Source organism: Hemibagrus wyckioides, linkage group LG08, assembly GCF_019097595.1.
Source record: "Hemibagrus wyckioides isolate EC202008001 linkage group LG08, SWU_Hwy_1.0, whole genome shotgun sequence".
Lineage (NCBI taxonomy): Eukaryota > Metazoa > Chordata > Actinopteri > Siluriformes > Bagridae > Hemibagrus > Hemibagrus wyckioides.
The window spans coordinates 9,257,908-9,380,234 of NC_080717.1; the positions used below are offsets into that span (position 1 = coordinate 9,257,908).

The 122,327-nt window shown below is 38.2% G+C and overlaps 5 protein-coding genes across 9 annotated transcripts; 3 read left to right on the forward strand and 2 right to left on the reverse strand.

The window, feature by feature from the left end:
- The first annotated feature begins 51,659 nt into the window (after positions 1 to 51,659).
- On the forward strand, positions 51,660 to 54,373 carry nkx1.2lb (NK1 transcription factor related 2-like,b). Its single transcript, XM_058396156.1, has 2 exons — positions 51,660 to 52,107; positions 53,664 to 54,373. Exons 1-2 carry the CDS (start codon positions 51,660 to 51,662, stop codon positions 54,371 to 54,373), a joined length of 1,158 nt encoding a protein of 385 aa, XP_058252139.1.
- Positions 54,374 to 55,883: 1,510 nt separating this feature from the next.
- uvssa (UV-stimulated scaffold protein A) lies at positions 55,884 to 78,303 on the reverse strand. Of its 2 annotated transcripts, XM_058397826.1 has the most exons (15): positions 78,155 to 78,303; positions 76,312 to 76,398; positions 76,001 to 76,164; positions 75,566 to 75,896; positions 75,332 to 75,452; positions 74,876 to 75,217; positions 73,902 to 74,011; positions 71,906 to 72,034; positions 63,239 to 63,347; positions 60,329 to 60,530; positions 59,884 to 60,027; positions 59,311 to 59,494; positions 59,105 to 59,216; positions 56,893 to 57,085; positions 55,884 to 56,749 (listed from the first exon to the last, which is right to left on the reverse strand). In XM_058397826.1, exons 3-15 carry the CDS (start codon positions 76,108 to 76,110, stop codon positions 56,656 to 56,658), a joined length of 2,181 nt encoding a protein of 726 aa, XP_058253809.1. In that variant the 5' UTR covers positions 76,111 to 76,164; positions 76,312 to 76,398; positions 78,155 to 78,303; the 3' UTR covers positions 55,884 to 56,655. The 2 variants fall into 2 exon arrangements, with proteins under 2 accessions (XP_058253809.1, XP_058253810.1); XM_058397827.1 differs by lacking the exons at positions 55,884 to 56,749; positions 56,893 to 57,085 and adding an exon at positions 57,093 to 58,079.
- An 856-nt stretch (positions 78,304 to 79,159) lies between these two features.
- LOC131357803 (trypsin inhibitor ClTI-1-like) lies at positions 79,160 to 81,240 on the forward strand. The gene is made up of 4 exons (XM_058397127.1): positions 79,160 to 79,647; positions 80,061 to 80,107; positions 80,198 to 80,307; positions 80,434 to 81,240. The coding sequence occupies exons 1-4, from the start codon at positions 79,608 to 79,610 to the stop codon at positions 80,477 to 80,479; spliced, it is 243 nt and encodes an 80-aa protein (XP_058253110.1). The 5' UTR covers positions 79,160 to 79,607; the 3' UTR covers positions 80,480 to 81,240.
- Positions 81,241 to 83,547: 2,307 nt separating this feature from the next.
- Positions 83,548 to 85,472, forward strand: LOC131357802 (trypsin inhibitor ClTI-1-like). Its single transcript, XM_058397126.1, has 4 exons — positions 83,548 to 83,660; positions 84,013 to 84,059; positions 84,136 to 84,245; positions 85,231 to 85,472. The coding sequence occupies exons 1-4, from the start codon at positions 83,621 to 83,623 to the stop codon at positions 85,274 to 85,276; spliced, it is 243 nt and encodes an 80-aa protein (XP_058253109.1). The 5' UTR covers positions 83,548 to 83,620; the 3' UTR covers positions 85,277 to 85,472.
- A 134-nt stretch (positions 85,473 to 85,606) lies between these two features.
- On the reverse strand, positions 85,607 to 115,424 carry neurl1b (neuralized E3 ubiquitin protein ligase 1B). 4 transcript variants are annotated; one of them, XM_058397122.1, is made up of 5 exons: positions 115,202 to 115,424; positions 91,711 to 92,277; positions 89,716 to 90,420; positions 87,895 to 88,017; positions 85,607 to 87,228 (listed from the first exon to the last, which is right to left on the reverse strand). In XM_058397122.1, exons 1-5 carry the CDS (start codon positions 115,293 to 115,295, stop codon positions 86,981 to 86,983), a joined length of 1,737 nt encoding a protein of 578 aa, XP_058253105.1. In that variant the 5' UTR covers positions 115,296 to 115,424; the 3' UTR covers positions 85,607 to 86,980. The 4 variants fall into 4 exon arrangements, with proteins under 4 accessions (XP_058253105.1, XP_058253104.1, XP_058253107.1 ...); XM_058397121.1 differs by having other exon boundaries at positions 91,711 to 92,280; XM_058397124.1 differs by lacking the exon at positions 115,202 to 115,424 and adding an exon at positions 98,759 to 99,078.
- Between the last annotated feature and the right edge of the window lie 6,903 nt (positions 115,425 to 122,327).

The window sequence follows — 122,327 nt, forward strand, 5'->3', positions numbered from 1 at the left end:
ATGTTTACAGTTCTTAGGAATATTTGTTAGAATCATTCGGTTCATTTAAATTGATTAATTTATTCCACAAATGGACCAATTTATTCACCTTTAAATCTTTTCACCCTTCCAAGACGAGCAGCAGAAGATGATATTCATATTAATTTATATTGCTGATGATTATATTCCATATGAAAGGCAAATCAACCTTCAAAAATCAATCCATACTCTTATGTAAAGGTTGTCCAAAACAAATTTTAATGGTCTTAAACTGTCCTCTAAACTGTACAGATCTGTCTCCATTATTCTTATGCAGAAAGCACACATTCACTTTTTTTTATAAAAAAAAAAAAAAGGAAAATATGATATCAAAAATCAACAAAAGATTTAAAATTAATTTTAGTACTTTAGTATTAGTTTTTGGTGTGTCTGTGCAGCAGGCCTCCACGTCCATCTACATGTCTACATGGGCCAAGCCCTACAGCACTTCTCCAAAGTCTAGTGGAAAACCTTCGCAAAGCCTTACCAGAATAGTGGAGATTATTATTATTAACAGCAAAGGGGGACTATGTCCGGAACAGGATGTTCAAAAAGCAGGCTTGACGATCAGGTGTAAAGGCTGCATGGGCTAGCATTAAAACTATATGAACCTTATGTCAGTTTTCCTCAAGCCCCCTAAAAGTCTGAACTGTAGTTGGATTCAGAGTATGACAGAACCACCAGCGTACACTGTATACTGTTTAAGCAGGGCAGGACAAGCATCAACTGAGCACTTGAATCTTTACTAAAAATAAATACTGCTTAGAATTTCAAATATATTTGAAAGATTTTTACTGATGTGATGTGACCTGACATTTTCTCCAATACAATTCATAAAATGATCTATCCTTCAGATTATTTAAATACTTACTTTTTTTTATTTATTTAGTATTTTCTGGTTAGACAACGACTTCCTTCTGAATCTTAAAAAATCTAATTAATAAGTGTGCCAGAGGTAACAATGAAATATGTTTGCATAAATTATATTATTGCATAGAGCTTCACAGCAGAAGATGATGTCTGGTTGCATGCTTTAAATCTTTTTTTTTTTGGTCATAGATAATTTGTGTTGACCAGACAAAAGACGAACCAACATGTATGTAACACTGACAATGCATCAGAATTTCACTATAAGCTGAATCTGGCAAAACAAAAGGCAAATAAGTGGAAGCTTTAGCATTTACTGCAAATTCATTTCTAGTGTCATTTGATACTCTAAGAGACACTGTTTGATGGTTTATAATGAAACTAACTGTTTCAGCAAGGATAGATATCACAACTACCAATGTTATTTTACACCAACTTCAGGGAGAAAAAGCTTTTGCAAACTTAAAACTAACTAGTTTGTAAGTTGATAACTAGTTGGTATAAATTGTTAGGCTCTATTAAATAATGTAGAACACAGATGAGTCTTTTCCTGTTATGGAATATATAAATGCCTTTTTCCCCCCCTGAGCTCTGTCACAAGGTAGAAGTCAGCTTTAACAATTGCCTTCAAGCATTTAATGCACAGATATTTCTTATCGATAAGCTTTAATTCAACTTGTTGCCAAAGCACTTACTGTTGTTTCCAGTACCTTCAGTGGGGTTTCCTTTCTGAGCAAGAAAACTGATTCTGTTCATGAGCGGACGGTCACAATGGCCTCTCTCCATTATAGTTAATTGAGTTTGTCCCTCGATGTCATCAAATGGGATTTCTTATCTGAGCCAACAGGGATCTGAGAGCAGACTACATGCTGCAGTCCCACTCTGTTCATCTTCCATCTCACCATGTGCAGCTACAGTGTAATGCAACTTAAAGATAGATGCAATCATTGATTAGGAATAAAAAAAAAAATATATATATATATAATGTATACTTATACATGTTTAATTATAAAATTCATTTACAGTATATTCTTGTGTGTGTGTGGGGGGGGGTACATATATGTTTATTTAAATTGATGGTTCTATATATGATGGAATGCATGTGGTTATTAAATGGTTTCCAGGCGTGCACATCTTCAGCTCTGTGCACAGATGTGCAGGTCCCATTGCACCACCTCAGTTTCCTTCTAACATTACCGTCCATGATTTGCATGCAGTGTTTGTCTTTGCTAATCACACCCTGCTCTTTCAACAAGATTTGCAACATCAGAACATGGCTGTTCATCTAATTAAGGTGCTAATTGAATTAAATGGCTCTGGTAATGAGCAGATGAGCAGCATAAAAAGCAAAGAGTCAGAACAGGCTAATTAACAAAAGAGCCTGGCTTAATTATAACACTTAAAATACATGCAGCTCTGGCCTCCCGTATTGTTAATTGGTGCAGAGGAAAATTTATGATAATTGGTACAATAATAATTGGGGACACATCCAAGTCTGCAGACATAATTAGAAAATATGACTACGGTGAGCTGGTGTTAATTGATGCTTTAGGTGTTTTAGCTCCTATGATTCCAGGTTTGTTTGGGTTTTTTTCCTGCCTTTTATTTTATCTAATATAATATAATCTCTAGTTACAATAGTTTGATAGTGTTCCAAATTGAGGTTTCCTTTTAAGAAAGTGAGATGCGCATAATCATTATTTTTATTTTCCAATTTCCTTAAGTCATTTCTTACCACTCGGGGCTGTATTGCTTTAGTTCAGCCTTCATAACAATAATAATAGTCTCCATGCATTATCCTCCAACCGAATTGTCTGACTATATCAGCTGCAACTCTCCTGGGCTGTGTGTTACAGCACTGCACACTTTACACTATGTCCCATTGCATTTTCTAACCACAATATAGAAATTCCTAATGCTCATGAAATATAAGATCACGCCTCATTTACAAATGTAATTTGGATTTAGGGCAGTCCCCCCTCTCATTTAGACTGCTACTCTCTTTCTCCATCTCTCTCCCTCTTTCTCTCCCTTCCTTCTTGGCTGATGGAGTGATTAGAGGTTATGAGAGCTGTTGGAGATTAGTCAAGCAGAGAGAGTATAAATTGGCAAGGATGTTTTATCAGAGCATGTCACAATATATGAAAGCAGATGTGCATGCTTGGAGCTGCTCTCCCACATTACACTCGCAGAATAATTGAGATCTTTTTTATTCCTACAGATTACTGCTCTCACTGATCCTGCTGTCACATCAAAGTGAGCACTTCATTCGCCTTGTATGCACGCCAGATCTATTTTGCTTTCATAATGGGCTGATATTACCGCTGCACAAAGAGGATGAAGACATCAGTGTGATAGATAGGCAAAAGATTAAATGGGATCTTTATGACTTCTTTGATCATCAGTTTTGACTACATGATCAGATGAGCCAAGTTGGGTGCTGATTTGTTCTTTATTAGACGCAAACATTAGCCAGAGTCACCCAAGCTTGGGCTGATGCTCCTCATTTAAGGTGGATCTTGACAGTTAGCCCCTTCCTCTTATTTATGGAATGGAAGTAAGCACATGCCTTTAACAATCATTCAACAACACTTGTTTTTGACTGTGTAATGGCAGAACAAAATCTTAGGCTCCACAAAGGAGATTGTGCTGAAATGTTATTTATTCTATAATAAAATAAAAAACAATATCTAGGGAAAAAACATATATCAAGGAAGATGCGGGTAAAATAAATACAGTTTGTTGTTTTATGTTTCATGTTACTCTGTTCTTTTGGATAGACTACATTTACATTTTTAAATAGTTCTATAAGAGCTTGGACTGTCAGGATTAAGGTGAATTTAAATGTTATTTTGCGCTCATCACTTCCTTTTCATGTTAACCTAAAATAAACAAAGTGTCTGTGAGGTTAGTCTATGGCTCATACTGCACACAGCCACAGAAACACATTAACCCAGTCTCCTCTCCTCACTAAGCGCATATTCCCTCAGCAGAATCTAAAAATTCCACCTTAAAATGGGTCGGATAAATGAGATTTTTTCCTTCTATGCATATCAAAGCTTGGGCACTCAGCACTGACAGATACTAATGTCTGAATCAGCGTCCCAAACCAAACTGGGCCGTTGCTCTTGTTGGCCGTCGAAATGTCACCTGTTCCCATTCAGCGATTTGCATAATGCAAAGTTTCTCACTCGTAAAATACAGATTAAGAGGGGAGATGGGGAGCCATTCGTAAAGCAGAGTCATTTCAGAGCCCTAGCCCCTAGTGATTAACTCACTCACCACCATGGCCGCTGAAATGTTAACGCTAAAGTATTAATTACATGCCCACAGACCAGTCGGCCGTGCCATAATGACCTCTGCTTGCTGGAGTGCATGAGTGCATGTGTCATAATCACAGTGTGAAATAGTGCAGCACATGACTACTACCTGCTCTGAATGGCACTGGTGTTTCAGGAAAGGTCTTGGTGAAATCTGAAATTCTGCTCTGTGGGGTTTTTTTGTTGCTGCTGTTGTTGTTGTTGTTGTTGCTTAAATGGATGTAGGGAATAAAAAGAGAGCTGCACACTGCCCAAAATGTGACATCTATCACATGATGTATGTAAAGGAGAATCTTTGATCCAGCATCTACAGTTAAGTATTAATATCTTAAAACTCCCTTTCTTTTTCTTCATTATGTGATTTTGGTGTTATGGCCTTTTTTAAGAGGATTTGCATTCACAAGTAAAATTCTCATTGCTGATTGTTTGAAAAAAACAAAACAAAAACAAATGTAGTTAAGGACCTAAAAGTGTGGTGTGTGTTTGTGTGTGTGTGTGTGTGTGATGAGGGTTGGCTATATAAATAAATTATTATAAAAATGAGTTATTTTGATATTACTAGAAATCAATAAGAAATCATCAGGAGATGAAGTGGGATCTTTTGACTGGTGTTTCTGGATTTTCTTTCAGCCGTGTATAAAAATCAGCTTTATTCTCATCTCTCTCTTTCATTCAGAACTTGGAGAAATTACGCTGTCAGATCTAATCATGGTGTGAACCTCTGAGGTACTTATGAGGCGTCGTCCCAAAAGTGCTGTACTGGGACCTCACTTGTCTTCTTGACAGCCTAACAATGGCCTTATTCAGAACTCCCATGCTTTGCCCGCTACATACTAAACACATGGAAGAGAAGTGTGGAAGAGGGATCATGAGGAGTGGCGTACAGCTTTGTGTGTGATAGAAGCCATTACGAATGTTCTTCTGCAGCTTAATTCGACTAACTCCGAGTGCTAAGTGACACCTGACTGCAGACTTCTGAAATGGTAGCCTTATTAAGGCAATGTGAGACCTTCCATCCCTGGTACTGCATGCAAGGATTGCTGCCGCCGCAGCGATAACGCTCAGTGACTGATAAAGTCGAGCGGTAATGGCTTTTTACTAATGAGAAAAGTGTCGCTGATTATGACGAATAGCCTTGGACCAACAGGCTAAGCTGCTACACAGGCCTCCAATTGTTAGCGAGGCGGGGTTTTGCATTTCATTACGGCTTCACTGATGTACAGCCTCAGCCTTCACTGTGTTGTGTTTACTAACAGCTTGCAAACTGTTCGCTAACAGATTGCTACAGTTTTTACAATTTTATTTAATCTTATAATTTCCTACAACAGTGTTTCACTTAAATACTATCCTTTGGACACTTTATGAATCCAGTTTTGGTATGATTGGTTAACTGTGGCCTTTAGTCCCATGCAAATGTACATGCATAGAAAATCAAAGGCTATCATAATGAAATTGATCCACATTAACAATTTAGAGATGTTGGAATAATATAGTAATAATTTGCTAAAATAATGTTTCCTTTAAATTAGAATGTCAGAGAATGAATGTAATAAAAATTGTGCACACTGTGATTACAAATTAGTCTTATGTGAATGTAAAAGTGCCAACTATACACTTATTACTGAGCATGTATTTAACTGATGCATCTTTTGTTTGCCATTCTGGCGACTCCCTTTGTTTGAATGGAGTTATTGGACTCTGGATAGCCACCTAAAAGCTCAACATATTTCAGCAAATGGGTCTTTTGAGCAGTAGTTCTGTTTATTAAGCTCATTTAGCCTTTTTTGACCTCCTCTTAGCATGTTTACCATGAAATAATAAATGGGTCTGTGGAAATATGTAATAAATCAATTCATCACACACAGGCAAGCATCAATTAATCACGGTGTCATGGATAATTCCGGCTGTATAAATCATATATATGTATATCAGAGCGGATGACTACACTTTAAAGTTGTTTTTAAAAAAAAAAAAAAACTTAGAACTAATACTGCTATGGAGATTCATACTATTCCTAGATTTTCTATTATTTTTGGAGTAAGGGCTAAAAAATTATTGAAAGAAAGCCATTCTGAAATCTTTAGTTAAGATGTTGTGCTATGCTTCTCAATTTTGCAATCTGGTTATACAGAAATATTTTGCAGTTCAGATTTGTCACTAATATGTTTTTACAACACCTATATTTTATCACTCTGAAACAATTTTATTACCAAAATCCTTCATAACAGGTCTTATTCTTGAGCTTATTTATTATGTGGCTTAACATGGTGTGTTTGTACACCACACAAGACTGAATAGCTTTAGCATAGGTATTGTAACCGCCACGTGGGGATGATGTAAATCTCTCTGTGTAAACGTCACTTCATAGAACTGGTGCTTGTGTTATGCTTGTGTTATGGCATGCTGTGTGTTTTTTTGACCTGGAGGTGTATTTGAACAGATTGTTGTAGCCCTTCAGATTCCAGGGTTAAACAAATACTCAGTGGGCTACTGTTTGAGAGATCACTTTTGGCGGGTAACCAACGCATACATTACAGCTGCATTAGGGTATGTGCCTGTCGTTGCCATTACAGGCTTGCACTTTGGGGAGCATGTGTGCGGTGAGGGTCAGAGAAGAGGGCAGAGCTCATAAACGTCCCTGAAAGAAGGCAAATAATGAAATCCCTGATGTGGAACGGCCGTTGAAAAGCTTACTTATGTAAATAAGGCTGAGTTCATTTGCATTAGGTTTGAATAGTACGAAACTGGACTAATACACACCATTCACTTAAAGTGCACTAGATAAAAAATAATAATGCACATTACATATGTACACATGTTCAAACATACATGCAAATAAACACACTCTTATTGTGGTTACATTGTTACTCGGGTTCTCAAAGTAGGATCTGAGGAATTTTGCATTTTGTTACATTGTGAGTGTGTGTGTATAAAGTATTATATATGGCTTATGGATATTTATATTTATAGATATTTCCCTATACATTTAAATAATTAGTCTAATATTTTTAAATAATTGGATTGTGTTCATAAAATAAATCAGTGCGAAAAGGCTGCAAAATAATTGGGAACCTCTGTAGCCTCTATAGGCTACTCTGTGCTATAGGTTTGCTCTTCTTCTTCTTCTTCTTCTTCTTCCCTGTGATCTGAATATCAACCCCGACAGAAGCAACACAATATTAGCCGATCACGTTTGATAGATGAAGCATGGAAATTAGCGTCGGAGTTAAAGTGATAACTTCAACCACACACTAACATCCCATTATGGCAAGCTTAATTGATGAGCTCATTAGGATCATTATTAGAGAAATTGATTTCAAATAGGCACTTAAATCCAGCCTGCTAAAAAGGTGGAGGAGAAGCCTTGCACAGTGCACACTAAAGTAGCTAAAATACATAATGGAGCAAGTAATTGAATAGGCTTTGTTTAATTAATTCTTTGAATAGAACAGAATGCAGTCATTTAATAAGTTGCTATATATGTAGTTAAAACATTTGCACCAAATCAACCCTCCAACAGCTTAGCAACATTAATGACTGCTCATTGTGTGCGTCGGCTACAATTTATTAATTAACCCTAATCTTAGACATTTAATTACTCGTGTGAAATGGTTAATTTAAACATCTACTATGTACTTCTTGATCACTACAGCACAGAATTGCATTGTGTCCATTTTAGCTTTCTAAATGAACAGCAATACTTTTGCTCTAAAAAATGATACTAGCATCTTTGTTATTTCCAACTTTTCTTTTTTTCTCATGTAATTTTCTGTGTCTTTGGTCTCTGATTCCATACAGGCTCAATTTTACAATAGCCTTTTAGTTTTATTACTCAGTTAAGGGGTGGACGCTCTCCATAAACTCTGTTATTGAAGCAATTACAGTGGCCTTTAGATTCCTCCTTTATTATCTTTGTGCCCTGAATTTGTTTCCTCCTCAGGTTTATGATGATGTCATTCATACCCTGAAGATCTCATCTAGACTACAAGTCCAATTTAGAATCACAACTTGCTTCAGATCATTCAGGCTCGCAACACTGTCAAAGAGTGATTAACATAAAGAAGACCCTCATTATATATATAGTAGCACTTTGCTTGCACAGCTGATGAATTCCAGCAAAGTAGCAGGATATGAAAAGTCATATGCATATAATCCAGGCAAGCTCGTTATGGACAGTAAACCGCACTGTTAATTTTTTTTAACCTTCATCCCCTATTTTTAGCTAGGTTTTTTTAAGAAATGGTATGCTTCAGATTTAAATGACTGAAGATTATCTGTAAGCTAATTACCATAGATTTATAATTCATATTCTAAGTAAACTACCAAAATAATTGTTTGTCACTATATAAAATGATTTAAAAATCATCTTTGAATAAGTTGTGTGTCCAAGATCGTGTGTCGATGCTCAACACAACACAACACAACACAACACAATAAGGGACACTCTGTATTTGAGTAATTGTTCTTTTTGTGGGCAGGTGATTGTAGGTTTTGCTGTGTTTGTACAGAACCTCTGTACCAGGGAAATTTGTGTGATTGATGGTGGACACAGTCCAGCCCTAAATGTGACTTTCTATCCAAAATTCAGCACACATCTCAACTGTATCATCTTCTTATAGATCATCAGCAGCTGGAACAGAATTTATTCCACCACATAGTCTTTAAAATGATATTCAGGAATTGTAAATGGATGATTCTTCTGTTTACGTTTTAAAGCTATAAGCAGTAGATTAGATTCTGCAATCTGTGAAGCATACTTTACACTTTAACTTTCTTCATTTTGTTTTACTTGTACAAGCGTTCAGAAGGAAGATAGAAAAAAAAATCCTCTCTTTAGACATATAATAAAGATTGTTTGCCACTAGTGGGACATGAACCATTATTAAAGCTTTACTCCTTTTCAGGAGCGCCACTAAATCTTGTGTGGTCTTCTTTAAGCCACAGGAAGTCCATCTCCAACTGTCCCCCTTCAGTTGATTCGATGTGTTTAAATTGGATCCTGGGTGCATTGATATTTCAGCTATCCATATTGTGCTCTGAGTAAGGATTACACGTTTAGAGGGAACAGATCGTTCGCCGGCATAAAGGTGGTCTCAGCTTGGCGGAGCCCTTATCAGCTGAGCAAAGACTCCCATGAATTCAGAACACTAAAATCCCATTTAATTGAATTTCTTTTTAGACATACAAGCTTGGAGTTTTTTGGCATTCAATTTAACTTGGCCTTTCGTGGCGCTTAAATTCCCCCCATCATAAAAGGGCAGGCCACAAAGGAACTTGCAAATACCTTATTTATCAAATAGCTTTTTTGCACTGTCTGTCTCCTCCATGTCAGTTATTATATCATTTCAATGAATACTTGCTGGAAATGGGGTTATCAGTGGGAAAAAATATAAATTTCTTTCAAGGACTGATTTAGTGTGTTTAAAAAAAACTTGCTGGGAGGCTATTCAGAGCAGCGCTACTTTGCCAACAAGCAGCACATCATGAACGAGTGGTATAGCTGATGCTATCTCCCTGCTCTGATGTATGTAATGTAGTGGCATTGAGCGTTTTTGGAGTGTGGTGAGCTTCTGTTCAATGTGCGGCTCTTAACAAATGTGAAGCAGGTCACAACACGGTGCAGATTGTGTCAGCCGAGGCAGTTTATTCAGCAAGGCAGTGCTATTCATAACCTGTATCTCACATTCACATGCCTAGAGGGAATATCATTTTTTTCACTTCCAAAAATGATAAAGAACACACAAAAGTGGTGAGGGCCAGCTGCTGGAGTACATTTGAATTAGTCTGGAATCAAAAAACTGTACTTGCACTAACACCATCATATACATTGCCCTTCACATGTGATTTGTCATGTTTTATAGGTCAAAAAACCCAACAAAATGCATTGTATTTGTATTTTTAAGCTGAGGTTTACTTTTATTTCACAACAGTTGGCTTTCATTCTCAGAGAGCATTTTAAATAACTGTTAGCATCGTGCATACGGTCATTTAGTCAAGAATTATTTTAATTCCTATAATCCAGTCCTCTATATATGATAGTAGAATGAGGATTGCTTATTTATTATAATCTCAAAGACTATTGTTTAGTTTGTTGAAGAGAATGAGTTACAGCATTCTGTAATTGCAAATCCTCTCGTATGCATTTACACATCAGCACTCGGATCCATTTTGTTGATGTTTACATTCCCTCCATTTTGAAAGTATTTGTCTTGCTGAATGACTTCCTCTTTAATGAAATCCTTGACTGCTTTAGTGTGGAGTGTGATTTAAGCACATTGCGGATGGCTATGATTCAAAAACTTGGTTCTGCCTTAGCATTGCACCTTATCTGAAAGCTCTTCATGCACAGTTGCCCAAATGACACTTTAATGGCCCACTGTAAAGGCTACTTATTTGATACCTGTATCCAACGGCTAATGAGGATAAGGTGGTGGTGATGGTGGTGGTGGTGGGGTGTCGAGAAGAAAGTTAGTGAAGACAGACGCTGTGTCCTAAATGGCCCCATTTTACTATTTCATGTTGTATTTTCTATTTAGTTTTATATTTTGTTGTATTACTGTTTGGGCTGAATTTGTGTAGCTGAACTCAATTTCACTAGTTCTTTATTTTCACTCATTTTTTATTTACAGTATATATATGTGCATCTAAATGTAGTCTTTGAGCCATTTGGCAAATGTTTATTTTCTTCTTTTCCAAACTAAGAAGTGAGGAAAAATCCAATCCAAGAATTCGACATTTCTCTAAGTGTGTAATTAACACAGTGCATCTATAAAGCAGCTGCTAAACAATGGGCAGCTTGTGCTTCTGTATTAATCCACACAAATGGATAGCCCAGTCATGCAGTGGAACACAGTGACACCTCATGTTGTAGACTCATTTTTTTCTACCAAATAGAGCAGTGGAATTCAACTAAAATGAATGAAGGTCACTGATAATAAAATTTCCTGCTTACAAACTGCCGGATAAGCTGAATGAATGAAGCTGAATTTTTGCAATTATCAGTGATTAGGTTATGGCTATAAATAAGAATTCAGTTTACAGTAGTCATGTTTTGTCACACACAGGCACAAACAAGCCAATGTCACTTTAGTAATCAGACCAAAGAGAATACAAAAAAAGGAATACATAACTAGTCAGTGAAATTCTGTGAAAAAGCTTCCCTTTATCAGTGAGATTCCTTCAGCTAAATAAAAAGCAAATGAATAATAAATGCATGTGGATAGCTGCAAAACGCCTCAGCAGAGGATCTGCTGCAGAGGCCATGGCTCATGTTGAAATTGACTGAAATACATACATTGATTGGTTCTGCTACAGTATTTTGTAGTGTTCAGTTCAGTCCAGTGAAATACTTTACTAGGTTTGCACTCAAGCAGCAGTCCACCTGCTTGATGACCTTTGATCTTTAATATAAAGACAAGCAGCTCTGCCTTACCCGGGATCAGCGGTAAAGATTTAAAGGAGAAGCCCGGCTTCCACCACTTTACTTGTCTGCCATCTTAGTCTCAACTACATGAACTTTTAGATGAGATGACAGAAATACAAGTGCATTCCGCTGGTTCACCCTAAGCAAGAATATTTAATTCTTGTTTATGGACAACATACATGAGTTTAAGGTAGTGTTAATACTCAGGAATTCAAAAGACTAGTCACACAAAGCAGCCACAGACTCACCAAAACTGAAGATTTGAATAATGGAAAAATCTTCTAATCTAAATTTTCTAATTCTCAGCTGTCCAGTTTGGGTGACTCTGTACCCATGATATCCTCAGATTCTTGCTCTTGGCTGACAAGAGTAGAGCTAGTTCTGGTGGTCTGCTACTGTTGTAGCCCATCTACCTCAATGTTTGATGTTCACCAAGGTTGTAAAGAGTGTTTATTTGAACTACTATAGACTTCCTGTCAGCTCAAACCAGTCTGGTCATTCTCCTCTGATCTCTCTCATCAACAAGATGTTTTAGCCTGCAGAATGTTGGGTGTGATAATCCCAGTGGACCATTGGTTGGTTTCTGAAATACTCAATCCAACCCATATGCTACCAAAACTATACCAGGGTTAAAGTCTATGACATCAAACTTCTTCGTTTTTTGATGTGAACATTACCTGAAGCTCTTGACCATGTACTTGACCATGATTTTTTGAAATGTTACAAATTCTGCATTTGTGGGGAAAGAGATTTCATGTGGCATCTAAAAGCATGTAATAAATAAGCCCAGGTCAAGGACAGTCTCAGCATGTGCACCGTTCAGTGAATTTTACCAACCCTTTCCAATATCATGGTGCCCTAACATGCTCTCTGTGAGAGAACTGACAGAAACAAGCTGCACGCCAAGACATTAATGCCACCAGTATGGCTTGCTCCCCTGGTGCAAACCTAAGTGATATCCACATCATTGGCCAGCTCTGTTATTCAGCCCAGGGTCAGTGACTTTCTGAACTGACCACATGCAGCACCCTGGAGAGGCTTGGCCAACAGTGGAAGCCCAGTGGTCACCTCATCAGTGTCTAATGCGTTTGCTCACCTTCAGAGAAAGGAGGCCGAAAGACTATGAATTATTACAATCCCAGTCAATCTTGGCATGCTGGCAGTGAGCTCTGAAGTGTGAAGGCTTTTGTCTGCTGTTTAAGTTACCATGGAAGATGAAATAGTCACAGCACCATGGTGACTTGGCCCGACACTCCCTTATCGGCCCCGGCTTGTATCTTCTATCTTCAGAGAATGTTTTGTCTTTTTATGTGCTATCACCATTGTATAAATGGAAAAATAGGAATCTCATTTCTCTCGCTTGGTTTTTGGCCTGCCTGTTTTTTTGCTTGTGATGGAAGCGATGCCAAGAGAAGATGAGCAAGTGGCATTGTGCCAGACCACAACACTGCATCACTCACTGCCTTCTCAGTGCCAGTCACCTGCTACCATGTCATGGCAGACACAGAAGATGAAAAGAGAAGCCATCTTTTCTGTCTTACATTTGAAAGCAGTGCTTTCTTGTTCACATTGTGCATTGTAATTTGTCAAGCATTAACCTATGCCCAGTATTAGCCGATAAAATACGGAATCATTTCTAAATGACAGTTAACAGAAATATTAATGGTGATTAGTGATTAATTGTGGTATTGTTCAGACAAACTGCTATGTTGTCCAACACAGCTATTCCTTATGGGGAATAATCTCAAATTGGATCTTTTTTCTAATTATTTGTAAAGCCTGGTCATTTTGAGAAAAAGAATTCAATAGTTATGAAGCAGAAATAATAGCCCCCATGGCCTGTGAGGTTCTATATCTCTGTATGGTTTTAACTTTATCTCTATCTAGTAAGAGCTCAGTGCATCCTGATCACGAGTATAACAGAAGAAAGTTTGCCATTAATCTAAGTCTGCCCAAGGCACTGTTTGCATGCACCCACTTTTGGAAGATGCATCACACTGATTTGTGTCAAGGGAGAAACATGGAGTTTCTTTCTTTTAGTCACCAGTTGATGATCATAGAAGATATATGTGTATCATATAATTTACTTAGAATTCACCACACAGTAGTGTTTAGATGGTTTAGATAGGAGATGGTAGATAACACTTGGTATTTCTGTTGCTATCTTTGCTTGAAAAAGCATGTCCAGATTCTACTATATATTTTATTTTAAATTAGTCAGTTAATAAAAATAAGCAGTTAAGAGAAAAAATCAGCAAAACTGAGTTTCCTGTGCTATATATTTTCAGTATGCATGCAGGTATTGCAGCCATTTAGTCACTGCTCATTTTTTTTTCAAAATGGATATAACTTTTTTCCCCTTGCTGCAGAATATTCACATAACACTAAACAAGTATAGATTTAGCTGGAGGGCTCTATTCCCTGGCCATGACTGGAGGCAGTAAGTTTAGTGATTTCATAAAAATTGATTCTTTGCTCAGATTAGCACATGATACAGGGGCACGCAGCGGGTGGCGTTGCTGCCTCACAGCTCCAGGGTGCCCGGGTCGATCGAGAGCTCAAGTTACTGTCTGTTTGGAGTTTCACATGTTTTCTTGTTTGTATAGGCTTCCACCAGGTTCTCTGTTTTCCTTCCATCTTCCAAAAACATCCGAGTAAGTAGAATATTTACTTAAATTGTGCCTCAGTATGAGTGAGTGTGCAAATGTTTGTGGTGCGTCCCATCCTGTCTCAGTGGGCCACACAAATATAAACTGTTTAAACAACAAATACCAAATTTATTTGATTAAAAAACCTGTAATGTTATTGGACAATTCTTAGGTGGTGATTTAAACTTAATTCCCCATTTGTTGAAATGGGAAATTAATAGTAAATTTAGATCACTGCATTTACAAAATGGTATATTACTACATATTTTCTACTAAGGTAAGTTTTCCTTAGAGTCTGGTTCAAAATATTTGTTATTAACTATATAACTATCTACAATTTTTCACCTCTTGGCATTACACTATGCCAAGAATGAACCAAATGAGTGCTTAAAATCGTCAGAAGCACATTTATAGAATTTGTTGCTTATCCGGAGGACATGATACCTTTCTCCCATTGTAAAAACTGTAAGAGTAGCCTAATCAACTTTTTTCTGCAAACATTAGAGGCCCATAGCTGATAAAGCCATTAACAGTTCACTTAGCTTAACACTTCAATGTTTTCAGTTAATACACCATTTGAAATTTAGGCTATATTATCATTAAAAGCTCTTTAGGCTCCCATTAAGTATGAATTGCTCTTGAGGACTCATATAATCATGGATTGCAAAGACAATTTAATCATGCTTTCTCGTGACTGTTGGGATGTTTTACTCAGATTTTACAGTAAATGTGATTTAAATGCAAGTTTAAAATGCAATGTCCTGTTACTTGTGTATACAAATTATTTAAGGGTGATCTGTTTGTTTCAGTTGTTAACGTCAGAAATCATTTTGTTAGAAATTAAATGATCTATTAGCCAAACTATTAAAATTTGAAAGTAAACAGGGATACCCTTATCTGGCCACTTTAAATACACCTGTACGCCTGGTCATTCATGCAATTATTCAGTCAACCAGTCATGTGGAGGCAGAGCAATGTATAACGTCATGCAGATAAAGGGCAAGAGTTTCAGTTAATACTCACATCAAGCATCAGAAAAGGAAATGTGATCCCAGTGAATTTGTCTGCTGGTTTGATTATTTCAGAAACTGCTGATCTCTTGGGATCAGGCACACCAGTGTCTAGAATTTACAAAATGAGTGAAAACCAAAAAACATCCAGTGGGCAAATTTTCTGTGAATTTCCTCGTTAATAAGAGAATGATGAGACTGGTTCAAGCTAGCAAGAATACCTGGGTAACACTCTTACCAGTCAATTACCACTTTTTTACAATCATGGTAAAAGGCATCACAGTATACGTACCATGAGGTGGATGGGCTGCAACAGAAGACAGCATCTGGTTTCACTCCTGTGAGCAGGAAATCAGAGTCTGCACTGAGCCCAGATTCAACCAAACCAGACAGTTGAAGGCTGGGAAAAGACCAGGTGATTTTTCCCCTTTCTGATATTTGTGGTGAACATTAACTGAAACACTGAACTTGTATGTGCATGATATAATGCACTGTGCTGCTGCCATATAATTGGCAGACTTGATAAGTGCAGGGATACAAGTGTTTCTATTAACGTTGCCAGTGAGTGTCAGTGTGATGTAACGTAGAGTATAAAAATAATTCATGTCCAGAATATAGATATTTTGTGTAAATGTGCTTGGCTTAATTTGCTGTCTATGTGTGTGGCTTCTCAGATCTTGAATTTTAAGTCTTCCCTCAGTTTCTTCCACACATTAAATGAGTTATGAGCAAAACCTTATACTTTCTCTAAGTCCTTTCAGCTCATCACATGTTCAAATGATCCGTGATATCGGCAGCTTTATGCCTGCTGTGTACCCAGCCTTCTTATCTCCATATAGGGTTTTAGTCAATAAGCAATTAGCATTTTATGACAAACTGCTCACTAACATCTAGGGAGTTTGGCAGGTTGCCATCAGAGATGGTTTTTATAGTGTGATTCCAGTCAGGCCTGGGAGACGGAGGTCGATGTTTATTGCCATGGCAATTACATGCCCTCTAAATGTCCATAAAAAATAATTTAACATGAGAGGCAATTAAGCTGCTGTTTACTCACTAACAAAGGAGGCTAAATGAGCAGGTAAATGTTAAAATCAAGAAAGCATGTCCATTACTGGTTTTATTCTGACTTAATGCTTTCATGCTGCTTTTTCTTAATTTTTATCATTAGTGTGTATCTTCAACTAAATTTTACTAACAGCAAAGAAATGACTGGTTTAAGTGTCTTATAGTCTTTAAAAAAAATAGTTCTACCGTGGTTAAATAGAATATGGATTAGTAGTCACCACATAGCATGGCTGTAAGTGCTTGACTAAAACATCTGGGAAATTGTTTTAAAACCTTTTTAAATACAATCACTAACTAGAATTACAAATATGTACGACTCTAATCGTTTCCACACAGTGATTTTTCTCAGAGCCTGTACTGGTGGCAGGATTCAGTGCTAAGTCTGTGGGCCACCTTATTTTCCCTCTCCGGGGCTGGAGCTTAGAGCTCTGCTGCTTTCCCAGCTGCTTAATAGCACACTGACAGCAAAGGAATAATTCACAAGTGGAGCTAATCAAAGGTGAAAAGGGAGAATCAGTAAACGTCGTATCCTTTTGCCACTTTCATCAATCCAGCTAACTGAATTTGAACTAAAGCTGAGCAAATTTTACGGGGGAAGGAAATTAATATGTAACACATCTGAGGTCTGGCCAGAGGCGGCAGAATTGGAAAAGTCTGCATTATATCAGAGGGGCAGATTATTGGAAAGACAATTGGGGCCGTCGGTGTAATCAGAAAACAGTGAGGTGTGTCTATCTTATGATGACACTGTGACCTAGTGGGCTCATGGCGAAGGAAATTTTTTCTCCCTTTTTTCAATTCAATCACTCGGGCCATCCGCCCCGGCGTGCGAATCTGTTGGCCCCCACACATGACAGTACCAATTCAATTACCTTGAAAATGGATACATATTCAGGGTCTAAGAGCGAGCCGCGAACAATGCTGAGAGAGAGGAGAGAAGACAAAGAAATCCACATTTACCCTGTAATAAGTTTCATTTGGAGTCGGTTTGAAAACAATTCGCCTGTGCATTTGTCCCTGTCAGATCACATTATCCGCAAATGAAGTTTACAAAATATCAATTCGATTTCTATAACAGGAGCCTGTGGCAAAACACATTGGGAGTTGAATTGACCATATCATAACATCTGAGGGGCCCCTGGTGGCTTTCAAATATTTTCAGTCAGAGGCAATCAAAACCAGAGCGGCTCATGCTAATCTGTTCAATTTCATCCTTTAGACTGGTGTCTTTTCCCCCATAAACACACACCATTTCACTCAGGAAAAAGCTCAGCAGCATGGCTCACAGGGGCCAACCAGAGGCGACCTTGCAACTATTCTGACTTTTTTTTTTTTATTTGCTCCTTTGCTCCAGACACATTTTAAGGGCAGTGTATTTCTTCCTCATACGTTTTGTCTTTTTTTTTTTCTATTATCAATTTTGGAGGAAAGAACAGAAGATTAGATTCAGTGGGTAATACTATCTTTTCACTTTCTTTACACTTTACTTAGAGAATTTATTTTCTTTGAAGGAGAGAGGGTTCATGGTACTCGTTTTGTTGCAGTGTTAAATAGCCTGTTACTTCAGATATGTCAGTACCTCTGTGCTATTCAAATACTTTGGTAATTGTTCTTGTTATCCTGTCGCCTGAGTGTAAATCTCTGAAATGGGATGAATGTAATTAACAAATATCACCAGGTCTAACTTTATCCTTTTTAATAAAGGGCCGTGTCACTAATACAGACCAGGGAAATGCAGAGAATAAATTGAAATTTGTAATTAGGTAATTTATCCAAATAATAAATGTTTAAACCTGCTAATATACCATGTGATTATTTCATATTTATTCAGGACAGAAGTGCCAGCTACGTCTTCTGAATTACATGGAAATTGTTTGGACACTAGCATGGATTTTATCATCTAATGGAATAAGGGATTTGGGTCTCTGTATTTAGTCCACTCTATTTGCTCACCCTAGGAGGTCTTTGTGGAGCGTGATGATCGCATTTTGTCCTGAAGCTGGCAACAATATTTAAGCTTTTGTTGTTGTTGTTATTGGTATTATTCACACTCTCGTTTTTTCCAGTCACTAATGTGTCTGACTGAGTGCTGAAGATTACAAATTAAAGATCTGAAACTTCCTTGGTGTGTCTCAGTGGGAAACACAAAGTGCTGTTGCCTCTGAATACTGTCAAAATAGCTTGCCGTATTATGAAATTATTCACAGATACAGGCTGTAATTACCACCGCCTCAGCCCTGTGCTCGGCCAGCGCACAAAAATGTCTTTAAAAATGGTGTTTAACAAATCAATTTGAGAATGCTTACCTTGTAAACTCTGCGATTGTTCCAGTCACTCCTGATCAGACACTGCTGAGTGTTCATCTATTACAGTCCTAACAAACAGAGCAGCAGTGTGGAAATGTGTAATTGGGAAAATATCAAAGAGACAGCATGGTTGGAGCTTTTTTATTGATTCTAGTGCTTTCTTTTAGCCTTCTAGCAAGCTCTCTCAGTTTGTATCATTAATTGTCCTAGTTTTCCATGAACATGCCATCATTCAACACACACTGTGTAATTCAGGAGTGAAAAATCTTTTAAGTGAACACAATGATCTGAAGGTTTATGGTATGTGTATAGTATATAGACATAGATGTGCCTTTTGCCTTCTAGCATTAAAGATCAGTTTTCTGCATTCAACTTAAATACCATCGCACGCTTACAGGACATTAGTAAGTTTTCATTGCATAAACTTCATTATCTGAGCAATTTAGTTGATAACCTGTGTTAATCTGCATCCCTCCCTCAACATTTCATAGTACATAATGAGCAACTCATTGAACAGATCATTATGTGCTCGGAAACAGTAAGGGAGGATTTTGTTTAAATGATCATGTTGATCTATAATCAAGGGCGTAAGTGCATTATATAGCAGTTCAGATGGTGTTTCAATATATGAGACCATGCGCATATTGAAAGTAGTCTAGGACTTCAGCCAAACCACAAGAAAGTGCAGATTTGACCTGAGAAGCATTTGCATGTTAAGTGCAGTCAATCTGAATTGATCAGAGCCAAATTAAATGCAATGGGTTTCAATATTTTCCCTGTTCGCACATTAGCCTTCTATGTGCAACATATGGATGTATTGAATTCAGATTAGTAACCTAAGCATGGACTTAGACAAAGAGGAACTTATCTTTAATTAAAATCATGCAGGTAGACCCTAAGTCCTATTCTGGGGAGGTTGCTGTATTTAGAATTGCTAAAGGCTGTTCGCCTCATGTCTTTTACTCATGCAGTCCTCGATACTCATGCGACTCACGTGTGAAGTTTTGAATTGGTACTCACTTCGCTAAAGGTATAACACTGCTATAAATCCTGATATCTATTACAAAAGTGCGAATAAAGTGATCATTCTCTACAATACACAGGAAATATAGGTTTGCGGTTTTAAGGTTTGCTGTTTTAATGATGGCATCCTCCATCCTGCCACACGCACATCCCCAAGGCTATATCAAAGTCAGAGGGCGGGAAGTGAGGGGAAATGAGGAAAAAGGGAATAAATGCGAGTGCAGCCACAAATATGTAAAGATACATACTGTCTCAGTCAGTAGGAAATCGCTGAATTGAGAAATGTCTTCCATGATGAAAATGATGAGAGGAGAGCAGAGTAAATGTAGCATACACAGCTCTGATCAGGACATTTCACAAACACCGTTTTCTGTCACTTGGATGTATATTCCTCTGTCTCAGACCATATCATTTACCAGCCTTACTGGAGAATCATGAAAGTTGAGGATATCATTCATAATGTAGATTTTTCATCACATACCCCCTACCTAACCTTTATACTAACTGTGACTGGTCATGCCTTTTATTTATTTAATTGTTTGTTTGTTTGTTTGTTTTAATTTTTCCCATATAATGTACATTTTTCATTTATATATTGCAATTTCTATACAATATATGGCATCTTTGATAGCATCTTTATCTGCTGTGTTTATGAGCTAAAAGGAACTCTTGTTGCCTGTAGGCCCTTAACTAAAGGTTCAGTAGATTAATCAGCTAAATGCCATCTTTACTGGTCCTAATTTTGCTCCTTACAAAACAAAAATGGCTCTTAAACCGTTTTCCACTGGGATAGAAACATGACTGAACGTGTTTAAGAGCATTCAGCACAGTATTATGCTTTATTGGCATGTCTGTAAATAGGATAATTTCTGAAATTTAGTCTCAATGAGCCGCCATCACTTTCCCTGATTTATTGACAAGCGAGCATTGCCTCCCTGCTCGAGATAATTGGAGAAGCCATCTCATTAGATGGGGGAGAGTCTGTGATCTGGAGCAAATCTTGCATGAGAAGATAATTAATTATGAGTGCTGGTGCCACTGTCACAAGGAATGCACCCAAATCAGAGGCAGTGGAGCTTGGTTCGAGCGTTTCTTCTCATCTGCACCAGGGCAGTTCACGGAAGTGCAGTCAGGAGTCGCTGATTACTGACAAGTAATTAACAATGTCAACCGAACGGAGAGATGGAATTTATAATAATTATTTCATCAACATGGTGATGATCTTGTAGCGAATCCCATTGCCGAAGAAAGGTTAATTACTTGCCATTGCACAACATCAGAGCAGCAGCTGTGGTACAGCACAAGGCTTGTTTTAACTGTTAGTGAGCTAATTAATTACCAACGCAATTGTGCTTCTTGTGGCATGAAATATTGAAACATTAGTCTTACTTTTAAGACTTGAAGTAAAACTTATATCTCTAAGATATTTTGCAATATTTTGGAGCAAAAAAGTCTTTCGTTATTGTTTAATCAAAAACATTATATTTTCTTTAGTTACAAAACCTCACTTTATGATGCACATCGTCTTTGTTTATATGGTCTCCAGTTGCATTGACTTTTCTCTTTAGTGCCCCTGCCTAATGCCCAAGCAAATATTTGACATTATTTGATATGATAACAGAATATTACCATTTACCAGATAGTCTATAAAGCAGTTACGTCCTGTGAACATTTCCTACTTCTGAAAAATGAACCTGTAAGAGTGGTTGTCAACCTGCATATTCTGCAAGATCACAAATAGATTAGAAATTTCAGATCAAACAATTATACATACTTGATGAGGCTGTGAAGCATTTTTCAGAAGACTTTTGACCATTGACAGAACTGTTTATCAAGACTGCCTGAGTGAAGTTTACTGTACCATATAAACAATGAATTGTAAATAGAAAACAAATGCAAACAGAACAAAGCGTTACAGTAGGATTGCCATAGATTATTCATTCCCTTGGGGTTTGTTCACCCTGCAGGGGTCCACTGAGAGCTTCAGACTCCACTAGTCCTGTAAAATTGGTAAACCATGCCTATTCCAAACATTTAAACACAAGGTGTTTTTTAAACTTGTTAATAAATGAGGAACAATATTGATATTTGTTTTGTATTAATATTAATTACTAATGTGTCTCTTGTCCTCTCAGCACTGTTTCGTATCATTTCATTTCAGTTATGTTGGGGCGCTTCAACCCTTATTTGGGCAACAATGCATGAATTGCTTTTGAAAAAGGCTCAATAAAGTGATATTTAGATATTAGAGGTTTATAGTTAATTAGCCTTTCCTATTGTGCCTATTTGCTGATAACAGTGTGTATGTGTGTGGGGGGAGGGGGGTCACTAATCTGCCAGCGAAGGAGAAGTAAGAAAGCTTATATACCATATCTATGGTGAATTTCATGCATCCTTAGCAAGTAATTCTTTATATTTCCCTGATAGGTTGTATGAGGAAAAAAAGGGCAAAAATAACTAATCAGGAAAATTATATAGAGGATATAGAAGCAGAGTGGTTCAGTGAAAAAAAAAATTAAATCAATAAAGAGGAGACTTGGAAATCCAGCCCTCTTAACATTAACAATTACTGTGATTAACAATGATACTCACAACTCATTTTTCATTACAGAGGAGAAGAGATAAGCTTGTTTATATAGACTAGCTTTTCAACCAATGAGCAATTTATCATGGTGGAGCTCATGAAAGCACATAGCAGCCCACAGCAATTAAAACCCTTCCCTTTGACCTTGTGACAGCCAAGGACCCGAGAGTCCACAAGAAAGTGGAAAGCATTTTGTGGCCATGTTCAAGGATAGCAAATAGACTAAAAATGTGCATATTATAATCCCCTTAATCTGTATTTTTTTTTTTTAATTTCAGGCAGAAACTCAGAAGGTAGTAACACGATCAAGTTTCAGGAGCCTTTTACACAGTAGGCACTGAGGGGGGAAAAAAAATCATTGTTTTTTTTGCATTCATTTTCAAGAGACATGAGACATTGAGGCAAGTATAGCTCAAACTAATTCTCTCATTCATTTCTGTGTTTCACTACTGATGTGTTTTATATCTAGAAACCCATGCTTCATTTTCTTTTAATCTGTGCTAGTAAGCCCACCTGGGAAGAAAAGACATTTCTTATACTGAATATGAAACCTGCAATGCTAAGACATGAATTGTCAACCTAATAGAGTCCCTTTACAACCATTCACTGCAGTCTGTTGAGTCAAACTGGATCTAGAAAAGGTCATCTTGTTCTTAGAATGGGTTCAATTTAAAATCCATAAGACGGACTTGGGAGAAAATGAATCTTAAGGGACTCACACAGCTCTCTTGTTCACAAAGTTATCTGTGAAGAGAGAGCACAACTTTGGTACTCAGTGTGCTATCTGGATGACTGACCATCGTGATCCAGTAAGTGAGGTTGGAATAGACTGAGCACTCGATGGCTAAAAATCATTGTGCAATAGAACTGTGTAGGGCAAAAGCTATTTTATAGTGCAACAAACGATTTACTATAAGCCATGTCCTGCCACAACAACCTGCATTAAAGGGTTAGAAGGTTAGAAAGTGACCCAAATGCGGCTTCTTTATTCTTTTTTTGTAGCCTTCTCACAATAGTGAAATGCAAAAAAAGACTTTTATAAACAGCAGACAATTAGCTGTATTCAGATTTGACTACTTAACGTCAAAGGTTACTCGTATTCAGTGGACGTTTACGTATTTTAAACAGCATTTGAAGTTGATTTTTCTTTGTGTAGCACATTCAGAATATGCAAATAAACTGCATGTAGTTCATGCCTACAAGGTTGCCAGATTTTATTTTTCTTACTCTTCTTTAAGTAAAGGCATCCAAGCAGAGGTTTTTCAATAGATCTTAGATCACACTTTTGTAGTCTGTAAAAAAAAAAATCAGGAATAGAAAATGACTTACAAAGGAAATAGTGTTTTATTTAACCCCTTTCTGTCCAATGTAAATAAAAGCAAAAGACAGATATAAAAAGAGATGTGTGCTGATATATAACTGAGAAGTTGGTATGCACTGAAATAAACATCCAGTATGCTGCAGTGATACTGTTGAACAAATATTTTATTTATTTGGTTAATATGGTTATTATTTGGCATCATTTTAAATAGCACTTGTTCCAGCCCATCTTATTGTTTTGAATTTTCTACTGTGTTAACTATACACATGAATTTACACGTATCAATGTCTATCTCTTTTGTCACATTTTAATTCCTATTTCAAGTTGTTGAAAGGAATACATCTATGACAATGTTTTATTCAGTGTGTAAATTCAGGATATGCTGACTGAGCAATCATCTGCTACACTTTCAGGTAAGTAAGCAATGTCTCAGATTACAGATTAGAGCTCACGTTTAATATAAGCAGTTTCTCCGATTAAGATTCTTCTTCCTCTGATGTCCTCTGAGCAGAGGATAACCTTTTCATCAACTTTTAAGTCATATTCTTATTAATAAAGTATTATTGAATTATATATTTAATTAAGTTATTTTGGCCCTGAAAGGCATTCTGTAGTTTTGGAGTATATTCCAAGTCCAAAACATTGTGGCATGTTGTGGTGCTGAACATAACACTGTTCCTTTGTGACTCTTAGTTTTTGCTGGGACACTGAGATCACATTCAGATAATCAGCTGCACTTCGCTCACTGCTAAGGTAGGTACACCTATGAACAATGAATGTTTTTACAGCAAGGCTGAAGCTAAAGCATTTTCAAAGACCTGTTTGAAGACATGTTTTTGAGATGTCTGTGTAGCACATAAGTCTGTATTTATGTTCGAGGTCTTAATCCTGATGTGCATAATTTTAGTATTAAATCTTCATGGTGTGTGTTTAACTAAACTCTAAATATAGCCCAAGTTGGCTCATGTAGTGTTTCCTGTAGATTCATGACCTCTTTGTTTCCATACTGATATGTAAAACTACTCCTCTGAGCACCTCTTAGGCATGACGTGTTCACCTACAGTACGGAATCCATCCAGCTGAAACATTTTTACCAACAATTTTTCAATTTTTGTACTGCGTCATTGTAATTACCTGACTATAATTGTTATTATTAGACTCTTTTGATGCTTATTACTGAAGCAAGTGTTCTATTAGGACTTCATTAAGAGACCCTTGGCTAAATGGTGATTGACTCCTCATATGTAAATACAGAGCTGAGAGCTAAAGTATTTTATCAGACAATTAGAAATAAATAACATCTTAACAGCGTTGACCTGGCACAAAGCCTCGCTGTACCTGCTTTAGATTCCACTTACAGACTGTCTGTCATGGAAAGTAATGAGCCATAAAATTTAATTCAGAAATGATATTACCAAAAAATGATGGAGTGATAGCGGGACACAAAAGGCCTTGGCGTTCGCTGCTCATTTTTACATTTGGCTCCATGTATTCCTATTGATCGCACAGAATCACTTAATATTGCCAAGGATAACACTTCCCGGTGCTTCTTCCCGCCCCTCCCATGGTGAGGCTGGAGAGCTCAGGTACTTATAGTGCGGAATTGACCAATGTGTCTCCATGTAATTACAGGGATTTCCTTATCTCGCTCTATTTGCTGGAGCCATCCTGCCAAAGAAAGGCTGCTGTTAATGCAGGGCCCTTCTCATATCTCATTTACATTGGTCACTAATCCAGGCTCCATCTTGGTGTTGAGATAATGGCATTAGCTCCCTCACTCGTTCCATACATCTATAGCTATAAGCGGAGGCTCGTTTTATGAAGTAACGGAAAGATATAATGAAAGCAATGGGAAGGCATGTTGCATGTAAGATTGCATTTACCTAATCTTATGATTCTTTATTAAATAATATAATTATTATTATTTAAATGTTATTTAAATTGTATTAGACCCATATTCTGCTTCTGGACCAAAAAAATTCCTAGTCATGTAAGTGTAAAAAGCTGACAGTTTGAAAAACAAGAAGATCTTCTCTGCCAAATAGCATGCAAGGAGGTTAGAGCCCCCAGTGTTCGGGGTGAAATGCAAACTTAGATTAATTTCATAGATTAATGCTTCAGAAAATGTGTTGACTTTAAGAGGCAAGGGTTAACGTAACTCACTGAGGCCTGCTAAGTTTTGCTAGGATGCATAACTAGGATGAGCAGTTGTTAACCCTGTGCTTTGTCAAGTTCAGCAAGTCTGAAAAATGGTAAAATATAAATGCAAATGCAGTTTTTTTTTCTCCCCCTTGTATACTGTACTGTAAATGTAGGCATTATTAAAACACACACACACACACATATTAATGTATGTAGATAGATAGATAGATAGATAGATAGATAGATAGATAGATAGATAGATAGATAGATAGATAGATAGATAGATAGATAGATAGATAGATAGATATTTTTTAGATTTTGAATAGCTATGCAACAAAAATCTCTATTGCTGAACCTTTTAAGAAGAAAATTTACATCAAAAATGATGAATTCTCTTTTGAGTAGTAGTAAGAACAGTCACACTGTAATATTATGCCACACAAATAACATTCGACTAGATTAAATATCTCAATGCCACAATGGAATATACGCTGCTAAAAAGCAAAGTGAAATTGCAGTAATGATAGTGTGTTGAGGGTAGTGTTCATTTCTGCATTTCAGCAGAGCACTGATGCAGAGGAAAGCTGACCCTTGAAAATTAGATAGATGCACCAGAGGCCCGCTATCATTGCGCAGCCGGCGACCAGCTCTTCTTATCAGTAGAGTGGGCTCGTTTGTTATTTCTCGTAGAGATATACCCTTCCACTCATCCTATTGGTTGCCTCAGCCCAAACCACCAGCCAGACCACTAATGAAAGCTGCTTTTCTGTAGCGGGATTGCCATGATCCACTACAGATTAACACAACGCTTTATGTTGAGTACATATGTCATTTTATAATTGATTCCTAAGCTGGTATTCATCATTAATTAGAGCTTTCTGGTACAGTCTTGAACAGATCTTAGGTAGTCACATGAATTCTAAGTTAATTGGTAACTAAGTATTAATTCATCGTTTTTAAATTGTTCTGAATTTCTGAATTTCCCCCCAAAGTGTGAGTTTTTCCACTGTTAGTCATAATTAAATCCTTACCAAGATGGAGGTTTCATGGGTTTCCTATTGTTATTTTATCAGCTGCTTCTCACTTCCTCAAGCAAATGTACATTTACAATTCTATTCATTAACAGCTAACTAATGGAAATAGGAACAAATAAAACACTCATTGTATTGCAGATACAATGTGTGCATTGACCAGAACAAAAGCCCTGGGGTGTGTATGTAACCTTAGAGTGACCTACAGGACAGACTTGTTATCGCTAAATGTACAACACAGGAGATACAACATCGCATACATCCGTACATTCTGGAAAAAATGGCAAAATTCAGGTAAAATAAGGAAAGTTTTTACTTCACAAATATAGATTAATGAATGCTCCTAAAGATGCGAAAAAGAGAGAGGCTAACAGTGCCTTTGATTGTATCGCTATTTTCATAAAATTCAGATGAGGCAGAACAAATGTGCATTTGTCACCTGTATGTGCAGCTATTCAATAATCCCACTCAAGTGTAATACATTAAACTCCTTTTCTGTGCCAAGGGTGGATCTTTTTTCTTTCAAATTATGACCTGTTTCCACCCAGATGAGCCCTAAAAAGCAGACATCACCAAGAGTGATCAGGGTTCTGCTCATGAAATCCCATTCTGCTCATCCATGATTTGAGTTAATAACTTCAGAGTCCTTTCAAAAGGCAAAAATGTGGAAGAAAAAAGAAAAAAAAAAGACACATGCTATTGTTAGCCATATCTGCATGTCAGTGACTGTAGCTCTATGGACACGGGCACAATGAGATTCTCTCAGATTCACTTCTAACAGCTGTCAGACTTTTGAGCTTTTGAAATTGAATCTCGCTATTAAGAAACTTTCAGTTCATCTACTTTAACAGAATATATGCATTTAGCAGATGCACCTATCTATGCTCAGATATCTGTATAGTGTAGAAATGAGTATTATGGGTAATAATGATCATTTATATGACATACAGCTACAAATTAGTGAAAATTAATTGGTCCTTGTGGGGCTGCTCAGTGTGCTTGCTGTAACCTGGATTTCCTTTTACTTTCTGGGTCTCGTCTGTATTCTCTGCTCAGCTGAGGCAGTCTGAATGAATATCCACACCTATTAATTTCACATACTTGCTTCAAAAGGAGGGTCCAATTTCCAAGGAGAAAAAATAAAGTACATATTGAATGGTTTTTTTTGTGCAGGAAATGCATTTATCATTTAATCTTAATAACCCTGACCATCATTTAGGCCAAATAAGTCTCTTTACCTCACCTTTTTCTCTACTCTAAAGGCATGCCTCTAGCTTTAATTATGACATATTGATTTTGTAGTTAAGCCTTGTTTGGCTTAATGAAATCTTTTGTTGGCCCTAATTCTGTCTTCCATTGTCCTCCCTGAAGCGCTTTGATTTTTGTCCTCACCTTTTTTGTGGTGTTTGAAATATTTAATCTCTCTTTGGTCATCGTCAACGTCAATGGGCTCCCTTAAAATGGCCACTGTTGTCGTTTATCTTCAGTTTCCGAAAGCTCTTGCATTGACTCCTCAGCAATCAATTTCCTAAATGATGTAATTATCTGCTAGTCTTTTTTGCACATTTAAAGTTGAGGGTTTATTTTAGATCAATTCAGACCACTTTGTGTGCAAATTGCACAATTGTATTGCCTTCAGATTCCTCACCAATCCAATTGGGATTAAGGCCCTTGGAGTGGAATCCCTAATGAATGTTTTTTCTTTCTCTTATTTCATTCTGCGGCTTGATGGTAAGTTGGTCATCCTCTGAATGCTGGGGAAGGGGATATATGCTACGGTTTCACTGCAGGTTAAAAAGACCGTCAGGTACAAATCATAACACTGGACCGATAACAGACCAATAAATGTCTGTGTTTTTGTTTAATTAACCTTTGTATTTCGAAGCAGCTTCGAATGTTAGACATATTGTGTAAATCGAGTAGTAAAAATACCTCAAAAGATCATTTGAATTCCAGGTTGTGACACTATAAAATGTGGAAAAAGTTCAAGAGGGGTGAATACTTATGCAAGGAACCGTATTTTTCATAGCATGAAAACCAGTTTATTCTTTTATATGTAGGGTTCTTACATAAAACAGATGAAAAAAAGTATTTTATCTATTAGAAACATTTTGTCCGACAAATGTTTGATGGACCATTTTTATTATTATTTTTAAATAGTTAATTTTTTTATAGTATTATTATTATTATTATTATTATTATTATTATTATTATTATTATTATTATTATTATTATTATTATTATTATTATTATATTATTATTTTAGGCCTTAAATAGTTACAAGCTGAATACTTTTACTAATGATCTAGGCTTATAGAAATCAGTGGTCCTTGCTTTTTTTTTCATAGTGGGGGAGAGCGACGTGTTTGTCCCACAGGGAGTGTCAGTCTCTGGCTCAGGTCTGGTTCAGCTCTGGCTGGCTGGCGGTGGGGGGAAAGCCGTCGGGGGAGGAGGGGTCTGCAGGCCACTAAATCAGTGCACGCTTGTCAACATCCTCAGGCCGCGGGAATTACTCAAGTGAAAATAACAAATGGCTGTCATTGCCAAGCCAAAAACCTGTGATTATAATTATCACATCCCCAGTGACCTTGCATAAACTTTAATCTCTCTCCAATGGAGCATTTAAATAGCCTGTATCTACTGGCAGTCCTGCGCCACTGGAACACAGAGGATCACTGATTCACGAAAGAGCGTTCACAGGGGCCTCTGCGGCATGAGGGATTGCACATGTGAGAGGCAGAATTCGTGTGTGCAAGTTCTTCTTGGACTGTGCATTCGCTAAAACACATTATTAATAAAGTTGGACAGGGATGGGGCCGCTCGTTTCTGCTTTGTCAACCACCCACATTACGTATACAATCTGGATGCCGTTTGTAGTTAACACTATCATTTTAAAACCATTAGGATACCAAAGAAGGACACAGGTGTTTCTGCTCCTACATTTTTGTCTGTTCTGCATGCAGAGCTGATTTCTTATTTTTTTCATATTCATGTATACATCTTCAGACAGCAACCCATAGAAACAAAATCTAGCATCATGAAGACAAGATTCTGTTGTTGTCAGCATGGATTACCCAACAAGGCAAAAAGAAGATGAGCCTATGCTGATTTGACAGTGAGCTAATGACTGCTGCAGCTCCAGCGTGGGGCCTCTTGTCCCAGCCGGGGCTCTGCAGCACGCCTGGCTAATTGGTGGGAATTCCTTCTGTTCTCAGCAGTCATAATTATTGCCTGATTAACTCTGATTAGCATTGTAATGACTGTTCTAAACAAGCGACAAAGCTTGCCAAAGCATGACGAGGACTGGCACCGAGCCTATAATAGGCACCAAAGTCAGTTATTACTTGTTATAACATGGCATTTATTAGCAGACTTCAGCATGCAGGGCCAGACTCTGGATTGCTTGTGGTAGTAACGCAATAGATGATTGTATTGATTAGTCATTTCTGCTGTTTTGTTCATATAAATAGTCATTGTCATTTTTATAATGCTGAACTAATGATTTCAGCATTAGTTTCCTGGTCCTCCACTGTCACGTTTTTTTTATGAAGAGTTTAAACAAGACAAGATTAAAGTTAAGGCACTTCTTAGAGGAAATGTGATATAGTTTTGTTGAACTGCTTGATCTGAAAATTCAGAATGGCACATCACAATAACTTTACCTTGATTCAAATACATTAACCGACTCAAGATAAAATAGGAAGCCAGGATTGCAAGCAGAATCCACCACACACATACATTTTATTCTATTGTAAACACTAATCAGGTTATATTGCTACATGTTGGTTTGTTTAAGTCAGCTGAAACAGACAAAATGACTTGACATTGACATTTCCCACTAGAGGGCACTAGATGTAGAAGTAACGTTAAAGTCTTAGACTTGAAACAAATTAAAGGTTTACTTTATACAGCATGAATGAATTTTAGCATAGACTAGAGTTCTGATCTGTACTGACATGCTCAGTATTCAGTACTGTTAATAAGTTATTAGAAAGCTTTGAGGGAGACCATAAAAGTAGACCACCATGAGATTACATTTAAATGTGTATGAAAAATAAAGATAAAATAGATTTTAAACATAGGTAAAGTCAGTAGCTTTATTAAATAAAACCTGCATGAAACAGCATTTCAGCTCATCCCAACTCAGTATAATTTTACTTTTACCATAAACTATAGTCTTTAAAACATTTTAAAAAATCTTCTTCTTATTATTTTTTTATAAATGTGTGAAAGCATGCTTGAAAAATCATTTTCACTCATGCATTATAGATTATGAAAAATGTGCATTTTACATTCACTCAGATCTGAACACATTCATCCCTGTGAAATATTTGGAATAGTCCTAATGTCTCATGTCTCTCTCTCTCTCTCTCTCTCTCTCTCTCTCTCTCTCTCTCTCCCCCCCCTTCAGTATTGTTATCATTTTGGCTGATGTTGTTACTTTGGAAGTACAACCCAGTTTATAGTCTAAGAGTAAATCATTAAAAAAATCAATTTTAAGAAAAGTAGAATGTCCTTAATGTATGAATTCTGCTTTAAAAGCATTGAAAGATATAATGAAATAAACAGAAAATTTTTTCATTGAAAAAAATAAATCTTTATTTTAGAATTTTTAAAAGAAAGTCAATTTTCAGTATCTCGAATAACTCATATTTAGGATTCTGCAGTGTTACTAGGCCACTATTTAAATGAAAGTGGGATATTGATGTTAATTGCTTTGTACAAAATTTCAGATTTTCCTCATGTCTAAGCTTTTCTACTGAAGCATGTGTTCAGATCACACTCTAATGGAATTCATCTAAAACTGTAGAGACCATGTAGCTCGAGTGCAGACTGACATTAAAGCAAAAAGCAGAGGCACCAGACTCACCAGTATTTCCATGATCTGACTTTCCCCTTAAGTTGCTGTCACTAATATAATATGTAATGAAAGTTGTGTTAAATTAGAAAAGAATGCAATATAGAAATATTTTCAGTAGTGCTCTCAGACTTTTAGACCTCGCTGGATGTGTAACAAATGAATAATTGATTTTATGAACACTTCATTTGAAGGTGTTGACATCACAAGGGGTTTTCCTTATTTCAATGTTATTAGCTTGTTTTTACTAACAGCAGATTTATGAACATTATTATTTTATTTTTTCTCTGAATTATCCATTTAATGTCTCCGAACAATCCAGTTAGATATAATGATAATGGAGGTTACAAATCATAGAAGATTTAATGTGACCTTAGTATTTTTTAACCTAAGCTTCACATAAACCCTCTTGTATTACCTTATAAAAGATGAATTATACTTAAATTTTTACTCTTATGATATAAAAGATGAAGATTATTTCCATATAAAGTGTTTTCTTTCTTTCTATTTTCAAACCTTATACTTATGCTTTACTAATGCAGCCCTTTAAATGTGCAGGAAGTTTTGTTATACACACCACTGGGGTTCCATTTATACCAACTATTCTCTCTTATACACTATTAAATGTGTCCAGCTCTTCTCTCTCTCTCTCTCTCTCTCTCTCTCTCTCTCTTTTTCTCTCCCAGGAAATCATTACAGAGGGAGGCTGTAGGGATCAGCACACACATTTGAAAGCCAGCCCGCTGAGCTTGACCCCACTGCCTCTCAAGACGACAACCATGGCTACATTAATCTCCCTCTAATGCTGGACTCCTGCAAAGATATATTAAAAACACAGTGTAATACATTCTGATATTGCCTTTGATCACCTCAGTATGAAACACGGTACATGGTATTAATTTCAGCAGTGGCTGCATTCTCTGACCTGGACAGCAGATAGATCAAGAAAAGCAAGGTATCTCAGCAGCAGTGTGAGTGGGACTGAGCTAGAGATAGTGATACTCTCTGTCTGCATACAGTATAAAGCCACACTATAAACACTGGCCATGTCTGTTTCTTTTTGCTTTGTCTCAGTGGTATAGAATTAATTTCTCTTTTAATAATAGCAACATCTTTATCTTAATCGCAGTGTATTTCTTTTTTTTTCCTATTGGGATGTGTGTGTGTGTCGATGTGCTGTGTGAGTGTCCAACATGATTATTTTGCTGTGTATAAGTATATTGCATGTACATGTCACTATTTCAGAAGGCTCATCTGAGTGCAAGCCTGAGGGAGCCAGGGTCAAGTGATTTGCCCCCAGGTCAATTGACTGCAGCTACTTTAACTTCCAGCCATTAGCTCATGTCCCCTGGCAGCTAGGCTCTGACACTCATGTGAGATTTAGCAGGACTCAATCTTAATGTGATATGAAGACCCTAAAATTTAGTTGTTGCCAAAATTCGCTTTCTAATGGGAATGTATTATCTCTCTAAACATGTTGTGTTTAGGCCTCTTATTGAGAACTGGATCCTCAATTGCCAGGTTTGGATTTTCTTTTATTATGTGTTTTTACAATGTTTGCACAGAGATGGTTTAGCATTGCTTATATCGAGGTGTGTTATAGTCCTTATAACGTTATATTTTTATCATTTAAATAAGCTTGTATATCATCACATGGAAAATATAATAGTTTCATCTAGAATGTTTTGTTGTTTTAATTTTTAACAATGGTAAATACGTTAAAGGTGACCAGTAGGATAAATGATTCTGGAGTTAATGTACTTAAATTTCATTTGTAAAAGTCTGCAGTTGCATTGTCTTTACCAAAAATGGATTAGCTAATGTTTCTATCTATATCACTGAGCCCCTGCCAGTGCATTTACTATTCAATACACACACACACACACACACACACACACAAATACCCATACACAAAGACCTATATGCACACAAACAGCACAGACGTATATTACAAATACATAAATCATAATGTTTCAGCAAAAGCTGAATTTCATTTCCTCTCTCAGCTGTTATCAGGGTTTGGTGGTGTATATAGCATGCTTTGGCCAAGTAATTTATTACTCATGCTGAATGGATAATGGCAGGCTCAGTCTATTACGCCCAGCTTTGTTAGAGCCTTGAATGGCTTATTTAAACCAACACTTTTCCAAATGTTCCACTATGTGTAATACTTAAACAACCTGTTATTATTTTTTGTCCATGGACAAAACTAGATAATTCTAAAAGGTGGCAGCTATGATTAGACTCTGCAATCTCCGGTTTATTTTCTGTTTTGTGTACAAATGGAACCTCTTCAACATTCAGTCCTTTATCTTCACTAACCGCTTTATCCTGGTCAGGGATGCAGTGGATCTCAGGAGGCAAGAGTGTAACGATCAGATGGTTTGGACTGATGCATCACTTTCAAAGGAACAACCAAATATAATTTATTATAAATTGATTTAATTTAATTAATTATCCTAAATATAAATAGATTATTGAAAATTGATTGTTATAATAAAAATGCAGACCATTTGTGTGCCAAAAAGAATTCATATATTTTTTAATAGATGTGTAAATAACATAACTCGCCTGTAACAATGCATAATTTTATTTAATTCGATTTAATTTAACTAATATATAGTTAAAATAGTCCTTCTGTTTGTCAATATCACTTGCAAGTAAATAGTTGGCCTACTCCAGAAACAGTCTATCAGGCACAGTCTTTGTGAGGAGAATACACACTAAATGGTCTTTTGCAGGGAACCATATACACACTCAGTCACACCTATAGGGGGAATTTAGCAATCACCAATTCAACTTGCATGTTTTTGAGGGGTGGGAGATAAAACCCACAGATGTATTGGGAGAACATGCAAAACTCCACACGTACAATAACCTGAGCTCAAGCTTGATCATGGGATGATCCTGAAGCTGTGAGGCATCAAGAGTATGAACTTCAAAGTGCTATTTTGCTGAACAGAAGCTAAAAATACTGTGTAATTCTTTGCAGAAAAAAAATAATGAAATAAGAAAAGCTTGTGTTTGAATGCAAATAAACTGCACTTCTTGACTGAATTACTCTGACCATTTGTTTAAGGGAGTACTGTATCGCTTAAAAACACTTTGACATAATACACATTATTGATTTTTAAAATGTTTTTTACATTTGTTTTTTCTGTAGCTTTGGTATATTAAAAGTATACAGCTTTCTCTGTGAGTGAAATAGCTATCTCTCTCTAAATCATGCTCATTTTTTAAAGATTCAGTGTAAATGGTAGAACATTATAAACATTCATTAAAAAAACATGTATTGCAGCAAGGCTTTGGTGTATTTAATTGGAGTGAATTGGAGCAGACTGAGCTGTGGAGGTCATCATAGGGCTCTGACAGGACAGAGAGTCCTCCACTGACCACTGACCACATCACTGATGGGGATTTCTCTCATGCCCCCCCTTTCCAGTTCAGAAGCTGAACTAAAAGAATCCAACCAAGGCTAGTCTTTTCTTGCAATTCCAGAGTAAAATTGCGGCTTCACAAAAGAGAGAGAGAGAGAGAGAGAGAGAGAGAGTATTACACCAAGCTTCTTTTGTTGGTAATATCATTCTGACATGCTTAGTGTAGGCTTTTAAATCCTGTGCTTGGCTGTGAAATCCTTTTAAATGCAGATATGTAATTAATTCTTCATGTTTAGTGAATTAAACATATCTTAGAATGCAGGGGCTAGCAGATGAAACTGGTAATTTTATTATGTCGCAGATAAGAGGGAGTCAGTGACCCACCATCCCCTGTCTTGTAGCCAAACTTCATCACAAAACACTCGGTGCTGCTACAAATTTATTTCTGAGAGCAAAAATGCAAGGTCCCTATGATAATAGAAAATCATCAGGGCTACTTTGGTATTCTCCAGGGTACATTCTGCAGTCAGCATAATACACATTGCTGGCTAGACAGAACATAAAGTGATTTTCAGAAACAAAGGGAAGAAGTCAGGGTGCATGCTATTACTTATATATGTATGGGATCATAGTATTAACCTCTTGTCCACACTGTGATGGGCTTCAGTTCTTTACAAAACGAAAGATGTGCTGGGATGTGAGCTTTGTAGAACAAAGTGCATCATTTATTCGCGCTATATCCCGGCTGTAATTGTGTAATTAGAAGAACAGGAAGAAATTGAATGAGGGAGAAGCCTATTAAGATTATTGCAGCATATCGTATGACGATGTAGCCAGTTCGTCGTTCTGTGTCCTTTGCAAATTAATAAAGAGCAAATGAAACATTTTCTCCTTGCTCCTAACTCTGGCTAATTCGTTGTAATTGACTTGCCCATTTTCTAATTGTGATTGCCATTTTAATTTTACTCTTGACTGTGCAACTAACAGTGTATAGTAATTAAAATGGATTGTGTATGGTGTACCTGTATGAATCAACCAACCTTGTACTTGAGCCATAAGTTAACGATTAGTGAGGAAAAATGAACAGGGCTAGTTATTTTTAATAAAAAGAAACATGTAAAATAAAAATGTATGTTCAATATTGCACTATGTTGTGTTATCCTGCAGTGGCATTTTGGTGTTTTGGTCAAACCCCAGTGGGAAATGTTCCCCAGTAATGAAAAAGATTCCCTCTCAGCCTTTTAAGTACTTGGTGCAAGTGGGGCAGACACTTTCTAATTTAGAGGAAATTTGGGAAAATAGCTCAATTCCTTTTTCTCTTCTGCTCTTGACGTGTCTTGTTTGGGGTTGTGTTTTTGGCCCTCAAGTGCAGACAAATGCAGGTCATTTACAGCCCAACTGTAGGAATTAGCTGATAGACATCGAGGGAGATAACTGAGAGCTGCAGCGTTAGGATGGGGAAGCACATTAATCTTTCTAAAATTAAAATCTGCACTGCTGTGTTTAGGATTGAGGCCACCGCCATGCGCCAGTCGCCTGATTGCCAGATTTGATAAAACTGTTTAAGGAGATTTAGATAAATTGCCCATGGTGCAACTATAAGTGCAGTAGAATGGAGGAGGTGGATAGAAAGGGTCCATGTTAACCAGCAACACATAGACACAACCAGGCTGTTTACAGGGACCCTGGTGAGGCCGTCAAGACCACCAAACTGATAACCCAGAGTTATTGATGTCAGGGACCAGGAAGCCAGCACTATCTGCATGTGTTGCATAAAGACTCTTGTTTGTGAATGATGGTGTGGGTGAATACTATGGGTTGAGAGGTGCGTAAGTGGGATTCTTGTGTTTATAGCCAGTGCTTGACACTATTGTGGATGATACACATAGCCACATGGCTAAACGTTGCATTATATCAGATCCTGTTAGGTAGAGAGGACAGAAACACAGAGAGTCTCGGGTGTAGAGCCTTGGGAGTGTTTCATGCAGCTGATGTCCCATGATCACTAGGCTTAGCCTGCAAGAGTGCAGTTTAAGGGTTATCATGCTTCACGCTACACGAAACACATGAACAGTGTAGCACTCCAGCTGGCCCACTGTTCTCTCTCTGTCAGCTATATAGTACCATTCTCCAAAGCCAGTGTCCTGGATTATGTCAAATTTGTTATTAATACTGACTTGTTTAGCATGAGGTTTAGTTTAGAAATGGATGCTTTAAACCGCATTACTGCACTCATCACCTCAAATGTGTATATTAATTTCCATTAGTGCATATGTAAAACAAGCAAAGATTAAGAAATTGTTTGCTGTTCAATAGCTCTTCAGTTACACTGTACCAAGGATGGCTAAAAACGCCACAGAATCTTATCCCCACACAAGAGGAACGTGGATGAAACTCTGTCTGACCAGTGCCCTGTAATTGTAATCTCTCCAACTGACTGCCATGAAATTGACATTTGAGAGTAATTGTACAAGTGGAAAATAATCAAATTGTACAAGGTACATGTCAGCTGTAAGGCCAGTAATATTCTCAGGCCTGTTCGCAGTTTGTGTGTGTGTGTGCGTCTGTGTTAGGATGCCTATGGCAAAAAGAGGGCAGATTACCAGGTTCTCAGCTGTGAGATAGAGCCCCTGCAGCCCATCTGAATGGCTTATCTCTGGCGACCAGCGCTAGTCCAGGACCTGTCTCGTAGCCTCCATGCTTGTCCTCAGCCCACCATTGACCAGCTTCCCTCTCGCCCAATAAACAAGCAATTACTGACCCAAACAACTGTCAGGGCCTATGATCAAATAATTTAGCCAGAGTGAGGGGGGCTTAATACAGGTCAATTTCACTCTGTTAGGCATGGTAGCTGACTCAAACTGAAGGACAGGGCTTCTTGTCTAACAGAGGATTGCTTTTGCCACTGTCGAATTTAAAGCGTGGGGGCTACTATCCAAAAATGTCATGTTCTCTGCTAGGGCTGGGATATCCTCTGATAAAAGAGGGCACTGACTATATGGCTTGCAGAATTCTGTAGAGTGATGCTAGGCACATGCATTAAAGTAGACTTACTAAATAAATACATCAAATTAGCATGGAAATGTTATATTTTTTAGATAAAAAGACATGTGCATACTTCTATATTTTCCAGTCAGTTATTTGTTTTAGTTACTTTCAAGATTTTGAGCATATCTAATATGCTACCATTGAAATCACATCAGCTGTAAATGTTAGCAAATGCAAGGTAATGCTCAGTCACTCCAAATTCGGGTAATTTAGTGCTCAGCATTCTCTGAAGTGCAATCTTAGCTACCATCTGACCTTGGTCCATACTATTATAAGATCTTGATCTAATTGAACTTCCATGGAATAAACCTTGTCCAGTCATAGGGCACAGAAATCTTGATATACTCTGCAAGAGGCATCAATGACACGAGGTCCCCACCAACCAACCTGCGTTCACTTACACACTTTCCACCTTATCTGTAGCATTTAGTGACATTTGTTCACATGTTTTAAAACCTCCCCTGTAGGAAATGCAATTAAACTTACATCTGAAGACATAAACATAAATATAAATACATATTTTACAAATCCTACAGTTTGGAGTCTCCAGTCAAAAACAAATCCTAAAACCTGCCTTTGAATCTATTTTGATGACTCTATCTTTTTATTCTTCTCAGTGGTTTGTCTTTAAATAGAAAGGACAAGGCCTGCAGCCTTTCACTAGCTTATTATGGTAATAATTAGGAGGTTGATTTTATCTCAGCCCGTACAATCACAGCGAGAAGCAATGGCTAAATAAACAGCCAAAGTCCTTGTGTCCCCAAGGGCTGTTCGGTGTAATTAAAATCAATAGGTTCCTCCTCACAGGGCCTCTTTAACCCACTGAGCTAAGCCAAAGCTCCTCTATTGTTAAGCAGCTCTTATCCTGCCCTTACTCCACGCCACACTGCCTTCTGATTGCTATGCTCCCTTACAGGTAAAGAGGGTCATTTAGGCTAATACGCTGTTTTAAAAGAGTCGGGGTTCATTTGTGGATCTTTTGCTAGGAATCTCATTTAGCTAAGCAGAGGATAGTCAGGTTTATCCAGTCTGTAGTCATGTCTTGGGAATTGTACACGATGATCACAACCTTGACCCGGCCAAATCGCATTCATATAAGGAAAAAAGTTAAAAACTCTTTAAGCTTAGTAATGCTTAATTACATATAAAATACGAAGTGGCACAAATTATGGACGCTGTTGAACAACAGAACTGACAAAAATAGAAGAAAAGAAACTTTGAATTGTAGAATAGAATTTTCTATTCACTTTTAAAAAATTAAAGGGAAATTAATGACACATATCTATAATAATCCATTCTTTCATCTTTATTTTTAATATTTGCGTAACGTTTTTTTTTATTAATAATAATACAGAAAAATGCTAACAATAAAGAATGCCTGAAAAAAATAGTCATGTATTTCCTTTTTGAAAATAGAATTTAAAATGAATGGGCTTCTAGAAAACATATCAAACTTCAGTGTTTTGTTACTAATGTTGGGGTTGTGTCGGTGTAGCATAATGAGATATATTACATCATATGAAATAGCCACTCATGTTTAGCATGACAGTGAATTTAATTCTCAACCTCAATGGATGTATCCTACACTTCTTTCACGATTTCTTCTGCAATTTCTTTAGATAGAGCCGTTCACCATCCAATTTGACGGATGACACAGTTGCGTTTGTCGTATGGCAGCACGCAACTTTGTGTTAACGCCAGCCGTCCAGTACCATCATGGCTTAGTAGGCGCATCAGTTTCTGATGCAGACACTGCACAGATGACAACATGGCAACCATGCAACGCGAGTTCCTCTAATAGCCCTCTGCCCGACAGAGTCTGTCATGATGAATCGCATGGCTCTTCCCTGGCTTTTCAGACTTAATTTTCTGAAGATTGCTTGCCCATTCAAGAGGAGAGAGCCCTGATTCGCACTTCTCTCCTGGAGCCGCAGAGCTGTGATGAGATGTCAGTATTGTTCAGCCGAGCCTTTGGCATGGAAGCCTAACTACTAGTGGCTGCTTTTAAGAGATTGGGCTGAATTACTTGACTGGTGAAACTAAGTAGCAATTAGACAGCTCACCCACCAAACGGAAATTAGAAATTTTCCAGTGGGCTTAAGATGAGACCAAGCTTTCCAGGCTGTGAAAAGATGTTCACTCCTCCTACTTGAGGCACTCTGAAGCAGGAGATGCTGTTACAGGTCTTATTGACACAATCTCACTAAGTACTTGCCCATTGTGAAGGCTACAGTGGATTTGCTAGAATTTTTACTTTTAATTCAATGCAGTGTGCTGGGCAGTGGATATTTGGCAAATGCTGAAACAAATCTATTAGCTCACTGGGCTTTGAGCGAAATTACAAAGTTAAAAAGAACAAGAAAATGAACTTTTGTCGCAATGCATATCTGTTCTACAGTCAAATATTTAGGCTTAGAGATTCCCAAGACTGGCCTGCGATCTGCCTATTATAATAATCATGGCTGACTGATAGAAATTCCCATCTGAGACAGAGGCAATGTTTGATAAACAGCTTTGCTACAGCAAGGGCAGTTTAGTCAGACTGATGGACTGAGACACGGCATCATCCTGTCACCTGCAATGAACTCCTTCAGTGTCATCTGGCCAGCACTTCTGCATAAGTGATTGCTTAAGTTTCATATTATTTTGCATGAACAATTTCACAGCAACTCCACACGTGGTTTAAAAATGTATGTTGTGTGAACACTCTGGAGCTATTTTGTTTTTTAGATTCGCAAAAAATGATTTGGAGTTCTTATGTTTGTTCTGATCCTTTTTCATCCACAGTTACTGAGCTACTAAAATGTGATTTAGGAAAAAAATTTAATATTTCAATGTTGAAGTACAATATTAGTATTAGCTCTTTATTACAGTGGGCAGAGCCACAGATGTAAAAATAAATAAATAAATAAATAAATAAATAAATAAATAAATAAATAAATAAATAAATGAATGAATGAATGAATGAATGAATGAATGAATGAATGAATGAATTTCACCAGAAACCATGGAGTACATGTCTCATTGTTCCTAGTATGCTACCAATCTGACAAATACAAGCCAGAGGCAGTTGGATGTAGTTATTAGCTAAATTATTTGTCCATCGTTTTAGAATCCACTACAGTCATAAAAATTCAAAACATGATCCAATGATGAACACCAACAAGACAAGAAATAGGAATCACTCAAGAAATATGGAAAGTGTAAACATGGCTCAGAGAAGCTAAGAAGCGCTAGCAACGCTTCTCATGGTGCAGTGTGACTATAGTGATTATTTATGAGCAGAAATTTACAAGAAGCTAAAAATAAGTGTCTGTACAACAAATGGGGAGGGGTCAAGGCAGACCTGGAGCAGGAAATGTCCACCGAAATTGTATGAACACGAATCATGGGGCAGTTGTGACTCAGTGGGTGAAGAGCTAATGATCAGAAGGTGGTGAGTTCAGCCTGAATCACCGGTAAAGGTCCTTGAGCAACACCCTTAACTTGTTTAAAGTCATGTGTTTTTACAGTATACCACATGCTGGTGACAGTATAGTACTATAAAAAAAAGTTGCTGCAATTTTACAGCGTGATGGAAATTTTTAAAGGAAGAAGTTCTGACCTTCTGTGTACGTGACTAGAGGTTGTTTGTGATTAGAAGTTTTTTTGTGACCAGTGATTGTGTGAGTTGATAGACGGTCAGAATGCGCCCAAGACTCAAGGCCTGACTCACCTTGGTTAGACACACCTTGCCTGATTAGCCATTGTAATGTAGCCAGTGAGTGACAGCATTTTTCTTTCTTTGTCCTTGTGTTTGAATTATGTGTAACGAATGATCAGGGCGTCTCTTCTTTGAGATTTCTTGGGGAGCGTTGGGTCCTGTTGTTCAGCAGTACAATAAATTGTGAACTTATACTACTCTTTTAAATGTTACTGCCAGAGAAACATCTCAAATAAATTAAATACCCCACCCCCCAAATAATCTAATAAAATGTGTTTATTAAGTAATAATTGACTTTCTGTAGCTTTCTGTAAAGATAAATATACATAATTCTCTACATAATTAAACTAACAGGCTATTACTTGGCTTAAAAATGGATACCTTTGCAGCTTTTGCTTTCATATCATCAGAGTGAACACAGAAGTCGCACCAGTATCAGGCTGGCTTTGATATACACATACAGTGGTTTTGAGGTTGTAGCACATAGTGCTGGAGGAAATGTTACTGACAGCACTACAAAAAGATGACCATGATGCTTATGTTTTCTGTATACAGTCCTAAACTTAGGAATGAAAAGATCTCCTTTAAACCAAATGGACTCAGGCTTGCTTTTGGACTACACAGTTTTCCTTTTTCTACCTGTCTTCACTGGCACATTTTCTTGTCTAGGTATATGTCTGTATGTCTTCAAGACAAAACGTTTACCATGTACAAATACAGATTTTGTCAGCATATAAATGCTGACTGTCAGGTTCTCTTCACTTTGTTTATTTGTGCAACTGTTTTCTGCCTGACACAGATCCTTACATACTGATTAACATCACTGCTGTTTTAAAACCATTCTGAGAGAATCGAGTATTTTATTTGCCATGAAAAGCTTGAGATCTCCTTAACAAAATATGTTGCCTTCGTAAGAGTGTATTGTTTATGAAGAGAGTCATTCCTTAAATGTCACTATAATAATTTTAGTTTATACCATGGTGATGTTGTGAACTTGATTCTGATTGGTCAAAAAGTGTTGATTATATTTTTATAATAGTAGCTCTGGCAGTAAGTCCAGCTTGAAGGGTTATAGTAATGTAGTCATAGTAATACAGACTATATAATGTAGACATGCCAATACACATTAAAAATGTGTAATTGATATGTTGAGGATTGTTGTGAGGAGAAATTTTAAAAATTTCTTTTTGGAAATAGTCTCTACTGTCACTTTGTAGCAGCTACGTTGCTACACGTTGAAGTTTTCTGTCATGGGAAAGTCTTTAGGACAGAGGGCTTCATACATCTCAGTTTCTATGCAACGTATCAAACAGCATTTTCTTGTCTAATGAACTTATTATCATAAGAGAGAAAATAGTAGCTGGTGAGGGAGTGTAATATAAGTGATAACAGAAACTAATGTTTGCAGATGATTCATAATCCAATAATCCATTAATCCAAACATATCAACTCATGAATGAGACATACGTAAATATATATATAAATATATACACTATATTGCCAAAAGTATTCGCTCACCTGCCTTGACTCGCATATGAACTTAAGTGACATCCCATTCCTAATCCATAGGGTTCAATATGACGTCGGTCCACCCTTTGCAGCTATAACAGCTTCAACTCTTCTGGGAAGGCTGTCCACAAGGTTTAGGAGTGTGTTTATGGGAATTTTTGACCATTCTTCCAGAAGCGCATTTGTGAGGTCACACACTGATGTTGGACGAGAAGGCCTGGCTCTCAGTCTCCGCTCTAATTCATCCCAAAGGTGTTCTATCGGGTTGAGGTCAGGACTCTGTGCTGGCCAGTCAAGTTCATCCACACCAGACTCTGTCATCCATGTCTTTATGGACCTTGCTTTGTGCACTGGTGCACAGTCATGTTGGAAGAGGAAGGGGCCAGCTCCAAACTGTTCCCACAAAGTTGGGAGCATGGAATTGTCCAAAATGTCTTGGTATGCTGAAGCATTCAGAGTTCCTTTCACTGGAACTAAGGGGCCAAGCCCAGCTCCTGAAAAACAACACCATAATCCCCCCTCCACCAAACTTTACACTTGGCACAATGCAGTCAGACAAGTACCGTTCTCCTGGCAACCGCCAAACCCAGACTCGTCCATCAGATTGCCAGATGGAGAAGCACAATTCGTCACTCCAGAGAACGCGTCTCCACTGCTCTAGAGTCCAGTGGCGGCGTGCTTTACACCACTGCATCCGACGCTTTGCATTGCACTTGGTGATGTATGGCTTGGATGCAGCTGCTCGGCCATGGAAACCCATTCCATGAAGCTCTCTGCGCACTGTTCTTGAGCTAATCTGAAGGCCACATGAAGTTTGGAGGTCTGTAGCGATTGACTCTGCAGAAAGTTGGCGACCTCTTCGCACTATGCGCCTCAGCATCCGCTGACCCCGCTCCATCAGTTTACGTGGCCTACCACTTCGTGGCTGAGTTGCTGTCGTTCCCAAACACTTCCACGTTCTTATAATACAGCTGACAGTTGACTGTGGAATATTTAGGAGCGAGGAAATTTCACGACTGGATTTGTTGCACAGGTGGCATCCTATCACAGTTCCACGCTGGAATTCACTGAGCTCCTGAGAGCGACCCATTCTTTCACAAATGTTTGTAAAAACAGTCTGCATGCCTAGGTGCTTGATTTTATACAACTGTGGCCATGGAAGTGATTGGAACACCTGATTCTGATTATTTGGATGGGTGAGCAAATACTTTTGGCAATATAGTGTATAATACATATATATACAGTATCTGACAAAAGTGAGTAGACCCCTCACATTTTTGTAAATATTTTATTATATCTATAACACTCTGCTACAGTGTAAAGCAGTGAGTGTACAGCCTGTATGACATATATGTATATATATATATATATATATATATATATATATATATATATATATATATATATATATATATATATATATATATATATATATATATACATTGATAAGGCATAACATTATGAGATAACAGTTGAAGTAAATAACAGTAATTATCTCATCATGGCACCTGTTAGTGGGTGGGATATATTAGGCAGCAAGTGAACATTTTGTCCTCAAAGTTGATGTGTTAGAAGCAGGAACAATGGGCAAGCATAAGGATTTGAGCGAGTTTGATGAAGGGTCAAATTGTGATGGCTAGACCACTGGATTAGAGCATCTCCAAAACTCCAACTCTTGTGGGGTGTTCCCGGTCTGCAGTGGTCAGTATCTATCAAAAGTGATCCAAGGAATTCTGACACATTTCTAAACTTTGAAGCAAGAGAGTAAAACATATATTGGTATACTTTTATGTTTTGCACAGTTATAAAATGACTATTGAATGTTTAATGGCCTGCGTATACTGTCTATACTTTTTAAGTTAAGAGGGTCTTGGCAGCTGTATCAAGTACCATACACTTGTTTCACGCACTGCTCCTGACTTTTGTGTTAGTTTGTGAGTACTACTTTATGCTGTAGCAGATGCTTGTATGAGCTGGTGAGCATTGTTCTTTTGGACTCGGTGACAGCTCCATCACAGTTCACAGTGTCGCTAGGCACAGTGCAGACTGTCACTGTCCTGCTGTGACAAAGTGCTGCCATTATGCAAGTGTGACAGAATTTCTCCAAGGGCAATTTCTAAAAAAGATTTCAACAATGTAACAAGTGAAATGTCACTGCTCGCTAATTATGTTTATGTTAATTGTTAATTAGGCTCCTAATGGGGTGATCTCAATTAACAATAGCAATGAAAACCTGTGAAGGCCAGGAGAACCATAAATAAGGCCAGTAATCACAAACCACCAGTGATTAACATGAATTTATTGGTCTTTCTCTTTACCTAGTCATATTTTAGATCTAATGAAGTCTTGCTACAAATGTACTTAAAATGTAGTGAATTTATTTCATATAATATGCAACAAATATTAATATATTTAATATATACATTAAGATATATATTTAATATATACATTAAGATAATGTAATTCTGTAATACATAATTACATAATGCAGGTTGTAGCATGCTACAAGAAACGTAATAAATAAAATGATTTACTAACTGGAAAGCAGCTGACTGACGATGATGTAATTTACCAGTTCAGAATATTATATAATTGCTTGAGAGGAGAACATCTTGTCTTAATTATCTATGCTAAAGCTTACAGTCAGAACATTTCAGTGGCTTGATTGAATTTGACACGGACATGGGAACCATTTGTAAGATGAGCTGACTACTGTGCAGGATCAGATCTGAGAATTACACCCAGCACAGGAGGACAGAGTATACTTGTGTAGAGGCATTGTGTATACTAAACTGAAGTTAATCTATTCTCTCATAGCACTGTATACATGCATTCATTTATTGAGTGTGTTAAATTTGTAAGGCAGCCACTTACACACAGACTCACTGGCTGGTAAAAAAAAAAAAGAAAAGAAAGAAAGCTTAGTGTTAGTTATGTTCTCATGAGTGCATTTCATTCACTGCTTTCTGACTTGGCCTTAAGGCCCATCTCTAATTCAATGTCACTTTTAAATCCAACCAGCTTTGGTAACACACTGAGCAAATAAAAACATGAAATCATGGTTGTTTTAGTTGAATAAACCCAATAAAAGAGGAATTCAATTTTTAGGATGCCGGATTCTAGGGGCATCTCTTTTTTTACTGCCACCTAACTCAACCTTTTTATAAATACACCTTTAAATAAAAGGTATAACTTCAGTTTTTATATAAATTGTTGTAAATACAGGTGGTGAATTGGACCTAACCACACCTTGCTTGCATGGTGCAGATTCTTTGAGAATCTTTGAATATGATGGTAGACGATGTGATGAGTTATTCAGTTGATATGTATAGATGATGCCAAGAAAAACATGGTAACAATTTATTTAAGTGTATTGATTTGTCTTCACATGAACGGCAGAAGAGATTAAGAACCTCTTCATTACTAATGTGGGTCAAATGTTTCAGCTTGTTGTATCTTTTTCATTTTTGATATGATTTTGTCTCTACAGAGAGAGCATTTATGAAGTATTGAGAACATATCCAAGATGTGTACTACTTGTCACCTTTCCTTTGGGGAGGTGTAGTGAGCATGAAATTGAATGTTAAGTACTACTATTTAACACAAATATAATTTCATTATACAACCTCACTTAAGGCTCACTAAAATGACAGCCACATTAATGATTTTCAGGCCTACATAATACAGTGGTTATCATATTTGCATTTATAGTGCAGTGTACAGTGTATCTTCACTGTGTATACCTTCCTCAACTGCCCTGAATGAGCTATAAATAAAAGCAAAGTAATAAAACATAAAAGAACTGACCATCAATGACAATGATATGTGTTCTGTTATTTCATCATGTTGTATCAAATGAAGACAGTCATAGAAATGTACAGAAATATATAGGAATTATATAAAGAATTATATGAGCTCAAGAAACGTATTATTTCAAGGTGGAATGTGTGTGTGTGTGCCTTGAAATATTAATGTGTGTTACTTAAAATGTCTAAGTTAGTTAGGAATGATCAAAATCAGATTTGACCTATACCTGTGTAATTTGTTATTTGTTAGTTTTGTTAATAAAAGATGCTGTTGCTCTTTAGCCACTGCAGTGGCACTAGCTCAGGTCTAAACTACACATTTTACGGTGATGTTGTGCAGTTTGCTGTCTTATTTGGTGATTATTGTGTATGTTAATACCATGAGCAATTTCATCTTTGCAGATGTTTGAAATTAGTGTAGTGTGAAGCGATTGTTCTCTCTGAATGGTGCTGCCCCAAATGAATATTGACTGATTGATCAGATGATTGTGCTCTTATTTGAACTTCCCAGGACCCCAGAGCCCTGTCCTCTCAACCTTTCTGCCATAAAAGTGCGATTCATCAGCAGATTTACAGCTTGCGATCTGTCTGTTAATTAAGCTTATAGGGCTCCAGGTTCCAATGCATTTAAACTACTCCTGTCTGGCACAAGGCACAATTTAAAGCCACAAGTGCAGCTGGAGATACCACGCATGCTGTGCATAAATACCCACAGATGGTGGAGAAGACGGAGAAATCAGCAAACAGCGCTGGTAAGAAACAAATTCTGCTTGTCATCAATATGTCTGTTTGCCTCACATACCTAGGAATGTTTATCACTGAGTCAAATAACCGTATTGCATATTGACCGAGACACTATAATCACAAGCGGACACAATAACCAAGACCCACAAACTGTAATCAGAATGATCTCCCTGAGGCCACACATTTTTCTCATCTCTATAAAGGCTCTGGTGCTTATAGTGTAGGAAGCTATTCATGTTGGCCACTAGCAGGAAGTCTGCTGTGTGTTTTGAAATCAATCTAACACTTCAGGAAACAGATCATTTAATAACTATCAAGCTTAAAGACTCAGGGTTTTGTAAAAACAGCCTGCAAGTTTGTTCCAGAGAACTTTTTTATTCCTAAAACTATTCCTGTTATTAGGAATAAAGTAAAAAATATATATATATATATATATCATAACACTTTCACATTTCTGAAAATATATTTTTAGAGGTTTTGTTGGCAAAAAAGCATGTCAGTAATCCCAGACATATGTATATCCATATTCATATGGAGTAATGCAACATAATTACCCTCTTGGGTATGTGTATTTACTGGGTTTCATGAGATGACATTAGAACAAAGGGAAGCATGCCCCCAGCTGGCACATCTTGGCATCAAACAGCAGTGGATGCTTTCTTTTAGGAAACTCCTATTATATTAGTTGTACAAATAATACCTTGAACACAGAGAATCCTCATTATTTGCATGTGTATGGTAGCACTGTCTCTTCTTCTCTCCTTCCCTTTCCCCAGCGCTCTATGTGTTTGATGTCACCGGTTGTATATTTGTTCCTTCACAGCCCCCTCATCCCTTAGATTAGATTTCTCCTTTCTCATTACCAGCCTTAATAGACCCCTCCGACCTCATCCCAGCTTGAGATATTATCTGAGCCCTATAATTAATTAACTATAGCGCAAATATTATAGATTATTAAAAATAGCATAACTAATAGTGTAATATCTCAAGCTGTCGAGTTTAATAGTCAACATTGTCTTGGCCTCCCTTATCAGTAGGAGACACCCGGTCAGAATATTGATTTCTGGTCATTTTAACCGTCATCTGCCACCATGATGGGGAATTGTCAGGTTTTTACCACTCTGAGCTCATTTAAAATCGTTAGATTGTGGCCGCTGCCTTGACTAAAGGCTGTCTATTCTCAGACCCCTTTAAAAGCACAATATTTTATCTACAGAGTAAAATGACAGGGGATGTTACAGTAGAAATGTCCCTGTAAAGAAAGAATGGTGGCGTTCTGTTCAAGAGCACAGACCTGCTTTCAGCTCAGTGCCTGTCTGCCTGACAGTCATTTGCTGTTTCAGACATGCTGAAAAATGTATGGAAAAATAACGTTTCATCCACTGCCATTTGTGATCATAGCTGATGGGTTTAAAGGCATTAATGGCATCTTTTCTTACTTCCTCCTAATCAGTGTCATAAAGAATAAGTGTATTTACCTAAAGCCTCTAAGTCATGTGAAAGCAGAAGAGAATATTCCTTGTGGATGGACAATATTTGAGCTTCTGATCGTAATTATGATTCATTTGTGTGAACAGATTAATTCAATAATCAGGGGGTGCAGCGTAGCACATTAACCTTAATTAAGCTCATTAATGGCGCAGACACTTCTCCCCTAGTGATTCAAGTCCTCCAGTCTGGCACAGTTCCAACCCTGAGCACTTCCATGTTTCCCATGATGACATAGCGAGGGTTTCCAAAACAGGTCTATTAATCATTTGTATTATTTGTAGGTTTACAGGTTTATTGTACCAAAGGGATGTGTTTGTGTGAATTGTATCTTGTGTAGAGTGCATAGAGGAATTTGTAAGTTGCAAAATAGCTCACTTACAACAGATTATCCGACGTTATTGCTTATGTCAGTGTGATTAAATCAGTTTTTGAAGCTATGTAATCATTTAGATAAAGCATATAATGTGTGTGTGTGTGTGTGTGTGTGTGTGTGTGTGTGTACGCGCGAATGCACAATTATTGATTTTATTTTATTATTTTTGTGCCCGTAATTACACTGTCAGGTTAATTCGTGACGTCAATAACCGTGATGACGCTATACCTGCAATTCATTACGTAACTGTAACCTCCACAATATGTTCGTTTGCATGTAAATTTTCTTGTGTAATTGCATTATGAATTCATTGAATCGAGAAAACTGTGTGTAATTTCCCAACTAACACAACAACCTAAAGGACAGTCTAACAGTCTAAATGAAGTGAAATACCTTTTTAAGGAATACCTATAGGGAAAAATTGTTACAAGTGTGTATTATAAATAAAATGCATTTATACGTGTAATGGAGGTCGTTACTAATAAACTTTAAGGACTTTAACCGATGTGTAGCTGATGTCATGTAAAAAATGAATGAATTATGTAATATGAATATGACTTCAGTATGAATTCCAGTTTGTTTGATATTTGGTATTTATACACAGGTCAAAATGTTTTAGGCTTATTCCTTCAACGAAGCGCAATTAATACAAAGTTTATAGATTGTAACTGGGGAAAACGCCCGTTAACGTTGTCTACTCTGAAGCTGTAATTAAGAGCTAATAGGTGTTGAATTAAAGCTTGCACGCCGCTTTATGTTGCTGGTGCTGCATTGAGGAGCGCTGTGTGGCAGCTCCCGTGGGTCTGCTCTTGATGGGATAATCATGTTCATCCCGACTAAAATTACAGCTGATTGTTTTACCCATTATTTTGCCCAACTTTTAATTTCTTTCTCCCAAAGGATCATTGCACTCGGTAATTGCAAAGAACTGACCTTGTATGTGTCACCCACTCGACCTAGAAATCCAATTTTGTTAAACTTTGCATGGCGATTTTTACCATATTAGACTAGGTACTCTGTAGATTTGTGGCTTGGAAGTTAATGAGAATTTTTTTTCTCTTTTAACATGATATTCTATGGCGCATTTATAGAAGTGACCACAAACTGCATTTAAGAGCGACTAATTTGTCTGTTAATTACTTAATGGCTAGATAATTGGTTATTGGAATGAATGTGGCGTTAACTTTGAGCTGTTGAAAGCACTCAACAAGACAATATTATGAATTGTGTATATTCAAGTACAATTTGCATCATCAAATTCCTTTATCAAACCATTATTTTGACTGATTGTTGCGGTTTTGTTTTGAAGTTAAAACCCCGTGCTAACTAGTTGGCGAGATTCCTGCTTTTATAAAGGTCCTCCTTTTCTCATAAATTTATCGTGGAACAATCATTATCCTAACCTCAATCGAGAGGCGAGGGAGGGAGGAAGGAAGGAAGGGGAAAAATAAGCCTATTTAGTGACTTTCCAGTCCAATGGTCTTAACGTTGAAAGTGAGGTGACAGCTGCGTATATCAACGGCCCACATCATCGCTCACACGCCGCTCGCCTCCGCCGCTTCTCACGGCCGCAGACGGAGATAATAGGCTATTAGAGGCGCGGGATTAATTTGTAGCCAATTACTGCTCACAGTAGAATATGAATGCATAAATAAAGCGTAGCGCTTGTGCGTGGGTTTCGGAGGGGTAAGAGAAGGATAGGGGAGGGGTGAGAGAGCAAACGGGCGCGCAGGCGGGACATAAAGGTGGGGGGTGGGTGGAAGGGGGAGAACTCAAGAAGGGGGTGGTGGTTAAAACCTCCCAAAAAAAAAAGAAGAACCGGAGCAAGAGAAATCAACATCCCGCGGGCATCTGTCCACTCCAACACACAGTGCTGGACAGGATATAGATAGACTGCTGCATACACAACTGACAGTGTGAGGAATCAAGTGCTCCGAGGTTTTCCACACACCGGTATGCTTTAAGCCGAATACGTGTCTAGTGGGAGAAACTATGAATAGGGATAAAGTGCAGGTGGGCGACATCTCCATCGAACCGCCTGCGACTGGCATCGCTGCGCAAACGGCAGTGATCGTGGTCGCGTCTCCGGAAAGCGTGGACATGGAGGCGCATGGAGAAAAGCGCATTGCTTCCGGTGAGCTGGCTGTGTTTTCCTGCCCCGCAGCCAGAGACGTGCTTCAGGCGGACAGCCGAGAAAACTCCGTGCGTCAAGATGCACCTGCGCTTCCGCCACCCAGCGCTCCTCGGACCACCTCCTTCTCAGTGCTGGACATTTTGGACCCAAATAAGTTCACAAGCAAAAAACAGCACCTCAGCCGGACAGGCTGCGACTCCGGCTGTGGGTTCGGGACAGAAAACAGAGGCGAAGATTCAGATCATGCCGCAGATCAGAAATCATATCCAGAAGAGTACGACTGCAAGAAATCGTCTGGACTGCTTAGTAAGTTTTAAATAATTACGCACTCCTCTCTCCTCTCTTTGTGATTTAGACTGTCACAATTAAACTGTCAAAATTGAGAACTAAATCTTCAGCGAGTTGAACTTTGAATGGTGTTATGTTTAACTGGGCAGCACAGCTTAGGCTAAACGTTGTGGGACAGGTTAATTAAAACTTTTGCTGTACAATTAACTATTTATTTAAAGCCACCTTATTTAGAAGAAGAAATATAGTTATTAAGGTCGGATTAAAATGAAGTGCTTTCTAAAAGTTTGTAGTCACAGTAGTCAAAACTTCTCTCATTGTCACTTAATAATTTGTTTACTGTTTGGAGAAAGGTATAATAGATTAAATATTTACTTTCCAATAAATTATTTCTACTACCAATATTTTATTAGCCAATTATTTTATAAATGTTGCAAATTTATTTAAATGCACAATATGCTTGGACTGTGTGTAAATGAAATTAGTGGTGTTTCTGGAGGTAAATGCTCTTTCCCTAGCTTGTGCAGCTTTTGGAGTTTTAGAGCGTCGTGATCGATATCTCACTTAATAAGTATAACAGGTTTAAATCGTGTAATTATCCGAAATTTGACCCTATAATTTAGATGTTGAGGAGGAGTTTGCAAGCTGCCTGAAAGAGATATTCTCGATTCGATAATAGGATATCGACCTGTCCGTTGCACATGCCACTCCGGGGCGATCTTCCCCATTATCCGGCGTCCTTAACGCGCCAATCAGCACTGAATTAAGTGATCGAAGGAGTTTAATTGTTTTTTCTTTCGATGTTGCATAGCTTTGTCTCAAGCCTGAATAGTGAAAATGAAGAGAAGGTATCCTTGAGCTAAACCTACAATCAAATCCTGAATGGACATTTGCTGATACTTCAAATAGTCATATGTTTACGACAGTTTCTGGATCCGATCAGACGTTTTAACTCAGACCATAACTGCACACTGTAGTTTTAACTTAATAGCGTACTGGTTTGTACTGGATTCCAAAATGAGAAATAACCTAAAAACAGATGGAAAACATGGTCCAGACGGCAACATTTAACGCGTCGAGACAAAGTGACATGCACATGGATGCTTTAACCTATTTTTAAACTCTTTCAGTGTAGCTTGTCTATTTATAGACTAATATTACATTTTTGTTTTAGAATGAAATTTGAGTTTTAAAGGTTATGCAGGCATAAACAATTATTTTAGATTTGAAATGTGTAAAAAAAAGTTTCAGACCTAAGTGCATTTCATTTTATTCATGAAAACAAAAAGAAAAGAAACAATGGTTGTGCTCATTATGTTTGTTTACTAGAATTTCAAATAAAGTTCACAGTCATATTTTAGTGTATATTTATTTTTAATTGATTACTGTAATTATTGTTTTATTTAAACATACCACGATGTAGCTCATTACAGGATTTTGTTAACATTAACATAATGAAAACATAATTATGACACAAATACACAAAACAATTACTATCAATTTATTTACCATACGGTTTTATTTTAGGATAAATAAATATAAATAATGCATCACTGTAAATTGTTTTCCTCCAGAGGATGGCTTCGTGTTCAGATCTTCAGAATGTGAGAGTGATTTTACGCGTGGGAATCACACGGACAGCGAGCTGCAGGATGATCTGTGCAGTGAGGAGAGCAGCAGTGCGCTCACTGGAAACGCCGACGGAGAGGACGAGGACGCGGACATGAAAAGTCCGAATCCCGGCGGCCAGCAGAGCCAGCAGTCCTCCTCAAATGGACAGAACCAGCAAGGCAAGTCGAAGAGAAAACGCTCCGGCTCGGACTCGAAGTCCGGAAAGCCAAGAAGAGCTCGGACTGCGTTCACATACGAGCAGCTTGTGGCACTGGAGAACAAGTTCAAGTCGACGCGCTACCTTTCCGTGTGCGAGCGCCTCAATCTGGCGCTGTCACTGAGTTTAACGGAGACGCAGGTAAAAATCTGGTTTCAGAACCGCAGGACAAAGTGGAAGAAGCAGAACCCCGGAGCAGACACTAGCGCTCCAACGGGTGGTGGCGGTGGAGGACCGAACGGACCGAACGGCGGTTTGGGCAGCCTGAGTCCTCTCAGTCCGTCTCCACCCATGAGCGGTCATCTATCAATGCATGCCAACTATCCGAGTCACACACCTGGGGGACTAGTGTGCACTACTCAGTTACCCTTCCTGCCTAGTCATGCAGTACTGTCTCCGTTCATGCTGAGCTCACAGACGTACGGAGCGCCCGCTTTTTACACGCCGCACTTGTAAGAACACTATTCTGTAAATACACTGAAATCAAAGCGCAGAACTGACCCACCCCGAGCAACGCACTTTCCATCCTGTGATGGCCAAAACAGGGAGGAATGAGTATCATTTGAGGCACTTTTTGTTAGCTGAACTTCTCTACAGCATTCAAAAGCTACGTGAGAGACGACATGCTAAAATGTTGAAATAACTGTTGATGTGTCCTCGATGGCGTGTCGAACAGCTGAAAAACCTGCAAGACATCTTGACGCACAAGAGACAAGTCCAATTATCCTCATGTCTAAGTTGTTCAGTTTTATTCCAGGTGTTATTTCGTTACATTTACTCTGGTTTTGAATCACTAAAAATGTGAGCATTTTCGTGGCTCAGACTGTAAATATCATGACTATATGTTAGGCAATAATTTTGAATGCAAAATGACTAAAATAGTAAGGAATCAGTGGGAATAAATAAGAGATGTATCCAAACCATAAACGAACATGTCTAATTAAACGAACTGTGAAAATTATTCGTGAAAGGTTTATCGAAAAACTTTTTAAATGTTTAGGGATATTTATTTCAAATTTTCATGCTATTTCATTGTTTGGTTTGAACAGAATTTAAATAAAAGACCATTTTTAAGATTGCGGCATTCAGCAGCCAATTTCTCCAAAAACAAAATATATTTCTTGTGTGATAAACCATGTGTAAATGCCATCGTTATTATTGTGGATTATTATTTTATAACAATATTATATATTACAGTAACGCAATATTTCTAGAATATACAATATCATTAATAAAATATATGATTTTTTAAAATTTTACGCGTATGGCGCAAGCATTTATCAGTTAAACTTTTAATCCATATTAATTACTAAGGAGCAACACAAGAAAGTTTCATTTTCATTTCATTTCCACGAGCTTCATTTTTTTCTGTTGTTGTTTTTGTTGTTGTTGTGTATTTTAGATATATTTTATATATTTATGCGTCACATGATCCTGTCGATCCAGTCTCTTATCGAAGTTCTCAAACACGTTTTTAAATTCGAACGAAAAACTAATCTGAAAATAAAACACAAAATAGGGGATTTCTATTAAAGAGAATTAATAAAAGTATGTGTAAATGCGGAATCCCGATTTAATGTTATTTATAGTTTTATTAAAAACAACAAAAAACTCTAATGAATTGTTTTTTGACATCTACACTGATACCTTGGTTCAATGCATTATTATTATTATCAATAATAATAATAATAATAATAATAATAATAATAATAATAATAATTTATTTTTAATCCAGCTTACTAAATTGTCACAAATGCCAACCAAACACAAAAGTCAAAGGATCATCCTCTGCTTTTTTATATCCTGAGTTTCATTTTATTTTTTAACTTCATAAAAACATCAAAATAAATGTAAAAAAAATAAAATAAATAATTCTAGACTGGATATCCTCCTTGTATTAATTTAGTCCAGTTTTTATACAACACAAAGTGGAGAAGGTTTTCACAAAACTATTTACACTCATACAGCGGTGTAATTGTTACACCGGATTAATTAAAGCGTGGCGGAAATTCAATGTCTATATTAAATATATTGAGTTTATATTAAAAGTATAAAGTTTTATCTGAGCAGGTTGACACCCGAGACAATTTATTTAAGGATACAGATTTCCTTTAAGGCACAAACCGCGCAGCTCTAATGAGCTACACTGAAACTCGGACTGTGATCAGGAATGCAGTTTATTTTCACAATAAACCGAGTCGCTGTTTCTTATAATATCGGAATAAAACGTTAGTCTGAACGCAAAACTGCAGGAGCCAAGCTTCTAGCGACCTCACGACAATAGAAAAAGAGAAAATATTCTCAAAACATCTCGTAGTAACACAGACATTTTGCTTGTTTTACTTGTTGAAAAGAACAGACAGACTTACATGAAAATATTTTCGTAAAAAAAATCACAATTCACTGAATAAAAAAAGTATTGCAAAACCTTATTAGAAATTTCAATAAAATATCATAGACTCCCCCCCCCCCCCAAAATAAATAAATCATGGACATTTCAAAAAACAAAAAGGTAATTTTAAGGTTATTCACTACATGGAAGGACAGATCACATAATTTCACACCATAATTTTACAGTAAAATATTAAAAATGTCTGCAAAATCATAAAATACATAATTACAGTACAATACAAAGATACGTTAAATAGTATTTAATTTCACATTTTTAGAAACAGAACCCTGGATAGCTTCACACTTCATTCAGGAGAAACAGATCCTAGTTTAGAGGACAAGAGAATTTATTTTAATGCATAGTTAAACTGGTTGGCAAATTTCTCATGCTTCCTTGTGTCCATCTTGTTCATGACCGCCGCTATTCGTCTCATGGAGCTCCTGAAAAGACAAAGGACGAGCTATTTAAATATGCTTAATAGTATTAAAAGCATAATAAACACATTTTCCTGATTTATATCAGGTGCACAAATTGCTTATCTCATATCATCATTTTATAAGAGAGAAATTGGACAGTTGCTTACTTATTAAAGACCTTCTTTTCTAGCCTTGAGCGAGAAGTATTGGCAGTTTGCTTCAGGTCTGTGAGGTTGGGATGTTTCCTTTTCTTTCCCTTTCCTTTCCCAGCCTTTTTACCCTTTCCGTATGTTTTAGAAGAGCCCAGATCCTCACCCGTAGCTGCTTCAATCTCCCTCATGAGCTCTGGATCTCGCCAGTCTGATCAGAAAAGAGAGGAAATGACTGGTGCTACAAGTTTTCACTAATATAAACCAAACCATAAGTAAAATAAAATCTTATTAGGACTAACTTCGGATTGCTGTGTTACCCAAAATTACCAATTACCAATGTTTGTTTTATTATCGGGATCAGATCCTACTGTTATAAACTTGTAATCAAGTAATGTAGGCAGGACAACTACGGTGCATTAACTTAAATCAACAAAGCTCTAAATCTATACTTCAGAAAATATTAACTACATGACTGCCCTTAGATTTATAACTATAAAAATTAATTCTAGTGTTGCTCCTGTTGTTTGGGCTATCCAGGTTATCGGAGGTATAAACTCTACAACCCAAATGTTCTTGTAAAGATGAGAGAAGAGGCCTCGCATTAAGTTAAGCTGGTGACTGAAGTGCAGCAGGGCCAACTGCTCTGTCAACAGTCCGTATCTGCTCCAGCTGTGTTAAGATGCCTAAGGCCCCCCCCCACACACACACACATGCACATACACACATATGTGCATTAAACAGGTGACAGCTGCAGTCATTTCATCCCAAGTGCTGATCCAACCACACACCGGATTAACTGTACGAGATTGCACATTGTAATTTAGTTTATTTTAGAAAGTTCAGAAGATTACAACATTTATATGGCATTTTATTTCACAAGAGAAAAAAAATGCATGTCAGCATTTATACCAGATCAATAACCAAATAATCTTTTCTTCACTTGCCAGTAAATACAAACCATGGACCAGTATCCAGGAAAAGTCACAAAAATATTTTAGAAAATATTTTCATTTATTCACAAAGTCCAATAGGATTTTTAGTGCAAGACATTTCTTTTGCTGACCTGCACCAGATAAGCCAAACAACGAGAAACTCTGAATCAAACAAACACACAGTCATCACACAATCCACATCCTCTGGTATTCTTCAGAACAAATTGATCCATTACATCTTCTTAACACATCTAACTCTTACCACTTGCTCTGCAGAAAGTACAATAAAAGAGAAAGTACAACAAAAAGAAAGATTTTTTTAATTTACAATTGAATTGTTTTCCAGGTATTTTTCATTAAAATCTTAAAAACCCAATTCATTGTGAATAAAAACGCAGCGCACAGTGATCTGAAGGTGCCCATTTCAAGGTGCTGAAGCAGAAATCAATGGCCCAGCAGGGAAGCTGTTGGTCAGTAAGGGAACTGATGGACCTCCGCTGGCACCACAAACTCACTGGCATCATACGAGAGAGGGTGGGGGGTTCCACTGTGGTTACCGTAACGACTGGTGTGTAGATGGGCAGTGGGCATGATGGAGTTGGTGTGGGGGATCGATAATGTACTTAGTTACAAAAGATGCTATTTCACAAGCCAGTGGTCAGCGGGCATCAGAAGTCAGCTGTCTCAGATACCTGTTTGTTAACAAGTCAGTGCGGTCAGAGAAAAGCACATCCGACGCTCCACTGACAGCACGGAGCCGCCGCTTAATTGGCTTTTAGCGCCCAACTCAGCCGAAGAGAAATAGAGAGAGTGTCTGCTGGGGAGAAAGAGGGACAGAGCAAGATGCGGCCTATCCTATTATCAGGGTATTGATGATTACTGGGATTTCATCAGTTCATCTTTTCCAGGAGTAGCCCTCCCCTTCAATGCCCTGTGATTTGTCTTTTATCTACTCAATGTGTGCCATGAGGAAGCAGTGGAGGTAATAGGTGTTTAGGATTTGGCCTGGTTACAGGAGGATTTGAAGACACCGGAACAGTGGCCTACTCCAAACTCAATTGCTTTTACCAAGTTAAAAATGACATCAGTTCTCTCAGAGTCAATAAAGCATTCTTTGTGTTGAAGCAATCTTTTTCAATCACCAGGGCAAAAATAATGCTTATACGTACATGCTAATTTGCATACAGTGCTAAGTTTGTCCAGGACAAGAGCTATTATAGTCATCTGTCATCTCAGAACTGACAGAAAAAATCACCATTTAAATCATCCATGAGAATTAGAAGTATAAGACCCACCTGGTTGCTCCTCTCTGCGTTTATATTCTTCCCTCTCCAGACGAGCTGCATCCTCTGGATTAATTGGCCTTCCAATCTCATCCCGAGGAATTATTAACCCATGGAATGGACACTTGAAAAACAATACATCACATCCTGCTCCAATTGCTGCAAAAATACCAGTCACACAGTGAAAGTATGTGAGAGTCATGTCTCAGGTCACCTACCTTGACTCTGTCCTGGCGTTCACACAGTGAGCCGTTGGGCATCGGGGCTTTGCACTTGTGCTCCACAGGTTGGAAATGTCCAGCAAAGGTAATGTACCTGGACTTCATCTGTGCAGACAACTCTTTGTTCTCAACCTCCTCCTCCACTTCATGGGGCACCCAGAACTGGTGCTGAGAGGTGTTCCTGAGAACCAGACATGACACAACAATTTCACTCACATGAGTACACAGTGTCTCATTTTTCCACTTTTCTTTAAAAAAAACAATTTTAAAAATATCCTGCTGGCCAAATTTTATACACAGTGCTCCTGTACTTAGGTTATATTATGAAACTATAAAACGCCCAGGGTTTTGAACGAGCTTAAACAGACAACACTGCTCTCTAGTGGCCACTAGTATGGACATAAACCTGAAATTTTGTTTTCAAGTAGATGACAGTTACTAAGTGGGAAAACTTATTTTGAACTGTCTAATAAACAAAATATAATCATTTAACAGAGGATGGAGGAAGGAATAAGAAAGAAATATTCTGTTATAGGTGATGGTATAGTTAAGGATGAGTTGCCACTGTACTTGATGATCTTGCCAGCCATAGGTTGCTCCTCTCCCCAGTAGTAGAGATCCATACCAAAAGGAATGACAGGAGCTTTCTCCTTCTCCTTCTCATCCCCCTGCTCACTGCTGCTTGTGGTGGGTTTGACAGAGGCTCCAGACACACTTAAGAACCACAAACAGATGTGTGATAGATAGATAGATAGATAGATAGATAGATAGATAGATAGATAGATAGATAGATAGATAGATAGATAGATAGATAGATAGATAGATAGATAGATAGATAGATAGATAGATAGATAGAAATGCAAAACACACACATTTATGAAAATGTAAAATGTATTTAAAATGTTAAACCATTCAATTGCTCAACTCTTATTTATACCATACAGATCAATTCTTCAGGGCATTTCTAGGAATATTTGCCCAATCTGATGTTGACATGTCTCATTTCCTCAATTACCTTGAAGATATTGCCGTGGTCACTTTCTCTTTTAGGACACGCAGTGTGGCAGCTGCACATGTAGGATCCTGCTCTTCGTCATATTTCCTGCTCTTAAGCCGGTTGAGAGCTGAAGGCATGTGTGAAGTTGTAGGTCTCTCCACTGGCTTGGATGGCTTTAGTTCAGGCACAGAGGTAGATGCGGAAGATATCGAATCGAGACCTGTGTGAATTAAATCAGAAAACCGCCAGTGAGCTGTTGATATGTGCATCAAATATTACTGATATGGTGCTGTTATTTTCCAACTGAATGTTATTGTGTAAAACATCATATAAAAGACTTGACACTAAACCGGATTAAAACATCCTTGAGCAGATACTGAACTGTTAGAGATATATTTTAAATGTTTGAACTCCACCAACCATTTTGGTGAATTTAAAACAAAAAAAATATGAATAATTTAGCCATACTTTAGCCAATGAATTATACCCAAGAGTTAAATTTTCATCACTCTGTGCACTTCAGCAACACTGCTGAAATGTCTCTCCTGGGTGGGCAGGAGGGGGGCTGTCTAGTGGGGCATGCAGGGGGCTTAAGCTGAGCTTAAAAGTGACACAGAGATCCAAGAATGACTCCAAGCCTGCACACTTCCACAAATCTTAGAAGTGAGGAAATTAGAACTTTAAAGGGTGGTGGAAATCTCTTAAGGGTGTGATTAGGGAACACCTGACCACTCTGTCTGTGGGTCATTAACCATGCAAAGTTTACGATGAAGTCTGCACTTCAAAACGTCATCAGAGGCACCAGAGTGTATCCTGAGCCTTCTGACCATTACGTTTTTTTTTTTTTAAACAGGACTTCTTAAAGTATCCAAGAACGTGTTCACTGATATGAGCAGCTTATGGAGCAGGAAGTACACACAATGCACCAATCAAAACTACCCAGAAGTATTCTAATGCGTAGAACAGACGCTGTGGTCGAGGGTCAAAACAAAATGTTTAGCGAAGGTTTTCACTTTTCCGAGCTTGATCCCTGGGGCATACAGTTAATCCTGGCTTATTGACTCTCTAGGACTTATGGCATCATAGCCAGCCTCTGGCCTACGCAATCATGAAATACAACTAAATCCGTTCTTTTTCTGTTCAAATTGACCAAAATGGTAGCTATTTGTCTGAAGCAATAAAGTTGCAGGTGTTAAAGAGATAAATCAATAAGAGGAAATAGAGAGGCCCAGCAGTAGACACAGAGTGGTGCTGCCAATGGTGGCATTATTGATTTTCCTGAGTTCAGCAGGCCTTGTAATTAAAATGTAAATTTGAGAAAGAGATAACGTCCTGACAGGAAAGCTGGGATAAAGGGATAGATAAAAGATCAGCAGTGAAAGGAGCAGAGAGAGAGAGAATGGAGGTAAGGATAGAAATGTTTTCCAAATAAATTTTTTTTTCTCTGGATGAGAAGCACAGGCCCCAAAAAAAAAAAAAAAACAATGGATACCAGAAAATGAGCTGATTTTATTCCTTAAAATGATAAAAAAAATATTCCTCTACACACAATCTGATCATTAATACACAGTGTTAACCTCCTGTAGCCACTTATTGCTGCAGAAAAGCTGGTTTCATTCATGTGTTCAGAGCAGAATAAACCTGCTGCGGCTGTGTGCGCAGGAACAGATGCTCCCAGAGGTTTAGCCCCCCCCCGTGGTAAAGGTAGGTGGATGTTGTAAATTACAACACTGAGCTAATGGGAGCTCATTAACACCACTGCATTGTTAATTTGGCATGGCCGACACACTGATCATTACATACTTTACTAATCAAAGCAGCTTGGCTCCATGGAAATTACAGCCTAATGAGTCTTTAGTTAATACTGCTGGAGAGACAGTGGCCATGTTATGTAACAAATAATAGAATTATATCTCGCTACACACGATTGCTGCAGGGCTCATCATATTTTATCACCATGAAGGCTTCTGAACAAATATTGACAACAATCAGATCTACATTAAATATACCGCTTTTAAATGCTGTCTATTTTCTTACGCAGTGTGTTGTTTAGCGTAGCTTCATAGCATAGAGCATTTTCTATTAGGCGAAGTGGCCATAAATTTCACGTTGTACAAGATTTTATGTCAAATATCGTCTTCGGTGTTTAGGTTATGTGCTTGACCCCTGGCTTTCTGTGTGCAGCTTCTTGTCAATATGGTTGTCCTTGCACAGACTGAGTCGTTTGCTTGTACAAATAGTCAGCTGTCAAAACAGATTTATACTGGATGCCCCCGGGTGATTTTAGGATTTAATTGATTTAAACCAAATGGAAACGAATTCATTACTCTTTAACAAAAAAAAAAAAAAAACAATAACAGAGTTGATCATAGATGCTGTTACGTGCCGTAAATGTGCCATTAAATGTCTGCGGTACCAGTTATTTGTAAAACTTATAAATTATTTATTAATCCTTTTTTTATTGCTTTATTTTTTATTCTCCTACCTTCAAAACCCCCTAAGGCTAAACTTGACCTTTAAAAGCATCTTAGATTTGACCAAATATTAAAAATGATCAAAAAGCAAACGTTAAATATATTTTTAGTACCCATAATCCATCATTTTTCAATTTTTCAATTTTTTATGGTGCCTACAAAGCATTTCTGTAAGGCTCTCTGGATCAGGGTGTCTGCTAAATGCTCAGAATTGAAATCTACAAATAAATATAGGTTTTCAGAATAGAGATTTCTGAAATAGTGGTTTTAAATCTGACCCTTCACCTACACCTTAATTGGCCTGGAGGCTGCTGTGACATCCTATTAGAGATTATTGGGCTTTTGGGGGCAGTGTGATGTCTTATTGATGTCTAATGAGTGCAAGCATCTGTGTGTGTGTGTGTGTGTGTGTGTGTGGCTAAATGCAGAAGCTCTGGCACCTGAACAAACTCACCATACTCGGCCCGCAGATGTTCGGGGATATGTGGCTCATAACCCTCTTTCTCTGGTACCTCTTCAAAATCATCATCGTCGTCGTCATCATCATCCTCTCCAGCCTTTAACTGTTGTGGTGAATGAGATTACAATACAACACAGATTACAATAGGTGCTATGAACAATCCTGTGAATGTTCTTTTTCAGGAAACAAAAAACTATTTTGCGTTATTCAAATGAAGAATTTGCCTTCAGTGCAACATTTCATAAGCTGTTTGCACACACTTAATACATGGCACAGGACCTTAACACTCCTCTCTCTGGTTAACACTCAGACTGGATTGACTATAGGCTTCAGGGTATTCCAGAGATTTATTGCACCTTGAACAGCAAACTACGCAGTAACATCAGACCTCTTTACATTTTAATTCCAGCACATAATAGAATTTCCAGTTGACCACCTCCAATTTTTTTCCCCCTAGTGGTAACCCGCCTGACGTTGTTCCATCTGATTGTGGTTACGTAATACAGTGCTTGTGTTAAGCAAATTTTATCCCATCTCTCAAAATATAGAGGGAACAAACAGCACAGACCTCATTTAAACGTAATTAGCAAATTGTAAAAGTATCATCAAGAGAAAGCAGGGGTCAGAAAATACCACCCCGGAACAGGATGCTGAAGACAATAGCTACACAAATCTGTCCTCAAAATCCAAACTGTGTGTGAAGGCAGCAAGAGTAGGAAGGTGGGGAAAAAAAAAAGAAAAAGAAATTGAACAAAGAGATTGACAGATATGTAGGTAATATTGGGTTATCTTAGCTAGCCCAGGTGGAGGTGTACCTGATAACAGCTCGGTGCAGGCCACTGAGAAAGAAAAGGGCTCACTGGGTGATATGAGAGTTCTCACCTCTCAGTCTGAGCTCTGTGTTAGAATCATGCAATCACTTTAAGGAGCTCAACCCCAACACTAGGCACCAGATAAGGCCATCTAAGAGCTGCTCTGAAGCAGATCCGGGTTGTAAGGCTCTGAATGCTGTAAAGCCTTTGTTAGAAACGGGTTAAAGCTTCTAGGAAGTTGCCAACTCCTCAAATGTCACAGTTCTCCATACCGTCAGTTTCTGAGATATTTAAGCAGATCACAAACTCAAGCTTATTTGAACATGAAAAATATGGTGAAAGACGCTATATTCCTGCCCAGCTTGTGTGGCACGAAAGCCATTTATATTAATTTGTCACATTTTCCTGACAAAGTAAATACATTTCCGAGTAACGTATTCTGCAGGACATTTGACATTTTGTAAACTGCTTGTATTGGTGTGAAATTTAAAGTCTAGATGTAACAACATGCCCAGTGACTCATGACCAGAGAAAAAGGAACAAAAACATGCAGCAAAATTGTGTCCATTATTCACAAAAACGGTACGCACAAAAATACAAAAAACTCTGAACATTAGACAACAGTCATTCATTTTTTAAATGAATATCAAAAATAAATTATGAGGTTATACACATGTTAAATCCTTTTATCTTTTATCATCACAGGTATGAGATGCAAGATTTAAACTTGGGTTGGGTTTGGCCCAGTGAAAGGAACTTAATGCTTCAGCATACCAAGATATTTTGGACAATTTCATGCTCCCAACTTTGTGGGAACAGTTTGGGGATGACCCCTTCCTGTTCCAACATGACTGTACACCAGTGCAAAAAGCAAGGTCCATAAAGACATGGATGAATGAGTTTGGTGTGATGGAACCACACAGAGCCCTGACCTCAACCCGATAGAACATCTTTAGGATGAATTAGAGCGGAAACTGCGAGTCATGTCTTCTCGTCCAACATCAGTGCCTGACCTCACAAATACACTTCTAGAGGAATGGTCAAAAATTCCCATAAACACACTCCTAAACCTTGTGGAAAGCCTTCCCAGAAGAGTTGAAGCCGTTATAGGCAGGCCAACTCCATGTTAGATTCATGTGCAAGTAAACGTAGACGTCCCGAAACGTTTGGCAATATAGTGTACATGTTCTAAAAACAAAAAGCCATGACATTCTCAAAATACAAAAAAGGCCAGGTCTGAACCATGTGTGAAGGATTTTAAAGATTTTTCGAGGTGATTGAGTGAATTTTCTTCAGGGAAGACTTCACCAAATATTAATTTGAGGGATGCCTATAGTTTTGCAAAGTTTTTGCAGAAAACAATTTGCACTAAATACAGTGAGGAAAATTGAACACGTCAAATTAAAAAAAATAAAATAAAATTGAACACAGCCCCAATACAGCAATTCTAAATAAAACTGAGAAATCTACACAGATCATGATATTACAATCCATAAAAAAAAACTTATTTTTAATAAAGTGGAATGACACAGTTGTCACGAAGAAAGCAATAAGCAATGTAATGCATGCATGCTCAAACCAGAAGGCTCCATTATTAAAGAAAAAGTATGTTAAATCTTGTTTTAAAGTTTGCTACACAAAATGTAGAAAAGCCTGGTAATTACTGGGAGAATGGAGACTTCGGGGTAAGAGTGCATGGAGACCATGGCAATGGCGTGCACTGCCTACTGTTTTCTCCGAGACAAGTGTACCTGCTGCAGTCTTTCTGGAGCTCTTTCTGAGTGGTCCTTGGGCTACTCTTCTGACTCTCTGCTCAGAAATCTTGCAAGCAACTCCGGTGTGGTTGATGGTGGAGTGATTTTCCTTCCACTTGCAGATAATGGCACCAATGGTGCTAACAGGATGGTGCTAACATCTCATCATGAGATGCTTGTATACTTGCATTCAGAGGTGTGTGAGCCTTTTTCTAAGCTTTTCTTTTTCAAACCAGGTTCAATCAGCTGCTGCCTTGCCTTGGCATACTGCTTTTTGCAACGCGATCAATACTTTTTTCTGTGTCATACAACTTTATTACTTTTTATGGATTTTAATATTATTATTCATTTATCTATGTTCTTGAGATAATACAAATGTCGGGTTAAAATTGCTGCACTGGATCTGTATTTAATTAAAAAAAAAAAGAAAATGCCGTTGAATACTCGTTTCCTTCACTGTAACTTTATGTGCAGTTTACATTAAAACATCCAACAGGTTTATAGTCAAAATTATTACTGATTGCATGCTTTCGTCATTTTTGCTCACTTTCAGAACGGGTGCCAATAATTCTGGAACAGATTATCTCCAGTGCTTTTAAACTGTAATTCATATGACTGGCTAAGACAAATGGTGGCTTGCTGTTGCTTTTAGGTGGCAGCTGAGCTCCTGTGTCTTTACCTCTCCTGCCTGGTGTCGGCACGTGCTCATCCATCACGCAGCCCGCAAGTTTTATCACTCGAACACTAATCAAAAGAGAAAACTGTCACCACAGCTGACCTGTGGAACCTCCCAATTATGCTCTTCAGGAATGACAGGGGCGCTTAACTTCCCCAGCTGGATAAATGACCGCCATCAATCTATGCAGAATAACAATGAGCTGCCAACCTGCAAATTATTATTTTTTTAGCTATAGAAAATCCCTGGGCTGGAATTTATGAAAGGTGAAAAGCAACCCAAGGCTCTCTTATCCCCCTTCCTTTCCCATGAGCTCGGGGAGGCACTGCGTCGGCGCTAAACAGAATTTATGCCTTTTAATTTACTCAAAAGGTGCTTAACCGTTCCCTGTGCTACAATGCATAACAGAATGCCAGTTTTTAAATATGGGGGTCGTTTTCATAAAACAGTATACATAATGTGTGTGCCCTTCCCTTTTGAGGGCATTGCATGAGATGCGCTTCCCAAGCACGCTTTTTTTTTCCCATTTATTCTGCTTAATTGCCTCCATGATTACCTCCATATCAGGCACTAAAGGGTGATCAAAGTGCGCTTTGCCTATTCCTTTTTATTTCTCTGCTTTCTTTTTTATTTTGTTTTTCATTACTGCAGGCGGCCGGTGTTGACAATTGCAGATTAAGGTATAAACTGTCTTTGAATGAGGTCTCAATTACTTGTGGTGGTGGCATTGGGTGAGTGAGGCACGCACTACACACCGAAAGCTGAGCTTTTACTGGAGCTGTGCAAGAAATCACGTCCTTACCTGAACACTCAGCTATACCCGTTCGGTACGTTTGTTTAATGTATATGCTTAGTAATGTGACGGTAAATAATGTGAAAGTCATAAACTGAAGAATATCTGTGGTGGAGGGCCAGAGAACAGCAGAGATCTTGTCATAAAACCTAAAAAATTAAACCAGTTTAATGTGGTTAAGTATGTGAAAAATATCCACTACGCTCTTGTGGACCGTAAATAGGACATTATAGAGTTGTGATAACTTTTTAGAATTGAAATTAGAAAATAGTTTTGTTTTTTTTTTAAATAAAATTCATTAATTAATTCCAAATGAATTAAATTAACAAAAAACAAAAGAGTAAAATAAAGTGAGGACAAATGTCAAACTACAATTGTTTTTACAAACAAAAAAAAAAAGCTACTTACAAATGTTGTTTCCCATTTTATGAAAATAAATAAGTAAAAATAAATAACCATTACAATGTACTGAGCATAAACATTTGTGACTCTGCAGAAGTCAGGAGCATTCTCTGTTCATCCTCCAACACTACAATTCCCCAACTTCCACAACAGAACTACTACTAAAAAGTAAAGATCCATCCTAAATTAGAACTAAAAGAAGAAAAAAAAAAAGCCTTAAAGTCTTAAAGCATTATTTCAACCTGTAGTAGTGGTTCTGATTTCCTTCCAGCCAGCAATCGCAGAAAAGGAGATTACAGTTTTGTTTATAAGTGTGCTTTTCTTTAATCCAAAGCACTTTTTTTCCAGTCTTGATGGATTAAAAAGTTGTGGAACAAGATTACCAGCCCAGTTGAGATTCTTAGCCAGCCAACATTATTTTATTTTTAATTCACTTTAATTTTGCCATGATAACATCTACACTGCCAGCTCATGATGGCAGCACTGTAAGTCTTCTGCAAGGAAACCGGCTGCTGCAGAGAATCGCTCTCTATACGGTGGCTTTTTGCTGACAAAGACCTGGCTAACATATGGAGTCCACCTTTTAGTGTCCCCTTTGCATTTAAAACAGACAATTTGTTTGGCTGCCTCTATAACTTTTATGGAATAAACACTTCTTTATCTTTCTCTTCCCCCTTTTATTCACCGTCAGGTTTCTGGATAAAAATGTCTCGGTGCTAAAAAGTGTGCTCACACTTACAAACCCTTTTCTTATAACGCAACTCTGTTTTTAAGATTGTAAACTATAAATTTTATAGATGTGCAATTTAATGTGAAAAACAGCTAAAAAAAACAAAAACAAACATAGCAACCAAAACCCCAATATAAACGTAACCCTTTATAATATCAGATGCAGAAATAACTGTACAAGTGTTTAATCATTTGGATTTTGAATGTACTTTTTCCACTTTTCATTTTAATGTAATTTTATCATTTACAATTTATTATGAGAGTTTTCTCTCATTTTTAAAAAAAATAAATCTCACCATTTTATGTTAAGCGCACAATAATTTCATATTTCCTATTCACTCACCACATACTGACTTATTATTATTATTATTATTATTATTATTATTATTATTATTATTATTATTATTATAACGCTGTACTTTAATAAGCAATAGGCCGCAGGTCAGCTTCACATAAAAATATCACTTATAAAAGTTTATGAAATGCCCTTGAAAGCTTTTTTTTTTAAAGCATTTTAAGAAATCAATTAAATAAATGTTTAATGGAAAAGTGAGATGTTATCTCAAAGCAATTCAGAGAGCCTTCCAAGCGTTAACTGAATGACCACATTAGAATAAAAGTGAATATTAAACAGTACAGGTGCTGTAAATAGACCGTTTAAAGGCATTTGCACTGAACTCTATTGATTGTGCGGTGGATGTGTCAACCTCCATCTCCTTGGCAGGAAGAAGGGCAGATAATGAGGTTCCGGTTAAATATCCACCACTTATGAGGAAAAGCACATTCCAGCAGGGCCAAAGCACTCTCTGTGCTCTCCAATATATTTTGTATGGTCTAATTAACCCTGTAAGCAATCTCAATTACTATGGGCCCAGGGAAGTGGCTGGCTATGTGCACTCCTTTAAGCAAGTCTGTTATCCTTTTAGAAAAAGATCCAAGGAGGCAGCCTCGGACAACTGAACTCTCGACTTCATTTGTCTTTGGCCAAGTTTGATGGCTCTGCATTTAAAAACCCATTCAATCTTATAAAGCAAAAATTAAATGTACTCAGCTGTGATGGTCCTCCGTGCATCTGCTATTTATATGCTAATTTCCTCTCTTACCGGGAAGGTCTTGCAAATTATTACAGCAAACCAATAACTCAGGTGTATGGACTGGCAGACTCGCCGCCTATTGAAAGGAATGAAATGCTCAGAGGCTCACAAAAGCGCACCGGGCCACCCCAAAACAGAGAACCTCGTGAAGTCGCCCACCATTGTCTCTGGATATAATTTAACGTCCCTTTGCCACAAAGCGGCTCCTCGAGACAGCACTCACTTTAAGAGCACACAACTTTGCATACATTAGACTAGCAAAATGCAGAAGCCTATTTTGAGCTACATGTTCTCGTAGGTGGGGACTGTCTGCCTTTAATCGAAATAACCTTGGTGCAGAACCTCAGGAATACAAAGAGAGAAAAAAAAATATATTATACACAGTTGTATGAAAAAGTATGCTTCCAGGAAAATGATATTAATGTCCTTAAACGTGTGTAAATGAAATACTTGAAAATAATATTATAAAAGGACAATCTGCTGCTTTTAACTGTCAAGTGAAGGTTACACAGTGATTAAAGGTAAGCAAAAGTGACGTTGGTGTGATGGCTGCTGAAAATGTGTGTGATGTAGATAAACAGTAGTTGATGGATGAAGGTCTCTTAATTTACTACAATTTAATGGGCCCTCTCAGAGCCTCCTGCCACATGGGGATTGCAGTAAATGAGACCTCAAAGCCCCTAGAACCCTAACAGTTTTCCCCTGGGCTTAAATTCAGGCAAGCTATGCATTTGAAGGAAATGTACTACAGCAAGGGTATTTGCCATTATAATAAAAATTATTAAAGATTCTTTTAAAGAGTATGCAAAGAAATTAATTAAAAACGTAAATAAATGTTTGTTATATTCTCAAACAGTGTTCCGTAGCATAATCCAGCCTGGATCCAAAATGTAATCATGTCTCTTTTATAGCCAAGCCCTTTGCTTACATCTAACTTAATAAGGTATTACCCTTCTACCAGTACTGCAAAACACATTGTAAAGAATCCCTGATAGGTTTGGAATGAAGAAAGAAACCTAGATAGACAATGTTTATCGTACGTTTGCCGAATGGGGGGAAAGAAAACGCACTGAGACCCATCAATTATTGCTCTTCCGCACCATCCAGATAAGATGCCTTATCGATGTAAACAATGCAGTATTCCCCCTGGCCGAATGGTAAATGTGCACCTCTTTTGGGAAGTTGAAAAGGTGGCTGCTCTACAAATTCAGGGGGCTTAACACAAAACCCCTGTGACTAATAATTAAATGGAGGATGTGCGATCACAGCACAGCACAGCAGTGCAGAACATCCCTGCCTGAAATGTCAATCGCTACTTTTATCTGATGCACAACGTAGGAGTGACAATTCAGTCACAATGAGCGCTATATAACGTATTCAGTAATTACGTTTATTTCCTTTTTTAATATATTTTTCAACTCCTGAGTCAAGCCCTGATTATTGCAAATTTAAATAATCACTGACATTTGCTATGCCACTAATCACACAAATACGAAGGACAGTTTAATTTTCATCCATGTCAGCAGGAGTTTAACAAAAAAAATAAATAAATATTCTATCCCATGTCGGCCACAATAAAGGGAATAAAGTAATGGAATGCTTTTAAGGATAAAAAAAGAAAAACTAATTATGATAAAGGACTTTAAGTTGTTGCTTTATCACAAAGCTTTGGCTTTTTGCATTGGAAATGGCCGCTAACAGTGATAAACCTTTACAGGGTGCAGTAAGGCGCTTTGTCACTGTCACTTGCCTGCGTTCACTCTCGCTAGCTTGCTCCTTTTTGCTCACTTAAAGGCAGATATCATGTGTCATAATGATGTGTCTCCTAGCTGCTAGGTGTGTCCCATTCGGCCCTGCAGCGCGCCGATCTCCATTAACAGCCCGCTGAGCTAATCTCAGGTCTGATGCATGGTGCTTCAGCAATATACTCACATTTGCAAATGTTCAGTGTGTCCATTGCTGTGGCGCTTAAGTTCGGATTTTCGCCATTATCTTGATAACCGTGTGCTCAGAATTGGGGTTCAATTTAAATGTCTCTGAAAGCGACTACTGAAATGTGATACATCCAGCATCTAAAACTTCATTTCCAGAATCAAAGACCTAAAACGTTATGTGACTTGGAGGGATAGTAAAAAATTCACATGCCTTTTCTGTGTGAATGTCTTTATCAGGATATACTTCAGAATTATCTTCCATTGCATATACCGCAACAAAGCATTAGTTTCATGTGTTGTGAAATGGCGCCCTCGCCTGGCGAAGTCATTGAAAGCAAAAAATTTTTTTTAAAAATCACACCGATTTCGATGAAACAGATTTAGGTTGCTTGTCTTGGCTTCCTGAAAGAGAGTTTATTATCAGTTTGCACACAGAGGGGAAAAAAAAAACCTGTAATGCAACTCACCACTCTTCTTTGCCTTGCTTTGTAGTCTATATGAAGCTCATCATGTTTCCTCAAAACCTTCTCAAGAGACTTTTTGAGGTCAGTGGCGCGTCTCATCAGCTGCTCATCCACACCAACTTTCGTAAAAACCTGGAGATTAAATCACATTTCAAATTATATAAAGATTTAGTGCATGTACGCTGATCAGCCATAACATTAAAACCACCTAATACTGGCCCAAATCAGCTGGTATCTGACATGAAGATGTTAGCAAGGGTCCATCAAGTACAGTAAGTTGTGAGGGTGTACCTCCATGGATCAGACTTGTTTGTCAAGCACATCATAAGATCCTCGATCTTGGAAATTTAGGTCATATTCCACAAGCCATCCTTCACCCTTCCCATTCGCTTTAATGATCCTTGGATGCTCATGACCCTGTCGTGGTTCACTGGTCATCTTTCCTTGGACCAGTTTCGGTAGGTACTGACCACTGTGAACTGTGTACACCCCACATGATCTAATATTTTTGGAGATGCTTTTGACCCAGTTATCTAACCATCACAATCAGATTTTTTCACTTTCCCCATTTTGCTGTCTTTCATTCATAGCATGTTTAAAATCTAGGGTCTAATATCCATCCACATCATCAAATGCTGTTCCTTTTTACCTCCAAACATACCTTTAGTAATATTTCCTTTCATTTATTTAAACACTTTTTTTTCCACAGCTCCCAAACTGCCTCTAGGTATCTAGATATTATCTAGGTCTTGCTTTCTTTGCTGTCATTTGGGCATTTATTTTGCCTTTTTAGTCAGCATACTGTCCGATCATGCCTTGACATCAAAAGGTTCCCCCTTAACTGCCACATCTAAATGGCATCACATCAGACAGTAAAAATGGTTGTGAACTGTTTAGAAGAAATCGATTAGCTTCATTTTCAGATCCTCAGTCAGCTGCTTAGAGAAATCCACAGACGTTCAGCGTTAGCACTAGGGCTGATTCCTAATGATTCTTGACCCGAGTAACGGTCCCAAAGTCCCGAAGTTTCAGTTAAGGCCTTGCATGTTAATTACGTTTGGAGACGTTACAACCTCAAGTGTTTTCACACACCATAATTACTATTTGCCTATTTTTTTAGTTCAAACATAACTTCAAATACAAAGCTTACTGTATAATTTAAGTGATAATTACATTAAATAACATTAAATGAATGGGGTTGAGGATGTACTGAGGATGTACTGTGGCATGATTGCATTTGTAGCAACATGTCCTGTGCCACAGGACCTTTTTCAAACACACAGCAAGTCCAGATTGTGTCTCCAAGACATCTAATAAGAAGGATATCTTTTTGAACCTATATAAATGACTACCTTCCTGTTGACACCTGGTTTACTGCAGAGGTTGTGTTACTTCTATAGTCTATAGTTTTGATCTTACATAGAGTGGCCATTATATCCTGTAAGCCCACCATATAGACACATTTTGGAGATATACAGGTACTGATTGCACCTCATGTGTTTCTATTCACATGTTCCACTGGTCAGTGGAAAAGCAACATTAAAGGGTCACTTCAGACTCGACATCACTCGACCAATATTCTCCTAACAAGTGCACAGTTAGAAACTGGACATTATATTTACCTGTATTTGTTTATCCATTCATCAGTATCACTTTCTGACCACAGCACCACCTGTGAACCATGCTCAACTTAGGAGTAACAGAGCTGTTTTAAAAATCCCAGTAATGCCGCTGTGCCTGATCCACTCATAGCGGCTCAACCCACACGCCATGCTTCTACCATTTTAAAGTCCCTGCTGCACTGTGAATACTCCATCACTCAATTAAAACCTGCTCTGCGGTGGTCCTATTGTGTTCCATTAAAGGATGGAGTAAATGGTACTGAATAAACCACAGAACCCGCACAAAGAGCAGCTATTTGAGTGATGCATACCTTTTAATCTGATAATTCTGTTTTTATTCGATTCCAGCTAATCAAATCTAGACTTTGGAGGCTTACCTGAATCCAGGACTGCGTGGCAGGAAGATATTTACTACTGATGACCCTGTGCAGATCTCTCATAGTGTTCACTACTGCTTCATTCTCCTCCGTCTCTTTCACATTCAGATCTGTGAAGAAGGGTTTGTCCTTAACATGACCGTTTCTTATACATGACAACAGGGTCAGAGGATGGCACACTAAGGAGTATATGGCACACTACAGCTTAAAACACAACGGATTGGTCACTTAGTGCTGGCTTTAATGAAGTGTTACCCAGATTAAAAGATGATGCTGTGGAAAACAGAAGTGATTTCCCATTCTCCGTTTATTCAGCTTCATTCCAAACTGAATGACTTTTTTCATATTTAAAATTTCTTTAGTTAATGCACAAATGTTCTATTAAATTTCTGTGCAGAGTTAAAACCTATAAGCTATTTAAACTTGGCCATATAAATGAAATAACTTATTTATTTGGTTTGATGCTGATCAGGTTTACATTAGACTTCTTATGCACACATTTAGACACAGTGGGAAATACTTAGACACTAATCTCGGAAATAAAAATCTATCAATTTTGTGAAACTGACATTATATACGAAAAATAATTATGCTGTTATCCTCTACCATCTAGACTCACATCATGAGAAATACATATCAAAACATTATCCATGGTTTTTATGCATCAGTAGGCTGTTTCATGTGTTTCTGGAAATTAGGATGTACCTTCAGAGGAATGTTGTAACTAGTGTTTATTATAGTTAACACTGTTAGCTAGCTTAGTTAATGTTAACATTTCTTTGCTGTGTCCTCAACATGATAGACTGGCTTTATTTAACTGATTATATGTTCTACATTTCACTGTGGCACTCAAATGATGGGACTAGAAGCATTCATGGCATTAAATCAGGCCACTTTCATTGCTGTATACTGTATAGCCCACAACATGCACTGGGCTGTGAACAGTAATCATAAGCGACCGAAAGCCAACTGACCTGCGGACACATTCAGATCGAGCCGATAGGTGTGGAACATCAGTCCAGAGCTGCGGATAAACACGTCCTTGTCCACACCCTCCTCCATGTCGCTCTCTCCACTAGAGTCCTCATTTTCTTCTTTAGCATTAGTTTCCTCTGCTATCCTTTCACCCTCTTTGTTAAGGTCTTTGCTGCAGCAAGGCTGTTCATCACAGACGTCTGTGTCCTGGAGACTAACTTCGGTGGTCTTTTCTCGGACTGCTGTCAGCTCTGAGCTGAAAAAATTGAAAGTGTCTGGCATGATCAAGGTCATGCAGTTGTTCATCTCCGTCAGAGATTCCTCAATCTCATTAGCCATTTCTGAGGGGAAAGGTCATTTACAAACAGTGTTAAAAATGTTAAAAACACACAAAAATACAAACATTTCGGCTTGGAGAACAGCTAGAACAGGAAAACTGTAAAAAGCTGGTCTACCATCCATCTCCTGCTTGGCCTTTTCAAGCTTTTCCTTATAAATCCTCTCCAGTCTTTGCTGTTTCTCCTCCTGTCTCCTTCGTTCAGCCAGTGATCTTGCTTCAACATCCTGAAAGTCTACCTAGGGAAAATAAGGAAGGACACGTGAATAAAAAAAATCTGTGGTAATGGCACTTCATAGTATAGATAGATTTATCTATATAAATTTATATTTAAGTATCAGACATAATTTACCTTTTTAACTTGCTTTAGAAAGTGATAACCCAAAGCCAGCTTCTTGTAGGCTTCCCCGTACATGGTCTGCCAGGTCTGTACAGTCTGGATAGCTTGGGTCTTCAGCTTCCTGGCTACCTCTTTCGGAGGAGGCAATGGCTGCTCAACATCCGTCTCTACCGTTAGCTCCAGAAATTCCTGTAGGTTTGTTACCAAGAGAGTTCTGAAGTGATGAGAACGGCTGAAAAGCTCGGTAGCCATTTGGAAGGCAGAGAAGCGAACTTCTGCATGGTCCTGATTTAGCTGGGTCATGACGAGGTGATAGAAATGGTCAATGTAGTCATTGGAAAGTCTGTATAAAGGAAGGACAGCATTTATGAAATAGCATCACATACACAGAAGGCATCAGATAAACCTCATATGAAATAGGGGTGTGTTTACTGAAAACCTTCATACTTGCAAATCTTCTTCACAACCTTCATTTTTGCTTGATTCAGCTGTGGTTCTCCAGAGGTAGTCAACTCCTCCACCAACTTGGACAACTTATCCCGCTTTTCTTGATCCATCCTGTTCTACCAAGTGATGAAGGCCTGAGGCTGTGAGCTCTTTCATATAGTAACCTGGGAGGATATTATTTAAATAATGGCAGGGACAATTACATACATACAGTTACATCATAAGCCTGCAATAACTTTCAGACTAGTCGTATGCAATTTCCAGCAGATGTTCTAATGAATTATCCAAGCTCAAGTCAAGGTTTAACTAACCTGTGACATTCTGTGACAGTAAAAGCACAAATGCAGAGGGTCGCAGAAGCACCTTTTTCTGCAGAAACCTCAGCAAGTGCCCAAAACCTGTAACACAAAATAAATACAGCAGGCTCATTTTAATGCTGATTATTACAGCTGACATGAGTGCACTGTAATCACAAACTCAAAGACACGTTTGAAAAAAGGAAGAGTCACAAGATCACTGTACAATGAACATAGCTAGTATTTAACTACAATTCCTTAAAAAGTACCACGGGTAAGATTCAGCATGTAAGAGAGACTTCCTCAAAGAGCTCTTACAACATGCAAGTCATGAACGCTACATGGTATTTGTCATATTTTATAGTCTTGGCTTTTCAATGGGCTCACATGTACACCAATCAGGCATAACATTATGACCACCTGCCTAATATTGTTTTGGTAAAACAGCCCTGACCCGTCCAGGCATGAACTCCACTAGATCCCTGAAGGTGTGCTGTGGTATCAGGCACCAAGATGTTAGCAGAAGATCTATTAAATTGCGAGGTGGGGCCTCCATGGATCGGACTTGTTTGTCACAGATGCTGGATTGGATTGAGATCTGGGGAATTTGGAGGCCAAGTCAACACCTCAAACTCGTTGTCGTGCTCATCAAACTATTCCTGAACCATTTTTGTTTTGTGGCACGGTGCATTATCCTGCTGAACGAAACCACAGCCATCAGGAATACCGTTTCCATGAAAAGGTGTACATGGTCTGCAACAATGATTAGGTAGGTGGTACGTCTTTAAGGAACATCCACATGGATGGCAGGACCCAAGGTTTCCCAGCAGAACAGTGCCCAAAGCATGACACTGCCTTCACCGGCTTGCCTTCTTCCCATAATGCATCCTGGTGCCATGTGTTTCCCTGATAAACGACACACACACACACACACACACACACACACACACACACACACACACCCACACCCAGCCATCCATCTGATGTAAAAGAAAACGTGAGTCATCAGACCAGGCCACCTTCCTCCATTGCTCCCTGGTCCAGTTCTGATGCTCAAGCTTGCCCATTTTCCTGCTTCTAACACATCAACTTTGAGGACAAAAGTTTCACTTGCTGCCTAATATATCCCACCCACTAACAGGTGCCATGATGAAGAGATAATCAGTCTTATTCACTTCACCTCTCAGTGGTCAGAATGTTATGGCTGATCAGTGTCAGTAGTCAGTAGAAATGATTTAATTAGATATATGGCTTGAAAGACAGTGTAGATCATTATTATATATACAGAATGTATTTTGCCCCTTCTTCCAAACTTTATTCCTTTTACCACTAGGGAAAAAAATGTTGTGTGGTTCCAACGTTTCCAATCATAAACTAACTACACTAATACAGTGTATAGGAGTTGTAATTCAATCTAGATATGAGCGAACAGCAGAAGTCCCACTGCTTTCTGTTGGCTGGAATAAAAAGGATGCAGCATTTTTACTAAATAAAGTGGCATCCAACTCGATTTGGCCAGAAAAGAAAGATAATCATATACTTCAACTCTAAAAGCCAACAATGTTTGGTCAGACATAAGAAACTCTACTAGAGGGTTAGATTGTTTCTCATAACAAACAATCTGTCAAACTGCTCTTTAAACATGAAAACAGTAAACAGTGAGATCTGATCTAATACATATGGACTAATATATGGATCATTTAGAGATAAAGATGAAACTGTAAAGAGGTGTTTATTTCATTATGGGAAACAGGATTAAAGACCAACATAAACACATTAGGACCGAGGACACAAAACAATTACTCACTAAGCTACAAAAGCTAATTTTGTAGTAATTTGGCTTTTGCTACGCTCTTACCGTCAAGAACAGACTTGTCCTATAACAGGGTCATGATTTTACAAGACAAATTTCTTTCATATTTCGATCTGGACATAGGAAAGGTTTCACTGAGCGTTTTTTCCTGCTCCAATGCGTCCTCGAAAGTGTGAAGAAGACACTAAACAAAAAATGGCGTCATTTAATATAATAAAAGTCCCCCCTCCAGAAACAAACACACACACACACACACACCCTCTCGCTCTCTCTCTCTCTCGCTTTCTCTCTCTCTCGCTCTCTCTCTCTCTCTGTGCATCAGAAAAACACCCAATATTTCATAATTATATCGTATTTGTTTTCACTTCCATAAAAGTTGCAATTTCTTTATTATTATTATTATTATTATTATTATTATTATTATTATTATTATTATTGTTATTATTATTAGCATTTGATACTTATTATAATAATGTTATTGTAGCCTGAAATTTGCTACGTCCAAAATGTCAAATTTAATAGTACGCAATTTTGTTTATTTTTATTACACACACACACACAAATATATATATATATATATATATATATATATATATATATATATATATATATAAACTGAAAGAATATTATCAGACTATTTTCTGCAGCGCTTTTACTCACAGTACCGACATGCCAACACTGTCCATTTTTTATGTATATGGATATTTTTTAATTAAAAAGAATTGAACACAACTTCTATTTAAAAATATTTTTTAGAAAATGCAGTTTCAAAAATAGCAAATAGTAATGCATGGTTACTGTATACACACTGCACCCACTTTATTAGGAACCCCTGTGCACCTGCTCGTTCATGCAGTTATGTGTATACAGATACAGATCAAGCGCTGCATGTTTACATCAAATATAACAATAGGAAAAAGAGTGAACTTTTGATCATGACGTGGATGTAGATATCAGATAGGCTGCTTTGAGTAGTTCAGAAACTCCTGCTCCTGTGGGATTTGCACACGCACACACACACACACACACGCACACACACACACACACGCACGCACACACAATCTCGCTGACTAGATAACTACACAACTGCACTTTTTCCAGTCACATTTTGAAAGCGATGTTTGTGAATGACCTCAATTCTCAAATTTTTAGATGACATTAATAGGGTTTTTTTTGTCGTGCAGTTTTTCTCCCGCGTGCTTAGGGAAATACTTTCTAGGTCTTATTCTAGTCAAAGAGAACCCAGTGTCCTGCACATCTTAGTGTTTTCTGTTAATTAGCTGGTTAATTGGATCAGGTGTGCTGGGATCAGGGAAAACATTCAAATGCGGTCTTTCACGCAAAGGGGTGTTTTAGCGTTGAGATTATTTTGTTGAGTTTGGTATCTTTGGGAATACTTTCATCTGAGGTGAAGTGATAGGAGCTGGTGTGATAAGTAGGAGTGCGCTTGGACCTGACCCTCAGTCCAGCATCTTCTCGGAGTCTGAGTCAGTTCATCATGTTTTTGCGGATCTTTCTTGTCTTTCTCTTCGTGGCTGGTGAGTTTTTTTGGCTCTATAACCTGTAGGTCTGTGTAAGATGATGATGGGTGATGTTGACCCCCCCCCCCTTAACACACACATATATATATATATATATATATATATATATATATATATATATATATATATATATATATATATATATATATATATATATATATATATATATATATATATATATATATATATATATATATATATATATATATATATATATATATATATATATATAAAATAATATTATTGTAACCTTTACATATTGCCTACATTTGTTGGACTATATGTGAAAGTAGTGTATGACTATACTTCAATTACTTTTGAGCATATAGGTTCAAGCACGCGCACCCACGTGGTTAAATAACTGAATTTTACGCTGGCCTAAACTTGACCTTCTGCATGGTTTCCTTTAGCTTTCACAAGAGCGGCTACTGTTCCAAGTGAGGCACGGTCAATGGAGGTGGGAGGATGAACAGTTTTTCCAAGTCTCCTCATGTCTGTCTGGCGTGCTGCTAGGTTTCAGTATTGCGTAATAACTTTGTTTTGACAGGCTGTTTGTGAAAGATACACCCTCCCCATGTGCACGCGCGAGTATGACCCTGTGTGCGGCTCCGATGAGGAGACCTACCCAAACGAGTGCATGCTCTGCTTTGTAAATGTGTAAGTTTGCACAGTGTTCAAACCCTGTTCTGTACTTGATGGTGTTTCTCCTGCTCAAATTGTGAAATATTTTCTATTCTCTCAAGCTGAGTGTTTTCTTCCCCCTTTTTTTTTTTTTTTATACAGGCAACATCATCTCAACACTTACATAGTCAAAAAAGGGGAATGTTGAAACACCAACAGTGTTCAAATGTGTTTTGAGCTGGAATTATAGTGCATGTCTCTTTTGATTAATCTGTGAAGACAGTTTTTAATTTTTCCATATTTGTCCTTTACCCCTGTTTTGGCTTTTAACTTTCAATTATATATGGAAGACGTGAAGATTTCTGCCAGATCCAGTGCATAGAATTGTATTGTCTGTAATCTTATGGAGCTGTCGAAGTCCATGCTCATTAAGGGCCTTTTATTTACAATTGTAGGTCACCACAATAAACTTTTAACATTTTTTTTTTTTTTTTTTTTTGTACATTTTCTGAGTATAAACATCACAAGTGAAAGGCTTATTTATTACTAATGTGGCAGGTATTGGTGTATCTAGGTCTCTCCGTCCAAGCACCCACTGTAAATCCCATGCATTATGCATGTCGTTATTTTAGTAACTGTTTAGTACTCTGTCCTCTAGATCATTTGTGTCCACCTTTTAGTTCACAGCCTAGTTTCATTCATAAGGTCACACAGTTTACGCCACCCATGCTTCGGAACATTTGATAGGCTCAGATTTGACATTGCAGAGGAATGTTAAGTCACGTTGTGTAATTTGTTGCCCATCACACAGGACAAGCAGCCTTGTAGCATATAAAAGAAACATTATAAGAACTGGACTAAATTACACAGCTGTTCTTTTCAACCCGGACAAAATCAACATTTTAATATGGAAAATACAAGAATAAGGTGTATAAGGAATAAAATGCATATTGCTTGAATGCCGGCAGAAGTCATAAGTATATATTTTTTAATGTCGTTTTTATTACTCTTTTTTTAATAAAAGTAAGCGACAAAGCTCATCATTCCCAAGCATTTAACATAATAAACAGCACTAATTCTGCCTGTTACAAAGTAGTGGCAGTGAAGACTACAAATGGGGGAATAAATGTTTCCTCACAAACTTAACTCTCATAAATTACATTTGTTTTGTCTATGTGGAGCTGTACATATTTGTCTTATTACTGTAGAAGTGATAACCTATTAGCATGTTAATATAATCTAATGAACTGTTGTCAGGGTTATAAAGAATTTAACAGCATTGTGGTATGTCAGTAAACAATGATTAAAATGTATCCATAATTTTTCATATCCATAAAAATATCCATAGTTCAATTATTTCTGGCTTGTCTGCATCTGTTCCATGATTGAAACATTTGTAAAAATGAATGTTCTGTTAAAATGTGTTTCAAGTTGGCACGGGGGGGGGGGGGGGAACAATTGCCCAGAAAAAGCATCTCTAAGTGAGTATCAGATATTTACTCTTAGACCATAAAAGTCCTTGGTTGTTCTCTATATTATGTGATGTTCAAAACAATGTAGAAGCAGTAGACTTAAGTTTTAATGGAAAGAAATTTCTACTAAATTAGTACCAGGGGATTTGAGAACAGAATTGAGAAGGGTGTGTTGTGTTCTTGTGTGCTTTTCATATTTCGGGTTCCCTGCACAATTACATCTGAATAAACTCAGGAGTAAATGGCCAGGATCAGTACGATCTGTTAGCTCAAGAAAATCATTCAAATCCACAGACGAGAATGTTTCCGAACCCTGATCTCACACAGCCCTTTTTGTTTTTTTTCCTTCTCTAACCCCACCCTTATCCAGGCCATTAGCAAATTAACAGGTCTTTCAAGCCAAAGCAAAAAAAAAAAAAACACTAAAATGTGCAGTGTAAGATTCTCTGGGACCAACAAAAAAAATGATGTTTGTGCCCAAGCATTTCTAAAGAGTTGGATTCTTTGATTTTGTTTCCTTGTTTTTTAAATGTGGTGGAAAATCAGTAATTATTTGCTACATGTTTACATTACATTTACAGCAGTCAGCCTTATCCAGAGCAATGTACAAAATTGAATTTGATAAACTATTGTGTGAAAGACATCACAAGACTAACTACAGGCTTGTTATACACTGACCAGGCATAACATTATAACCACCTGCCTAATATTGTGTTGGTCCTCCTTTTGCTGACAAACCAGCCCTGACCCTTCATGCACCGCTTCATGCACCGTATTCTGACACCTTTCTATCAGAACCAGCATTAACTTCTTCAGCAATTTGAGCAACAGTAGCTCATCTGTTGGATCGGATCACAAGGACCAGCCTTCGCTCCCCTCGCTTGACCCTGTCTCTGGTTCACCACTGTTCCTTCCTTGGACCACTTTTGATAGATACTGACCACTGCAGACCGGGAACACCCCACACGAGCTGCAGTTTTGGAGATGCTCTGATCCAGTTGTCTAGCCATCACAATTGGGCCCTTGTCAAATTCGCTCAAATCCTTACACTTGCCCATTTTTCCTGCTTCTAGCACATCAACTTTGAGGACAAAATGTTCACTTGCTGCCTAATATATCCCACCCACTAACAGGTGCCATGATGATGTTATGCCTGATCAGTGTGTGTACATTGGTGAGGTAAACAATTTTCTGAGAAAAGTGCAGACAGTATCAAAATACTATTAATCTAGGATTGCTTAATGTATTTCTCAATACAAATATTTACATTTATGGCATTTGGATAGACACACTTTTTCAAAGCAGCCTACATTAATCTTATTTATACACCTGAGCATTAGATGGTTAAGGACTTTGCTCAATGCCTTAAGCACTGAGGTACCACTTCTTCATTTCTGGCACTGTGATGTTTTAATATTGAACAAGTTTTATTAAAAAACAGATTTGCAAATAACAAACACAATGTAAAATGTGATGTTATGATCCTAGGGTAAGATGTTATCTATCAATAAAATTTGATGCAATCTCTCCATCATCATTCTGTATACACACAAAACACTCTTCTAGCACTGGAACTACCCTTTAAAGTGGATTTTACTCTCATGTGAGATGGAAAACTTCTTTCCTTTTTATTTATCATACTTCATTGTAAAGGCTCGTTTAATAGACTAGCCAGACAATGAGACTGTGGTCAGATGAAAAGCCTATAGTAGAATCCAACCAATCAGATGGCGACTTTGAAACTCCTGAAGCGGTCCCAATTTTCTGTGCCACGTGCGTCGGACGTGCAGCCAACGGTGTAAGTGGGCGTGGCGTGTGAGGCTGAGACTACCCTGACCTTCAGTCCAGCCTTTTCACAGCGTCTGAGTGAGTTCATCATGTTTGTGCGGATCTTTCTCGTCATTCTCTCTGTGGCTGGTGAGTCTCTTATTTCTTATATTATAATATATCTAATATTTGATATAAAGGTCTTGGTAAAGCTGGCGAGTTTTTTTGCAGGATGTTCCCAATAATAATTATACCAGAGCATGTCACCTGTAGTATTTGGAATTGTAGGTAGTCTAAAAAGTTTGATCCAAAAAAGAAAGTAGTAGTTTGTCGGTTTCGTTTAATACATGTACATTTCGTTTAATACAATAGCTGTACATCTGGACTCGACAAGAGTCTCTATGCGTAAGAGGATGAGTTGTTGACGCTCGCCAACGCTATGTATGTTACATAGTTTATAGGCATAAATAAAAAATAATAAGTTTCCATTGTTTTCTTGTAGCTTTGACTAAAGCAGCTGCTATCACAGGCAACGGAAAATCACCAGGGGTAGGTGTATAAGTAGCTGGTCTTTTCAGTTTGGCGTAGGTTTCAGTATTGTGTAATGATTTGTTTGTTTTGACAGCCTGTTTGCGAAAGATATACCTTCCCGATTTGCACGCGCGAGTATGACCCTGTGTGCGGCTCCGATGGGAAGACCTATCCAAACGAGTGCATGCTCTGCTTTGAGATGAGGTAAAAGTTTCTACCTCACAGGTTTCAAACCTCACTTTTCCCTGCTGTAACACACACACCTGAACCCAGGCTCTTAATCAGCTGATTAGATTCTATCTTGCTGAGAACAGGGGGTACTCCAGGACCAGGAACCTGTGCTCTACTGATTGCAGCTTTAAAAAAATATATACCCCAGATCTCCCAATCTCACTTCTTTAACCAGGCAATTCTCCCTCGAATCCATGGGGATCAGGAGCTAGACCTGTTTTTGTTCTGTCCCAATTCTAAACCTGAACTGGGTAATCAAGAGCTCTGCGGGTCTCAGTTACCTGACCAAGGTGTTTTGGGAGTAGAACAAAAACATGGTCTGACTCAGGGTCCCTGAGGAGTTTTTCAGCCCCTAATGTGACTTTGGTATCCTTTCTTTTAATGAAGAACACAACAAAAGTGCTTGTATGAACATTCACCGATCAGGCATAACATGAGCAATGAGAGGTGAAGTGAATAACACTGATTATCTCCTCATCATGGCACCAGTTAATGGGTGGGATATATTAGGCAGCAAGTGAACATTTTGTCCTCAAAGTTGATGTTATAAGAAGGAAAAATGGGCAAGCGTAAGGATTTGAGCCAAATTGTGATGGCTAGATGACTGGATCAGAACATTTCCAAAACTGCAGCTCTTGTGTGGTGTCTGCAGTGGTCAGTATCTATCCAAAGTATCCTTTAAGTCCTGTAAATATCCTTAAAGTCTTGTAAGCGGCAAGGTGGGGCCCACCTTGCAACTTGCATGACTTAAGGGATCTGCTGCCAACATCCTGGTGCCAGATACCACAGCACACCTTCTAGTGGAGTCCATGCCTCCACAGGTCAGGGCTGTATTGGAAGCAAAAGGCGGACCAACACAATGTTAGGCAGGTGGTCATAATGTTATGCCTGGTAGGTGTATATAATGATTGCACTGCAGCAAGTGTAAACCCAGCACTTTTTTTCCCCTTTTCTACAGGTTCAATCATCTCAACACGTACATGGTCAGAAAAGGGGAATGCTGAAACACACCACGATACCAGCAGTGTTAAAATGTTCAGTGTATGTGTGAGCTAGAAATATAATGCATGCCCTGATTATAATCTGTGAAAGGACAATCTTTAATATGGAATGTTTTTTTAACTGTTTTAGATTTATCATTTTTCTTATGCGATTTGAGTTTTCCGTTTTAATTCTGCATTAAAGTGAAGATCTCCGCCAGATCTGGTGTATAGAAGTCTGTGTTGTCTGTAATAGAATTGAGCCACAGACATCTATGTGCATTAAGCAGCTTCTTCATGTACAACTACATGTGTTTAGGTCACAAACTGAATAAAATTTTCTGTGCAAGGGTATAAATATCACAAGCAAAGAAGGTTTATTTGCTACTGATTGGCCAGGTACAGGTGGATCTAGAGTTGTTATTTAAAAGTCACACTTTATCCAAACACATTGTGTAAATGGCCTACATTAAGCAGTGTGCATGTCAACACTTTCCTGAGAACAATTGTAATTGTTTTTAATTTGATCCATTTTAATGTTGGTCTAATTCAAGCCCTAATTTAACAGAAATTAGGGTGAACAGTAGAGAGAGAGTTATCTCCAGGAGCAAGGTAAGACACTCCTGTGTTTGATTGTCAATGTATTTGTAGAAAATCACATTACGTATTTTGGTGACAGTCACACGTACAACAAGCATATGTTCAGCAAATGCAGATATGTGATATTTAATGCTGTCTAAAATGACATTTAATACAGGTAAAAAAGCTCAATTACCATTTTGACCTGCAGTCACACATGTATAACCCTACAACTGAGTGAAGCTTAGTAACCCTTATTTAATCTCAAACCATTAACTAACCTTTTGAAAAACCTTTCTTTCCTTAAGATTGTTAATAAAGGGGCTAATGATTTTACAGCTTTTGATTACTTCTGAAGACAATAAAATGAAAAAGTCAAAGTCGGGCCTATAGAGAACACTCTTCTAGTGTTTTGTGTACTCTGTGGTTGAAAGTCAACGCCATTAGACTTTACAGCTTCTATTTACTGTGCAGAGATTCTGCGTTAAATGATAAAGTTTAGAGAGTTCCCTCAGTAAAGAATGAATTTTACTGGATACATACCCTTCACATAATCATACAGCATTAATACAAAAATATTTTGTTCTGTATTTCCCTAAAATCCATGGTTTATTTTTTAGAGAAATGCCTTTAGGTGCCGTCTATCTGCAGATATACTTTACTCAGTTAAGTGCAATAAATGTCCTCTCATCTTTCACTATACATATGAATGGATTTCTTTTATTAGCTATTTTCCACAACTGGAAACACATATTTATTTTTAAAATATCAAACCAAAATAATTATATATTTTTTTTTTTTAAATCTGTTTACATCTGTAAGTTGCTTTAAACAAGTCTCTCAGTGTCCCTCTGATAAAAATCATATATTCTGTATACCACAATTTATCAAATATGATTGTCAGGATAGGAGGCGATGCTTTAGAGACAGATGTCAAAGGCACTAAAATGTCTGAGCAAGCATCAGACAAACCTCGTGTTGTTCCACTGCATCTGGATCGGGAAGGGGAAGTGGTGTTTTTTTGGGGGGTAGAATTGAGCGTGGGGACACAGAGTGAGGTTACGCTACAGGAGTCAAAGCTACAGAACGGTCCTGAAATCAAGCTAAGTTCAAGCTGGTTCTCAGCTGCTTTTAGAGTTCTGCATCTTCTCATGGCCTGTAAGTTTTGATCACGTCCTTGATGGGTCTCCGGCAGATCGGGCAGCAAGCGTTGATCTGTTTCTTTAGCTTGAGTCCACACTCGTGACACAGACACATGTGTCCGCATGTGTAAATGACTGTGTCCACCTCCTGATCGAAGCACACTGTGCATTCACCACTCTTGCTGATTAGTGGAGTCTCTGGGAAGGACAGGCTTGGTGAGACTGGGGGGCTGAGAGGAGAGCTGGGGGCTGTCACTGAGGACAAACACAGAGAAATGTCAGGATTTAGAATAGTGAGAGCATTGCATATAGGCCAGTGAAAATTCTGCATTAGTGCAAAACCACCACTAAATACTGTATCTGTACATGGGGTTCTAGCATATGGCTGTGAATATTGGAGTAATTTAACAAACACACATACACTGCTGAGTGTTGTTTTTTCCTTTATAAACTCCCCATGTAAACAATCTGTTCATTGAGATCCGGGATATCTATTTTTGTTGTATATAATTACTTTTAAAACAGAGCAATCCTCCTGAAGCTACATTTGTTTGCACAGTGAGAGTGGTAATGTAACAGGAGCTAAAACATTTACTTATTTGGCAGACAGCTTTTTTAAGATAAACAGTTGAGGATTAAGGGTCAGTAGCTCACTAAGCCACCACTGACAAAGTTAGGCTTTGTTTAATTTTAAAATATCCATTTTTTTATTATACTTTTCACTTCTTATAGCCTCAAATGGCCAGAAAATTTGCTATATAAATAAATAAAAAGCCTTGTTTCATATTAGCAGCACATGATTCAATTTGGCCCTGAACAGAAAATGGCGCTCAAAGGGAACGGTTAAGGGTGAAGGGTTAGCTGCAAAGAGCAGTTAGATCATTCTGAAATGAACACTGAGAGATTTGTATGTTCACTCACCCAGTGAGGACTCGGAGGCAGATGAGGATCTGTTGACACTAAAAGTCAGGTCAGAGTCGCTGTCATCGGACGCTGTGCCATGGGATACAGAGGGAGAGGTTGATGAACTTGCCAGCAGTGTTCCTGGAAAATTGAGAGAGAGAGAAAATCACTGCGCTGTGAATGCTGAGGTCTGAATGCTGTGTAACTGTTATTTTAAAAGGCAAGTGAAAAGAGGCACTAATTATCACAAGTATAAAACATGATATACGATGGTTTCTGGGGCTGGCAGGCTGTTTTCTGGTAGCCCTATTCTGAATTTGTGAGCAAATTCCTCATTGGCCTCCCAACTATAATATAGAAATTCACATGAGCGTGTTATTTACACCATGTAGAGCCAGTTACATTAGGACTGGTAGCACCAGCTAGATATTTAATTTAAGCCCTAGCCAATCAAGACCATTTCACTAGTTAGCGAGTTGCTCCCTGTGTTCCTAACAATAAGATCATATATTTCATCAGATTTGACTTGACTATGGTTTCACTGCATAAAAGGTGGAGAGAATAAGTGAATTACTGGAGGGGAAAACACCAAGTATCACTCCATCTGTGCTCTAAATCACAGATACTGTGAAATTAGGTATTAAAATCGCCAAGCTAGGGGGCAGTCATAGACAAGTACGGGCATTGTGCATGTGTTATTGAAGTACAATCACATTCAGACCTTACAAAACAGTACAGAAAACAATATTGAGCTGCAGACATTGCTGTAGCTTGGCAACGTCATATTTTTAGTGATATATATATATATATATATATATATATATATATATATGAAGTGTATATATATATGAATATATATATGAATGTACACTTTATATGAAGTGTACATTCATTTCCTGCCCACACTGACGAGCAAAGCTGCATCTCGACCCTTCTCTCGCTCCAGACACATGAATTACTTGTTTTGTGACTTCTTGGGTTTAGACTTGCTTCGAAACCATTCAGCATTTCCCTGAAGCATCACTGAAGATATAGACAGTGCACTGTTCAGATTTTAAAAGTGTGCACATTAGATGGCCTCTGCCCTCTCCATATCTCTAAACCCCAATACAGCTACCAGACAGACTCCAATGCAGAACTATAAACCAGTGTGTTTGCCAGCTGCTAAACATGATTTTCATTTAGGTCACAAATAAACAATCTGAAAGTAAACATGGTCCCCATGGTAGGTATACCTGTTATGTACATATTATGATACACTCTGCATTGCCAAAAAAACAGGCCATGTGACATCAGTGTTTACATTTTAAATGTTTGCCTTCAGGGTCTGCTTCTAAAAGCCAGGAACACAAAATATCATACAGGACATGGCATTTGTTTAATTGTGTTTTCAACAGTTTATACACTGCTGACTGATATATCAGTCTATGTAAGCTCATGGCCAGCATATGCTGCATACAAATCACATAATTGGGCTCAGGGTCTTATTTTGGAGCAATAACACAGAGCACAATAGCATCCCATAATAAGGCAGACTGAAGGATGTGCAAGGAGCTATTTCTGGGGGCATAAAAAGCCTTGGAGAAAACCAGCGTAATGAGACAGGCCAGTAACGCCTATTCTCCAGCGATGAGAGAACTGAATGACAGGAACAAGCAAAGTCCACTCACAGCAGAGCTCTATTTCAGACCACTTAATAACCTGTTCAGCTAACCTAGACATAACCTGCACTGATATTTTACATTGTATCTCAAGGTGATATTGAAGAAGGCATCAATTAAAATGTTTGAAAAAAATGGTCAATAAAAGCTAATGATTGTTCTAGACACTGATACTTGCCTAATATCCTGAGACGGTTGATGGCGCCCCGCAGAGCGAAGAAGGTCCAAAGAGCCTGAGAGGAGTCGACACACAGCAGGCGTCCACGTGCTACCCCGTTAATCCCATGATGCACTTCTCCGTCAGGTAGAAGCATGAAGCTGAGCACGTCGCCAGGTGCAGACGCAGGGAGACCGCGGTGCACCACCCAGTACTCCTTACGATCAAGGAGAGCATCAGGTTCAGCAGGCAACTCTGCAGCGTGCAATGTGCCCGGGTCACATGAAGTCATGCCAAACAGGAGCATGCCAAGGCAAGGTGGGCCCATGTGACTCACCTCCACAAACAGAGTCTCACCAAGTCTTATGGGCCTGTCACTGAACACCAAAGTCCGAATACCATCTGAGGAGTGGACGCAGGCCATAGCCCGGTCACTGGACAGAAGCACATCGGCGCCACGCACCGGGTGAAAGCGTAGGTCGGCATCAAGGTTAGAGGGAAGGCCACGGGATAACCTTTGGACACCGAAAGAGGATGAGGAGGAAGAGGAGGAGCAGCAGGGACTCAGCTGCGTGGAGCTGCTGAGGTGCAAGGCAGCCATTTTGGCAGCCTGGTTGCTTTCTAACTGGTTGTTGTTATAGTTGGCTGAATCATGGTTGCTTGGCGGCAAGTAGGCACTCAGACGCGCCACGCTCAGGCAGCTTGTACTGTCAGCAAACGTACTTTCTGTAAGAATAGAGAGAATCATTAGGTAGGGCAAAATAGGAGTTAAATAGGAGTTCATCATTACTCTGCTCAAATAAGAACCCTCCACGGCATGTCTTCCATAAAAATATACACGCAAATCATATTTCTAGGCTATGAAAACATCATTACATTACTCATTTAATCAGAAGAGATATTCTCTGTTGTCCCGTTTTCCCTAAAAGGCAATGCCTGCATACTGTACTGTACAGAGTGGTTACACAATGTGTACAAAGATTTTATTACGATTGTAATTCATCTTGCCGTCACCAGAGGGCTCTAAAAATTGCAACCTGCTCCTTTAATGTCCCAGTGAAATAAATCAGACAAGTAGATCAAGATGCAGGCCTTGACTGACAAGCTAGACACAACATTTGCATGGGTCTGGTTTTGCTCAGTTGGCAGACTTGTGGCCTCCCAGAATATCAGTCCCAGTGAGGCTCTCTCTCTCTCCAGGGATACAGAGCGACTCTTACCAAATAAGGCCACGCCAACCGACGGACAGAAGATAAATAATGTAGCAGAGTGGAGAGCACAGTGAAACAGTGCTGTTTGGCCTCCTACACAGTGTGTGTATTTTGCTTTGGTGCAGGACATGATCCAGCTCACTACCACACACACACTAAAGCCATCTGTCTGTCAAGGTGTGATAGTGACCATCGACACCTCTGTCATCATGACGTCTGTTCCTCTGGCATCCTGCCCTCCTTAGGGGCCCCTTTAAAGCAGTTTAATCTCAGTGAAGAGTCTTATCAGCAGAAAATTAATCTTAAAAACGCCGCTACTCAAACTGCCATGCTGCTGCTTGTTTCAAGGGATCAAAATTACCATGTTCAGGATTAGAACTCTTCAGCAATTATTGACCTCAACAGGTACCTGGGGCAGAAACTGGACCCGGTACATTAGGACCAGACCTCAAACTCTTCACAGGATTTTTCACAGTTAAATGCAATTTATTGATAAGGTGCAGTAAGTAATTTTCTGAACTGCACAAACTCTTATAAAAGATGAAGTCTCTCTAGATACTCTTCTATGTATGAATGACACAACCAATGTAGTTTAACCAATAATATCATATTATTTATTAATACTACTGACCTGAGTCCCATATCACAAAATAGTCATAGTATATCCCATGATATAGTTATCACAGTTATCCTGCTTTTTAAATATCAGATTATGTGTACATCAGAGAAAACAATTGTTCACTGGTCCTCTAACCAGACCATTTCTAATATTCTACTTCTTGTGTGATGAAAATATCTAACTCACCAAGCAGTGTGACCTCCTGTGTGATGCCGTAGATGTCTATGATGGCCCAGAGTGGACGGGCCGCACTCAGGCCGCAGTGGAACAGTACAGGCTCCCCATCGTTTACTGTATAGAAGACACGGCCGTGCCGGTCAGCCCAGAAAGCCAGCACATTGTCCCTCGCAGCCAGTCTCTCAGGCAAGGCCTTGGCCCAGTAGCCAGGCCGTGCCACTAGGTCTGGGCAGGCGTATTTGGGGATGTCAGATGAGGCAAGCTCGCCTGGGTCTAGACTAGTGAAACCAAAGCGTAGTGCGCCACTCCAGCCTGAGTGCACCCCTGACAGCCGCAAACGCACTTGCTCATAGAGACGGATGGGCCGTTGGCTGAATGTCAGGCCATGGCAGAAGCTGTTCTTGCGCGTGGCACGTCTCAGCTGTGCATCCAGACGAATGTTCTTGCCCTTGGCATGTGGGTGGAAGCGCGGAGACTCCAGATTAACGGCCAACGCAGACGATCGCCTCTCCACCGTGCCATGAGGAAGAATGTAATACTGGCGACTAGCCACAGGGCGGTGCTGTAGGTTTGCATCTACTGGAGCAAAAAGAAAATTGCACACATCAATACAATAGCTTATAGTTCCTCAGTGTGTCATTTTAAAAGTAGTATTGGGGTTCAGTCATACACATGAACTGAGAAAGTGTTATACAAATACTTTCTGATCAATGGCAATACATTTTCAATGTTTTAAGTGTATATTTTAAGTCTAAAACCTATGCTTATGACTACTGGACATTTTAATGTCAGAAATCATATGACTTGCCATTTTTGTTTAATAATAAATGACACTGGGAAATCTATGAGAAGCACCACAGTTCATATGTTAACTCTGCTATTAACAGATTAAATAGATACATTTAAAGTCAATGCCAGAATCTGAATGTTTTTAACAAGACATGACATCAGCCACAAGAATCAACAGCTGCTCCTTAGAGAAAACACTGTGTTTATGACTCAGACAACAATTACTGAAATCCCTAGGATCTCTTGAGACACTGACCTATTAGTCAAAATAGACTGCACTGTATTTAAAGAGCATTATTCCTGTAACCCTCTACTGATGGGGCAGAAGATGGGAAAAAATTTCCCACAATGACCCATCCCTCCCTCTGACATCCCACGCATTTGCTAATGCTGGCCAGATAAATATACCCTCCCAATCTCGCTTTAATGAACAACATGAGGAGAACATTTGCCTTTGGCCATGATCTTGGTGCTTAACGGCATGGAAAAGGCTTTTATGCCTGGAACAATAGCATACCATCAGCGACACTAAAGGCCATGGACATGACACCACTGACAGATCTCCCAGCAGCCAAAGCAAATATAGCCGTTTGAAAAAAACAGAGCAAGTTGACAGCAGCTAGAATTGCGCTGTCCACAGTGAACAACTGGTCTTGAGCACAGATTGAGCTATGAAATCCACGCTGGGTGTGTCCATATGAGGAAATGGACATCAAGAGAACCACTGAAGCAATACTTGCTACATAACCAGTAAAAAGAATTACATAAATGTGCTTAAAGGAATATCCATGCAGTAAGACAATTAAAAAAAACAAAAAACAGCAACAGATTTCCAAACATGATCACGTTACGCTCATAGACCGCCCCTTTAACTGCAGAGAGTATATATTCTGGCGCAAGCTTTCTCAATCTCTTATAAATAAGGGGAAAATAAATTTCACAGTCCTCCACAGTAAGATTTATTTTAAGAACAATATCCAACTCTGCAAATATTAGACTTTGTATTTAAATGTGAACAATATTGTGTACACTGGTGGGTTATCTTTCCCACACTTGCAAAAAACAAAATAAAAATAAAAAAAAGAATCTGTGACCTCTGGGCTGTGCTTGGCAGATCCCTGGGTTCCCTGACTTCCCCTGTGAGAACCACTGTTCTAAAAGAAACCTATCATATTGCTTCAGTGCTGCATTGCTTCCTATCTCTGTGATGTTTAGATGTGATTCAACATCTAATTACCTTCTAAGCCATAATACAAAATCTGTAGCTTCTGCAACGTCTCACATCACTGCTCAGTGAAAGTGGTCTTATTGATCAGCTGCCTATCTTAAATGTGCATAGATAACGTTCTCATTTATGCATGTGCACTTCCAGAAATGATAATCTAGCACACTTATTGTGGGAATGGTTCTTATCTGATTGGATTTGTATGAAAATGAGATTGAATGGACAGTGGATAGTGAAGCGTAAAGCAGGGCTTCAGCTGTGCCGGACCTTGTGCCTGTAAAGCACAGGTTCTGAAACTATTTTTAAGTCTGACTACAAGATGTGTCAAGTTCAACCTACCGTGTTCTGTTAGAGAAGTACAAAGCTCTGTTTCCAATATAATATTGATTCATAATCATTGGCAGATCAATAGAATTAATGTCTACTACAAAAAAAATTGAGATCGCATTTTCTAATGTAAAATAAAATCTCATTTGTACTGCCATAAAAGTCCTCCTTGCGCACCCCTCCTTTCCACAAAGACTCATTATCTTCGGCACCTCTGCAGGGTTCAGTTCATTATCATGGCATAATCACGTTTTCAGTAACGCAGTCATGCACCAGTGATGCTAACCAACAAAGAAAAAAAAAAAGGATAGCTAATTTTGCTTGCGTTTACGAGGTACCAGGCAAATAACAGGACATGGGGAGTGATTTGTATAAGCAGGCTAGCTAACAATCTCAGTTGATTGTGCTGTTTGAAAGCCTTTGCCTAGTCTGGATATATCTGCATAGCCTTTGCAGGACTGTATGACAGCTGTATATAACAGCTTTGAATCATATTACACCAGGCGCTTGGAGCTTCAGAACGTTTTTTTTTTTCTTTCTCCCTGCCAACTCACTAATGTTAAACGTGCAAATCGATATCACCAACCGATTCATACATATATTCATATAGGATTTTTTTTCGATGATTCTATCTCTATTTCATATCATCTGACTCGTATGTAGTTTCTAAAAGAATAATCTGTTAAATCTGTTAATATTAGCCTTATATTTCTCCTTTTTCTGCTTTCCACGGTAAGCTGGAACACTTCATCTCATACTGCAGAGATGTTGTTGCAGACCAAAGGTTTATTTCATAAATAGATCTGAGGTGCAAGGCAGAAAAAAACAAAACAAAAAAAAAACACCAGTCGCCTCCTCACAAGCTGTGTGATTTAGGGACCTTTTTCCGCCACTCTGTGTACAGGCAAAAGCGAAATGAGAGCCTTGAACTCCACTTGTGAAACGCAGCACGGTTCTGCTCGCTTTCCAAATATAGATCTGCGTGATGTGATGGCAAATCGGCATTGTGGCAGACAGCGATGCTGCAGTCCAGTTCTCGAACCTCGCTTGAGAACATCCACTAAAGCCCTTCTGTGATTCTGTCATCGTCAGAGTTCCACAACGGCAAACACTGCGAGATTTAACATGCTCGGTGTCAAAACCAGGCTTCAGAACATAAAGAAAATAAGCAGACAAGAAACCAGAACCAGACCAGACAACCTTTTCACATGCTTCAAACCAAATGTCAAAAATACACAGGTTGCTATCTTTAGGCTGGCTACAGCTGACTGAAGTACATGTAAGGACCAAGGCAAATGGCTCATTTTTGCAATAATGATAAATATCCAATACAAATACTTGTATGCAAATCGTATGGCAGAATCTAAATCACATTCAGCCTCCACCTACTGTCATATGCTATAATTACATGACAGATCGTTGTCAAGGAAACTTGACTTCACTCTTGCAATGAACGTAACCGATTTCACAAATGAAGGAACTGAAAAATGCTGATTGCTCCATAGTTCAGTTCCAGGAGGAGGTGACCACAAATCTGTTCATGTGGTGGGGAGCAGAGGGCTTCAGATGAAACTGAAATGGCGCAGGCTATCGTGATCAGTATGAATAAAATATATGTGCATTGCAACACACCACCTACAAATATACAGTAAACGTCTGTGGTCAATATAAGGGTTGAAACAGTATGAAAAATGCATGGTATGATAACCATTAAACCCTGAACCCTGTCAGTTCTCAGTAGAGTACAATAACTGCTCCAGACCTTTTAAAGACAACAGCGCTGATGCAGCAGTAAAATTATTCATCAATTGGTTAAGTAAATGAGTAAAATTCTGTTTAATGTGGATTTGTTATGACAATCATGCCTGGCCTTATAGGGTTATTTAAACAACATATTAATCTAGTTTTGACCACATATTCTGTACATAAAACTAGTGATGTCATTATTTCATACAGGATCACACAATATTAACATGATAACTATTCCAAATACACATCTTGTCACACTACACTCGAGTTCCTCAAAGGTTCTTTGGGTTGTTAACCTTTATGGGGAATCAGAAGGACAAAGCCAAGAAGCTTCGTACATTTTAGAATATAACACAGGTTGCAGCATTACTCAAGTGTTTCCTCTTTTTAAAAAAATTGGACAACCTCACTACCTCAAGAAAAACTGAAATATTCTGAAATGAATATTCTTGTGAAGTCTGGGTTGCTTACAAGAAAAGGATTACCTGCGTCGTTAGAGAAAAATATATTACATATACTTTTCCCACGGTCACACCCACACCCATATCTGAATCTGTAAACCATGGCATGGCTGAAAGCTGCAGTCCTGTGTTTCCTGTATTTCTTGCCTTGAGTGACTGGTGCCTGGTAATTACAGTAAAGGGCACGTCGCAGCAGATACACCAGAGAGCGAGAAATCTTATTAAGTACTCTTGGTGCATTTATGTTTGTGATAAACTCCCCTCTGGGTATTAATGCACATGATGTAGCCTCATTCGGTCCAGCACTGTAGCACCATATAACCCTACAAAATGGAAATAATCATTGTTCAGTTACAATTTGTGAGTTTCTCCTCATCTAAATCAAAATTATTTCCACTGAATGACCTTTAAGCCATGATCATGAGATTGTGGGGATTCAAAAACAAACAAACAAACAAACAAAACCTCACCAACTGTTCCCAGTCCTGCACAGTCTCAGCCATTTCTTTTCATTTCGAACCTGTCAAATGCAGCTCAAGACACTATAACATACTGTATCCATAATCAAAAATCAATTACCAGTTAGTGATCCCTCCCTATGCTACTCCAAAACAAAACTCGAGCAGACTTTGATTGTAATTCCCCAAATGCACATCTGCTTATCGTTGTGAATATGGTGTTGCCAATCACATACATATTAAGTCACTTATTAGTCCTTTGTGTGTTGTGGAGTCATCAATCAAAAGTCACTGGGCACTATTAAATGCAATTTATCCGTGCACAATTGATTAATGGAGGGAAAGAACAGCACACTATGAGCTCTAATGGATTCCCTGCTCTATTCTGGAACATTAAAACATAAATTACATTAAAATTACATTCAGTATAGATCATCCTTCCTGTTATTGTTCTAGAAATACACATGCACTGCAACTTGTTGTGGAGACATTTTTCTAGATTATATGAAGTTGTCGCATATATTTAACGCAAACTTTTCCCAATAAGCACAGATCAATGTTGGGATCATTTTGTGATACGAGGGTATGAATTACATATAGCCTGACTTATATTTATGATTATTTAATACCAAAACAACCATACCCCTATCTGAAATCAGCATTCTGCGTCAGATCACGCAAGTCACATGATCGAGAACCTTATACAGTATAGCTCCTACACGTTACTCTACACAATGCTATAGTTTATATATGACAGACCTTATATAAGGCTATGTTTCACAAACAACGTGAATCACAGAAGACAGCGATGTAGTAGGGTGACAATAGCTGCTCTAAAAATACATGTCAAGGTAATTTAAGTACTGTTCGGCAGCACATACCTGTCAATAACATAAATAGATGAATAAACGATGGAGATCAACTGCCAGAAAAAGCCTATGAAGTAAACTGAATAGCTGCACAATAGTCTGTCACGTGTTTTGTTGTGCATTTAGAAAATCGCATGTAATTAAAAGTGGACATCATGTCAGTTCTTATGTCTATAGAAATAGAAACTAATCCATTTCTCTGAAAACCCCCTTCACTATAGCGGGTGACCCACACAAATTAAATTTTACAAAACAGAGCCAGGTTATTTCTAATAAACACCAAGACTTCATATTATTTGTTTTTTTAATCAGCAATGATGAAGCTCTACCTTTCACCAGCTGCTTGACTTTTTATACAAGCAGACAATTCTTACTTACAGAACTTACTAGGTCCCTTATAGTGAACACAATTGTCTTATACCATTTTTTCAGGTGTTTATCTTAACACAGCTGCCACTACAGCAAGTTAATCATTCGAAACACTTTAAAACTCATAAATCCATTATTTTACATAAACACTGTATTTGTGGCTTAAAAAAAGGGAGCACCTGAACCAAGCTCTTCCACTGCTCAATCAACACCTATATGACAGCACAGGCGTCTACAACATGACACGCCTCTGTTAAGTTGTCTTTATTTGTCACATATACATTACTGCACAGTGAAATTCTTTCTTCGCATATCCCATCCTTGGGGGTTGGGGTCAGAGCACAGGGTCAGGCACGATGCAGTGCCCCTAGAACAGGGTGCGTTCCTTGCTCAAGGGCCCAACGGTGGCAGCTTGGCAGTGCTGGGGCTTGAACCCCAATATTCCAGTCAATGACCCAGAGCCTTAACCACTTGAGCTACCACTCATATAAACACTGCAGGACTGAGCATTGGTTCAATACTCAGCACGTTAAATAAATACATCAAGCCCTTTATTAGTACTGAGCCATGTTCATAAACCATCTCCGTCAGCTCTCATCCTGCTCTTCCCACGCAGTTACCTCTCTCTTTCTCACACACACGCACACGCACACACACACACACACAGAGAGAGAGAGAGAGAGAGAGAGAGTTCACAACGCAAAAGCACAAGCGTGGAAATTAGGGCGCGCTCCTGCAGGCACGCGCTCGCGTTTTCACATTTCTATAATGCATGGTTCAGCGTTACGCTCGAGCGTGTCCGTCTCTTACCTGTAAGCGGTTTGGGTGAGCTATTCCCCATTACTACGAGCGATCGATTTCCTCTTGTGACAAGTGGATCCTGACTCTTTCCTGTGCTTCCATCTATGAGCGAAGGTCAAAAGCAGATCAGCGCACCGTTAACGCTAAGAGCGTGTTCACGAGGCTGAGGAGCGCCGCGACTTTCCTCCTCATCTTCCTGTGCCAGTGTGTAGAAAGCAGCTCTTCTCTCCGTTCACCCTTATTGGCGCACTGCCGCCTCCTCCCCCGCACCTTCCCTTCAAATCTTTTTCACAACTTTAAAGCAATACGCACTGCACAGACCCGCACGGAGGAAGCGCTGTGAGGCTGATCATGATCGTCATCTCTACATTCTATCAGAAATGTCTAATAGAAAAGACAAGACTCACATTCACATATAATCAACTATACAGTCAGAATGCACGGTACAAAAAAAAAATGTGATGTCAATCTGTAGGGAGGAGGCACTTGACTCTATACAAAAAATGAGCGTAAACAAACAACTAAAGATATTTAGATATTGTGCAAGAAATGTGAAATGAATTATACAGATCAGGCATAACATTCTGACCACCTGCCTAATATTGTCTTGGTCCCCTTTTTGCTGCCAAAACAGCCATTATGGACTGCGTATTCTGACACCTTTCTATCAGAACCGGTATTAACTTCTTCAGCAATTTGAGCAACAGTAGCTCGTCTGTTGGATCAGATGACACGGGCCAGCCTTCACTCTCCACGTGCGTCAATGAGCCCATGACCCTGTCGCCAGGTCACCGCTGTTCCTTCCTTGGACCACTTTTGATAGATACTGACCACTGCAGACCGGGAACACCCCACAAGACCTGCAGTTTTGGAGATGCTCTGATCCAATCGTCTAGCCATCACAATTTGGCCCTTGTCAAACTCACTCAAATCCTTACGCTTGTCCATTTTTCCTGCTTCTAACACATCAACTTTGAGGACAAAATGTTTACTTGCTGCCTAATATATCCCACCCACTAACAGGTGCCATGATGAGGAGATAATCAGTGTTATTCACTTCACTTCTCACTGCTCATAATGTTATGATCGGTGTAGTATTATTACTATTACTACTACGTACTACTACTACTACTACTACTACTACTACTAATAATAATAATAATAATAGCAACAGCAGTGGCACAGGTTCAGCTACTACTGCTAATATTACAAATTACAGAAATGAAGGAAGCCTTGCTCCACTACAGCATTATTATCCCAAATGTAACCTGAATTGGTCGTTAAATCCTTTGCTGTGACATCTAGATTATCGTGGGAATACTGGCTGCAAGGTGAGGGAATTCACATCGGATGGGACACTAGTTCATAGCAGACCAACATGCACACACACACACACTTTCATTAACACCTAACTCACCCAATCCAACTGCCTACATGTTTTTGGACATTGGAAGGAAACCAGAGAACCTGGAGGAACCCTGATCAAAGGTCGAAAATTTTAAATCGCTCACAGACAGTAATCTAAGCTCAGGATCAAAACAGGGACCTTGTATCTGACACAGCAGTGCTGCTCACTGGGTCCACATCTGGTTTAGTCGAACATAAAAATCATTAAATTATTATATTCTGAACAAATTCAAACCAGTAGCCAATACATTAATGACGATTCATGTTACAGCAAGGAACGAATCAAGAAGCAAATGTAACCTTAATTATGTGTCCTGTACATAATTAGCTAGTGGCACCCGCACCCCCACCCTCCCCCACAGCATCCATGTCTAAATCATTGATGTTCTCTCATCATTTGGTTCTCTGGTAAATGTTTTTTCCGCTTGACAATGATTGATGCCTGAGATGCTCAGAAAATTTGGAATCAGCGCTCCGATTTAGTTATAATGAACCGTCAGGCTGTTACACATGTCCATGTCACAGCTATTTGCATCCTTTTCTGTCACATTCACTATAACCAGCATGGTTTTGCTTTTTGCTCCTTGCCCTGAAATTGCTAACAGCAGTGCCTTTTAATAGTTGGATTTTTGGAATGGAGACAAACCCCTACTAAGATCTACAGACCAGCAGTCTTTCAAGCAGAGAGCTCTAAAACACAATAGCTAACAATAACTTAAAGGGCAAATAATGGCTGAGAAAAGTTACGTTTGAAGTTTTATGCTCTCCAAAAGCTTGTTAAGAATGGTGGACATTTTTGGGAATTACACAAGCCCTTTATGAGGAAATTCCCTGCTCCCCACCCCAGCCCCCAGCCCATCCTTCCTTGACGGCTGGGATCTTTTGCAAGCTGTTTCCTGTCTTCTGAGCTGAAACCATCTCTGAGGAGCTCTGTCCAAATGGGCCAGGCCCATCATTGCCGGCCACAGGCCAACGTCTGTCCAAACTGTCTGCAGGGAGTCTACGCTAACAATAAATCCAGCATGTCACCTAGCATGCATGCATAGATGGCTACAAGAACATTGCCCTTTTCATATTCAAACAAATGGAATAACGTCTGATGGCTTTGAACACGTTCCACACCAGTTGATCTAACCAGGGAGAAATATGACCTGTCTCTACAAGGGGCAAACCAAAGCAGTCTCCATGGATGTGAAAAAATTGGGGGGGAAAGCAAAGAAATGTTTAATTTCCAATAACTCTTCCAAATTCTATCCTAGGGATAAGTGTTGTCAAGCACTGCATGCAAATAGGTGGAAACCATTCTCTTTAGGATTCCACTGTATATATTGGCAGAACACATTGTTATAAATTAGACAAACTTTCCATTAGCAAACATTTGAATTTCGGTGCTTTCTGTAAATATGGCTCACATCAGCTGCTCCTAAATTGATGAAGTTGGCCTATTGAAATGATGACCTAGACAAATGGACCGACAACTACGTTCCTATCGCTTTCACAAAAAACTCTTCAGATTTTGCCTGAACAAATCAATCTTTTGACAGGCCAGGTAAAAAGCTTTTCGTAACGAAACAAACAAAGAAAAAAAAGAAGCTTTCTTTAGGCATTATTTAAGGTGACTTATTTTCCGAAACGGAATTCACTTGTAACCCTTAGGTGAACTGAAATTCTTTAACATCCTTGTCATGGTTTGAAAAGAAAGGGCGGCAGTGGCCATAGGGATTACACAGGAAGTACACGTAAGGCAGCAATTGTGACCACAGTTCTGGCCATGCTGTAAACAATATATCACAAGCACCACAGCTGGTTGTTTGCGGTTCAATGCTGTACCACCAGCGTAACAGGATATATTATGCTGATAAGCTGCCTTTAAAGATCTATGACTGAAGCAAGAGGTTTTGTTGTCCTGACTGTGAGCACAACAGTGCATCCAAGTCTACTCATTAGACACACAGTAAAATCACTGGCGATAAATTAACTTCTACAGAGTTGAATGGTCTCCCACAGAGTTTCATTTGATGGTTTCCACGGGCATTAGTTCAACACTACACATACCCAAACACCATGCAATAATGCCGAGAAAATGGTTTCCATTATCTTTGAATAGTACCATATTCCAAGCTTGATAGAGGCCTGAATTTTAAGCATCTTCCCCAAATTCATTAGTATCTGCTCTCCTCTGAGAACAGTTACTTGATTCACTGTAAACATGTTTCCAAGTCTCTGATAGACAGGGGTCAAAATCCTTATTAATGTGATTCACACGATTTTGCATGAAACACAAATGCTTTTTGTTAGAAAGGATTAACTCTCCAACGGAAAAACAAAAAGAAAATCATTGCTAATGAAGCACTATGCATCGCTGAGGGATGAAGCTGTCAGAGTGTGCTAGAAAGCTTGCCCTATCATATCGTCCTTGGACTGCAAAGTGTTAGATTTGCAGTCTTCTGATTTCTGCTTGGTTTCCAAGGCACTGCTGAAATGCTAAGCAGATGGCCGATTGGGAGGATTGCATGTGGTTGTCTGAGTGGTGGGGAACTTTTGTCCAAAACCCCAACTAGCAGATCTAATGGCAAAGTGAGTCATAAGCACCCTCTGAGAGGACCGTTTTCATTAGACACATGTGCAAAAACCTCAAGTAGAATTTATTTTCTAAATCAAATTAGCAAAAGAAATCCATGCAACATGACTTCATTCTGACTTGCTATTTGATCCCAATATTTTATAAGAAGGACTTATAGGACTTGTTTACTGACTGAGCAAAAGCAAGGCCATGTGATATAATTTCTATTAGTCGATACAAAAACTTTAGAGTCAATTGAAACATCAATAAATAAATAAAAATGCTGAATATAAAATTCAACAACAGCATATCTGTCTAATATTTTTTAAAAATACATAAACGAGTCATGTCCTTGTCCCTTTTTTAAAAGATCAGAGTTCTAAGTGAAAGCTAATAGCTCATCCATAAGCAATTCCCATCATAACCAAGACATTGCTTTTCTTCTCACAGGAGTGATGGTAACATGTATTACAAAAACTTATGTCTTGTGTTTATGTGTATGATATATGCTGCAATCCGGTCATAAAATACATCACCGATTCAGATTGGAAAAATATTTCAAATCTGAGCTAATACTGATTTAGCGTTTAAAGCCGTCACCAGCACTGAATCAACGGCAGCATATAAAAATGATTACAGTCTGCTCTGAAGAAAACCAATGCATGCGATTTCTTAGAGGTTGTGCTATAAACAAAAAATTAGATTAGATTAGATTAGATTAGAAAAATTAATTCCATTTTTTAATTCCAAAAAAATAATAATAATAATTGTTATGAACTCACACGGAAGCAAGCAATAACATAGAAACGTACATCATTGCCTATGTTGCCTACATTTGGTGATCTGCTTACATGAATCAACATAAGATGACATGCTTGGCTCGTTGGAGGAAAATCTTGGCTTGTAACATTAAAATAACTGAAAACAGCCAATAACACTACATGAAGCCTGACATAGTAAAAGAAGAAATATGGGGAACACTTCGCACTGTGCGGTTACTCTTTTACCATTCCGTAGCTGATCCTGCCAACAGGTCTCAGAACAGGGGGGGTTGTGTCTTTAACAGATGTAGACCACTGGCCTCATTTCCCCCAGCTGTGCTATTGTGCTTGAATTCTCTGGCAAGACAAACGGATGCGCGGCTACCTAAGCGTAAGGAAATGCATGTGACCATGTAAAAAGAAAACAAGTATGTTCTCCTTCGTCTGAGGGGCTGCATACTGTATTATATTATGTTGCCTCAAGACACAAAAAAAACCCACTGGAGTAAGATAGAAATTGCCGTAAAAAGAAGGAGAAGATCTCAGTAGTCTAATCGGTGTCTATAAAATAGCTAAATAGTAAGCTATTACAAGTTAACATGGTTGCATAAACTAGCACACTCGGTTCAACTGATAGTACAGGAATGCTAATGAGTCACTCAAATGTTAACCCCAGAGTATAAAAACTGCATGAATTCTAGAAATTGAGAAACCAGGTTATGACACTAAAACGGAAAGTCATCCAGCATACTAAGACAATAAGAATAAGACTGATTATCTCCTCATCACGGCACCTGTTAGTGGGTGGGATATATTAGGCAGCAAGGGAACATTTTGTCCTCAAAGTTGATGTGTTAGAAGCAGGATAAATGGACAAGCGTAAGGATTTGAGCGAGTTTGACATGGGTCAAATTGTAATGGCTAGACCACTGGATCAGAGCATCTCCAAAACTGCAGCTCTTGTGGGGTGTTCCCGGGCTGCAGTGGTCAGTATCTATCAAAAGTGGTCCAAGGAAGGAACAGTGGTGAACCGGCGACAGGGTCATGGGTGACCAAGGCTCATTGATGTATGTGGAGAGCGAAGGCTGGTCCGTGTGATCCATCCAAGAGACAAGCTACTGCTGCTGAAATTGCTGAAGAAGTTAATGCTGGTTCTGATAGAAAGGTGTCAGAATACACAGTGCAGGACGGGTCAGGGCTGTTTTGGCAGCAAAAGGGGGACCAACACGAAATTAGTTAGGTGGTTATAATGTTATGCCTGATCAGTGTATAGTATAAGTATTGTTTTTGTTTGGCCACCTTAAGTCTAATAGAACTTACCCATCTGGATTATTATTATTATTATTGCGGTTGTTGTTGTTGTTGTTTAGTAATAATAATAGTATTATTATTGTCTTTTTATATAAAAAAAACCCCACAAAACTAAATGGTCTCTCAAGATGGATCTGTTGCCCAGAATGGCTGTGAAGACTGTTATATAAGTACCTAAAAATGCCATGAGCTGCTAAAACCATGTCACTAATAAAACAAGAATTAGGGGGAAAAAAAGCTGTTAGAGTTGGATTATAAAATAGAAAACTTTTTTCTTTTTTTTTAAATAAATTTACTCACATAAAAACAGACATAAATATATGACGAGTACAAAGATGTGCAGTTACACCATAATTAATCTAAAGTACATGGCTGTGATGAGATGGTCCAGTGAAAAATATCAACTTATGAATCTTTAAAAGGAAAACACAAGGCCACATGACATCATTACATTTTACAGCGTAGGGCAGGAACCCTGCTTATAAACCACTTAGAGCAACGTGATCCCAGCATCACTGTTCAACTCTTAAAATGAGAATGTTAAAGGGTTCCAAGGAGATGTGGTATGGGGTGATAATCCCAAAAGTGTTATGTCAGCGGTTAAGAGCAGGTCTGCTGGATTTCTTGTGGCTAACCATTTTTGCTACCATTCTCCTTCACTTCTTCATAATTCCTCTTTAGGGAACAGTCTTTTCCCTAATCAGTGCATTATTAAGCTATGCTGTATCTGTATAGTAATAGCAGTTAATGACCAGGTCATGTGTAAAGACAGGGTAGAGAGGGGAGGTGAGTTAATAACAACTGGAAAACTCTACACCCATAAAATTGTGCTATCCTTATGCTGTAAATATACTTATACAGCAAATTCTCAGATCTGATTGGTCGGGATTTTCTACAGTAGAGTGGCTATTCCATTAAAGAGCTTATTTAAATTCTATTGTTTCAATAGTAAGAGCTAATTCACAGGGTCAGGTGTCTCGCATAATCTAAAACTGACAAAAGGATCATTTACTTTGTCTTATTAATTGAAGAGGGACAAAAAAAGAAAAGAGAGGAAGTGATAGAGCTGTTAATAGCATTTTGATAACATACGAAATACTTTGTGGACAGTCCATAACAATAAATTTAACAATGAACACAATGTGTTGCTTTTTATTTTATTTTTAAAATGTAAACACTGGCAAAATGCTATCATATAATTGGAATAAAACACGTGATGTTATTTTTGAAAAGTACACATCATCTTTTATTTCTTTAATTAAACACATATATGACCTCCTTAACTCTTGTGTTCAAACATCACCACAGGAGTGATCTGGCGTATAAACAAAAACAAAAAAAAAAACAAGATGGCAACGTTATTTACTTTGCTTAAACTTAATTTTTAGCATACTGAGCCCAAACGCAACCCAGCAGGAGATCTCCATAAGTGAATCCCAGTTTAAAGAGATTTGGCTGTAGTAATAAACAGGAGCAGGAGCTTTTCTGGCCAAATCTGTAAAAATTAACAACTGACAGAAACATACAGGCTTATCAAGCCAAATTAAACATTTATACACAAGCTGATATTAAGAGTAGGCACTATCAGTAGAGTCTGCGCAATCCTTGAAGAAACATTGTGTTGATCATCCCTTTAACGTTTCTCACATAAAATAAAATGAGAAGAAATTACAATTACATTTAGACTTTGTGGCTATTATGTACAAACATATAGCAGTGGGTAGAATCAGGGTAATAGACTTTAAAGGCATTAGTGAATGCGCTTGACATGCAGTGTGGAGTTTCTTCTGCTGTAAATCCTACCTCCCATGAGCAATCACAAAATAGCATCAGTCACAAAGTCCCGAGGTCAAAGGGCGGAGAGATTACAGAATAGCTGCTGCTATTTCTAACTACTACTGCTATTATTATTTACCAATTCTGAACAACGCACATGATCTGCAGCACTTTTATAGAGATCGGCGTGTTTTCGCTGAATGAAAGGACGTTTTGCGGTGCTGTGTGTTTCTGATGAATACAAGCACTTTCCTTCTAGCAAGGTTGATGTGATTACATAATGGAATGACTGATGAAAGTTGTCAGTAGCCTAAAAGGGCCGCCAATGTGAATAATATGAGCAGTAAACTACAATACGAGGACACATATGTCTCTTTTACTGTGCACTAAGCAGGGATGCACTGATCCCATTTTCCATTTGATCTTTGACACACTTTCAATATGATATCAATTTCAGAGCTTGAAGTATTGGCTGATGTATAATAACCAATGCTATTTAAAACCTCTCTCTCACACACACACAAACAACATACATCAGCCCATCAGTACAAACAAGGTGCCAAAGCTGATGCAAAACCAATCCAGCTTTTCAGCTTTTCAGTCAGCCCTCATGCAAAGTACTCCTCAGTGTAGGATATGTATTTAGACAACAATAACACATTTCAAATTTTTATGACTAGTGGAAAAGTCACAAGCAATGGTTATTGCAGATTTGTTCTGCAACGCCAAATCCATAATCTGTTTAATGAAGTTACTGTCCGTAGGACTGGCAGCTGTACAACCTGGAGGTCAGTGAGACTTGACCTCTTAAGGTCAAAGGACACTCTGTTGTAAGACCCAACACAAACAACAAGTGGCAGCCAACAACTTAATACGACACAGATCCTAGCGCTCACATTAATAAATTGCTGACTATCATAGAATTTTAAAAAAAATAAAACACTGTAAAACTGCATGAGGTTCCAAATGTGTGAATGGTGACTGGGTACTCTGAGGGAACGTAACACAAAAATATCAAGAAATGTTATACTGTTGTTTCAGGGACCTCCGTTTCTGCAAACCAGTGGAATGTAGCCATGTGTTCTAAACAGGGCTTACACATTGTAAGATTTAATGAGAGCCATATGAATTTGAGATTAATGAGAGGTGAATTCAATCTTTCGGTAATCCAGTCAGAGGCCAGGCAACCCCGCTTGCCATGTCTGCAACATCTCATCATGCTGTAGGCTGTTTCAAAAAGTGAGTCAGCCTTTATTGCTTAAGAACTCTATGCCCTGTATGGAAGAAAACAAGGCAACTCTGCACAGTCACACAACAGTGAGCAGTTTTTTGGGTTCTATGAACCATACATATTTGGTCATTTGGAAGATAATTTCATCTAAAGTGACTTAACAAAGAAGCATGCATCTAGCTCAGCAACTGGGATTCGATTCCACAATATTTAAATACTGGTTAATGACCAGTTCACTGCTGCCTGCTACACTGATGTTATCTAATTGCAGGAATATTAGCATCCTTCATGAAATCTAATAAATAGAATATAAAAATAATAAATATATACAGTACATGTTATTTTGTTCTTAGGCAGATAAGTACACTATATAGTTTGATTTTCACACAATACTTTCTTCTTATATAGAATGAGTTTTTTGGACGGTTTTGGAAAATTAGTGACATTAAAATAAAATAGTTGGTGAAGCCTCACGTGATCAGAATGAGAGCACTGAGCAAGTCTCACAAGGCTGATGCCTTTCAAGAGAAATTTTGGGTCGCTCTTCTATCTAGAACATTTCGGTCTCCTTTATATTCTAATCTGATGATTATGAGTCACACTGATAATTAGTAATGAGAATTTTTTTTAGAAGAGAGTTTCTCCAAGTACCTGGTGACATGTCATTGTTTGTAATGCTTTTATTTTTATTTTATTCGTTTGAAAGGGTGGCAATAATTTTGAAGTTGACTGTATGGGTCATCACTGGCTTGAAGGTCAGATTGTAAAAGTCTGTGTTTTGATTATAGTATCCACTATACTGATGTTACTTGTCACACACACACACACACACACACACACACACACACACATATGCCCAGCTGCTCTGTACTCTGTCATGTGCTATTTTAAATCCAGCTTCAAACTAGCCCAGCGAGCCTTGTGGCATCTCCTCTGCACAAGGTTAGCAACACCCAGTGAGCAGTTGCCAAAGCAAATGGGCCCCCTGGAGAGACAGGCTATAAGGCTCTTAGAGGGGTCGAGACATTATGGGCTGCTTTTGCCCTTCTGTTCTGGACACTGATTATTTACCAGCCCAGGGTCCAGTTCACATGCTGATAATCCCACGAGTGACTTCGCTACTTTGAATTAATTCATTTGTAATGTAATCTAGGACAGTGTGTATGTAAATCATGAACTAGAACTAACATTAAAACATTGCCCCCAAAACACCATATGCTCAAGTATGTCAGATAAAATATTTATGACTAGAGGACTCCACATGACAGTCTATAAAGAATCATGCTAAGTTCAGCCCATGCCCTTTCCCCAGAAAAGCTTTTATCCAGTATCTTCTGCTATAAACAGCATCTTCTCAGCTTGTTTCAGACATCCGAAACATGTTCTACTTTTTATTTTGCTTTACCTATAACTCAAGAAATCTGGACACTCATTATATCCCAGTGTAAACGTCTCTCAAACTGTATGGAAAAAGAACCGCATAAAAGCACACCTGTGAATCTGTATTTTGTGACACATAGATCTATTTCCGAATGACTTGATCTGATTGTGTTTCACACAGGCTTTACCCTTTTTTTCAACTCATGAACTCATGGATGCGAGAGGGGTCTCTCATCCTACCTGCGAGCGAGAAACAAAATCAGAGGCTGATGAGAGAAAATGACCTAATAGCATGCTGTTAATCAGAGTCCAGACCTTTCCATTCAACTAGGGTCCATTTCTCCATATGTTACAGCCTTCAGGAAAGTGGGAACAGTTCTCTGGACGATACACAAAGTTTAAAAGTGTATAGCTAATGAATCAAGGTTATTTCAGGCCCTTGTTGTAGAACAGATGGCTTTAGGGAGTGAGGATTTCGAAATTGTATTGCATGCATTGCTGATGAAGATGCACAGTTTATATTGTAGTATTTTCTGCCGATGTGAGTGGTTATCTGCTGTTGTTGTCTCCAGGACATGTTCTTGGTTTATACCCTTTCTTGTTTTTCTATTTCCTTTTGAACCTTGCCCTGGACTGTTTTCATTCAGCTTACACTTTGTTAAAGACAAAAATAGTGACCCTGGATTCACTTCTTTGCAGTCAACTTTTTTTTACATAGCCTTTTTTTATTTTTAAGGAGCTTAGTTTAAAAATTGGGTTCAAACCAGAGATAGGTGTTAAATTTCACAAAACATCACAAATTATAACCTGATCCTGTTCGATGAGGTGCAAATAATTTCCTCTGCTACCCATACCATTTGAGGGGAACTGTTTTGCAGACTGGGTTCATACAGTTTTGGGCTACTATATTATAATATTCTAATAATTATATAGATATACTATAATATTATAAGTATAATATAATAATAACTACTATAATATTATTTTTTTAAACATGACATGCTGGCATTCTAACTTAGAATCACTGACTCTCAATCTTCTTAATTGCTATTAATGTGATGAAACTGGCCATAATATCATTTCTTAATCTTTTTCAGGTTATTGACTTCTGAACCAAAACATATAAATCAAATACAGACGGCCAGTTCATACAAAGGCATTCCAAAAATAACAAATCCTAGTGTAATGAGCACAATTCTGCCAAGGATGTTAGAAGAAACACAATACCTATTGTGTGAACCCACAGAATTAGGGAAAGTGTGTTGTGTTGTTTTCTAGGGTGAATCCTGCACACCTTGCACACTGGCAGATGCAATCAGAAGCAAGGTCCAGCGAGCCAGTGGAAACCCCAAGGCAGCTCACTTATTTTCTTTTGATTAAATCTGATTATTTTGGCTCTCTCTCCTCCCAAGCTCCACTCCAACACAAACAGCATTGTGAAGGCGCCTTTTTCAGATTATGTCAAAAGAAGTCAGAGGAAGGCTCAGGCATTTTTAGACAAAGCTAAAAGGAGATTTTGGAAGGGTGTTTTGTTTTTTTTCCTATTTTAGATTGAACTTTGGTTAATAGTCATGCTAAATGCATCAAAATTTAACAAGTGAGCTTCCTGTAAGCTGTGTTAGTCTACTAAAACACCTTCTACCCCAATAACAGGCCTGACAGGCAGTTGGCAGTTTCAACCACTGTCATTGTATTGTTTATTTTTTCCCTGAAAAATCAACTCGTAATGAATGTCGATGAGCTACCTGCTCTGGTCCAGATTGATTTAATGGGACAGATTGGCCATTTTGCTTTGCACTGCAAGCCCCCAAGTATCTTCTGGCTTTTGTCCATCTGTGCCATTCTTTCCTCCTGCTTTCTGCCCCTTGTAGTGTGTAGAGACACTTCCCGTGGCCCCTCACTTCTGAAGAGGGCACTGATACGGCACGAGTGCTGGCTGAGGAGGCTATTTTGAGAGCTGTAAATATGGCAGCTTCCTCCCTGATAGTGGAACTAATAACCCTGAGGATCCTTTTACATTATTAACAACTGGCAGTGAGCTCAATAGGCAGGCATATGCTCCTTGCTCAGCGTCGACTTCAGCTGGACATGTGTCTGATGTAGTTTATATTGAGATTAATGAGAGCTGAATTCAGTTCATGGTGCATGTTTTCTACGGCCTGTGTAGTCTCTGAGTAACACACATGCTGAAAAACAAACCACAGAGAAATGAAAACGGAAACTCTTTCGAACATGAAAAAAGGAAGTTAGGTTTGAGATAAGAGAAGCGCGCATGGCTTGTTTACTAGGGCACGTCCTTTTGGTACTTCTCTAAGCCAAAGTCACATTATTAATGTTACAATGATTCAAGACAACACTGTGTGCTACTTTCTACTGACTTACTGTACTGTGTCTTGTCTTAAGCACACACCATATACTATAGGAAATACTCATCACTGTTTTGAGACGCAAAATTCAACATGTCTCAAAATAAATTCTTGATCTGCTTGGCTAGTATTCAACGACTGTTACAGATGTGTGCCATGTCTAGCTTGTCAAGCAGGTCTGTTAGGGAAGCAGAGCCAAATCTTTGGCGCTCCCATACAAAGGCAAACAGAGCCATACTCATGAAGAATACAGTGGATGTGTTGATGCTGTTAGAATGAACAACACCATATGGGTGTATAAAACCATACAATAACATAGTGTGCCATGTTTTAATTAAGCACACTGCAGTGATAGATTATCATTATATTATCTACACATAAGTACAAAGCTAACTACAGTGCTGATAAAGTTATTTTAACCAGTATGTACAGTATCTGCAAGCATCATTGTGATTTGATCTAATGCATTTCGGGATAACAGTAAATCAGTAAAGCTATATCCGTCAACTTGTGATAAATAATTTAGAAAGTACTTGTGGATTTTCAGTTTAAAGGTAGCTTGATTCCAGGTGGAAATTGAGAATCTGACAGCACTGGTGACCAGACATGTTTTCAGTGTTATCAGGGATACATCAGGTTCAAGTGTGTATGGGTATACTGAATAATATAGAATATATAAACGCTCAAAAATGAAATGAAAATGAACAAAATGTCATTAGGTTTATCTCAATGACTCAATAAGTTCTAACATTTTTTAAAAATTGTTTTTAAAATTCATTCTAAAAAAAAACCGCAAACATTTTATTAGGTAACTAAACATGAATTCAAGCATTTGCAATATTTGGGACCTGAATCTAACACATTTTATCAACAAATCAGTATTTAAGAACATTACTTTATTTTTTTCGGACCATAGTAAACTATTAAGCGATGACAATTTTGTGCTCCTCCATGGAATCACAGATGCCATCTGCTGGATAATAGAGACAACACAAGTTGAACCATTACATTACGCTGAATTACAAGTGCCAAATCCACTGGGGACATACAAAAAGAAGTGATAATAAGAAAACTGTGTGTACTTTCATGACGTCTAGATGAGAAAATAAAGAGAATCTTACTCGTGATCAACGTACTAAAGGTTAATGTCCATGCTACATTTAATCTTGGATGATGAAGTCTAAATAAAAGAGCGCGAGTGGTATTTCAGGGGTTAGATGTCATTGGAGTCTGTCATCACACTCTCTATTATAGTGTTCCCATACACTGAAAAGGTCCTGGGAATGGACATCTCCAGCAACTCAGAAGCCAGTGGTTCAGTGTCCTGGGAGTAATACTTCCTGTCCCACTCCAAAAATATCTGCTACAACGTACTGTCTGCGCAAACATTCCCATGAAAATGTGACTGCTTCAACTGCTTTCGTTCAGAAAAACAAGAGACTTTAAGGATATTTGAATAAGCCATCATTTCAACAGTTAGCATACTATTTAAGTGTAGACAATAACAGTATGGCATTTAATTATACCAGGTCTCACTCCACTTTTGCAAATAGCACAGCCCTTGCTTTGCTATTACAGCATTCTATGCCATTTACTACCAACTTCTCCAAAAAGTGTGATACCGATATGTTGACATATGTTGTGCCAGATACACGGCTGCGTGATATACAGTGGGATTAGATATACAGCCTATTACAATGCAAGGACTTCAAACAGGACTACATTAAGTGAAATTGTAGTACAGACCTGCAGTTTCGGTCGAATGCCAAGCTCAACCCAATACAATCATTACACAGACTAGGAGGGGCATCAGGATGACTAGATGTCATGTAAACAAAGCAGTTTCATAACACACTTTCTAGATTAAGCGTATGCTCTTGCATGCAGTGCTTTGGGAATTTGGCAAGACTAAAGTATATGTCCTAACAGTTTTTTTTGTGTATGACAGTTGCCAAGGCTACCATTATACTAACACACTTATATGGAAAGATATTTACATATCACATCTACAATATAATTGTTTCTATTGTTACTATAATAATGTGTGTGTGTGTGTGTTGATAATATAAGCAACTCACCTCAACTGAAAATATTATCAACACACACACACACACATTATTATAGTAACAATAGAAACAATTATATTGTAGATGTGATATATATATATTTATTTACTTTTTTTTTGTTATATGCTCTAAATAACAAAAGTTATATTTTGAATTTAGGAGAAATGTTGTCAGCAGTTCATAAAAAATGAAACAAAACTGTTCATTTCACCAATACATGCACCTGTAAGAAAAAACATATATATATATATATATATATATATATATATATATATATATATATATGTGTGTGTGTGTGTGTGTGTGTGTGTGTGTGTGTGTGTGTATAAATGTTATAAATAACATTAAGAAATCAGTATTTGGTGGAATAACCCCGATTTTTGCCACCAGTTTTTTCACATTGCTGTTGGGTAACTTTATACTTTATACAAACAGCTCAGCTTTGCTTGATGGTTTGTGACCATCCATCTTCCTCTTGATGACATTCCAGAGGTTTTCAATAGGGTTCAAATCTGGAGATTGGGCAGTGGTGTGTGTGTGTGTCTGTGTGTGTGTGTGTGTGTGCATAGATAGATAGATAGATAGATAGATAGATAGATAGATAGATAGATAGATAGATAGATAGATAGATAGATAGATAGATAGATAGATAGATAGATAGATAGATAGATAGATAGATAGATAGATAGATAGATAGACATAGTTATTTCTGTGTGTGTATGTGTGTGTATAGTGTAGTGTATGTTGCATATTTTATATATATGTGTATGTATGTATGTATGTATGTATGTATAGATGTGTGTGTGTGTGTGTGCATAGATAGATAGATAGATAGATAGATAGATAGATAGATAGATAGATAGATAGATAGATAGATAGATAGATAGATAGATAGACACAGTTATTTCTGTGTGTGTATGTGTGTGTATAGTGTAGTGTATGTTGCATATTTTATATATATGTGTATGTATGTATGTATGTATAGAAAGATAGAAAGATAGATAGATAGATAGATAGATAGATAGATAGATAGATAGATAGATAGATAGATAGATAGATAGATAGATAGACAGTTATTTCTGTGTGTGTATGTGTGTGTATAGTGTAGTGTATGTTGCATATTTTATATATATGGGTATGTATGTATGTATGTATGTATGTATGTATAGATAGATAGATAGATAGATAGATAGATAGATAGATAGATAGATAGATAGACACAGTTATTTCTGTGTGTGTATGTGTGTGTATAGTGTAGTGTATGTTGCATATTTTATATATATGTGTATGTATGTATGTATGTATAGATAGATAGATAGATAGATAGATAGATAGATAGATAGATAGATAGATAGATAGATAGATAGATAGATAGACACAGTTATTTCTGTGTGTGTGTGTGTATAGTGTAGTGTATGTTGCATATTTTATATTATATATGTGTATGTATGTATGTATGTATGTATGTATGTATGTATGTATGTATAGATAGATAGATAGATAGATAGATAGATAGATAGATAGATAGATAGACAATTTATTTCTGTTAGAGTAACAGAGTTGTATTTATGGGTGAAAAAGCAATACTAACCTTGCCGTATGGAAGTCTGCCACTCAGCTCTGTGCGCTTCATTTGAGGAGATCAGCTGCTGGTGAAACAGCGCCGATGACTCGTTGTTCCCCATTGGAAAGGTTTTTCTCACATGCAAATTGTCAGCTACAGTAAAGAGTCCTCACCCTGTTTTTTCCAGCTGTCACATTCTCGACACTCGCTGAGGGGAACATTGATATGACGAAGCGAGCGAACAGAAAAATCCCGCCCGCGTGCAGTTTCAAATGGTAAAACAGCCCACACGTGCTCGTGTCGCGCTTATCCGGCCAATTAGGTGTCAGAGCGCGAGACGAGCGGCTGGCGGGAAAGGCGCTTCCGCTTTTCCAGCAGCAGACAGCGGGCAAGGGCTAACGTGCGTCAGTAACTGATAACAGTTAACACTCAGTGAACGGGTTTAGTTGTTAATGACCTGTGGAAAAGTACTGAACACGATATAACTACACTACAGAGCTTCTGAGATCATATTGCAGTTTTTCATTATTTTTTTTTATGATCAATTGAGCAATTAATATATTGAGGTACACGAGGTGCATTTTATAATGAAGAGCTTTCCTCATGACATGTAATGCAATCAGGCACATTATTATTACTTATAATCACGACAAAACAATAAATTTACGTTTGTTAATAATATTTTGTAATATTTGCAGGGAACATTCTTTGACCTCGCAATGTAGTCCGTTAAGAGCCTTTCAGTATAGTTGACAAAACGGCGACAAAAACGTGAAAAGCCCAGTGTTTAATACATGAGAAACCATAATTATTAACATTGGTCTACTATGTCAGCTATGTTCTTTGACGGTCTATTTCAAATAAATATGACAAAATACACTATATTGCCAAATGTTTTGGGACACCCCTTATTCTGGTGTTGTTTTTCAGGGGTTGGACTTGGCCCCTTAGTTCTAGTGAAAGGAACTTAATGCTTCAGTATACCAAGATATTTTTAAACAATTTCATGCTCCCATCTTTGTGGGAACAGTTTGGGGATGACCCCTTCCTGTTCCAACATGACTGCATACCAGTGCACAAAGCAAGGTCCATAAAGACATGGATGAGAGAGTCTGGTGTGGAGGAACTTCACAGAGTCCTGACCTCAACCTGATAGAACACTGGGTTGGGATGAATTAGAGCGGAGACTGTGAGCCAGGCCTTCACGTCCAACATCAGTGTCGGACCTCACAAATGTGCTTCTAGAGGAATGGTCAAAAATTCCTATAAACATACTCATAAACCTAGTGAAAAGCCTTCCCAGAAGAGTTGAAGCTGTTATTGCTGCAAAAGGCGGCCCAACTCCATATTACATTCATGTGCATATAAAGGCAGACGTCCCAGTTTTGACCTGGCTCACAGTCTCTGCTCTAATTCATCCCAAAGGTGTTCTATCAGGTTGAGGTCAGGACTCTGTGCAGGCCAGTCAAGTTCCTCCACACCAGACTCTCTCATCCATGTCTTTATGGACCTTGCTTTGTACACTGGTGTGCAGTCATGTTGGAACAGGAAGGGGTCATCCCCAAACTGTTCCCACAAAGTTGGGAGCATGAAATTGTCCAAAATGTCTTGGTATACTGAAGCATTAAGAGTTCCTTTCACTGGAATTAAGGGGCCAAGCCCAAGCCCTGAGAAACAACACCTGAATTCAATGATCTGGAGGGGTGTCCCAAAACTTTTGCCAATATAGTGTATCTGGTGACATGCCATCAAAATCCAGCAGTTAGCACCAGGGGTCGCTGTTTACTGACATTTTCCTAGTCTCTTCTGCCTTTCTGTCTCACTTTTAATCTCTCTCTCTCTCTCTCTCTCTCTCTCCTTCATTTTCTATCTCTTAGGTTTATTTAACTATTCTAACGTAGGCTTTCTATCATTATTATCAGCGTTCCCTACGTATTTCACAATCTCTCACTGTTTTAAATTCATTCTGGTTTTCTTCCTATTTCTGTCTTTATCTCTCATTCTCATAGACCATCTCTTGCTCTCTTTTTCTCACTGTCCATTTATCTCTGCCTCTATTTTCTTTCCAAAGGAAGAAATCCTAAATTAATGCTTATCATAATTCATATTCACATAATGCACATAGACCCTTTTAATGAAGCTACAGATACACAAACCCTTTAAAATTATCTCATTTTTTACACTCCAACATATAGAAATGATCAGGGTGTGTTTATATCTGTTTTAATTTCATAATTCTGACTGAGCCACATATCCATTCCTCACTAGAAAACTCCCGGTTATATCTTATGTTAGTCAGAGAGACACAATAAAAATTATTTGTGTTGAAGAAAGGCTTCAGAAGACGATGTATGTATTATGTAATTAATTATGTTATGTTCAGCTCACAGTCACCATCATGATTAGTGTTTTGCTAAGGAAAGGAAAGAGAATCCCACAGTGTCACTCTCTGTGAGAATGTTCCATATGTCTTGAAAATACTATGTTATGGCATCTAGATTTGTGTTTTAATGGCCCTTTTTAGTCAGCCGGGTTACTACATTAATGAAAAATATTAAAGTAATGTATTAGTTTTTATTAAAATATAGTTGTAAGTGTTGGTCAAGGGTTCTCAAACATTTGGCACCTAGATATACTAGGTCTAATTTTAATGATTTAATCTATTTACTATCCACACATTAAGCAAATACGTACCAGCAAATTTGACCATTTTTGTTTCTGTAACCTTTTGTCCGCATGACTGTACTCTGACCCTCTGAGGCTGGGATATGTGAAGAAAAGGATTCCACTGTGCTGTAATGTAATGTGTGGCAATAATAAAGGCTTCTTCTTCTTCTTCTTCTTCTTCTTCTTCTTCTTGAAACAATTAGTGTGTGATAAAATGTAGATTCAAAACATTTTGCATCATACTAACACCACTGTTTAAATGTAAGCTCCGTTACATTTGTGAGCTGATAATAATATGCTTTGTGAGGTGTGATGAGCTTTAAATTATTAAAAATGAATAAGTCAATCGTAACGAATTATAATAAGTGAAGTGTTAGCGTGCGTCATGATTTCATATCTATTCAACTCAACTGTATGAATTATTAAGCAAATGCCATACACGAAGTCAGTCAGTCTGGCGTTGGAGGATATGTAGATTTCTTCTTTCTTCTCGATTCTCAGACAGTGAGTCATAGTGATCAGTGTTTTTTAATCATCTGAACTGAAACTGACCTTCATGGGTTTTTTTTAATGATTTGCATATGATCATTTTTTTTAAACATAAAACATTTAGGCAACTTAAGAAATTGTGTTAATAAATCGTATCAAATTCATATTAAAAATGCTGTTTCTATGACTGTTATTACAATAGGACAATAAGATAACGATAATAATGTTGCTGTTTTAAGACAAGTGACACTAAATGAAAGTAATTTATAATACAGAAGGAGAATTGAAAACAATGACATCATAACCCAGTAAATATATCTTACCATCATATCATGAGACGAAAAAGGCGATTTCAGATTTGACTCTCTTACGCTTTATTACCAAGCATAAGCCATTTATCATCATCAAATGAAATGTCAGATGCTTCCTTTTAGAATAACTGACCAGATGGGTTTAATAATCCACCCATTCAGGTCATCAACTCTTGATACATTAAAGAGAAAATACTTCACCTTAGTTGGATTTAATGACAGATGTGGAAACCTACTAGAGCAAGGTTCCCCAACCTTTTTTGTATCATGGGCCTGTTTGATACCGGACAATATTTCCACGGCCCAAGGGCGGGGGGGGATTGATAGCTCTTCAGTGACATTTGCTTTGGGGTCATTTTGGGTGGGTTAGCTTGTGGACTTACTGATGTATGGAAAAGCCCAAGACTGCGTCAAATGAGTGAGGCGCGGGTGGAAGTGGACTTTTTTTAATAAAATACATCTAATAAGTCATATATATAAAATTATAAGTTTATTGTTTCTTTGTGGCCCGGTACCAGTCCGCAGCCTGGTGGTTGGGGACCCCTGTACTAGAGTGTCAAAATAACACCAATACACCTTTATTATCTAAATACAATGACAAATTCTATTACTTTGAGGGTGGCAAGTCTGGTTGGTTGAGTTTGAGGTCATTGACCTCTTTCATCCCTCCAGTTTTCAACAGGGTGTGAACACTGTTGCTTAATGCAGATGAACTGAGTAAACATGCCGCCTGTACTTCACTTCCGATGTCTGACCTTTTACTGAAGACTTTTCCCAGACTGATAACTTGTCTGTGTGTGAGAGAGAGGATCTGAATGTGCGTAGGATATGATAACTTTTTCGTCTGCCAGCTGTACCAGGCAGACGTTGTCCATGTATGGCTCTGATTAAAAAATGTTTCCTTTTTCCATTTACTGAGCAGTCATCTAAACTGAAAATCACAGATGAATCAACAAATTCATGATTAAGTTATCTCCTAAATGATAAATATGAACTGTCAGCCATTTGATTTAAATACATACATGGTGTGTTAATACAACACAAGTATCACAAGGCCAGGGTGAGACAGCCATCTGTTGAGCTTGGGTAGTATTTTGTTCATTTACTAAACTCCTGCTTCCTCTGTTGTCCAAGGCTATTGGAGAAAACAAGTAGAGTTGCTTTTTTAAGAGGCACAATAGATCAGTGATGGAGGCAGAAGGAAGCAAATGCCACCAAAAAAAAAATCAAATGGTTTGACTTGCTCTACCTGAATCTTAAATAAAATGCATCTGATTTTTTTAAAATATAGATTTAAAGTTATATTTATTATTCTGCTTGATTGAAGATGCTAATATGTTAAGAGAAAAAAAACAATAACACATTTTAAGCTAAAAATTAAAAATAGTAAAAGCTAATACTCCATCAAACACCATCATCACCAACACCATGTGAGAATCCTAAAGCAGCAGCCAACCTGAATATTTACTACACAGACACTAAAGTCTGGAAAGGTAATAAGGACTTTATATAAAAGACTTTATATATATATATATATATATACACACATACACATACACACTGAACAGGCATAACATTACAACCACCCGCCTAATATTGTGTTGATCCCCCTTTTGCTGCCAAAACAGCCCTGACCCGTCATGCACTGTGTATTCTGACACCTTTCTGTCAGAACCAGCATTAACTTCTTCAGCAGTTTCAGTAACATTAGCTCGTCTGTTGGATCGGATCACACGGGCCAGCCTTCGCTCCCCTAGCCTTGGCCGTCCATGACCCTGTCGCCGGTTCACCACTGTTCCTTCCTTGGACCACTTTTGATAGATACTGTCCACTGAAGATCAGGAACATCCCACAAGAGCTGCAGTTTTGGAGATGTTCTGATCCAGTTGTCTAGCCATCACAATTAGGCCCTTGTCAAATCCATCGTGTATATATATATATATATATATATATATATATATATATATATGCTTTTTTAGCAGCTTCTGCTATTGCAATGGAGAAATGGAGGGTTCACTAAGCCATGATCAGCTGGCTGCTGTCACTGCTGACATTGCACTAATTTGCAAGCAGAGAATAATTGCGCCTCGGAAGACACTCCTCTCTGCCACCCAAGACAGGCTTTAGAAAAGGCGTGTATGGCCAAACACTAAGTGCGCTATAGTTGTCACACTTTTCCCAAACGCCTTGCAGCTGCTCCTATTGTGTTCATAGAAGTGCTTGGCCAAGTGCTCACCCCAGACCCACTGACAAGGATCAGAGCAGCTCACTGAGACCCTGTGCCCCTGACAATGGAAGACATTGATAATGATTCTAAACAGCACAACACCACCAATGTGAAATTCCAATGCACATTGACACACGGGGTGGAGTGCCGCTACATATGGCAAAGTCTGTTTGAATGTGAAAAGGTCAGTCTGTTTCCCACAGACATTTCACAGCTGACTTCACCCCCAAAGTCTTCTGACCATCTGAGAGTATTTTCTGAGCAGCTGATACACAAGGTTTTAATCATTGTAAGTTCTAATACATATTATTTTAAAAGGTTAGAAGTTCAAACCAAGGCATTTATAATAATAAATATGGTAAATATAAGAATAACCTTTATAATAATAAATCCCTAAGAAATCCATTAAAGAAAAAATGTTATTTAACAAAAGAAGAAGACTTTGATTGTGCTGATTTAAAAATATATTTGCATTTCCTCCAAGTTATTGTATGTTTTTTCATATCTGTGTGTAACTGGTCCATAACCATCAAACCAACTGCTAATTCAATACTAAAAATGCTCATTATTTTACTGTATACTGCATCTCTTTTTACATTTTGAAAGAAAATAAATGTAATAATTAGAGATGAGTGTGGGCTGCGTTGTCGCTCACAGCAGTAAGGTCTGGGTTCAAGTCTAAGCTTGGGTTACTGTCAGTGCCTAGTGTTCTGTGTTCCCTCTTCGTGTTTGCATGGGTTTCCTTTGGGCTGTCCAGATTGTTTCCACTGCCCTAAAACTTAGATAAACTGGCTAATCTAAAGCCTCTAGGTGTAAATAAGTGTGTGTGTCTATGAGCATGGTCCCCTGTGAGCTAGTGTCCCATCTGAGAGGATTTCTCACAGCTTGCACCCACTGCTACCAGGATAGCAAAATAAAGCAAAAATCATTTGAAAACCAAAATTAAAGGAAAAGCGTATTTGTCTTGACCTTCTCAGACGTCCGACCTGATTTGAAGAAAGCAGCATATGATGTACACTATGTACACTGATCAGGCATAACATTATTAGGTGAAGTGAATAAGACTGATTATCTCATCATGGCACCGTTAGTGGGTGGGATATATTAGGCAGCAAGTGAAACTTTTGTCCTCAAAGTTGATGTGTTAGAAGCAGGAAAAATGCGCAAGCGTAAGGATTTGAGTGAGTTTGACAAGGGCTAAATTGTGATGGCTAGACGATTGGATCAGAGATCATCTCCAAAACTGCAGCTCTTGTGGGGTGTTCCCGGTCTGCAGTGGTCAGTATCTATCAAAAGTGGTCTAAGGAAGGTACAGCGGTGAATCAGCAACAGCGTCATGGGCTCATTGATGCACGTGGGGAGTGAAGGCTGGCCCGTGTGAACCGATCCAACAGACGAGCTACTGTTGCTCAAATTGCTGAAGAAGTTAATGCTGGTTCTGATAGAAAGGTGTCAGAAT

What these genes read in the sequence shown, in the direction of transcription:
- nkx1.2lb (XM_058396156.1), top strand. Translation starts at nt 51,660, where the DNA reads ATGAATAGGGATAAAGTGCAGGTGGGCGACATCTCCATCGAACCGCCT. An exon ending in GAAATCGTCTGGACTGCTTA is followed by an intron (nt 52,108 to 53,663) that starts GTAAGTTTTAAA and finishes GTTTTCCTCCAG; the next exon opens with AGGATGGCTTCGTGTTCAGA.
- neurl1b (XM_058397121.1), bottom strand. Translation starts at nt 115,295, where the DNA reads ATGGGGAACAACGAGTCATCGGCGCTGTTTCACCAGCAGCTGATCTCC. An exon ending in ACAGGAGGTCACACTGCTTG is followed by an intron (nt 90,421 to 91,710) that starts GTGAGTTAGATA and finishes CTATTCTTACAG; the next exon opens with AAAGTACGTTTGCTGACAGT. An exon ending in CAACCGTCTCAGGATATTAG is followed by an intron (nt 88,018 to 89,715) that starts GCAAGTATCAGT and finishes TCAATTTTCCAG; the next exon opens with GAACACTGCTGGCAAGTTCA.
- uvssa (XM_058397826.1), bottom strand. Translation starts at nt 76,110, where the DNA reads ATGGATCAAGAAAAGCGGGATAAGTTGTCCAAGTTGGTGGAGGAGTTG. An exon ending in GTTGTGAAGAAGATTTGCAA is followed by an intron (nt 75,897 to 76,000) that starts GTATGAAGGTTT and finishes TCCTTTATACAG; the next exon opens with ACTTTCCAATGACTACATTG. An exon ending in GGCCAAGCAGGAGATGGATG is followed by an intron (nt 75,218 to 75,331) that starts GTAGACCAGCTT and finishes CTTTCCCCTCAG; the next exon opens with AAATGGCTAATGAGATTGAG.
- LOC131357802 (XM_058397126.1), top strand. Translation starts at nt 83,621, where the DNA reads ATGTTTGTGCGGATCTTTCTCGTCATTCTCTCTGTGGCTG. An exon ending in CGTCATTCTCTCTGTGGCTG is followed by an intron (nt 83,661 to 84,012) that starts GTGAGTCTCTTA and finishes GTTTTCTTGTAG; the next exon opens with CTTTGACTAAAGCAGCTGCT. An exon ending in GCAACGGAAAATCACCAGGG is followed by an intron (nt 84,060 to 84,135) that starts GTAGGTGTATAA and finishes TTGTTTTGACAG; the next exon opens with CCTGTTTGCGAAAGATATAC.
- LOC131357803 (XM_058397127.1), top strand. Translation starts at nt 79,608, where the DNA reads ATGTTTTTGCGGATCTTTCTTGTCTTTCTCTTCGTGGCTG. An exon ending in GTGAGGCACGGTCAATGGAG is followed by an intron (nt 80,108 to 80,197) that starts GTGGGAGGATGA and finishes TTGTTTTGACAG; the next exon opens with GCTGTTTGTGAAAGATACAC. An exon ending in ATGCTCTGCTTTGTAAATGT is followed by an intron (nt 80,308 to 80,433) that starts GTAAGTTTGCAC and finishes TTTTTTATACAG; the next exon opens with GCAACATCATCTCAACACTT.